The sequence below is a fragment of the Pinus tabuliformis genome, chromosome 4_2 (genome assembly GCF_031772625.1).
Source record: "Pinus tabuliformis cultivar Carrire ecotype Pingquan chromosome 4_2, CPIR1, whole genome shotgun sequence".
Taxonomy (NCBI): domain Eukaryota; kingdom Viridiplantae; phylum Streptophyta; class Pinopsida; order Pinales; family Pinaceae; genus Pinus; species Pinus tabuliformis.
This window is the reverse complement of record NC_142304.1, coordinates 101,537,387-101,681,565: the sequence shown is the minus strand read 5'-3', so window position 1 is coordinate 101,681,565 and position 144,179 is coordinate 101,537,387. Positions and strand designations below refer to the sequence as shown.

At 38.8% G+C, this 144,179-nt stretch overlaps 3 protein-coding genes across 3 annotated transcripts; 1 reads left to right on the top strand and 2 right to left on the bottom strand.

Annotated features, from left to right (window-relative positions):
- Positions 1–53,969: 53,969 nt before the first annotated feature.
- LOC149168492 (uncharacterized) lies at positions 53,970–54,368 on the bottom strand. Its single transcript, XM_089424898.1, has one exon. The coding sequence runs from the start codon at positions 54,366–54,368 to the stop codon at positions 53,970–53,972; it is 399 nt and encodes a 132-aa protein (XP_089281024.1).
- A 2,961-nt stretch (positions 54,369–57,329) lies between these two features.
- LOC149168491 (uncharacterized) lies at positions 57,330–58,100 on the bottom strand. Its single transcript, XM_089424897.1, has one exon. The coding sequence runs from the start codon at positions 58,098–58,100 to the stop codon at positions 57,330–57,332; it is 771 nt and encodes a 256-aa protein (XP_089281023.1).
- Positions 58,101–65,836: 7,736 nt separating this feature from the next.
- LOC149168490 (uncharacterized) lies at positions 65,837–139,211 on the top strand. Its single transcript, XM_089428262.1, has 3 exons — positions 65,837–68,331; positions 69,766–69,902; positions 138,138–139,211. The coding sequence occupies exons 1-3, from the start codon at positions 67,475–67,477 to the stop codon at positions 139,043–139,045; spliced, it is 1,902 nt and encodes a 633-aa protein (XP_089284388.1). The 5' UTR covers positions 65,837–67,474; the 3' UTR covers positions 139,046–139,211.
- The last annotated feature ends 4,968 nt before the right edge of the window (positions 139,212–144,179 follow it).

Sequence of the window (144,179 nt, the reverse complement as noted above, 5' to 3'; positions counted from 1 at the left end):
TTCCAATGGCACAGATTAAACTGATGAGCTCATTATTATTCTCTACCTAACTCTTGATATGCCAAGATTAAATAGTTTGGTTAGATCTTTATTCTCTATTTATCAACATGAAATTTAAAGCATGAATGAGTCAAAATTAAACTATTTGACCATCATGGTTTGTGGCATTTTTAACAAGTTGCACAAAATCTTATTTTGCAAAGTAAAGTAAAAGGAGTGGCATTTGAATTTGCACACTTTCATGATCTATTTTTAATCTCTTTTTGGGGTTCATATTTTTCACCTTTTTGATCTTTTTCTTTTCCTTTTGTCCTTTGATTATTCTTTTAGGACATACCCTCTTTACATTTTTTAATTTTAATATGGGAAAACATTTTGTAGAAAGAAGAAGTAGTACAATATTACAAGACTAACCATAGCCAATTCAAAATTATGAATCTTATTATTATAGGACCCTAACACACCTGACAAGGGTGGCATTGCCAGGTAGCCTTGATACAATCTTTGAACAAGGTTGGTCAGTAGTAGCCTGCGTGCAAAATTTTCTGAGTAGTAGATATGCCAGAAAGATCATTGCCACATGCCCTAGCATGGCAATGATTTAAAACGTGTTCCGCCTCCTCCTGAGTGAGGCAACGTTGAATAACTGGATCAACACCACGATGATATAACGTATCGTTAAGTACTAAATAGTGTCACACTTGGTGGCGGATGCGACGACGGTCACCTGACGATAGTTTAGGGCGGAAACATTGTGCTTGGAGGTAGACAAGAATGTCACCATACCAAGGGTCAGTAGAGTCGATAAGATAGACAGCTTCATCTGGAGGAGGATCGTGGGCTATCTCATTAGGATCAACAATGCGAAGATCCGACAAAAGTTCGACAACGACTAAGGAATTTTTCGCCTTGGCAGTGGTGAAAACCAAATCGAATTGTTGGAGGATCACTACCCATTTGGAATATTTCCCTCCAATGACCTGACAAGACAAAATGTGTCTCATGGGATTCTCCAAGGTGATGACAATAGTCTGTCGCAGTAGTATGTAATGTTGGAAGCAGTTGATAGAAAGACAACTGCCAAGGACATCTTTTCCACATGTGAATATCTAAATTTGGGCCTTGCCAGGCCTTTCCACAGATAATATATCACATGCTCACTTAGGTCATCGTGAGTTTGAACCAAGACCATTCCTAGAGAGGATGGCGAGGCTACCAGGTATAGAAGAAAGTTGTGCCCATAATTGGGAGCACTAAGGAGTGGGGCTGATATAAGCGCCTTTTTCAAGGCATCAAATGATCATTGAGATTGATCATCCCACAGGTACGACACTCCCTTCTTAAGTAGGTGCATAAAGCCTTTCGTCAACTCAACATAATTTACAGTGAACCATTATAAGAAGGTTGCTTTCCCTTGCAAACGTTGGAGTTGCAAAATGGATTATGGTTCAGGAAATTGAGTAATTTCCTTTACCTTATCAGGCTCAACCCTAATCCTATACCTAGAGACAATGAAACCAAGTAAGCATCCAGACTCGACAAAGAAAACACATTTATGCGGATTCAGACATATGTTATAGAACCAACACCTAAGAAAGATAGCTCTTAAATGATCTAGGTGTTGCGCTCGCTTCTTGGAATGGGCTAGAAGGTCATCCAAGTAAGCTTGAATGATATGTCTGATATCATGAAATGCGTAGTCGATGGCCCTTTGAAATGTTGCTCCAGCATCCTATAAACCGAATGGGATTTTTTGGTAAGCAAATATTCCCCATGGGAAAATGAAAGTGGTTTTGTGCTGGTCTATTGGTTTTATGGAAATTTGGTTATAAGCTGAGAAACCATCCATGAATGAAAATGATTCACAACCAGTGCAGTCGTCGATGATTTGGTTGAGGAACGGTGTCGAATAATTATCCTTCGGACACGCGACGTTCAAGTCTCGATATTTGACACATACGCGGATGGTTCCTTGTTTCTTATCAATGGGAACAGATTGGAAACCCATTCTGTTAAGGGAACGGGGTAGATGAAACCAACACGTAACAAATTTTCCACCTCAGTCTTGATAGTTGTCATTTTGTGCGGGTGGAATGGTCAAAGCCTTTGGCGGACAGGTTTGGCATTGTCATATATCTTGATCTCATGCTCGACAATAGACAGATCTATGCCAGCAATTTCCTTGTAAGACCAAGCAAATACATCGTGGAATTCCTTAAAAAGGTAGGTGAAGCTTGCAATTTCCTCAGGAGTGCAATCGGCTCCAACCTGGATGTTTTCCACGATGTCTGTCTTGACAGAAATATCGATGAGAAATGTCTTTGAAATATTGCCCATGTTTCCCTCCAAGTCCAAAGTTTGGATAGTCGTATAAGGTGAGGAAATGATTTCAGGTGCATCAAATGATAGGATTTGAAGAGGTATCGTGTCTGAATCAGATATCAAAACACAATGGTGAGATTCCTCCCAAGGTCGCTCTTCTAAGCACATTATCTCTCTAATAGCTTCGTCTGAAGGTAGGACTTGATTAAGGAGATCGAAAGCAGTAGTTATGGTAGGGGAGGTGGTACTGTTGGCTGTGACGAAAGTGACTATAGATTCAGATGCAGATTGAATGGCCTGATAGGCTAATTTAGCTGGTGACAGTGACATTTGTTCTCTGTAAGTGTCAATGCCTAAAGGGGCCGAGAGGATCCAAGGATCGGTCGGTTCATGAGGAATGGATGAAACCATAGAAACTGTCTGTCGAACCGTGGGCGACAGAAGAGGGAAACAACCCATCAGGGAAGAGCCCTTCAATAGACCGGTATCGATACTGACGTAAGAGTCAGGTACACCACCCATTAAGGGTACAGAGCCATTGGGTAACGGGGAATAATCAGGGGTGCAAAAGGACAGCTGGTCCACTATGACTATTTTTCCATCCAATGTAAATAGGATGATGCGAAATACAATAGACACAATCATAGTCATGGCATAACTCCAACTGCGACCTAACAATATATTATAGTTGAGCTTTCTATCTATGACTTCGATGTCCACTGTTACTGTTTTCCCATTCAAAGTGATGGGATAGCTAGCTAGGTAACATTTTTGGATGGAAGTGTGGTTGTCGAAAGATTTAAGGGAATTCGACGACAGGGATAGGGTTGGAGGTTTACATTTGTCCATGTCGAAAATTGCAAGCATGGAATCCTGAGGGTCGATACCACCAATTGCCGAAAGCAGAGCGTTCCTTTGTGCTGGACAAGTTTGTAATACTTTGAACGCCGACACAACTGACGGTGGTTGCACCAAAATTTCTAAAATACTGTAGTTTTTGGCAGCACGTGCAGATGTATTATGCGTTGTGCGACGAAGTGCCCCTTTTGAGGGGTGAATCACAAGATCAACAACTAGACTTTCAATATGAATATCGTTAGGCGACGGTGGGTTTTGACTCGAGGATGCTTCCTCATCATTAGTGATTGGAGCTCCGTAAGATTTGGCTCTAGTTTGTAGATCTACCATTTCAAAGGTGTGAACGGTAGATGGTCCTTCACCAGCTGAAGGATGATGTGAACCGTTGTTGCCCCCTTGCGAGGGTTGGGGTTGGTTTGTAGCAAGGTGCTGCTACTGCTGAGAAGGGAAAGGATTATTTAGGACCGCTGGGGTCCTGCCAATGTCCTTTTTAGTGATGAAATATGTGCAATGTGCATTCCTGAAGACGCGGACAACAATATGTCATGTGGTCTTCCACACAAATTTTGCAAGAGAACCGGGCGGGTTTGTCCTTTCCATCGTCAGAAGGCGCAGTAGCCTTCTGCTTTTGTTTGTACTCCTTTGTTGACTTCTCTTTAGAAGGAGTGGTATTTTTCTTATTCTTCTTGTTCTTACCACCAGGTTCTTGTGTAGACTGCACAAAGTTTATTGTGGTGGTACGAAGAGCAGCCGATTTGGTGAAGGGGTCAATTGACAACTGGGCAATGTGATCGCTGAGTTATTTTACAACAGCCCTAGAGGTAGCGCCGATAATACCATCGGTGTGCGCTTCGGGTTTTTGAGTAGCGAGAGCATTGGAGTTGCGAGGGGCATTGGGAATGACGTCGTATAAAGTGCCATACTATGGATATATCAAATCTAAGTGTTGGGCACAACGAATGGATTGGTCTTCCATGACCGCACCACCTAAGGTGACATTTTAGCGATTTGGGGGAGTACAGACATGCAGAACCAATCCACTAATAGATAGTCTAGGAGGGGAGCTTTGACTAGCCTTCGCTTACGTCTCCATTCATGTATATGATCAGAGATGTGGGCGGTGATGTCATGATGTAATGAAGTGAGGAGTTTCGTCCCAGTTTCGTAGTGGATGGGTAGCTGGAAGTGCTTCAAGAATCCCATCGCTAAAGCACCAAAGGTATTGACTAACACACGTAGTAACTCTATGTACCACTTGGTTGCATTACCAGTAAGGGTGTGGGGAAAGAGCTGTAGCCAGATACTATCATCCACCATGGAGTTAGAAACACACCGTAAATGATAGGTGGTGATGTGTGTACTCGGATCCTCCCCTTGTTTCCCTTCGAACTTCGGGATGTGTGTCAGGATTTTAGGCACGATTGGTGGCCAAAGTAAGTTGTGATAGATGGGATCATATGTGAGTTTGTACAAGTCGAGGATATCAAGCATTGCCAAGAAAGGCAAGGTGTTTGATGCCCCCGAATCGGACCAAGCCAATGACATATGACTTGAGGATCCTTGCGGTCCTCCCATCGTGTTATTTCCAATATTATACACAAATTGTGTGGTATAGTAATTTCCTTGGGGTATAGTCGTGTACTATGGGTTTCCATAGGGGTTGTTAGGCTGGGGGTTAGAAGTGACCCTAGGATAAGGAGTGCCCCCTTGACTCATTTGAGGTTGAGAGTAGGGTGCCCATATGGATTGATTGGGACCTTGTTAAGGGTTCCCGCTCACCACGTAAATAACTATAGGTCCTTGACTCACATAAGGAGGGTTCATGTCAATCATTGACTGTCCCTATAGTCCTATAAACGGAGGGGGAACTGTTACGTTCCCTGCTGGTATATTCATATTAGGAACTATGCCCCTAGGCATCTGAACCTGGGGGTTAGAACTAAAAAATGGATGCCAACCATAGGGGTGGTTGACGGGACCCGTGCTAACCGTGTTCTATTGAGCGTTATAAGGAGTGCTATATGTAGCACTTGTTGAAACTCCAAGGGCAGACACCAAAGGGGTGGAACCCGAAATGTACTAGGTTCCACTCGTGGTGGGTGTCACAATAAGGTTTGAACCTGGGACAAATGGGATAGCAGGGTTTTCAATCAGAGGTGTAGTACTAACTATCAACTGGGGAGGTGGTGGTGGACCAAAAGTGACCACAAAAGCCCATGACCCATTAGTCATCGATGGGATGCGTGGAAATGTTACAACATAATACAAAGAAGGTACAAATGCAACGGGAATAAAGAGTGGTCCCAACGGATTCGTGATCATAGGATTGTATGGAGGAAGGAATCCTTCAGTAAAGAAATCTTCCAGTAAGCTTCAATCGTGGGATGTCCAAACTGATCATATGTTAGATCTCGGAGACTAATTTCCCAAAGACGGGAATCTAGTTCACTGGGGCTCGGCAGATCCTCCACAATGAGTTGGGGAAGACCTAACAATCGTCTAGATTGATGATGAGGGTCGGATGTAGCCATGGTGACCAATAAATTTTATCAATAGATTTTACAGTGATATTTGTTAAATTCTCGGTGATAACAATCAAGAACTTAAAAAATAAAAAATACAATAAGGAAATCAATCAACAAGTAGAGTGAAATGACCTTATCTGATGAGCACCATCACTGGAGATGAAACCTATTATCACAATGAATAACAGAGAGAGTTGGCCAAATGTACATTTACAATTACTCTTGAGCTTCACCCAAACCTCAAATTAAGGGGCCAAGTACTCTCGTGAAGAATGCACCCTCCCAAAAACCAAAGACAGAGTAGGTTCGTTTGTGTTAGGTACCAAGGTAGCCTGTCCTAGTCACCTTATGTTCGTCCCTAAAAGTATGGCCACTAAGGATACCTAAAATCACAGACACTACCAGGGGGGACATAGTCACAGACAGTACGCTGTGTGGGCAGGATACTTGAGTCACCGACTGAGCTCCAATATCCCCAAAGGGATCCCCGATACACAGAATACCCAAAGGAGATGTAAGAAAAGGCGGGCTACCTTCACTTACTGTCTGATTTTGTCTCTTATTTAGCTTTGCTTTACCTGGAGTGGTCCCGGATAGTATGAGTGTAGAGGTATTTCTCTTTAATGACACTAGTTTCGGTGTATGATCTTGTTCAGGACACAGATCAGTCAAACAAGCATAGCTGCAGATCCCTGATTAGTCTATAAGCAGATTTCCCAACCCATGAGGTCACAGAGCAAGTTATTTATCAAGAAATAGCTAGCTAACGCTCTATACTAGAGGCTACAGAGAGTTACTTGCAGCACTAACGCACTATTTGTGAGGCCACAATGCTTTATAAAGCACTATTTACACTATCAGACAACGTTAGTGAGGAAAAAGGCTCAAAAAATAGGTTGTGCGGATTAGATCTAGGGTTGAGCACTAAGAGAAGGGTGTTGTATAGTCTTGAGTGATCAGAAAGGGAATGAAGAAGTACATGAAGGCCTAGAAGAAAGAGACATCTAGGAAATTTCTGGGAAAAACTGGGAACTAAGTGTAGTCCCCAATGGAGTCACCAATTCTGCTATAGGGATTAATGCACAAGTGCTTGGTGATGTAGAAACCCTCAAGGATCTTCTTGGGATCCTTGGTAGACAGTAAGATATAGGCTACAATTGAATCTCACTAAAATATGCATGCATATCTAATGATTTTTATATGGTCTCTATATAATGTTGGCGATAAGGAATATCAAATTGGCGAATCGAAAAATCATGGAAAATTAGCCCACTGGGCGAACATTTAAAATCCATGGAACTTATTACCTCGAGTCTTCGTGTGGTGTTGCTAGAGAGTGCAATGTAGCTAGGCGGAAGACCTCTGAGCCTGCTCCAGATCAATGCCTGCACATAGAAAAGACAAGCGTAATAACAACATAAAACCTTAATAAACAATGCATGAACATATAAAGATATCTAGTTGCATATATCTAAGCCACTCATGCTAACAATATTGAATAAACATATAAACAAGTTATACTACCAACATCACAAAGTGGAAAACACAATTGCAGTTCTATATTGATGTAGAAAGAGTGATTACAACCATCGGTTGTATCAGCCTTCTCTTACCCCTCCAACTCCTCTCTCTCTCTCTCCCTTCTTAACCTCTTTTGATGCCTTAATCTGAGACTCTGCTCGATAGTCAAATAAGCAATCCTTTCAAATGGTTTGACCTCTTTCACAATGGCCCTAGCCTTGGATATATAGCATGTGAGGATAGGGTTGCCAAGTACTTCATGAATTCCATTAGGCAAAAGAAATGATGTTTCCATGCCTTTATGCTCTTTCCCGTTTGCATACTCCATTAGGAATTAGTAATTCCTCCAAACAGGTCAAGTTCTGATGTTTCCCTGCTTTTGTGAGCTAACATAGAGAGAATATTGGGATATTTCTCAACCAACTCGTTTCCTTGACACATAGAAACTCATTAGGGTTCACTAACGCTCTTCCCGAGGTAACAGAAAAAGTTACCCTAGGCACTAACGCACCCTTAGCCTTGCCAGGAAGCTTTATAAAGCAGGTTGCTAGTGTTTAGACAACATTAGCTTGACAACTGGGTCTGTGAACTTGGTCAGTCCTTTAGTCATCATGTATTTCTCCTCTGAGCTGGTGAGGAGGTCATTTTCGTGTATAACAGTACACCATGTAAAACCAATTTTACCATTGCTTTCACTGTGAGAAATTACTTAATAAACCACCTTTGTTAAGTAATTTATAGTTAAACCCATGAAGAATAATTACATAAATCACTATTTATTTGGTTTTATTCTAGAAATAATTAATTAAACCATTGTTTAATTATTATCTCTTGTCATATTTGACCCAATCATGAAAAATAAATAGATAAATCATTAATTATCTTATTTTTCTCTAAGAATAATTAATTAATCACTAATTAATTATTATTCTTTGTCAAATTTGACTAAATCCCTTAGGAATAATTAAATAAATCCTTATTTGTTTATTATTCCTTAACTAATTCCTTGAGATGATAAATAAATCATTTATTTATAAATAATTTCTAAATAAAAGTTTAAATATTTTTCCCTCCTAAACAAATATAATAAAATATTCCAGGTGGTTATTTCAAGAATGGGATCAATAATATTTTATATTGTTGCTCATTATTTGAAGATAACTCAATATTTTGTTATAAATAGAAGGGTTTTCCATTCATTATTCACTTTTGATTATTTTCATTGTTGCACACCATATTTTTGTTGGGTTTACACATTATAGAGGAGCGAGACTCTACACAAGCTGAAGATATTTGAGGATAACCAAGAACCCATCACATAGAGGAGGATTGGTAACATTTATTTGTTCCCTTCACAGGCGTTATAATAAATTTATTCTTTTTATATATCGTTTCCATTAGATGATTGGAATTATTACTCTTTCTTTTTCTTGTTTAAATATGATTGTGGCATAGATCTGGACTTTGGTAGGTTTTGTTTCTATCAGTTGCTGCAGATCTACAATGTTTAGTAACCAATTATATTGTTGATATTGTTTGTTAGCCACAATCTAAAGTGGGTTCTTTTCGTACATCTTTGAGAAGAAAACACTACAACAAAATTGGCGACTCCACTAGGGTTATACTTCAGATCCAAAAACCGAGGTGACCTTCAGTTTTCAGCTTAGGGTTTCTTCTTTTTTCAATTCTCTTAATGTTTCCTAGTTTTTTAACCCTAGATCTGTTAAATTTTTTACTATTACACGCTTTCTAGTCTTTTCCGCAAGTCACAGGAACTATCCGCAACAAAGGCAACACTTTTTCCGACATTTTCTGATCGAGATCCACAAAGGAGAAATCACACTTTTTGCCCCAAAAAGTGTGATATGGAGGCCAGAGCACACTTGTCAACCCAAAAAGTGCGATCCCCATTGGAAAACAGGTTAATTTCTGTGATTTCTCGGTTTTAGGGTTTTTCTCATATCTGTTTCTGGGTTTTGCAGAGAGTTTTCTGCTGGGTTGTCTGACCTTTGTCTCATCCTACTTAGGTCTTAATCCACTATGATTTACTCATCCAATTCGAAGTTAGCCCCCTAGGGATTCTAGTATGCTTCCACATTTCTAGGATGATTTTAGCTGAGTAAGTACTCTGAGTTTTTGTAGCGCTTTCAACGACATTTTTGAGATATGTACCCTTCTATTAAGATAGGTTGTCACCATCCATAATTTCACATTTAAACTTGTTTGGTCATTGGCCTTAGGGCCCCATCAGTTGCCCTAGGTGTTTCACCAATCTCCTTATCTTTTTGCAGCGACCTTCCTCTCTGGTTTTTTGTTGTTGCTGCACCAATTTCCAACATCTTAGTGTCACCTGATCCCAGTCACACCGACATTTAGATCTCTTAACCGTTTTAGTGTATTTTCCATCAATTTAGCCACCAACCAGCGCAATGTTTGCAAACCTAGTTTGGGTGGGGTTTAGTTAATTGTTTTTTTGTTCATTTTTTGTTATTAGTTTCAGTTTATTTTCAACAATCTTTTTTCTTTTTTTACAAACATGATCTGGGCTTAATCAATTAATACACCTGCACACACAAGCACACCTTAAGCGAAGGGTGCTTGGTTTACACCACCAAGCCAAGACTTAACATAATAAATTTATCTCCCCTTATTGAGACAAAGGCATATTGTTGATCTCCGTTCACCATTTCCATGTCACGTGTGTCCTACCACCATTGCACCACCAAGGTGTTTGTCGCAAAGACTATTAGACCCTCACCCCCAGTTTTTGCTTGGGCATATTAACCCTCCCTGTCGAGTTCGAGTTCATATCCCTCCGAGTCCCCACACCAAATCTTCTCCTAGTTCATTTAATTCCTCATTTGATTCCGAGCCTCCTCCACCACATATCGTCATTATATCTGGACCCACATCTGGTGCAGGAACCCAACCTGGTGTTGGCTCCAGTTCTATACCAGTGGCCAGATCAATTGGAACAACGTCATGAACCGTTCTAGCAGCCCCCATGCTCCCCTTTATGGTTGGGTTAAGTCTACCAGATTTTAACTAGTTAATAAATGACCGAATACACCATGATGATGGTTGGCCCTCTATGCTGACTAAGCTTCCCTCAGACATCCCATTGTTTGTGAGTAATGTTGGAGAGGATCCTACCAACCATGTTCGATCCTTCCACCTGTGGTGGTCGTCCAACTCCATAACCAATGACTACATTTGTCTTCGCCTCTTCCAACGCACGCTCACTGGAAACGTTGCAAAATGGTATGTAGACCAACCCTCCACATATCATTCCGTTTTCACAATGCTTACTAAAGCGTTACTTTCATATTTCTAGTTACCTCTTCGGTACGACACTAGTATGGAGCTATTGACCACATTCCGTCAGTCCTCCACCACTCGCCTTTTCGACCATGTTCAAGAGTGGCGTCGAAGAAGGAGCACATGTTATGCCCCACCTTTCGAAGACCGTGTCTATCTAGATTGGTTTCTTAGGAGCCCTTTATCTCCCATTGGAAAAATGTCATGTCCCATTTTCTTCAGATCAAGGAAAAAGCTCTCCAAACCACCCTAAGATATGACCTAATTTATGCTCAATCTGGTTATGTCTATACCGTCATTCCAAACCTCCCTCATCATGGAAGTGCCAATGCACCGGGGGAATCTCACACCACCGATGGTATCGTTGGATCCCTTTCACACTCTTCACCATATACTCAGCAAAGTTATGGCTACCTATAGGGGCACCAGTTCATCCAACACTTATTCTCCTCCTACTAACAACATGTTTCCAGGGCCCCAAATCGCCTACAAAACTGTTGCTCCTCCTTATGCATAGCCTAGCGCTCCAGCCCCTCAATCATTAGTGTCGTAGCCTCCCATACATCCTCAGCCCCAACAACCACCACCCCCTCAGGGCCAGGTGTTTGCACAGTAGAGTGCTACCAATCCCCACAATTCGAAGAAAAAGAATAAGGGGAAGGGTAACAAGGGTAACCAGGGTATTCAAGGTAACCAAACTAACACCAACAACCAACAATAGGGTAGCCAGCCCAAGCAGAACAAGGCTATTCATACGAACAAACCTTGTGCATGTTGTGGTGTAAATGGCCACTATACACATGAGTGTCCTCTTTTACCCAAATGCTCCAAATGTGGGAAGCTCAAGCAGCTTCTAGAGGCCAACAATCGCCTCAAAATCCTATGTCGTCTCAACTGGCAGTGCTCACAAATCCTTTCCCTCAGTAAGGATTTGTTGATACTCAACCTCAGCCAAGTCAAGCAGCCCATCCCCCCAACCTTTTGGTCATGTTGACTATCAGATCCTTATAATGAACTCTGATGAGGTTAACCCCTCCAATATCAACCTACAAACTCAGCCACATCAATATGACAAGCCCTCGACTTCGTCTGCCACCGAGTCCAAAACCAAAGTATATATTGAGTCTCTTACGACACCAAATGGTCCTTTACATATCCCTCAACATAAAGTTGAGTCCATTCCTAAGATCCTAAAGGGACCATTACGCCGTAATGCGTCTTCTAACAAAGTTGCCTAGACATATAGTGTAGTAGAAGACTTGGCGCAATCACTTGTTGTCATGTCGACATTGGAAGTCCTCTAGTCATTCCCAACTCAAAAGAAAACTCTACGAACTACCTTGGGTGCAGTGGATCCTTCTAACGATCGCTTGATTGTCTTCCCGGTTGATACATTAGAGCATCCCCCATTGCCTTCATATGCTGCTTTCCAAATACCAGTTCGAGTCCGTAAGGCCATCATCTCCTGATGCATTATTGACGAAGGTGCATCCACCTGTGTGATTTCCACTGATGTTTGGAAACAACTTAAGTCACTTGAGTTATCCGCCTCCACCATCACTTTGCGTGCTTGGGATGGACACTCTTTCCAGCCCCTTGGCATGTACTGCAACTGTCTAGTGACCCTTGCGGGCAAGACTGTCCATGTCGACATTGAAGTCATTGATGCCCCTTTGGGTTACAACATTCTCCTAGATCGTAATTACACGTATGCCATGTCAGTTGTCGCGTCTGCGGTGTTCTGTAAGATGTGCTGCCCCCATGAAGGGAAGATTGTTACCACCGATGAGTTGACTTACTACAAGCCAGTATTCATGACCTCCCCCAAGTCCATTATCTCGTCAATATCCGACATGCAGTCTTCAACTCCTCCCATCGGTGTTTCACCCAGAGTCTACAAAGATTCCTCATTATTGGGTGCTTTCCTTGTTACTCACCCTCCCATTTCAGATCTTAACTCTATGAGCATTTGCATGTTATAAGCGTCATCCTTGAGTTCCTCGTAGACAAACCTTTCTAAGGTTTCTGTGTGTGCTTCTATCGAACCTTCTTTGACAGAATCCTAGGTCTCAACATCCGTAGATCCTCCATCTATTAGCCTATTATATACCATCAAAGATGATGCATATGTGAACCTTCTTTCTCAGGTTGATGCACCAGGTAACGCTGCCGCCGCATGTATTTAGCCTTCCTCGCATCCACCCATCTTCCATTCCGATAAGGACATCATGGAAGCTATGTCTACCCCTGATTACCCTTGGGATGATATGCACCACCATGCATACTTCCTGCCACAATAGTCCCATGACCAGTATGTTGTGGAATCAAAAGACTTCATCCACGGTGAAGTTGATTGGTTTTGAAATCCCATACCTGTCCCAAATGCTTTCTAAGAAGGGAACATGGCCAACATCTCTCCTACTATCAAAATTAACATTTCAGATAAACTAGGGGTTGAAGAAAACATTACCTTAGGGGCACAGTGCACCCCGAAAGAAATTGAAGCTTACATCAAGCTCTTCAAATAATTTCGTGATGTTTTCGCCTGGTCCTACTTTAAGATGCCTGGACTTGATCCCACCACTGTTGAACACCATATAAACACATGACCCGATGCCACTCATTTCCATCAGAAGTTGAGACCCATCCACCCTTCTCAATGTGAGGCCATAAAATCCGAAATCGACAAGCTCAAGTAGGTTGATTTCATCTATCCCATTAAGTATACCACATGGGTATCCAACCCGGTTCCTGTTGTCAAGAAGCAAGGCACCATTCATGTCTGCACGAATTTTCACGACCTGAACAAAGATTGTCCCAGAGAAAACTTTCCCACACCCTTTATTGGCCAGATCATTGATGAGTGTGTGGGGCGCGAGGTTCTATTTTATGGATGGATTCTCCGGGTACAACCAGATCAGTATCCGTCGTGCCAGTCAGTTAAAGACAATGTTCATTAGTCCATGGGGAACCTTTGCATATCATGTCATGCATTAGACTTGAAAAATGTTTGAGCTACATTTCAGCAGGCCATGTCATACTGCTGTCATGACTTGGAGCACTTATCCTTTCTTACCTTGATGATCTCACCGCTCATTCTAGGTCTCAGGTGCAACATATTCATGATTTGCGCGCCATTTTTTTCGATGTCGCAAGTATATAATTCATCTTAATCCGTTGAAATGTGTCTTTGGTGCTCTTTTCGGTCATTTGTTAGGATTCATTGCGTCGAAAGATGGTATCACTCTTGACCCTTTGAAAGTTCAAGCCATTCTTGAAATACCACCTCCCTGTACCTTGCTCCAGTTACAAAGCCTTCAAGGCAAAGCCAACTTCCTTCGCAAGTTCATGCCTGACTATGCGACCACCGCGCATGGGTTTCTCAGACTCCTTCTCTCCACCATCCCATTCGTTTGGGATGACCGTGCTTAATAGTCTTTTTATGCTCTGAAAAATGCTCTCACCTCTGCACCCTTGATTAGTCCCCTTAACTTCACCAAGGACTTCATCTTATACATCTAATCTTCCACCCATTCGATTGTTTGGGTCCTTATTCAAGAAGATGAGGATCATAATGAGCATGTTATCTATTATGTCAGTAAGAACTTAGTAGGTCCCCCTGTGAACTACTCCCATGAAGAGAAGATGGTGTTGGTTGTCATGTTCTTCATCCAAAATCTTCGTCACTATATCCTCACGCATGCCACCAGGGTTGTAACAAACTCCAACCCTATGACCTTCCTATTGAGTTGAAGGGTTATCAATGGGAAGTATGCACGTTGGATCATCATCCTCCATGAATTTGATCTCGAGTTTGTTACCCTAAAAGTAAGAAAGGTTTGACCCTCGTAGAACTCGTTTCTGAATTACCCACTAGTGCATGTGATCCGCTCGTCAACGATGAGCTCCCGAATGGACACTTGTTCATCATCACTTCAGACGATCCTTGGTACGAAGATATTATCACATATTTTAGAACCCAAAAGTTCGCTCCCCATCTTACCCGTGATGATCGACGAGGGATTCAATACTAGGCCCCTTACTACCTCCTCATCAATGACGACCTTTATCATTGCGGTGTGGATTCTATCCTCTGTCGTTGTCTCATCCATCCTGAAGTAGAGCAAGTGCTAAATGCCTGTCACAGTGGCACTTGTGGTGGTCACCTCTTCGGTATGGCCACTGCCCAAAAAGTCATGCTTGGTGGTCACTTTTGGCCTCCTCTCTTCATTGATTGCAATGAAGTAGTCAAAAACTGCCCCATTTGCCAACATTTTTTCCCAAAGGCAAGAGCCCCACCAGCTCCCCTCCATCTTGTCATCGTTGCTGGTCCTTTCTGTAAATGGGTCATTAACTTTATGGAGTGTCGACCATCATTTGTTAATAACCATAAATATATTATCATGGTGGTTGATTATTTTACCAAATGGGCTGAGACCATGCCAACGTTCAATTACACAACAGCTACTGCAACACTTTTATTTTTTAACCACGTTATCACTCGATTCGGGGTTCCGAAATAATTGGTCTCTGACCATAGCCGACATTTTGAAGATGAGATATGCCATGAATTATCCTCACTGTTGGGCTTCCAGCACCAGTACTCATCGTCTTATTACTGCCAAGGTAATGGACAAGTTGAAGCAGTCAATAAGATTCTCAAGACGATGTGTCAGCAGACGGTGAATAAGCACAAGACCAACTGACACCTTATGCTCTTGCTAGCTTTGTTGGCCTATATAACTTCTGTTAAAACCACCACCTGGTTTACTCACTTCCACCTTGTCAGTAGCGAGGAGGTAGTCTTACCAATCAAGTGTGAGATCCCTTCCCTCCACCTAGTTGTTGAACTTCTCCCTTATACCCAACCATTAGAACAAATACTTGTGATGCTTGAGCGAGCCTCTAAAGACTATCGTGTTGCTTTGCAAACCATTAAAGTGGCCAAAAAGCACGCCAAAGCCCAATATGATCAAAAAGTCAACCCTCGTGCCTTTCACGAAGGTGATTTTGTTCTGGTGTATGACCAGGCCCATGATACCCTCGGGCATGGGAAGTTTGAATCATTATGGCTAGGACCTTACATCATTCGTAAGGAATTAGGTAAAGGGACATATCTCCTAGAGGATTTCGAAGGCTAACTCCTTCCCAAGGAATTTTAATTGATTTAGTTTCAACTCCAACAACAGAATGGATGCCTCAGTCGCATTGAGTGGCACATTATGTGCATCCCTCAGTCAGAACTTCCTGAATCAAGTGCGAAGGATCCAACCCCAGTGGATTCCTTTGATGATTAATAGCATGGTTGGCTTAATTTCGGCTTTCTTTTTGTCATATGAAGTATCAACACAATATAGTTTCTAGCTTTACTTATTTAGTATATAGAAGGCTACATGATATTTTGACATACATAAATTTGCTTGACGGTCTTAAACTTTTCTATTTTTGGATGGAATATAATGCAATTAGGAGGCCAGCAGACCTCGTTTCCCTCTAGGTAGGTTGAGGCCACCTAACGATTTGAATTATGTTTGTAACCTGCCCTTTTTTGAAGCAAATGAATGAAAGAGGTCCTGCCAATCTTACAAAAAAAATCAATACCGTCATGTAATTATATACACCTTTAGCACATATAAACATCATTAGCTAGCACACAAATCTAATAATCTTACGGGGCATCATCATCATGATCACATCTAATAAACACAAGCATTGTAATCTAACATCATCACTACACACATTCTCAGATTAATATACATCTCATGTCGAACTGCTATCACATACACATTTATGTGTAAGCAAATTAAATGAACATATGGAACATGACCTAACAATACGCACATCAATACCAACATATAAATTATGTACATAAACATGAACAAAAAAATGCAATATACACACACACACACACAAACAACCGCATCAAGTCAAATAAATGTTATTGAATATATTATACAACAAACATAGTAGTGGTAGCCTGGTTTGTAACTTGGTCAAGTACTCCCTCAACAATTGAACTATCAGGTGGAGGAGAAGGTGATTAGTTTGTTCTCTCAAGAGAAACATGAGGCATCGTCGCCAATACTGGGTGATTGTCATGAGGCGAATGATGACAAGGTGGAGTACTACCAGAAGGATCATCGACACCTTGACCATGATCCCATGGGGTAGTGATACTAGAAGTAGGATCACTACCCTCATCATCATGATCTCATGGGCTAGCACTGCCTGAAGACTCATGTGACATATTTGTTGTAACAAACCTTGTGAAAATTCCCTGTAAAAATATATAAATACCACAGATGATGGAACACGTATTCCAAGCTGAATGGTGGGCAGGACATCCTAGTGGGTGTTCATTTGGTTGTTTATGGTTAAGGAAATTGGCAAAGGCAATGACTAAGGCATTAAATAGGAAAAAAGGTATTTTGACAAATTTATTTAGGAAAATAATGAAAATTAGGAGAAAAATGAGGTGAAAGGTCACAGGTTGCATGTGAGGAGGAAAATGAAGGAAAATAATGGAAATTAGGAGAAAAAGGATGTGAAATGTCACATGTTGGATATGAGGAGGAAAATGAAGAAAATAGAGGCCTTGTTCATGAAAAGGCTTGTGAGGATCAGTTGGAAAGTTTCTTCCTTGGAGGGTGAATCTTTTGTCAGTTTAGTTTTAGGAGCTCTCTCATTATTCTCTCTCTCTCACACATACTATTGGATATTTAGAGTTTTCTTGGAGCACTCTTGAAGGGTGTGGCATACTTGGATTCTTGGAGCAAGAAGGCAAAGGAAGAGCAGGAAAGCACAAGACGACATCATGATCAACAACTACATCAAATTTTCTTGCAGGTACTGAGTTGCATGTATGTTTTCCTCACTATTTTTGGCATGCATGGCACATGAATGTGGTTTCTTGGTTGTGATCTGTCATTGGCATGGAGGATTGCCTGGATTACCAGTGGATTGCTTAGCCTTGCCATTTCTCGGAGAGTCATGGTGATTGTGGGTTTACTTTCATTGTTTTGTTTTGGTTGGTTATCATGATTCCTTAGCTTGGGTTGAGTTATTAGTCCTGGAATCCCTGGTTGAACAAATGCTCTGGAAGCCCTCTAACAGCTTGGGTTGAGTTACTATTCCTGGAAGCCCTGTAAATACTTGGGTTGAGTTACTAGTCCTAGAAACCCTGGTTGGACAAATGCTCAGGAAGGCCTTGGTGGGTTGAGTTACTAGTCCTGGAAGCCTTCGTTGGACAAACACTCTGGAAGCCCTGTACAAGTTATGGTTTGAATTACTAGTTCTGGAAGCCTTGGTTGGACAAATGCTCTAGAAGCCTTATATAAGTTGTGGGTTGAGTTACTAGTTCTGGAAGGCTTGGTTGGAAAAATGCTATGGAAGGCTTGGAAGGCTTGGTTGGACAAACGCTCTGGAAGCCTTGGAAGGCTTGGATGGAGACCAACCTGATGATGGTTTTTGGTGATGTCCAACCATGAGGTGGAATCACTGCTTGATGGGTTGAGGTGGGTGGCCTTTGGAAGCCCTTAATGAGTTTTAATTGATGTGTTCTTTGAGATCCCACATTCATGCTTGGAATATGGGACGGGGGTGATTGGCTGAAGAGATACTAGGCTCAGGAAATCTATGGTTGAGTGGAACTTGGTAGTCCCATCACCAGTTGGTTCATTGCATTTATTAATGAAAAGATTCATTCCCTTGATTTTCATGTGCAAATGTATTGATGTATATATGGATTTTGATGGCTGATATGTTTATTGTATTTCTGTTCCTATTATGTTTTTTATATGCATATTTACCCCAGAGGTTGTTACAGAGTGGTATCAAAGCATGGTTCAAACACATGGAATGGATGGGCTCTATCATAGGTGAAATGAAGAACAAAGGTTAAATTTTAGACCTTTCTGTCATATCTATTATAACTTTTATTCTATGGCATATTAGAAGTTGAAAAATTGTCCATATTGAAGGTAAATCCCACTAATAATGTGGTCAAAATTTCAGATATTGGTTCACAATACTTTAGGAATTATGATCTAAGGAATATGACCTTCCTGGATGCACCTTTAAACAAGTCATGTTAGAATTTATGCAATAAATCATATTATGTAAGCTTTTAGAAGCTGAAAAATTGTCCACAATGAGGAGAAATACCACTGATTATGTGGTAGAAATTTCAGATATTGGGTCACAATATTTTAGGATATATGAGTAGAGGGATTCGAGCCTTCTGAATGCTCCTAAAATCATGCCTCAAACAGGTCACGTTGACATTTTTGCTATAACTTTTCCTCTGGGAACTCTTGAGAGCTGAAGTTTTTTCCATAATCAGGAAAATCTCACTGATATTTTGATAACAATTTTAGGCATTTATTCTCTATATTTTAGGAGATATGACCACTAGAAGTCAAGCTTTCTAGGTAATCCTAGAATTGTGCACCAAATAGGATTGTGTTGGTATTTTTGTTATAACTTTTCATCTATGAAATCTCAAAAGTTGAAACTTGAACCATAGTGAGGAAAAATACCACTAATCATATGGTTCAATTTCCATAATCTGTACTACTACATTTTAGGATATAGGCATTTAATCATTTGCTATATTAGTTTGCATGCAAAGTGTTTGATGAAATGCTTAAATGGTTCAATGATTAATTGCATACAAACTGTTTGATAAAATGCCCCAATGAGTATGTTGTTTGTGGTTGGGGATAGTATTGATGTGTAATAGTATTGTTGTAGTTGATATATGCTTACTTTTATGCAAATAGTTTGCTATATTAGTTTGCATGTAAAGTGTTTGAAGAAATGCTTACATGCAAATGTAATAGTATAGTAGTTGTTTGAAGAAAATGTAAAAGTATGGTAATTGTTTGAAGAAAATGTTTTTTTTTTTATAGAATAGTATTGTAGTATGATAATATGGATGTAGTTGATCTATGCCTATTTGCATGCAAAGAATTTGAAGAGTTGCATGTAAGGAATTTGAAAGGTTGCACACAAGGAATTTGAAAGGTTGCACACAAGGAATTTGAAAAGTTGCATGTAAGGAAATGGAAAAGTGGCATGTTTTGAGTTATTATGTTACAAGTGGAATAAGTGCAATGTTTTTTACTTAATCTCATACAAATGTATGAGAAATAAAAATCAATTTCTTTTCAAGTGTGCTTAAATTAAGTAGAGCTTTAGAGATCCCATTTACATAATTGGACATTGGAGACCGGGCCATTATAGTAGCTTCCTCCTTCTACCTTAGTGTGGACCATGGATAGTAAGGGGGTATGCTTATATGTTGTTAGTATTGGTGAATGTTGATTTCAAATTAACAGACAAGATGTCTTTATTTTTGGAACATGTGACTGACTGTATATGAATTATATGTCGCTTACATGTTGATTTCATGATACCTACTTACATCCTTGTATGTATGGTTACATTTTTTAATATTTTGATTACATGTATTAGTCTTGTAGGTTGATTACAAGAATTAATCGCTTATGTTCGACTACATGCGCTTATGTGTAGGTGTAGTTGATTTGGCATTGTTTATGCATATTGTTGGTTGCATGTAGCAATGTGTATGATGGAGTAATGGTTGTTTTTATGCATGTATGGTCATGGCTATGATTATGCATGTATAGTAGGTCAAACATGCCTTGTGAAGTCATTGCATGCAATTTAGGTCATCATAATGCTATTGGTTGTTATGATGCTAATGAGCTAGTTGAGATAGAGTAAGGGATGCAGATCATCATAATGAGGTTGTAGCATTAGACTTTGGGATAAGAGCAAATCGTCATACAGGAAGTGTATGTTTGACATGCAGGTATGTAAGTTAAGGATTATTATATGCATTAGGGTTATATACATTAGGATTATGAACATGTATTTGATGTTATGGTTACATTCATGATAGATGTTAGATGATTAGTGTGGTTATATGCACGTGTTAGATAGTTAAGAATGATAGTGACCTGTAGTTGTATACATTGCTATTGTTGTTTTATATTAGATAATCTGATGATTATGTTGTATGTTGTTGATGAGTGTGATATATAGCTTATTGTTGTTATATGCTATTAACTTGGTGATTAGTATCATTTCATTGAGATATTGATGTTATATTTTGGATTGGTCATATGCATGATGGTTGTGTTCATTGCCTTGAATATCTTGATGTTATATGTATTATGTTAGCCTAGTTTGACCTATGCAGATGGTTATGGTTGCGATATTCAGGTGTGAACCGACATATTTGTGAGATGGTGTCATAATAATCTAGATTGACTTTGCATATGTGTATGAGTTTACGATGTGAACAAGTTAGTTAGATATTGTTATGGATATCATGACCTTATGAGTGCTTGAGATGATGTGTTGTAAAGTTATATCGTGCTAACTAGATTGATTGTGCAGACAAGATCACCTCCCCTGAGATACATTAAGGTATCAGTTGCTAATGTCATATATTTAGTGCTTGACTGTTGATTATGTCATCTAGTTGATTTATTTAACATGGTATGAATGTTTGATGAATTTCATAATATGAGTATGTGTTCAAATGATCCTATTTTAAGATGATTGTAATAAAATATATGTGTTGAGACAATTGATATGTACTTGAGTACAGTAGGTGATAGTTGTAGTACTATGACTGATGACTATGATTTGACTATGGATTATGACATGATTGTTAGTCTTGGTAACAATTCATTTCAAATTAATAGATATGATTGTCTTGATATTTGGAACATGTGGTTGACATGTCTGAGCAGTTCCAGGGTAACATGCTTAGTATTAACATGACAAGGCAATAGTTGATGTGTCTATGTAACTAACAGCTGGGTGGTGTGACAACATATAGTAAGCCTCGATTCCAACAAGGTAAAAAGGTAAAAGAAAGAAATTGGGCAAGAATTCCTTTGGTTATGATTGGAAACCCTAATTTCGAACGAATGAGTGCTTTGCACACAAGAAGTCTTCTTAACCTTGATTTTGTCTGACATTATGTGGATATGTACTATATTCAATTGACAGGTATATTAGTTAGGTTTTAGCTACAAGTGGATCTGTTAAAGGATTGGAATCCCTTGAGAGATGGTGTGGGTGTGTTCAGTTGCAAGCAATGTGCTTGGAACAATTAGATGAGGTAACTCGTGTATTATTGTGCTTAATTATACATTGATAGTTATGTTTTTATGGCAGCATGATGCAGGGAGTTGCATGGCAAGACAAGTTGCCATGAAATCTTGAAGATGGCTCAGGTTGAGTTTTCCTTGGGAACCATAGCGATTGAGTCATGGTGTCAGTCTTGTGCTTTTGGTCTTTTGATCTTGATTTATGGTTTTGTTTATGTCTAGTGCAAAGCCTTACCACTTTGTTGTAGTGTCATATCATTATGGGTTTTTGTGGTCTTATTCTTAGTTTTTTCTTCTCTTCTGTTTTATTGTTTGAGTCTTGGGAATTGGTTGGGAAAGAGGAAAGTTGATGGAGCTCGGGGAGAGTTGTGTGGTACCTGAAAGGTAATTTAAGATTCAGATGAAGCTCAGTGCATGAGTAAGCGCAGTGGAAGGTAAGGCTATGACAGTCTGTTGGACTGGCTAGGTCCATTGTGGTAAATGGACGATAGCAGTATAGTCTTGAGAAAGGTAACAGGAAAAGGTAAAGCAAATGGATTTGAGGCGCCATATGCCTTGGCTATGTTGGGAACTGTTGTTCTCAATGTTGCACATGTGTTGCATGAATAAAGGAATTTCTCTTAACCTAGACCTTATGTTATTTGGTAATTATGTTATAATCATGATTATGTTGATGTTTATATATGTATACATGAATGTATGTATGTTGTTTTCTGACAAGGTGATGAATGTTTTATGCTAACAATTATATATGTATGTATGTATGTATGTATCTATGTCACTGTCTGATAGGGATTGTCAGGGATAATTCTTGTGAAGGAATAATTTCTTATGCAACTGAATGGCATGAAGAGGTTCCTGGTTCATGAGGAATCAAGTGGGAAGACTATTCATGACAAATATATGAGGTCAGTATCAAGTGGTTATGAGTTGATATTATGTGGTTATATTATGTCTATGTTGTGGAAGGGTTATACCAAAGGATACACCAGCAGAATGAAAGCAGCTAGGTCCGCGGCATGCTAAGACAAGCATGGATAAGACATTAGAAGTAGGGTTGCTTAGTAGAGTCAGTGTGGTTTTGGATGTGTGGTATTACTGTTATGCATATGTTGTATATGTTGTACATTTTGCATCTATGATGTGTGCACTTGTGGTGTGGTGTATACATAGCACGTGTACATGTTATTTATGTAATGTTATATACAAGATGGTACAAATAGGGTTGTGTGAATATTGCATATGGGGTGTTGTATACATATTATATTGTCTTCATGTCGTATATGTGGCTTGTGTGCATATGGTGCTCTGTGCATGTTGGATATGCAGTGTTGTGTACAGATAATGCTATGTACATGTTGGAATGCAATGCTATGTACAAGTGGTGTTGCGTGCATGTTGTACATGTGGTGCTATGTACATATGGTGTGGTGTGCATGTTTGTACAAGTGGTGGTGTGTGCATGTGGTGTTGTGTACATGTTGTACAAGTAGCATTGTGTGCAGGTGGTGCTGTGTACATGTCTTGCATGTGGTGTCACATACATGTAGTGCATGTGGTATTGTGTACACATTGTACGAGTGGTATGGTGTACATGCGGCATTGTGTACGTGTTATGCAGGTGACGCCGTGTACATGTGATGTTGTGCACATGTTGTAAAGGTGGTGCGGTGTACCAGTGGTACTGTGTACATGTTGTACATATGGTACTGGTGCATGTGTGGTATTATGTGCATGTCATATATGTTGTGTTGAGGGCATGTGGTATTATGTATGTGCATCATGTAGTCATGTTATTACAGCGTGTGTACTCATTGTATTGTACTCTATGTTAGTACATGTATTGGGTGGTATTGCACATCAGGTATAGATGGATGCACTATGTTGTACACTGGTTGTAGGTGTAAGCGTTGTACGTCAAGTGTAGGTGCATGGTGTTATGTGTCAGGTGTGGTTGTATGTGTGTGATGCACACTATGCGTATGTGCACCTGGTAGAGGAGAAGGCACTGGGTGTTTGCTGGGTGTGGCAACCGATTCAGTGTCTATACAAAAGAACAAAAGCAGAAGTAAGGATCGATGAAGGATAGGTATTGGTATTGTATTTCAGTTTTATTATGCATGTGACTTATGATTTTGGTATATGATGATTACATGTGAATTCTGATTCTGGTTTATGATCTATGATTCTGGTTTATGATGGTTACATGTGATTTATGATTTTGATCTATGATGGTTGTGTTTTGAGATAAATTGATGTGATATTTTTATATATGTTGATTTGGTCAAAGATGTTAGTTTGACTTCTTGTGACAGGAAGTGAAGAGGATTGAAAATGTACCTTATTAGCGACCTACCAATGAGGTATGATGTGAATTTATTTCAATTTATTCTGAATCTAATGGAAGTTATGTTCTTGGTACAGGAAGCATGAACATGCCCAGTTGGGTGCTTGAAATCGACTCCAAGAATTAGTAGCAACAATGAAAGAAATTAGAATGCAACAATATGTTGGTAGAGCACTTCAAAAGCAGGGACATTGTGGGACACTGGTACCCAATTGTGTTCATTGATTTCCATGAGCATGCTATAATCGGTATGATGGTTTTAAGGTTGGGATATGCCTTGGTTTTTGTATCTTCTGACGCGAGGAAGCCTTTCCAAGGGATGGAATGCCCAGGATGGGGGTGCCGGTGGAAATTGGAAGGTGAGTGACTACACAGAAGGCGTGATCGGATTCCCGAGGGATTGTGTAACAGAGAAGGGAAGGTCAAAGATGGATTTGTGTTGGTCATTAGCATTGTCATATGGAATCAGATGTACATTGGGATTGCACCTTGGAACAATGAGTTGGTAACTAATCATTGAGAGGACAAGTGGAGTGGGATTATGGCGCTGGACATTGGATGCAGATTTGACTTTGTAGTGGATTCTAGACTTCTTGAGAAGGACGTGAATCCTGGTATTACTTTAAGGATGGAGGTGTGAGCCTCTGGATTTCCTTGTTACGGATATAGGCATTGTATTACTTTATTTGTTGGTTGAAGAAATGTGCATATGTGTATATGTGGTTATTGGAAATACCTAATGAACTATGTTATAAAGCTCCATTATGCAGTATGTTATCATGAGGTTTTGATTTCGAGCAGGTATTTCACTATAAATACTGTAACGAGTTGTGTTATAAAGGTCCATGGGCAGTATGTTTTGTTTTCAGCAGTCTTGTTCATTATAGGTGTGATTGAACACTGAGGATGGTGTTCCCCCAAGGGGGAGGGTTTTGTAACAACCCTTGTGAAAATTCCATGTAAAAATATACAAATACCACGGATGATGGGACATGTATTCCAAGCTGAATGGTGGGTAGGACATCTTAGTGGGTGTTCATTTGGTTGTTTATGGTTAAGGAAATTGGCAAAGACAATAGCTAAGGCATTAAAGAGGCAACAATTTATTTTGGCACATTTATTTAGGAAAATAATGGAAATTAGGAGAAAAAGGAGGTGAAAGGTCACAGGTTGCATGTGAGGAGGAAAATGAAGGAAAATAATGGAAATTAGGAGAAAAAGGAGGTGAAAGGTCACAGGTTGCATGTGAGGAGGAAAATGAAGGAAAATAATGGAAAATGAAGAAAATAGAGGCCTCATACATAAAAAGGCTTCTAAGGATCAATTGGTAAGCTTCTACTTGGAGGGTGAATCTTTTGTCAGTTTAGTTTTGGGAGCTCTCCCATTATTATCTCTCTCTCACACATACTATAGGATACTTACAGTTTTCTTGGAGTAGTCTTGGAGGGTGTGGCATACTTAGATTCTTGGAGCAAGAAGGCAAAGGAAAAGCAGGAAAGCACAAGATGACATCAGGATCAACAACTACATCGAATTTTCTTGCAGGTACTGAGTTGCATGTATGTTTTACTCACTATTTTTGACATGCATGGCACATGCATGTAATTTCTTGGTTGTGATATATCATTGGCATGGAGGATTGCCTAGCCTTCCCATTTCCTAGATAGCCATGGTGATTGTGGGTTTACTTCATTGCTTTGTTTTGGTTGGTTCTCATGTTTCCTTAGCTTGGGTTGAGTTATTAGTCCTGGAATCTGTGGTTGAACAAATGCTCTGGAAGCCTTGTAACAACTTGGGTTGAGTTACTAGTCCTGGAAGCCTTGTAACAGCTTGGGTTGAGTTACTAGTCCTAGAAACCCTGGTTGGACAAATGATCTAGAAGGCCTTGGTGGGTTGAGTTACTAGTCTTGGAAGCCTTCATTGGACAAACACTCTAGAAGCCCTATACAAGTTGTGGGTTGAGTTACTAGTTCTAGAAGCCTTGGTTGGAAAAATGTTGTGGAAGCCCTGGAAGGTTTGGATGGAGACCAACCCGATGATGGTTTTTGGTGACATCCGACCGTGAGGTGGAATTATTGTTTGATGGGTTGAGGTGGGTGGCCTCTGGAAGCCCTAGATGATATTTGGTTGATGTGTTCTCTGAGATCCCACATTCATGCTTGGAATATGGAACTGGCGTGATTGGTTGAAGAGAGACTTGGCTCAACCAATCTATGGCTGGGTGGAACATGGTAGTCCCATCACCGGTTGGTTCATTGCATTTATTAATGAAAAAATTCATTCCCTTGATTTTCATGTGCAAATGTATTGATGTATATAAGGATTTTGATGGCTGATATGTTTATTGTATCTATGTTCCTATTATGTTATTTATATGCACATTTACCCTGGAGGTTGTTACATTTGTTGCATTCCTTGCATCCCTCCTCGCTGCCAATATCCTGGTAGCTTTGGTGATATGACACATTAGAGTAATCATATCATGCAGAAAGTCCCTAAAGGGCTCTACGAGCCTAGGAATGGTCTTGATGTCTTGTGCCCTCAGACGACAAACTCCCTCCTCCACCAAAAGTATAGACAATAGGTCGCATTAGTCCATCCTAAACTAAGACCAGCCCTACGGGCCCAAATGCCCATGCTGCCCCTCGCATATGAGGATCATGTGCCTCACCCTCTTGGGCCTCTCCTATCTCTACATCTGGTCCCTCCGGTGGGGGAGGAGGCATGTTCCCAATGAATGTGCCGATGTTTACAAAATATATAGTACACAACAATAATTAGATTATTTCATTAAACAATTTAATAAAACAAGTTAAAGAACGTGTTAGAATAAATTTTATTTTAATTAATTAAGACAATAAAATGAAACTAGATTAATTTAAAGAAAACACTAATATTACCTCTATAATCTATAGGCTCAATCGGTGTGAAGAGGATGTTGGGACATTGTCTCTAATCCATCCCTGCATATGGATCCGACACCAAGATAAATGTGTGGTCATCCTCACTGGCCAGTAGTGTCAGTGCCTAGGAAAAAATTATGGCTGGATACTCCAACAATCCCCTCTTAGACATCATTTGATCCCACATGTGCATCTACACCTCAGTCATTGGCCTAGGAGTTTGCCATCCCATGTGAAAGGCTCTAAAGTGAAAGGGAAGTTTTTCATCCCATGTATCATCACATGACCTCTATCTAAAGCCCTACAACCCTGCCTCAAAAAAATGGAAGGCAATCTGATACATCGTGGTGCTTGCATCAAAGAATCAACATAGTGCAAAAGAGGGCACCTAATGTGCTTCCCATCACTAGTATAGTGTGCAATGGAGGTCACTAATAATGAGAGGAACCTAACCTCTTATGCAAAAAAAAGCAATCCATAGCTTCCCACCACGCATCTGAAAATATGTTGGACGTACTACATGACCCGTAACATATCTGTGAGAGTAAACAATATGACTCTCTGCTGAAACACCATGGGGGACATCAAGGAACTCGGGAAAATCCTCCCCTCTCCTGGATAGGCCAATGATAAAATATATGTCCTCCTTAGAGGACCTATACCATGTCTTAGGACTGACATGGAAAGACTGCTCTTGGACATTCCAACAACGGATCAACTGTGCCAACAAGCTAGAGTGCACTTTCAGGGATGTGGCCTCCTCATAATACTTAAGGAGGCCTACACTCTTCAAGAGATATCAGGTTGTTGCGCTAATAGGGCGAGGGTATAAATCCCTCTCCCTCTCTCATGTCTCACATGGTGGGACTACATTATATTGGTCCTTCACTTGCTCCTGCTCCCTTTGTTGACATCTTTGTTACATGATTGACATATAAAATACATCATCCTCGTACATAAAAAAAAACATTTTATTAAATGAAAAATGTATTTATAAATATGGAAACACATTTTTTTTTGCTTCGACCTGCTGAATACCTAGTCGCCGTCTCAGCACTGCGCCGCTGGCCGCAGGCCAACTTCAGCCTTCTACGCTGCATCAGAGGATCTCTTAGTTGAAAATTTGGCAAAAGACCTGCCTGCTTGATAGATCGGAGAGCTTGGGCTTTCAGGAGCAAGCCAGCGCGGCCCCGCGGATGTAGAGTTGCAGAGACTCTCCCATGGAATCCTGCGGGGGCCCTGCCCCTCCACTCAACCCGCCTCCGGAGATTTCTGCATTCAAAGCATTGATTGCCGCAAGTTCGAAGCACCCTCCCACGGCTAGTTAGCATAAGTTTGTCAAGAAACTAGATTCTATCCCTACGGTTTCCCTTCCTGAAGAAGAAACATGCAAGGCTGCTCTGAATCTCGATAGGAGAGGGTTAATAGGCCGATTTACGAGCCTCTGGCCATCCCCAAAATCGGTAGAGGACTGGACTCAAAGAAACTAGTCTCCTTTGATTAAAGAGGGAGTTAAGAGCTATTTTGTGGGCAAAGGGTTCTTCGTATTTTTCTTTGAAAACCCAAATGATAGAAGTCTCATCTTTAGAAATGGCCCTTATTTCATGGGACACAAGGCCTGTATCTAAACAAATGGTTTCCCGACTTTGATCCCTCTCAGGACGTCCCCTCCGCTGTCTCGGTGTGGGTGCAACTTCCCCATTTGTCCCTCCACTGCTGGAACCAAAAAACCTTCCAGATCATTGGTAATGCGCTCGGAAAATACATAGATCAAGCAGCAAGGAAAGATCTCTATGTAGAAGTTGACCTAGAAGAGGGTTTTCCTAAAGCAATTAAGCTCATTGTTGCTGGGTGGACACACATCCACAGACTGGATAATGAACAGCTCCCTTTCAAATGCAGAAACTGCCACAGTCACAAACATTTTGCAAAGCACTGCAAGAAAAAAGAAGAGGAGAAAACAAACAAAATAAACGAGGATCAATGAACGGTAGTCCAAAAGACTGCCCATCAAAAAAAGGGAAATGGCAAAGGGCATACCTCTGGAGCTCCAGGCAGTTCCAAGAACAATGAAGAAAAGGATGCAACCCCGAATGACATTGAAAAAGCTCAGATCAACCCAGCAGGTACGATTCAGGAAAATCAGGGACATATAAAAGCCCCTCCATCCAACAAAGAAGGGGAAGAAGCTATACAGGATGAGGCCTCACAAGGTAGCCCCTCCAACCCATCTTATGTTGAAGTAACAAGGAAAAAACCAGTAGATAGTTTGGGTTCTTTAGAGGATGAAGCCATTGAGCGCCCCTCCAGAAGAGCAGGCAGGAAATCCCGCAAAGAAATGAGGGAGGAGGAGGTTGAGAGACTCAAAGTCCAAGGTAGCCAGTCCACCATAGAAATGTCCATCAGAATAAATAATAGACCAAGGCCTTCAAAGGGAGGTCATATTCCCCCTCTCAAGTAAATCATGAAGCTCGCCTCTTGGAACTGCAGAGGATTGGGGAACGCCTCCAAAGCTGAAGCAGTCATGGACCTCCTGAAAATAGAACCTTCAGACATCCTCATGCTCCAAGAGACGAAGATAGAAGGCCGAGCGCTTCTAGACATCAGCAAGTCAAAGTGGAAGAAAAGTGCAGGCAAAGCAGTAAGTTCAAGGGGCTCTTCCGGAGGGCTTGCAACTCTTTGGACAAAAGATTTATTTTTTCTTAAAAAATCTCATGAAACACAACATTGGATCTTCACGGAGCTGACACACTGTGCAAGTAAGCTGACTATCTCTCTATTTAATCTTTATGTCCCTGTCACTTACTCTGAAAAATGAGAATGTTGGACCTCCCTCTCAGCATTTTTAGAACAGCATATTCCAAGTAATATTGTCCTAGCAGGTGATCTTAATATAGTTCTGAAATCAAAAGAGAAAAGGGGCGGCTCCAACAACAGAGATCCTATGCTGGCCTTTGTGGAAGAACTATCGTAGCAATGGGATCTATTAGACTTCATTCCCATTCGCGGCCTTTATACCTGGTCCAATAACAGATCTGGGCTATAGCGCATCTCTGCTCGATTGGATTGATTTCTGGTCCAAGGTTCCCTTATTATGGATAAAAAGATAATCAAAACCAAAATTTTACCCAAGCTGACCTCTGATCACAAGCTGATCCAGTTGCTCCTTGAAGACGAAGAAGATCTAGTTCCTCTACCATTCCGCTTTAGCCCTTTATGGATTGAGAGAGAAGGCTTCTTCGAAACTGTAAAAGAAGCCTAGGCCAAGTCATTCTCAGGGTCCTCAAGTTTTGTGTGGGAGAAAAAATTGAAGGCCACAAAACAAGCTCTGAAGGAGTGGATAAGGAAACCAATCCCTACTCCAACCAGCATAAGGAAAGAAGCAGTATACACTTTGGAGACTCTGCAAATGGAAATGGAAAGCAAAGAAATAACAGCAGATCTTTTGGAACAAGAAATAAAGGCCCAATCCTCTACATATCGATCCTTCCAAAAAGAAGAAGAATATTGGAGAATCAAATCCAGGAGTCTGTGGCTAAAAGCAGGGGATCAGAACACCTCCTTCTTCCACAGAAAATATAGAGCCCGGTTGTCCAGGAACCACATCTCAGAAATAAAGACAACAGAGGGCCATGTCAGCAAAGGCTTCACCCAAGCCAAAGCTGCTGTTGACAGCCACTTTAGGAATCTTTTCAGTGAGGGAACTCAGGCTTCCGAGGGGGAAATAGCAGAATTCCTCTCGAATATTCCTCATCTAATCAGACCAGAAGAAAACACTGCCCTCACCAGCGAGGTAACAAAGGAGGAAATCATCAAAGTTATCTGGTCCATGGAATCAGATAAGGCTCCGGGCCTAGACGGATTCACGATACATTTCTATAAAGTCTGCTAGAACATCATCAAAAGAGATCTCCAAAAATTGATAAAGGGGTTCATGAGAAAAGCTAAGATAGGTGGAAGAACAAACTCCACTTATCTAGCATTAATCCCCAAAGATTCCAATCCAGAAACTTTTGCCAGATTCAGAACCATATCCCTTTGTAATGCATCCTATAAAATACTGACCAAACTGTTAGCAAGCAGGATCAAGCCTCTGCTCAAGAGGTTGATCTCCAGTCCTCAAGCGGCTTCGTGGAAGGCATGCACATTCTCGACAATGTCATTCAAGTCCAGGAGACAATCCACTCCAGCAAAAAGCAAAAAGAGAAAGGTATGTTGATTAAATTAGATATGGCAAACGCGTTTGATAGAGTTAATCGTTCTTTTCTCATCAAGGTTCTCCTCTCCTTTGACTTCTCACCCCATTTTGTCCAGCTTATAAATGCCTGCATAGATAACGCTTGGATCTCCCCCCTTGTCAATGGCCGTCCCCCAAATTTTTTCCAAGCCCGGAGAGGCATCAGGCAGGGATGCCCCCTCTCTCCTTTCCTATACATCTTAATGGAAGATACCCTCAGTAGAAAACTCACAGCTGAAAGAATTGTTGGCTCTCTCCCTGGACTCAAATCCTCCTCAGATGTCATTCCTTTGAATCATGCTCTCTTTGCGGATGACTCACTTCTCCTCGAGGTGCGTCCCCCAGAATTGCCAAAGTCTTTGATTCAATCCTAAAAATCTATTGTAGAGTCTTAGGTGCTCTTATCAATGAGAAAAAGAGTGAAATTTACAGTTGGAACACAATCCAACAAGAGCTCAACAACATCTCGAACGTTCTGGGATTTAGAGTTCATGCTAGTTGGGAACGGAGTAAATAACTCGGCCTCCCAATTACAAATGGTGTCAATAGAAGGTCGCTTTGGTCAGACATCATATGTAAAATCAAAACAAAGATAGCAGCATTGGGTGCCTATTGGTTAACCAAAGGAGGAAAAGTCATTTTAATCAAGACTCAGCTATCCACGCTCCCAATCTACCAAGCCGCATTTTTACTGGCCCCCAGGAACATCATGGAGCAGATCTCAAAATTATTAAGGGACTTTTTATGGCAAGGTGGGAAAGGCAACGAAATCAAGTTGCATTTAGCAAACTGGGACCTGGTCAGACAACCGATAGAAAAGGGGGGTCTCCAAATTCGAGATCCCTCCCTTGTTAATCTAGCGATGGGTGGAAAACTTCTCTGGAAAATGGCCCACGAGCCCAATCACCCGACCAGCAACACGCTATTGTCTAAATATGCTCGCAATTCGTCCTAAAGAAATCTGCAATTTAATTCCTCTATCAACAGCACGCATGTATGGAAACTCTGTTGCAAAAGCATCATTTTTTTTAATAAATCCCTTTACAGAGTGCCGGGAAATGGCAAGCGTATCAACATGTGGCAGGATAGAATAATGGGGAGTGATCCATTGGAGGGGAATGAAGACATAGCCGACATCAGAGAATGGTTGTTACGCGCAGGAAAAAACAGACTCTACGATCTCTCGATTTGGGACTGCTGGGGAGAATGGGCCGGTTGGGATCTCAATGGCATCCCAGATTGGCTAACGCCTCAAAAAAATCTTCTTGTCGAATTGTTGGAAGGCTCCACTCCTGAACACCGCCATATGAGAGACAGTTGGGCTTGGGGACTGTCAAGCACCTACACCACAACAGCAGGATACAAAGCACTCCAGAATTCAAAGAGCAGCAGTCACTCTCCGGCCTTCTGGAAGCTAGTCTGGGACAATCTAGCCCTTCCTAAAGTGAATTTCTTTTTCTGGACGCTGGTGCATAACAAACTTCTTACAGGAGAAAATCTAGAGAAAAGGAATATTGCAGGACCTCATAGGTGCGAGCTATGCAGAAGCAACCCTGAAATAGCCCAACACTTATTTCTGGAGTGCAATTTTGCTAAGGAAGCATAGGGGCTCACTCTTTTGGACCTGCAGATTCCAGCCTTCCCCCAGAGCAATGTTGCTAAATTGTTCGCCTCTTAGAACAATATCTATCCTCATAGCATCCCCACCAAATCCTTCTGGAAAAAAAATTGGACAACAATCCCCAAATTCGTTTGCTAGCATATATGGTTAGCTTGGAATGACCAATTTTTTAATGGAAATAGACACTCCCCTCTTTAGGTTGCAGTTAAAGCTAAAGCATTCCTCTTGGAAGCATCCCAACAACAGTTCTTCAAAGAAGATCCTCTGCTCCTTCCTGAAGAAAGGAGATGGCTTTTCCTGCTTGAGCCTTCTCCTCGTAAGCTCCACCTCACCCCTCAAACAATAAATCCGAAGTGGAGAATAAGAGATCCCGGGGAAATTTTCATAAACTGGTGGAGATCCAAAAAACTTACCACAATCTTCTTCGATGGGGCCTCCAAAGGAAATCCCGGGAACGCTGGTGCTGAAGGGGTCATTTAATCTTCGGATGGGACCTCAAGGGACTGCTTCTACTGGGGTCTAGGCCAAAAAACCAACAACCAGGCAGAGATCTTCGGTCTCCTCAAGGCTTGTCTAATAGCAAGAGAAAATGGAGTTAAAGACCTCCAAGTCTTTGGAGATTTAGAGATTCTAATAAAAAAATTAAACACGAAGGACCTCTTCAACAATGCTAGTCTCAATAAAATTCTGGGAAGATTGAAAAGAGTCCTTCAAGATTTCACCTCCTACAAGTTCTATCACATTCTTAGAAACCTGAATGGCGAAGCAGATCAGATGGCGAACAAAGGATGCCCACTCATGAAAGGGCAACTATTTATCAATGACGATAACTTCTTTCAAATTCCTTGAAAAGGCTGTAACTCATAAGCTGAATATGCTGGCTGTTTTCTTTGTAAACGGGGCTGCCTCGGCAAAGACCCCTCCTATCTTTTTCAAATAAATAAAATTCATATCCGTTACAGTTAAAATAAATAAATAAATAAATAAATAATATATATATATATATATATATATATATATATATATATATATATATATATATATATATATGGAAACATAACTTGCAATTAAAAAGAAAAGAAAAGAAATCCCCAGTGCACCCAAATGACAGTAATTCACTAGCCCTAGTGCACTATCAAACACAACAACATCGGAAATAGTGCGCACATACATAGGATGCACCGCCTTTGGTTTACATACATACATTTTCAACACGGTACATTTAGACAACCTTGTGCACTGGTGTGTACATATAACCTTTTCACATATAACCTTATGTGTGCGATGTGTTTGGTAAATATGAATGCACTAGGCATAACCTAAAAATGTATGCACTGGCATACAATTTATGGCTTTTCCTAGTGAGTTGTAATTTACGAAAAACACCACAAAAATCATTATGTGTTAGGTTCACGCACCGAACTACGGTGCACCCTGTAAATTTACAGGGTGCGCCACTATCAGTGTGAGTCAAACCAGTTGAACACACCGCACAAGAAGACAACTTCTTTTCAAAAACAATGGATTTTTTTTACCTATTCTGCAATTCTAATCTTCTAAAAAATTAAATTAGAGAGAAACATAGACATTACTTGGACTTTTGGTCGTTGGGGAGGCATAGTTGACACGTAATTGAGAAAAACAAATTTCACCATCGTTTGAGAAAATTGGAAAGCCAGACACTTAGCATGGTCCAAAAGGATGGTGAGTAAGAGAAGCATCGATGATAGGGTGCTTGCATGAGGAAAGAGTGGCACCAGTGCTTCAAAGCTCTATAGCATTGCATATCGTAAAAATGAAATTACAGTTGGTAAGTTTTTATTTATTTATTTATTTTTATTTAACCCAGTTTTGGTGTGTTATTATAACCGCATTGGTGCCTACTATCTCCTATAGAACCATTTTTGTTTTGTGTTGTTTTGTTTTTTAAATTAAAAACCCTATAATAATGCTCTTGTTAAGACACACTGGGGTGTTTGAATACAAAAACCACACCGGTGCTTCGTGGGAATATAATACTACATTTTTTAAAAGTTAAAAACAGCCTAGTGGTGCTCTTTCTAAGACACACCTGAGCGTTTTAATATGTGAACATCATCGTGCTTCGTGGAAAGATAGCACCACTTTTTTTTTAAACCTATAACGGTACTCTTGTTAAGATGCACCATGATGTTTTAATACATGAACCGTACCGATGCTTTGTGGGAATATAGTGCCACATTATTTTAAAATTATAAACCCCCTAGCGGTGTTGTTTCTAAGATGGATCGGGGCATTTTAATACATGAACAACACCAGTTCTTCATTGGAATATAACACCATATTTTTCTTTAAATTAAAAACCCTATAGTGGTGCTATTTTTAAGTATGCACCGAGGCTTTTTAATACAAGAACAACATCGATGCTTCAAGTGTATATAACATCGAAATGGTGAAAAGAATTTTAGGACCAACATTTTTAAAATTTAACCTTTATCTGGTGCTATCGAGTAGTGTAAGCACTGATGCGTTATACATAGGTAGTGCACCAATGTTTTAAACAACACTTTGATGATGTGCTATATTGTGTACGCATCGGGGCATTAGAGTACTGAGTTAGCACCGGTTCATCGTCATAGTATAGCTCAAGACTGGGCAAAATGAATTTTACGACCGACATTTTTGTAAATTTAACCCTTTTCTAATGTTATTGAGTAGTATATGCACTGATGCTCTTTCTTATTTAACACACCATTTTTTTTATAGTAAATTTTCCACGATGCACCATGTTCTATTAGGCACTGATGCTTATGTGTATAGTAAAGCACTGGTGAGTTTGTATATTATAGGCACACCGTTAAAAAAACATCTGCCTACCCACCTCCACTACAAACAGATTTTTGGTCTATTTTCATAGGGAATTCCGCAAAACCCTCTACTAGAGGGTCATTTCCCTATAGTGTCTATTGTCGTCATCTCACCTCATTCCCTGATTAGCCTGGGCGCAATACTTAATTCCCCTCTCAGATCTCTCCTCATTGAGTATAGTTTGGATTACCAATTCTTGCCTCCTCTGGGGGTTTACCGGTCTTGTGTCCTATGAACTTCCGAATGATATGCCTCACCCTAAAATACAATCTCTTTGGGGTTTTGGAGGTTGTGGCCCTTCAGGCAAGCCTCGTGCTCAAACTTAAGCCCAATCTATTGTTGTCATTTTCCATTCTACTAATCTGCCTGAAAATTAGAAGGAAATCCAACAATTTGAAGCCTTAACCACTAATGACTGCCATGCCTATTCCAACTCTGAAATTCATACTGGAGTTGCTAGTTTGGTTCCTGACCTTGGACACACTAGGGGATGATGCAATCAATACCTTAATTATGTCACTCTTCATTGGCAAATGAAGGCGCTCCTAGGTTGGGTGCTCAAATAAAAATACGAGGATTGCATTGAGATCATTACATGCCTCAATGCAATTTTGAGAGTCCAATGCCACCAACACTCTTTCTTGGTCAAACTTGATGCTCATTTGGTGCATATTGAAGGCCATCTTTAGTGTGGTCGTAAACCTCGAGCAGGCTCAATGTAGAGGACCCTCCCCCAATAACATCATCTGACAAATGATGATAAAACAAAGCTCTTGGCTGATGTCTAGGTTTCGAAAATTTATTTTCTCATAGTTATATGCATGGCAAGTTACAATTGGTAGATGATATGTAGTAATTTTATCAATATTTTCAGACAACTGCTCAAAAATAGGCTAGCTAAAGTTGAATTTACATTTTTTGTATTTTGATGATTGGGAAACTATTTAACTACCTTCACCATCATTGGTTTGTTTTCCCTTGTGGTAGACCACGACAATGAGCAAGAAAAAACTTTGAACTTTGTATGAGAGTGTTTATGATTCAAGAAAAAAGTTTAATCAATAAAAATAAAATATAAATATAAATTTTAAGTTCACATCCAAGTCAAACATCAAATTGATGTGTGAGACTTTCTTGTTTGGATTTTTTTTGCTTAACTATGGTTAATCGATAACTTGTTAAAGTAATTTGGACAAGGTCGAGGGTCAAACCTTCTGCCACTATAACACCAAGAGTATATCCAAAAACTCAAGCCAAACTTAATAAAACCAAATACGATACTTCATCACCATTTTGACAAATGAAATTGATCCATACGAATTGATTATATGATACGATCTCAGTAGCTGATAAAATAGTTGTTTCAGCGTCTACAATAGCTATAACAAAGATCGATAAGATGCCCCTGGCCGCCTATATTTTAAGATAATCCGAATATGCTACTGAATTTGAATCGACCGTATGCAGTATTGATGACACATAAGTGCTCTAACCATGTTTCGACTCGTAATACCAATAGATAATGAAGAAAGCACCTCGAACTCGAATAAGTGTATGCTCGAGCATAATAGATCAACCCCTTATACCTTTATCTTCTCAGATACAAAAGTTATATTTTGTTTGTTATTTTCCATTATCTATTGATCTTCTATTATAAGATCAGGAATAGAATTATACTTCTCATCATACTTATTAGACGAAAAAGATATCTAGGTGGATTCATTATTTTTATTTTCTTATTTTATAAAATCTCAACTACCTTATAAAACACTTAAAAAAAATTATCCCTTATAGAATGCTAAAAAAAAATGTTCTTTAAAAGTGAAGACCATAACTTTTTATAAAAATGTCAAGATATATAATTAGGGGTAATGTATCCTAGGTTATTTGAAACTAGGTTATAGGAAACTGGTTGACTAAAACCACATATTACTATCTTTTTACACCATTTAACTAAATGAATTCTTCCTAGGTGGTGTTTGTTCATGTGTATTTGTGATTTTTTTTTTGTTCTTTTGTTTTTGTTTTGTTTTGTTTTGTTTTGTTTTTTTTTTTTAACACATTTGGTTACTTTTTATATATTGCAAAAAAAGGGGAAAGGAAGCTAGTTCCTTGTACAATCAGAGGAGGGCTGGATCAAAGTAGTGCGCAAAAGGGAGCGCAGTCCCCACATCTACTTTAACAACCCTGTTTCTTATAAACTTAAAAAACTATGGGATAACTTACCAAAATTTGACTTGAAACCTTAAGCCTCGCGAAGTAACCAAACCCGCACTTAACTTTGAAAAAAGCAGACTTAACCATAAACCCGCACTTAACTTTGGAAAAGGTGGACATAAACACAAACACACGGGAACCCAATTTCTGCTTTTCCAAAGCCATGGCGCGATTTTCGAAACTTACCTTTATAAGGCTCAATCTCCACCATAGATTTCCTCCGACAGATCTGACCGACACCACCGAACGTCGATCCTTCAACCTGCTCATCACTCCACTACCGTTGATCCATATGCGATAGATCCACGACTAACGGGGGTTTCGGGTGGGCAAAACGGACGGAGAATACCCGCCCATTAAAGCGATATTTTCACCCCACCTACTTGCTACGTGTCCAACGGTGAGTGGAATCGGGGGGTTCCCTCCTGAAACCACTTACTACTTAATCACCAGTTAGCGCCCGATGACCCTTGATCTGCCACCAACGAGTTCCTCTCCCGATACTACTGATGTCATTCCTCATCCGTTGATCTCTGGATCCAACGGTTCCTGTGTGATGATTCTTCATTTGTCTCCTCACTCTATCTTTACAGCAATTCTTCAATGTTTTGTGGTTTCTGTTCCTAATGTAATGGTCTCTGTTGAGGAGAGACTGGTTGCTGTTGAAAGCCATATTGTCTCGGGTCGCCTGAGAGCTTGTGCAGGTGAATGTAGAGACCTAACCGTTACTTGTGTTACCATTACGGTCCAAGCATTCGTGGTTGACATGACTAATGTCGTCTTCGCCCAGGAGAGGAGGACAAATGAAAACTTGTTTCATCATATAGTGTAGCTTTTTAGGACTATGAGTGTCGTGTGCACTAAGAAACGCTGATTATAGTTGAGAACCTCTACTGACATAAATCCCCTGTTTTCCTCATACTATCTCCATCTTGAGTTGATGTTTTGATTCTTCTTTTTTATTTTTTGCCCCCCTGTTAAATTTCTTGTGATGTTCTTCAGAACTATATCGTCTTTCTCGATCCTCATATTGGGTGAGGGGGTCATGGTATAATTTCTTCATAAACTTCGTTATTCTCTTTGACAACCCCAACTAGTATGTCAATTGCTTTGTTGGCATGGCTATCAGCGTCCTTATTTTGGTTTCTCGGGACATGCTTTATGGTTACTTTCCCCAGACTTTCAAAACTTGTTCTGATCCTTTTATAGATTTCGTTGATGGCTATGATTTTGAAGTCCCTTTTGGCATCCAATGCGGCTATTATGATAGCTGAGCCCTCTATTATTATAGGGTCCTTTACTGCATTTTTGTTTAAAAGCCTTGTGCCTAGGAGAAGGTTGTATGCTACAACCCTGTTGTTCTTCATTTCTCCAAGGCTCCATTCATAGGTTATTACCTTTTTTCCATTTGAATCTAGAATAACTCCTCCTACCCCTGATTTACCTGGGTTATTTTTTGCTGCTCCGTTAAAAAAGAGAATGTGCCTCTTCTTTTCTTTTATCCATTCTGCAATTTCTTTGTCCTCCAATCTTAAATTCCAATTCTTGTTTGTGTGAAATTCTTCAGTTTTTGCTATAGTTGCCGCTTTTACTTTGTTTTCTAGCATTGCGTTACTGTACCAGTCTTTCTCTTCTTGTTGTAAATTGTTCTGGTCCATTTTTGAGATTCCATTTGTACTTATTATCTCTGCAACTTGGCTCCAAGTTTTTGCTAGGATCTTGCCTAGATTTGACTTTTTTTTCTTTGAAAATGCATTTGTTTCGGGCTAACCAAATTTGCCATCACAGGATTGAAGGGAGACATCTCCATATCCTATTTATTGTTGCCTTTTTTTTCTTTGTATATGGGTAGCTTTTATCCCAGTTTTTATGAAGAGTTGTCAACTAAATTGTTGGATTTATGTTTATTTCCAAAGGACTTGTTGCCTGTTTCCAGCACTCTCTCACCACCATATAGTTAATGAAGAGGTGCTGGATTGTTTCTTCCTCATTTTGACACATGATACATTTTTAGGGCCCTTGTATTCCTTTTTTTTTTTTTTTTTTAATTTTCAGAGGTAAGAATTTTACCTTTGAATAGGGTCCAGGTGAAGAATTTAATTTTGGGCAGACTCTCTGAATTCCAAGTTGCCTTCCAAAGACTCCAGTCATTTTGATTGTGAAGTTTTTGTAGGAGGTTGTACCCCGATTTCACTGTGCAATCCCCTCCATTTGGGTCCCAAACAAAGTCATCCTGCTCTTCTATGTTGATTGGCGCGGCCCCTGCCAAATGGACTTTTAAAATTTCCCATTGACTTTTTAGTCTTGGTAGTGTAGCCAACTTTTTCCATCTTGCCCAGTTATTCTAATCCCAATCTGAAATAGAATAAAGAGTATTAAAACTTCTCTCTTCCATCCATCTCTAAAGCCCCCTTAAATTTTGTTGCTGATTTAAGGGGTTTTTCCCCATTATTCTATCCTCCCAGATAGAAATTGTTTTGCCATTCCCTGGATTTTTGGATATTTGATCTCTAACAAAAGGAATTATCCTTTTAACTCATTTCCATATTTGGGTGCATGGCCCGTCTCGTATAGTATCAGTGAGCAGCTTTGTTCTATGCAGTTTAAGTATTTCATTGTTAGTAATTTTTACCACCAGTGATCATTCCCATTTATCATTCTCCAAATAATTTTTGTCCCTAAAGCAATGTTCATTAGTCGTGGCAGGCGTATTGCTATACCTCCTTTTTCATAGGGAAGAGTAACTTGCTCCCATTTAACAAGGATGAATATTATCTTGTTTTCCTCCTTGCTAGAGGAAGCTTCAAATTATCAGTTCCATTTGCTTGTGGGCGCTTGCCGGAGCCATAATGATTGCATACTGATATATAGGCAAGGCTGAGAGAAGTGCTTTAATCAGTGTCACCCTTCCTACCAGGTTGAGCCACATCACTCCCCAATTTTGAATTTTTTCCCTCATTCTCTCCACTTTCCTATTCCAGACTTCTGATTTTACCATTTCCTTTGCTAAGAGTAGCCCACGATAAGTGAAGTGGCTCCAATTTATTTGTAGAGTTATTTCCAGTATTTGTGAGATACGTTGCATTGTTTTTGTTGGGGTGTTCCAACAATAAATTTTTCATTCTAAGTTGTTTAAAATTCTTCGTGATGCTAGGGGAAATTCATCCAAGACTTTTTTGAATCGGTTTACTATGATGCAGGATGCCCCGCCTATGAGAAGGGTATCATCTGCAAAGAGAGAGTGGTTTATATATTTCACTCCTCTCGATATTTGGATCCCTGTTATTTTTTTCTCTTTTCTCTGATTTTCCAGCATAGCACTTAGCGTTTCAGCCATGATGATGTACAAGAATGGAGAAAGCAGACAGCCTTGCCTCAGCCCTCGTGTGGTTTGGAAAATTTTACTGGGCTGACCATTGATTAAAGGAGCTATCCAAGGATTTGATATACATGCCTAGATAATCTCTATGAAATTTGTTGAAAAGCCAAACCTTTTGAGAGTTGTTGCAAGAAAGTTATGGTTAACTCTATCAAAATCATTAGCCATATATATTTTAACAATCATTCCTCTCTCCTTTCTTTGGATACTACTGCGGATAGCCTCTTGTACAATTATCACATTGTCTGTGATTTTCCTCTTGGGGACAAATCCTCCTTGGTTTTATGAAATTATTTCGGAAGTAATTTTTTCATTATGTTTGCTAGGATTTTGGTAAGTATCTTATAAGACGAGTTGCAAAGGGAGATTTTCCTATATCTGTTAAAAGTTGTAGGATTGGGTTCTTTGGGAATGAGGGCTAGGAAGGAGGATTTTGTATTTCCTCCAATATTTTTTTTTTGAAAACATTTTTGAGTATTCTCAGTAGGTCTTTTTTGATAATTTCCCAATGTTGTCTGTAAAAGGCCATTGTAAACCCATCTGGACCTGGTGCCTTGTCAAGGTGGAGATTCCACACAACTTCTCTGACTTATTCCTCAGTAATTTCTTTGTCTAATTCTCTGTTTTGCTGGTCTTTTTTTTTTTTATGCTACAAAATTTATTTATTCGCTGCCTGCTGGTCACTTGTTGAGAGGAGTTCTTTAAAAAGTTTATGGGCTGCGTTTTTTACTGCTTCGACTCCTTTTATTTCTTGACTATTTACTTGAATCTGTTCAATCTGATTTTTTAACCTCCCTATTTTCATTGTATTATGAAAGAAGGTTGTATTTTTGTCTCCGGGTTTTAGCCAGAGGCATCTTGGTTTCAGTCTGCTTTCCTCTTCTTCTTGCCTATTTTACTTAAATATTTCCAGATATATTTCCTCTTCTTGTATATGATCTTGCTTAATTTCTTCCTTGTTCTCTTTTTCCTTGCAAAGGTTATCCATTTCTTTTTGCAATTCGATTTTCCTAGCTTTGTCCCGAAGATCATTTTCTCTTGTCCAATTTTTAAGTGCATCCTTAGGTTCTATAGCTTAGTTTCCCAAACATACTGGGGAGATCCTGTGACACTTTGTTTCCAACTGTCCTTTATTTGTTTGTCAAAATCTTCCTTGTTGTCCCAAATTGAATTATATCTGAAGGGAAGGGGTCCTTGATTTTCTATCTTTCCCAAGGTTAGCACCACCGGCTTGTGATCTGAAGCTGAGTTGTGAACAATTTTACTTTTCACAAGAATGTAAGCAGCTGCTATGCTTTCATGAATAAGAATTCTATCCAACCTTTCTTTGTTGTGTTTTCCAATTCTTTTGTTGTTCCAAGTGTATTTTCCATTGCTTGGCGAATGTCTATTAATTTGTGTTCTTCTATCATTCTTTCAAGAGCTTCTCTTGACGGATCATTGTGGAAGATTCCGCCAAATTTTCTTCTGTATTCCTTATCAGATTTAAGTCTCCTCCCAGGATTAAGTGCCCACTTTGTTTCTTTGCTATTTCTTCTTTAACTGATTTCCAGCATTGTTCTTTCTCTCTATAGTGATTTGGAGAATACACATTTATAATGTTATACTGTTCTTTTGTATTGAGATTCCTCAACTCTGTTTGAATCCAGTGTCTCCTGATTTTTTGGGCCATTAATTCCCATTTTCTTTTATCCCAAATGGTATTGATTCCTCTTGATTCTCTTGTGGCTTCTAACGCTACTTCTTCATAATTTTTTAGTTTTTGAATCATTTTTTGGTTTTCTTGCTTGTTTAGTTTGGCCTCTTGGATCATATATATGTCTTATTGTTCCTTGGCTAAAATGTCTCTAGCTGCATTGACTTTAAAGGAGGTGCCAAGGCTGCGACAATTTCAAGAGACCACTATCATTATTTACTGTTGTGTTGGTGTGGTCCCCCCTTTCCTCTTTGCCGAGTATTTTCATGACTTCCTGTTTGTTTCCCAAGGAATGAATCCATTCGCTGTTGCATTCCTAGAGTCATTTCTTTAGTTGTTGCCTCATCTCTGATTTCTTTATTGGATTTCCTTCCCACTTTTTTTTGTTGATCCTGGGCTTGGGGAATTTCTTTGGCTTTGTTTCTAGTTAGAATGTAGTCCACTGAGGGAGGACGTGGGGAGGATATAGGGTTCGGGGTGGATATGAGAGCTAAAGAGGTAGGGTTTGAGGGAGGGGATCTGGGAGAGGGTGGATCAAAGGAGTCTTCTAATGGCTCAAAAGGATCCGGAGTTGTGTGATCAGGAGGAGTAACCTTCGTTGGAGGCTGAGAGGTTGTTTCATTTGCTTCTTGGGACTGATACATATTTGATGTTGTCTGCTTATTAGTAGGTTTTTTCCTTTTCACTTGTTCCCATATAGGTTCTTTCTCTTCTACATTTTCATGCTCTATTTTTTTAAGACACCTATTTGCAAAATGACCATACACGTGACATACCTTGCATTTAAATGGTATTTGCTCGTAGTCCAGCTGCTGTATGTGTGTCCACTGGTCGACCTTGATCTTTATTGCCTTTAGGAGGCCTTTTCCAAGATCTACTTCCACACGTATTCCTGCGCATGCGTGCATGCTGTATTTTGGCTCACATCTGTCAATATATTTGTGCATTGCATTTCCTACAACCTTTACAGATTCATCTCCCCAGCAATGAAGAGGAAGATGCAGGAGCCTGAACCACACATGCACTGCATTTGGGACATCCATCTCCAAATCAAAGTCTGGTGTCCACCTGTTCAGGTATAAACCTCTGGAGTCCATGAAGTAAGGTCTGTTCCTAAATATCAGATCTATGTCCTCCTTTGTTTCAAAGAGAAAGGTGTAGTATCCCCTTTCACCAAATCGTATTGCTATCTTCCCCTGTGTGGTTGCATTCCAGTTTCTTTCCACCCCATTTTTGCACTGATTTGGGTGAAGGCCATAGCCCTATGAACTGTCCAATAAGTTTGCGTTCTGCCAGAGAGATGGCTGCTCTTCTTGGAAGTGTTGGAGGGAGAGAAATCTCTGGGATACTTTCAATTTTATTTACAAATTTATTGACTCATGGCCTGCTCCATTCTCTGCGATCATAGATGCAAAGGCTTCTGCGTTTTCTTCATTCTGTAGCTGCGTGGAAGAGTGAGGATCTCCCTCCTTAGAGGGTTGCATGGTCTGGTTGGCCTCAGCTGCAAGAGGTTGTCGAGGGATGGATCTGCAAGGGCAGCGGCGACTAGGTCAACACAGGCTCGGGCTGGACTGTTGCACGCATGAAAAAATAATTTTTGCAAATTCTTAAGAGAATAAAAAAAGACTAGGAATTACAAGTCTTCCAGGTAAACTTTGATTCTTTATTTGATAAATTTAAAATGTTTGCTTGAGCCAAACAATCATCATTAGCGAGTGAATTGGTTGTAACTAGAGTGGTTGAGAGGTAAATTTATTACCCCTCCCTATCTATATTAGGATTTCACTTGTGACATGTTTGTTTTTAGTGAGCTAATTTATATGATTTATTCACAAGTTGTTAATTTAACTTTGTGTCTTGAAGAATCCTGAATATTAATAAATAAAAAAATAAAAAAATTCTTTGAAATATATCATCTGGATTAAAAAAAAATCATTACACCTTAAAGTTAAGAAATATAGGTTTGTAGAGTTAAAAGCGTGTTAAGTGTAAAACGCAAAAGATTTTAGGATTCGTTACACCTTAAAGTTAAGAAATACATGTTTTTAGAGTTAAGAGCGTGTTAAGTGTAAAACACAAAAGATTTTAGGATTCGTTACGCCTTAAAGTTAAGAAATATAGGTTTGTTACGTGAAACACTAAATATTTAGGTGTTTAACAAATGATTGTGAAAGTTTAAAGATTTTTTTTACTTAAAATCAAACTTTATAATATATTTTTTACTAAAAAAAAAATGAATTTAAAGGTGTTTTAAATTAATTAATCAAATTTTATGGTGAGAGCCATATTCTATATCTTATGATTCTAATGTGTAAGTATGTCATATTCTCAAAAAATAATAAAAATATTTTTTACTAATATCTGCCAAAACATTAGTTTGAATCTTAAATTATATAAAAAATTTAACTTTATTAATGGACTAAGATGAGGAGGCGGAGTATGACCCTAATGTGTAAGTATATCACGTCCTCAAAAAATAATAAAAATATTTTTTACTAATGTCCCCCAAAACATTAGCTTGAATCTTAAATTATATATAACTTTTTAATCTTATTAATGAACTAAGCTAAATTATTAAAATTCAACTATGTATTATCAGATATAATTTGAATGTATAATAAATTCCTTTATCGTATACGTGAGTTTGAATGAATCATAAATTTACTTTTAAGATTAAAAAATAAGATTTAAGCTAATGTTTTTGCGGACATTAGTAAAAACAAAAAAACATATATATATATATATATATATATATATATATATATATATTCTTTTTTTGAGGACGTGACATACTTACACATTGGGGTCATACCTGGTTGTCGAATGTCACTCCTCATCTTAGTCCATTAATAAGATTAAAAAGTTATATATAATTTAAGATTCAAACTAATGTTTTGGCGGACATTAGTAAAAAATATTTTTATTATTTTTTGAGGACATAACATACTTACACATTGGAGTCATACTGGGATGTAGAGTGCGGCTCTTGGCGCAATGAATAAAATTTGATTAGTTAATTTAAAACACCTTTAAATTCATTTTTCTAGTAGAACATATATTATAGAGTTTGATTTTGAGTAAAAAATCTGAATTTAGACTCAAGATTTTTAAAGAAGTGTGTGTGTGTGTGTGATTTTGTTTTTAATAAGTATAATATAGAGGGAAGTAGCGCTACTTATTAAAGAATTGAAAATCTTGCTCCATATTCTTTTAATATTTCTTTTGATTAAATATTTGTAAATTGAACCTTTAACGGGAAAACCATATCTTATGGATATATCAAACTCCTTAAAGACATAAATATTTCCACATCAAAGTTCTAATATTTGAAAATATTAATTTGATGTAATTTTATTACAATTTTTGTTATCATGCCATAAAAAGCATTATTAAATCTAATATTAATATTATTAAATTTAATAACTTTGAATTAATACTATATTAAATTTAATATGATATTCAATTTGTTATATTATAATATATATTAATATATCATGATATATATTAACTCTAGATATATATGGAGGGAAGAACGAAGACATAAAGTGATAGAGGTAGTGACAAGGGAGAGATGGAGATAAAATGAAAAAGAAAGACATAGAGAGAGAAGAGTGGAGAGAGGGAGAGATGGAGAGAGTATGTGTATGTTTTGGGGTGAGATAGAGAGACAAAGAAGGGGAGATGGAAGGAAGGGCGAAGAGAAGGAGAGAGGGAGGGAGATAGTTACAAAGTTGGAGGGGGGAGAGAGATAGAGGGAGGTGAGAGAGAAAGGGAGAGAGACGAAGGAAGAGAGGGGGGTAAGAATAAATACATAGAGAGAGAGAGAGAGAGCTAGAGGGAAGAGAGATAGATAGGGGAGAGAGAGAGTGAAGGGGATGAGAGAGGGAGAGGAAGAGGGAGCGAGAGATATATAGGTATGGAAAAAGAGTGTGTATGTTTTGGGGGTGATTGTGCCACAAGAGAGAGAGAGTGTGTGAAGGGGAAGAGAGAGGGAGAGGAAGAAGGAGTGAGAGATATATAGATATGGAGAAAGAGTGTGTATGTTTTTGGGGTGATTGCGTCGAGAGGCGCTCTATAACCCGGTATGGGGGTAAAGCTCACATAAACATCTCTACAACCCAATATGAGGGTAGATCTCACATAAGCATGTAAACTTAAACATTTAACATGTAATGTTTCACATTTAACATTTAACATTTTTAATCTAATGCGAGACCTATTTAAAAATCAATCTAATTACTATTATGTATAAACAAAATATAAATTTAAAATATAAAGAGGTTTACCAACACTCAAAAAATAGATATGGTAAATAAATAAAAATATAAATAAACTAGAGGTATTGTAAATAAATAAAAGCTCTTTTTATACTTACTCCATAGGTATGGTAAATAAACAAAACATATCTTTTTTATATTTACTCCATAAACCTATTTATATTTAGGAAAACTCAAAAAATAGGGTTTTTTTTTTAATCTATTAACAAAGGAGATAAAATTACATCAAGACCGCAGTCTGAAACATTGCCCTGCATAGTGGAATGTGACTACTCCAGCACAGGGAGCTCAGTCTTGCACCTTTTTCTCGGATTACAAAAATAAAAAAGAGCTGAACTGCCATTCACCATCTGAACAAAAACATGCCCAATAGTATGGGCCGCCTGTTGAACTGTCATAACATGAGAAAACAAGCTAAACATCAGGGGATTCTTCAATAATCCGGCACCAACCTGTATCATAAATGTTTCCTTCAGGAGCCGCTGCTGCATTGGATGGTCCAAGGTCATTCGTTTCCATGTCCACGTTCTGAGCATTGCTTGCTGTAGCCTCAGGAGCCTTAGGAGTCTGCAGATGCTCTCTGCCAATCTCCAACTGGATATTCGTTGCCCGAGTAGAAATAGGTACCAAGCCTTCCCGAGGAGCATTTGGTTCGCCCTCTTGGGCTTCTTCCTGAAAAACGTTGTAATCCTAGGTCGATTTAGCCTGCTGCAGAATGTAAAGATCACTGAGCCATAAGTGGGACGCCCTCTTCCGCTTCACGTGCTTGGATAATGCCCAACAGAAAAGTCGCTAGAGGGGGAGGTCGACTCAGTGGATGGGCTGGAAGGCACCCTCCTGTGCTGTCCCCGACGGGACCTCATACAATGGCGACATCGAGGCATTGGGACGTCCAAAATAGTGGTGAGTGAGCGAGGCAGAGAGGCGATGCAGTTTGAGCCAAACGCGCGCGTGACCACAAGGACTAAGCTATCTGATAACTGGTCCACAGCAATTCGCAGGCCTGGTGCCCGAGAAATCAACCGAAATGAGGACGGAGGCTGCCCTGTCGAGCTTTCTGAGCTTGGAGACAGTGTCGCCCTTTCATTTAAGCTACCTTTATCCTCCGGGAGGATGAGACTCTCATATCCTTTGTCAAACTCAGAGTTCCAACCATTTTTTAGAGCGTTCTGCTATTGAACCACCAAGAATTGCACCCCCGCCGGTTCGCAATTGAGCTTTAAAACCTTGATCTCCTGCAGGTCTCGAGAATCATCCCAATTGAATGCTGTAGTGAATGTTGCCAGGGTGTGGAGCGAGCCAGCGCGTGCACGCACATGGACCATCGTGCAGGACATGGGTGGTGTAACATAGCCGATGTACTTCGAGCAAATGAACTCTGTATTAACCGTTTTCCAATACCCTTCATTAAGTTACCTGTTGGTGGTGTTGTGCCGCGTGGGCATGTGACGAGCCGCCTGGCACCACCTCTGTCCCATCCTCAATGTAATATGTCTAAGCATGTGCATCCGGGGAAAAAATAGGTTTTATTTAGTTGAAGCCTATGGGTCAAATACTATGGGCCAAATGCCATATATATAAAAGAGGTATGGTAAATAAATAAATATAAAAGAGGTATAAATAAGTATGGTAAATAAATAAAAATATATCAAATATGATTAGAAATCAATATTTAAACTCATAGATCCAACCTATATCAAAAATACCACGGGCCAAATTATTATTAATACCATGCAAAAAAATATTATGAACCCTAATATTAATATTATATTAAATCTAATATTCATATTGATATATTATAATATTAATATTATTAAATTTAATAACTTTGGATTAATGTAATATCAAATTTATTATATTATAATATATATTAATATATTATGATATATATTAACTCTAGATATATGTGGGAAGGAAGAACAAAGACATAGAGTGATATAGATGGAGAGATAGGGGGAATGACAAGGGAGAGATGGAGATAAACCGAAGGAGAGGGGAGAGGAGGAATGAAGAGAGAGAGAGAGGGAGAGGAGTGAGAGAGGTAGAGAAGGGTAAGAGAGGGAGAGGGAGACACAAAGACAGAGGGGGAAGAGAGAGAAGGAGAGAGGGAGGGAGATAATGAGAGGATTGGAGGGGGGAGAGAGAGAGAGAGATGGGGGAAGAGAAAGGAGGTAGGAGAGAAAGGACAAGAAAGAGGACTTGAGAGAGAGGAGGAGAGAGGGAGGGATGGAGAGATGGAGTTGGAGGGAGGGGGAGAGAGAGAAGATGAAAGACATAAAGAGTAAGAAGTGGAGAGAGAGAGGGAGTGACAGGGGAGGGAGAGTGTGTGTGTATGCTTAGGGGTGAGATAAAGATACAAAAAAGGAGAGATGGGGAGAAGGGGAGAGAGAAGGAGAGAGGGAGAGATATAGTAACATAGTTGGAGAGAGAAAGAGGGAGGGAGAGAGAGAGAAGGGGTAAGAGGGATGATTGGAGGGAAAAGAGAGAAAGAGTGAGTGATGGGGAAAAGAGAGAAAGAGAGAGTGATGGGGAAAAGAGAGGGAGGTAGGAGAGAAATGGAGAAAGAGGAAGGATGAGAGATAGGACTTGAAAGAGAGGAGGTAAGTGATGGGGAAAGAGAGAGGATTGGAGGGAAAAGAGAGAGAGAGAGAGAGAGAGAGAGAGAGTGATGTGCCAGGAGAGGGAGGTAGGAGAGAAAAGGAGAGAGAGGAAGGACGAGAGAGAGGAGGAGAGAGGGAGGGATAGAGAGATGGAGTTGGAGGGGGAGAGAGGGAGGGATAGAGAGATGGAGTTGGAGGGGGAGAGAGGGAGGGAAGAAGAAATACATAGAGATTGAGAAGTGGAGAGGGAGAGGGAGTGATAAGGGAGGGAGATATGGAGAGAGAGAGTGTGTATATGTTTGGGGTGAGATAAAGAGACAAAGAAGGAGAGATAAAGAGGTGGTGGGAGAGAAAGAGAGAGAGAGAGAGAGGGATATAGTAACAGAGTTGGAGGGTGAAGAGAGAGAGAGAGGTGGGAGATAAAGGGAGAGAGAGGAAGGAAAAGAGAGGATGTGAGAGAGTGGAGAGAGGTAGTGAGAGATAGATGAAGTTGGAGGGGGAGAGAGGGAGGTAAGAAGAAAGACATAGAGAGATAAAGGTGGAGAGAGATAGAGAGGGAGTGATAAGGAAGATGTAGAGAGAGGGAGATATGAAAACATGAGGAAAGAGATAGAAGCGGGGGAGAGGGAGAGAAGTGGAAAAGAGAGAGAGAGGGAGAGGAGGAGGGAGGGATAGATAGATAGATAGGAGAAAGAGAGTGTATGCTTTGGGGGTGATATAGAGAGACAAAAGGAGATAGAGATATTGATGAAAGGTGAAGAGAGGGAAGAAGAGAGAGATGGAGAGAGGGAGGGAGAGACAAAGAGATTGATAAATATGGAGTGAGTTATGCGTTTGGTGGGGTGAGATAGAGAGACAAAGAAGGAGAGATGGAGGGAGGTATAGATATAGATGGAGGGGGGATAGAGGGAAAAATATTTCTTGCACTAGATGATTGATTTCAGTGTAGATGGCGATTTCTAATCCTATTTGATTGCTTGCACTAGATGCATTGATTTTAGTGTAGATGTTGATTTCTAATGATATTTGATTGTTTGCACTAGATGCATTGATTTCAATATAGATGATTTCTAATCCTATTTTATTGCTTGCACTAAATTCATAGATTTCAGTGTAGATGGTGATTTCTAATCCTATTTGATTGCTTGCACTAGATGCATTGATTTCAATGTTGATGTTGATTTCTAATTATATTTGATTGTTTGCACTAGATCCATTGATTTCAATCTAAACGATTTCTAATCCTATTTGGTTACTTGCATAAATGCATTGATTTCAATGTATATGGTGATTTTTAATCCTATTTGATTGCTTGCACTAAATGCATTAATTTCAGTGTAGCTATTGGTTTCTAATCCTATTTGCTTACTTACACTAGAGGCATTGATTTGAGTGTAGATGTTGATTTCTAATCCTCTTTGATTTCTTGCATTAGATGCCTTGATTTCAGTGTAGAAGTTGTTTTCTAATCTTGTTTGATTGCTTGCATTAGATGCATTGATTTTAGTTTAGATGTTGATTTATGATTTTATGTGATCGGATGTATGATAGTACATTAATTTTAAAGCGATTGGATTAACAATGTGCATTGATTTCAACATAAGCACAACAAATTATTGGAACTGTACATTGATTTTTGTGTTATAGTAATTCAACTTATTAATGATGGAGAGCAAGAGAAGCATGCATGATGTTTACTACAACAACTCGAGCTAAAGAATTAAATGGTTTACAATTTCAATTGTCATTTTCATATAATCGATATGAAAAGATGATAAAACTAACAAGAGCAACAATTAAAATAGTAGAAGAAAATAGTTTGAGATTGATCACAATGAATAATATTTGTAATTGGTTACATTCTTATTCACATTTTATATCATTCAACACTATTACATTGTCACTTTGCATTTATCATCTCAACGAACTGAGGTAACAAAGCAAATTTAAAAGTAAAATGACCAGTTATTTAGCATATTTAAAATGTTCATATTAATATTAGATGTATTTACATATTATTGATAAAATTAACCATATACTCAATAGATTTTCCTTGCCACACAATTGAAACCAATCTAGATCCATCTTAACTCTAGATCCATCACGCATCGAGAGGGATCAAATATCTCGAGGTGCAAACTTTTCCTCAAGTTTTGCACTCAAAAAAAGAGGTTTACACCTTGAGAGATTTGATCCCTCTCGACCCTTGATAGAATCGAAGTTATGGATATAGGCTAGTTTTATCAAAAATTGAGAATGTTTAAGGGTTTTTGTCATTGATGAAATTTTGACAATGTTGGATATTGGAGGAATTACTAGTGCCAAAATAACAATACTTTGTTCTTCTTTTAATGTTGCACATCTTGTTATTATATGATTTCTCTTCGGCCAAATATGGAAAAGCTCTTGTAAGGTTATGTTATGCAAACATTTTAACTTGGTAAAATTACATAATAATAATAATAATAAAATAATATTAATATTTATAATTATTAATTTTTTATTTTTTTTTTTGTAAGCTAAAGTAGGACCTTTGATTTTCTATTTAACTAGGTTGAAATAAGTACAAACATTTGGTGGCCTCAACCCGCCCCGAAGGGAAACCAGGTCTGTTGGCCACCTTAAGTCTATATAAGCCGACCAGTAGCAAAAAAGAATAAGTCTGTTTTTCCATGCCAAATAAACATTACTGTCAAAATTACTAATTTGATTTCCTATCGACATTAGAGACTATATACAAAAAAAGGAGAGCTTGTTCTCAAAGAACTAACAAGGAAAGCCATTAGAACAACTAGAAGGATTAATCTACCATGTTTTCAGGTGGAGTGTCTTCGTCTTTTGTCACTAGAACTAACTTCTTCAGTTGTTGTTGAATCTCCTCCAGCTTGTTGTCCTGCATGAGCAGAGTTATCTGAAGATTCTTCATTTCTCTCCTCAAATTAGGAATGCCCTGAGCCATCTCTGCCATTTCCACTGCCACCTGTTCCATTGCCTTTGCCAGTAATCTCTTCAACACCCAATAAACATGTAAGGCCTGCTTGTATAAAGACAGGCGTCCCCTGGTATTACCCGGGTCAGGAATCAGGTTACCCCAGTCTTCCATCTCTGGTTCCGAATCTTCCTGCATTGCATTTGCTTCTAGTTCTTGGATTATCCTGTGGATATCGGCATCAGTTCCTTCATTATAAGCTTTTTCTGCCTCCTGCACCATATGCCTCATGGTTTTCCGGCCTCGTCTCTGGCAAACTGGAGATGGGGGTCTCTGTTCCTGTCTGTCGGTTTGACGACCTCTTCCTCTGCCCCTACGCCCTCTTCCGCGACCTGGGCGAGTTGATTTGTTCCTGGCAGCTGCCTTGCTTCCCTGCCCAACGTCGAAGGATGCGTTCCCTGTAAATTCCTCACCTCCAGGCCCCTTAGTTTTCTTTTCCAGGTTCGTTCCCTCCCCTTGCTGCTCTCTTTCAGGATTTTTGACCTTCCCCGCTCCTCCTTTCCTCGAATGGACTTGGTAAATCTGCTCAGGGGTCTTCTCTTCCTCCCGAACCATCTGCTTTTCCATCTCCGACTGCCCCTGATCGGTATCCCACCGTGAACCTTGCATGCTCTTATCCTGACCTGTCTGGCTCCCTTCCTTGCTCAATTCGACCCCAGCCTTTCTCATTCTCCCACCCACTGTCTTCTGACTGATATTAAAATGGATGAATTTCCCGTCCCTTTCCCTTCGTCGAACTTCTGCAGCGGTTAAACCTCTTCCCGTTTCCTTAATATTACTGGTGATATCAGAGAAAGCAATGGACAATTTTACGAATTCATACCCCTTTCTATGACGAGTTGCAGAGAATGTCGCCCAGCCTCGAACTCCCTTCGTCTCCTTCCTTTGCCGCATGCAATCTTCAGGTCTGCCTTCTCCTGTCCTTATTAATCTTCTGCCAGCTACCCGACGTCCCATCGTCCATTCGCCGCCATTCTTACCTCCTTCCTCCTCCACTTCTCTGTCGCCTCTACTCCTCGGGATTCTGCCTAGCCTGTAGGCCGTCCCAACGTCCTGTGTAATTATACTGTTGCGTGGTGACCTGCATTGCCACCTTCCTACCTTCATTATGTTCCCACACGTTGCCTCCTCTTCCACCCCGATCGGGGGCCATCTGTAGCCTTTATCATGAAGTTGTAATCTCATTATCATCCTGAGTAATGATTAAATTGAGGGTCTCCCATCGTGGCTTGTCTATATGAGTTGGCCATATATTGTCTACCTTCCCATCATGTTCATTGCAACCCCAGTTAGATAGGATGTCTGCTGCTTTATTACCGTCCCTTCTAACATGGGTAATGATTTTGTAGTCAATGTGTTTCATTATATCTGCCAGGTCCTGAATTAGTCCTGCCGTCCTCCAGCTCTTCGCTACCTGTTCCCAATCCTTCCCGTTATTCAATTTCCTAAGCATCTCTACTACTAGCTGTGAGTCTCCTTCAATTTCCAGCTTGGTATATCCGTTTCTAATTGCTATTCTGATGCCTTGGTAAACTGCCATCAATTCAGCTTCATTATTACTCATTATGCCCCCCGATCAGCATAAACCCATCTGGTTTGTCCTTGATTATCTCTGAAAATGCCTCTGAATCCTGCTGGCCATAGGTTTCCTTTAGAAGCCCCATCAAAATTTAGTTTGATGAAGTTTTCACGAGGGCATTTGAATTTGGATGGGCTCTGGTTCTGAATGCTGTGATTTCTTTTCTTTTGAGGATAAACCATGCCATACTCCAGATTTAGGCTGGCTAAGATTCGGCCTTCCTCTAGGGTTGTTTTCCAGTCCTCCTCCTCCCAGGCATCCGATAGAATAGTTTCTCTTATGAGTTTTTGGGTTCGCTTCCAAATCATCTCTGGAGGGTTTTCTTTGTCTTGAAATATTCTTTGATTTCTTTCATTCCATATTAGCCATATATTAAATCCCATTGCTAGACTCCAGGCTCTCCTAACCACCGGGCTTGAGAATTGACCTTTCCCCCATTGGAAGATGGTTTGTTTGATGTCAAGGGGATCCCTGTTTGACTTTCCAAAAAGGTTCCTGACTTCTTCCCATTGTTGCTGGGCAATAGGGCATGAGTTCAAGAGGTGTTCCTGCGTTTCTTTGTCCCTTTTGCATAGACTACATCTAGGAGGTCCATAGAATCCTCGCTTCTGTATCTGATCCCAAGTCAGGATTCTTCCTTTTCCTACTAACCAAGCAAACAAAGTTACCTTTGGCCACCAATTGTTCTTCCATATTTGTTTCCACCCTAGTGCATCCTCTTCTTGTTCCTGACGGGTGGTTAGATAGTAGGCTTCCCTTACCGTGAAAGTTCCCTTTGTGGATCTACCCCATCGAAGTATATCTGGGCCTGTTCTAATTTTGATTCTTCTTGATTCCATTTCTTTTACAAGTATCGCTTTCTGTTCAGGATTTATGTTGTTGTCCCATTCTTCCGGATTCCTCCAAGTTCGCCAGGTCTCATCTTGCCTTTCTTCTTTCCAATATTCATTAACATAATTTAACCCCTCTGCTGTAGCTTTCTGATAAGTATTTTGCAGGGCTTGTATCCCTATCATTCTCTCTCTTTGCTGCCAAGCTTCCTCCCAAAATTTGGCTATATTTCCATTCCTTATTTACCAGAAAGAATGTCTGCCTATAATATCTCTATTTTGACTGGACAGGTCCCATATTGTGGATCCCCTTGGAATCTAAGAATGCCTTCAGCAGTTGTGAGCATATTGTATTTTTGGGTCCAAATCTTTTTCCATAGATCTTCTCCACTCCTCATCCATCTCCACCACAACTTTGCTCCTAGAACTTGGTTCAAAGTGGACGGATCCCTAAGACCTAGTCCCCATTCTTCCTTATGCTTTATTACACCTTTCCACGATATTAGGGCCCATTTCTTTTGTTGTTTTGGACCTCCCCAGATGAATTTTCTGAATATTTCCATCATTTTTGTACATACTTCTTTGGGGACCGCCATTTCCGAAAGAGGATAGATAGGAATTGCTTGAAGAATTGATTTAAGGAGCACTAGTCTTCCCGCTATGTTCAGTGATCGGAAGGACCAGTTTGCCAGTCTGTTCTTGAGTTTCTCAACAGTTTGCTGCCAGTTTGCTATCCTTAGAGGGTTTAATGCTAATTGATTTCCCAAGTATTTTGTAGGTAATTCTCTAGAGCGGAAGCCCAGAATTCTGGTCAGGTGGGCTTTGACTGCTTCTGGTGTGTTGAAGAGGAATGTGCATGATTTGTCCTTGTTAATTTTTGTGCCTGATGCTTCCATGAAGAGGTCCAGAATCCGTTTTACCCTCTTAACTTCTCTTAGTGAGACCGCACAAAAAAGCATAATGTCATCAACGAACTGCTGATGAGTAATTGGTAAGTTGTTTCCCCATGGCTTCAGTCCTTTGATTTTCCTCTATCTCGGTTCTTTTTTGAAGTATCGTCCCAGTCCTTCCGCTGCAATTATGAACAAGAATGGGGATAAAGGATCTCCCTGTCGCAGTCCTCTTGTGGCATTGAAAGTCGAGGTTGGTGACCCATTTAAGAGAATGGAGAAATTGGGGGTGGATATCATATCATAGATCCAGTTTACCCATCTATTTTAAAAGCCAAATGCCATTAGGATTGTTTTAAGGTAGTTCCAATTTAGATGGTCATACGCCTTTGAGAGGTCCAATTTTACCATCATTCCCATTTCCTTTTTTGTTTCAGAGAATGAATCACTTCCTGGGATACCACCAAGCCGTCTAGAATTTGTCTCCCTTCCACAAACCCAGTTTGTTCCGGGGAGATTATGCTAGAAAGAATTGGTTTCAATCTCTTAGCCATTAAAGTAGCGATAATTTTATATATTACATTACAAAGAGCAATAAGACGGAAAATTTGGGCAGTTTCTGAGTGAGCAGATTTAGGAATAAGAGATAAAAGAGTTGAGTTTAAACCAGGCCATACCTTCTGGTGTCTGCGAGATTCCTCTATCACCTCCAGGATGTCCTGCCCTAGGAAGTGCCAGCCTGCTTGGTAAAATTCCATGGTAAATCCGTCTGGTCCTAGGGCTTTATTTTTTTTCATCCCTTTCACTATTTCCTCCACTTCCTCCAGGGTTGCTGCCCTCATCAGAGCTAAGTTCTGGTCTCTCGTGATCATTCTTGGGATTTCATTGCATACCCTTCCTATAGCATCTTCTCTGTCCTCTTGAGGTTCAGTAAGGATGTCTTTAAAGTATCCGACTAGAACTTGCTCCATTTCCTCATGTTGGGTTATACGTTGCGCTTCCTCATTTTTGATGGAGAAAATTCTATTCCTCTGTCTATGCTGGATCATGGCTTGATGGAAGAACTTTGTATTCTTTTCTCCATCATGAACCCTGTTTATACGAGACTTCTGCTTTCATAATATTTCTTCTTGTTTTCTGTGTTCCTCAAGTTGGCTTATCACTACACCTTCTTCTCTGCTTTTTTCCTCACTTTGGCCTTCTGATATAATTTCTTGTTGCAGCACTCACATTTTTTGCTCTAAACGCTGTTGCTCCAAGAATATATTCCCAAATTCATCTTTGTTCCATTTTTTTATTTTTTCTCCGATTTCTTTTAGTTTTAGTTGGAAGGTCTGCATCTTGCTTCTTCCTCTTTGTTGGCTCTGGGTCCACCATTCCTCCACCTTTGGCATGAACTGTTGATTCCTAAGCCAAAACGCTTCAAACCTAAAGGGACATCTTTTTGGGCTCGACTTGATGTCAATTTCTAGCCTGATAGGCCAGTGATCTGAGCCCATTGCGGGAAGGATCATAGTTTCTAAGAATATATCTCTGTTTATAATTTGCTCCGATATTAAAAATCTGTCCGGTCTTGATGCAATTTGATTTTGGCTCCCTCTTCTATTTTTCCATGTATGGATCCCATTTATTGTAGGAATATCAACCAGTCTTTGCTCCAATATCATCTCACCGAAGGCTTCCATGTCTTGGTCTGGTCTTTTTGATCCTCCTCGTTTTTCCGTTGTGGTTGTAATCATGTTAAAGTCCCCACCTGCAATCCATGGCATCTCCGGGAACAGCCTTCGAATTGTTTTCATATTTTGAAGAAAGCTTCTGCGCTCACTTGATAAATGCGGGCCATATACACCTGTAAGGATTATCCATTCCGACGAACCTATCATTCTAAAGGTTCCTGAAAGAATTCGAGGGAAGCTGACCCAATTTTCGAATTGAACTTCCTTAGGATTCCATAGGACTGCTAGCCCTCCTGCAGTGCCTGCCGCATCTTGACCCATTATCTCATAATGAGTATTAAATCTTCTCATTATTTCTTCCATTTTCTGGGTACTAATCTTCGTTTCTTGAATTATCATTATACTAGGTTTATCTTTTTTCAACCTATCCCTGAGATATCTCTGTTTTCCCTTACTATTGAGACCTCTGATATTCCAGCTTGTGATTATCATTTTAATATTTTTTACGGTTGTTGAAATACCTTTGAGAGAGGTATGACTCTTCCTAAATTAACCAGCATCTCCCCTACCACTTGAATGGTTTCACTCATTGGATGCCTACCTCTTTTCCTTCCTCCTTTGCCAGTATTGCCCATTTCGATACTCTGAGACCCTTGCGCTCCTATTTGTTCTGGCTGACTTGCAGAAAGTACTCCTACCTTTTCCTTGTATTTTTGGAACATCTCTTTATATAATTGCTTTTCTTCTTCTGGTATAAATATTTCATCTAGGTTCCTCCATTCCTGTAACAATCTTCTCATTTTTCGTTCCTCGTCACTTCCTCTATCTTTTTGAGGATCAACCTCCATTTGAGTCTGTTCATTTAGCAGGTCCAAATTCTCCTTTACCCCTCCTTGTTCCATGTTTATCTGGATTGAGTCTTGTTCTTTTGTTTCTTTTGATAGTTCCATAGGTTCCTCATCGCTTTCCTCCTTTTCCATCCCCCTTTCCTCTTCTTGAAGAGCCTTAAACTTGTTTTGATTTTCCAATGGCATTGTTTTGACTGGTGGTTGCAGCAGGGGCGATCCTTATAATTATTAATTATTAATAATAAAACCAACCTAGATTTAACAGTAAAATTACATAGTAATAATAATAAAATTAATATTTATAATTATTAATCATTAATAATTAAACCAACCTAGATTTCATTAGCATCTACGAAACCTGATTGGGATCAAATATATTGAGATGCAAACCTCTTTTAGATTGAAAGATTTTAATGAATAACTTTGAAGGCAAAGTCGTGAGAGCTTAAAGGTTTTTGCTCAATATCAAACTCTACAATAGATTAAGTGTCAGGCAAGTCAGTAACTCCAATAGGCAGTAAAACTGATTCGATTTATTTCATTAGGTATGCTATTGTTATATACAAAAGGGTGTGACTGCTCAGTTCATCTCCTGATGACTGTTCACATTCCTAATTTAACTATTTACATAAATTCACCCAATCGTGAGGATTAGGTGTCAACATTCCCCCCCTTAATCTGAAGGGATGTTGGTGAGTCCAAGCATCGTTCTGAATCTTTCAAGTTTTTCTCTTCCAAGAGCTTTGGTGAAGATGTTTGCAATTTGATCATTTGTGGAACAATGACGAAGATGGATTGTTTTGGCCTCAACATGATGTTGGATCAGATGATATTTAGTATTGATGTGCTTTGTTCGATCATGGAACTTTGGGTTCTTGGCCAACTTTATTGCAGAGGTGTTGTCAACCATGAGTGGAGTTGATTGTACTTGTTTTACCTGCAAATCTTCAAGAATTTTCCTGAGCCACACAATTTCTTTTATTGCTTCAGCTGCTGCCACGTATTCTGCTTCTGTTGTGGAATCTGCTGGAACTGATTGTTTGCTTGATCTCCAGGAGGCAGCTCCTGATCCAAGACTCATAGCATATCCTGAGGTAGATACCCCAGTTTCTTTGTCTCCATCGAAGTCTGAATCAGAGTATCCGATCAAACTGGAGTCATCCACCTGTGTGTACTTGATTCCATAGTCTTGAGTTCCCTTCAAGTACTTTACTCTTTTTGCAGCAGACCAATGTCCCTCACAAGGCTTTTGCATAAACCTAGAGAGGATTCCAACAACAAATGAAATGTCTGGTCTGGAAGTAGCAAGGTAGTTGAGACTTCCTACAAGCTGTCTATACTTTGTTGCATCCTCAAATTCCTTTCCTTCAATAGATGTGAGCTTTAAATTTTGTTCCATTGGAGTAGTAAGAGGATTGCACTCTGTCATGCCAAATCTGTCTAACAAATCTCCAATGTATTTCTTTTGAGAAAGAAATATGGACTTTGGATGTTGGGTTACTTCAATGCCAAGATAGTAATGAACATAGCCCAAATCAGTGATTTCAAAACTTTTCCCCAATTCCTTCTTTATGGATGCAATGTAGCTTTCATTGTTCCCTGTCATTAAAAAATCATCTACATATACCACAAGATATACAACTATTTTGCCAACTTTCTTGACAAATAAAGTTGCATCATCAAGATCAAAATGATTGAAGTTGAGTTTCAGAAGATGCTCAGTTAGTTTTTCATACTAGGTTCGCGGTGCTTGTTTGAGGCCATACAAGGACTTCACAAGTTTGCATACTTTATGTTCATGTCCTTTCACAACAAATCCTTCAGGCTGGGACATAAAAACATTCTTTTTTAGATCTCAATTCAAGAAGGCAGTTTTTACATCCATTTGATGGACTTTCCAACCGTTCTGAGCTGCTAGTGCAAAGATTGTCCGGATGGTGGCCCATTCTGCTGTGGGGGGAAAAAGTTTCCTCATAGTCGACCCCTTCCTTCTGTGCAAAACCTTTTGCCACAAGCCTAGCTTTGTGCTTGTCAAGTGAGCCATCAGCTTTGTACTTGTTCTTGTAGACCCACTTGCAGCCAATTGGTTTGGTTCCAAATGGAGGATCAACCAGCTTCCAAGTGCCGTTCTTTATGAGGGCATCATACTCCTTTTGCATCGCTTCTTTCCATTCATCATGAGAAGCAGCTTCTTTAAAGGAAGTTGGTTCAAAATCTGTAGACAAGTTCAATTCACAATCATAAGAAACATCCATATCAATAGGTGAATTAGAGTCATCTACATCACCTCCATTTTGTCGGTTTGAATTTCTGGTTCCTGTTTTTCCAATTTCATCAGGATGAACACTTTCAAGTGTCTTTGTCAGCCACTTTGGGGGACCTTTCTGAGATGGTCCAGGCTGTTCTGTTGATTGAGTTGGGATTGAATGAAGATTGAGTCTCCCAATTCTATCAATTACATCACTTAAAGCATCATCCGTTGTTGGAGTTTCATTCGGGGGAGAGTGTTCTTCAGAAGAAGATTCCATATGTTGATCTAGAATAGGAATCCCCCCTTCAAGATGTGGAATCTGATTATCAAATTCTTGAAATGATTTTGTTTTTGCGAATTTATCCAAGCGATCAAGTTGCCGCTCAACAACATTATCAGATTTGGATGATTCAAGAAAAATTACATCTCTAGATATAACAAACTTTTTATTTACTTCATCATAGAGGCGGTATGCTTTGGAGGTGTTTGAATACCCCAGGAAGATACAATTACGACTTCTAGCACCAAATTTGTTTCTATGTACCTTTGGTATCAAAGCATAACAGGTGGAACCAAAGACCCTGAGATGTTTTACCGAAGGAACATGTCCATACCACAATTCATAAGGAGTCTTGTTTCTTATAGCATTAGATGGGCATCTATTCTTTATATATGCAGCACATAGAACAACATCAGCCCAAAACATTATCTTTACATTTTTGAAGAAAAGCATGGATCGTACCATATTCAAGATTGTTCTATTCATTCTTTCAGCTACACCATTCTGTTGGGGATTATAAGGCACAGTTGTTTGATGTTTGATCCCATGTTGGCGAAGATAGTTTTCAAATTCATTTGATGTATATTCTTTTCCATTATCAGTGCGAATAGACCCAATATGAGATTGTGCATCATTTTCAATCCATTTACGAAAATTCTTGAATGTTTGAAAAGCATCAGATTTGTTCTTCAATAAATAAACCCAACACATTCTGGTGTAGTCATCAATAAATGTCATGATATATTTATTTCCATTTGCAGAAGCAACAAGCATTGGACCACATAAATCTGAATGAATAAGTTCAAGCTTCCTATGTGCTCTTGAATGTGAATCATGAAAAGACTGTTTGCTATGCTTTCCTAGAATGCAAGCATCACATTGCTTAAGTTTTCTAGGAATTGTAGGCAAACCAGCAACACCATTTTTCTTCAATAAGCGGAGACTGTCATAGTTTAAATGTCCAAATCTAGCATGCCATAATAAACTTGATGGAAGTGTACCTTCTTCATGATGAGAATTGTATGAGAAATGTTATGCATGAGCATATGTTCCTTGTAGCTTAAGAAGCCTTTCTTTTTCTATTCCCCTCATGACAAGTGAGTGGTCAGATGCTTTTCTTACCTCAAGCTTGCCATCAAACATATGAATGGAGTGACCTTGCTGGCGGATGTGGACCAAGGACAACGAGTTTCTCTTGAGCTGTGGGAGATATAGAACATGATCCAGAAGAAAGTCTGGAAGACCAGGCAGTTTAAGCCTGATTGTGCCAAGCCCTGATGGCTTGATTTTTGATTGATCTGCAAAGTATACTGCTCCATCAACATTGTCAGTGAAATCTTCAAAAAAATATTTTCGATGAGTCATGTGATAGGTCACTCCTGAATCAAGCAACCAATCATTTTTCCATGAAGTAAGTGAAGCATTAAACAAATCTTCATTTACTCCAATGTTACATTGTGCCTCAACATAGTGAGAGGATTCAGGTGCTTTACCTTTGTTTGTATCATCATTTTTACCTTTCTGTTGGTTTCTTTTCTGCTCAATTTTGTCCCATGGTAGCTTGCATGTAGAGGCATCATGTGATTCATTTCTTTTACAGCGAATGCAATGCAGATCTGCCTTTTCTCCTTGAGAATGTCTGCCCCCCTGCCTCTGAAATATCTTCCTCTTCCTCTTCGTCCACCTCTTCCTCTTGTAGAATCTTGAGCATGATGCTTTTCTTTATGAGCAAGGCACACAGTCTCTTCAGAAGACTCAGGGGTTGTCTTCTTTCCAAAAGCTTTCTCTCTTTCAGCAAACTTTTTCACAAGAGAGTCAAAGGTTATATATTTGAGATTTCCATTTGCTTGCAAAGACTCAAGATAATTGGAGTAAGTAGGATAAAGTGCCTTGAGAAAATCAATAAGAGGGATATCTAGCTCAACCTTAGTAGATTTGATATCATGCATTATAGACTTTACTTCAGATGCAAGAGCAAGAGGATCATTATTTTGCAGTTCAAGAGTGAAGAGTTTAATCATGAGTTGGACAACTTCAAGTGCAGAATGTGAGTCATAGAGTTCTTTCAGTTTTTGTAGGGCTTCAAAGGCAGTTGAATATGACGAAATATGGTGACTCACCTCTTCATTTGCAGATGCTGCGATTATTGCATAAGATTTGCTGTTCTTGTTTTCCCAAATGACGAGCTCTTTGTCTGAGGTAGGTTGTACTGGGTCATTGTCTCCTTCTCCGACACACACTCCTTTCCACAACTCATTGAAGATGAGGGTGTGTTTTATCATCCGGGACCATTCAGGATAGTTCTCCTTGCCAGTGAGAACTATTTCTACCATGGATATGATTGAATGCATTGTGTAAAAAAAAAAAAACTTTTGCTGATAGAAAATAATACTTCTACCAATGTACTAAAAAAGGCATTCTCAAAAGATTTCAAATCCACAATGTGACCCATATAAATCCATCATTGTATAAATTCACCTCACATAAACCTCATATAAGTTTCATATAAGTCCATCATATAAATCTCATAAAACTTCACCTTATAAATCTTATATAAATCTCATAAAACTCCACCTTATAAATCTTATATAACTTCACCTATAAATACCATGGTCATGCGCATTCTTTGAACTGTAATTTACAGCGGTTAACCTCGGCAAAGCATCAAACATATGAAGGTATGGGTGAACCAAGTTATATGGAGGCTAGCGCATGTATTAAAAATAGCAGCATTGAAAACGTATTTGAAATAGCCAACGTTCAAAACTTATGTGAAACAACAGCTTCAAAAACGTATTTCAGGCAGCATTCGGACTTATATAACCAGCGTTGAAAACTTATGTGAAACAACAGCTTCAAAAACGTATTTCAGGCAGCTTCAAAACGTATTCAGGCAGCATTCAAAACGTATTTCAAACAAAATCACCAGATACCGTGGCTTGTAATGTTGCATAGCATTCGAACTATTCAGAATGTATTTGAAACCATTCACCATACCATTGGATCGTATGAGATACCGCGTTCAAAACAGTTGTGATACCGCGTTCAAAACTTATGAGATCTCCGCTCCGGCACCACCTGGGCTCATCACGCTTCCGTTGCGCTCACACACCATTCACTATCAATTCACTGAAAAAACGCAGAGGACAGAGGCGTTGAGGCAATGGAACACAACGCAGAGGACAGAGCTCAGTCAGAACAATGCTCAGGTTAGAACGACAGAGGACAGCGCTCAGTGGACAGTGCTCAGACCAGCGTACAACCCACAGTAGAAAAAATGAAGGGAGTTACAACTTATTTTGAGAACTGGTTTTGATACCATGTCAGGCTAGGGAGTAACTCCAATAGGCAGTAAAACTGATTCGATTTATTTCATTAGGTATGCTATTGTTATATACAAAAGGGTGTGACTGCTCAGTTCATCTCTCGATGACTGTTCACATTCCTAATTTAACTATTTAGATAAATTCATCACCCAATCGTGAGGATTATGTGTCAACATTAAGTATTTGGAGTTTTGGAAGTGCATTATATTAGATATCATTTTTTGGGATTCAACCGCGTTAAGTCAAGTAAGTCATTCATCTATGACCATTTCCATGAGAGGTAGTCGTAACTAACTAATTTCTAAATTAACTAATAAAATTTTATTCATTTTATCGAAAATTGAAAATATTTAATAGTTTTTATGATCAATGAAAATTTGGCAATGTTAGATGTTGGAGGAATTACTACTATGGAAATAATAATACTTTTTTTTTTTTGGTTGCATTTCTTGTTATTAGATGATTTCTAATTGCCTCAAGGGGCATTCTCTAACCCCCCCACACACACACACACACACACACACACACACACACACACACACACATATATATATAATTTAATTATTGAATATCCATTTTACTTAAATTGAGATTTTTTATTACTGCCATTAAACTATGATTCTTTGCTTTATTTTGAAGGATAAATACTCGCTTAAATTTATTTAAACTTCGAATCTACCAAGCATGCATGAGACGATGAAATGTGTTGAGGTGCAAACGTCCTTTAGAATGAAAATAGATTTGATCCTCTAGATGCGTGTTTCGTAGATTCGAAGTTAAAATAAATTTAAGCGAGTATTTATCCTTCCCAATAAAACAAAGAATTATAGTTTAATGATAGTAATAAAAAAATCCCAATTTAAATAAAATGAATATTAAATAATTAAATAACGTAAAAATAAATAAATATTTTAAAGTCTATGAGTCTAAAAATAATTTGTAGAACAATTATGACAATGACTTTGGCTTTGATCGTCTTTTTTATCTTTTTGACACATAAATTTGTTATCTTTTTGACACATAAATATCCAATTTTAATGACATCTTTTTGACACATAAATATTCAATTTTAATGACAGTTTTCCATTGAGATGTTTTAACCTAATTTTGAAAAAATAATTTCATTTAATGTGAAACATATCCAATTTTGATGAAAGTTTTCCAATGAGATATTTTAACTTAATTTTAAAAAATTTGGAAATCTAATCAGGTTTATATATCAGATTTATAGAATATTATTTTTATTTTTTGAAATATTCATAATAAAAATGATTTTTTTCCTAATTTTTAACTAAATTTATGGATGGAAGAAGAGAAAATCATTTGATTACATAATTAGCATACGGAAGAGATGTCCACAAACAATGATCGTTGTTTATGAATAGAATCAGTGTCTGCCTTTACCCTTTTTTTGGTGGAATCATTGTGTTAGATCTCTGAATCTTGGATAGATCATGTTCGCCGTTTCGGATCCAAAAAGGGGCGGAGGAGGGCCATGCCCGGTGCCCAAAGTCTTGTGTTTTTTTGAGTGCTATAAAACTCTAAATAGTTAAGGAAGTACAGTAGAAATTCTGAATCACCATTAACTTTTCAATGTAGTATTGAAAAGCCATGGGGGTAATGGTGGTACTTGAAGAGACAGGGTCGAGGTTCTGCCGACACTGACAAGCAGAGCACATCTCCATACTGGGATTGGAAGGGTACAGGTGAAAGGCAGTGGTGGGGAGAGAAAAAAATGAGCTGCATTCATGAAGGAAGTGGTGGGAGAGAAAAAATGAGCTACATTCATCAAACCCCTGTCACTGCCCATTACGCTATCGGAAAGATGTACAGGGGTGAGGTACAGATCTACAGTTTGGCAGGGTGTGGGAACCGATGAGTCAGCGGAAAAGAGGCGTCTTCATGGTGACGCGTTGAGGAAGGCGGTGTACATGTCGCACAAACGTGCGGTGGGACGAGGGGCATAAATGCAATAAGATTTTGCGGCATACTGAGAGAGCTTGCCAAACTTCAAATTAATTATTATCATGTCCGATCATAGCGATACGAAGGCGAGGCAAATCGCTTTGACCATCTCCATTTTGAAACAAATTTAACAATCTCTTACGGTCCCGGAGCGAGGCTTGGATATTTCTGTACCGTGCAGGATAACGTAGCTAATATAATATAATTTTAAGTACCTTCTACTGCGACGATTGCTCACATGTTTTCGGTGGTTTGGAGCCCAATAGTATAGTATAGGTAACTCCATGTCTCTGTTGTGTGGAGAGCAATACCTGCTCTCTCATTCCGTCTTTCTTTAGCAATGAGAAAGCCCAATGTCCACTGGGTAAAACGTTTGGTGAGATAACGCCCATACCATGCCAGACCAGGTAATGCGTGTATGCGTATGCATTTGTGGGTGACTGATTCTGTGTTGATATGTCATCGGTAGTTGAGTACTCTGTCTCATGGTTTATAGGGGCCTCATTGTCTTAGGGAGTGTTACTTTAATTTCTGTGCTCCTTTTGTTGCATATAGTAAGTTGGAAACCTGTGAATCTCATTCTGTAATCGCGTCTGTACCTGACGCTGGACGTCCATAGCTGCATTTGTTGGAAACAGTACTGTTAAAATTTCAATTGCATTTGTTCCTTATCATTGGTCTGCTTAATGGGTCTGGGAGTGCCGTTTCTACTTTTTTTGGGCACGTAAGTTGAACAAGGAAGCAGCTCTCGTACTGGACCAGTGCTTCCTTATCTTTCCTGGCACGTCTGTACATGTTGTTGTATATATAAGCAGGTACTTCATCTACAAGTGGATCGACAACACTCCTTTTCATTCCTGGAATCCATGGAATCGACCAGATTAGTGAGATGATAATCATGGCGGAGAATTTTAGGCATCAGGTTAAGTTTTGAGGGCCGAAGATGGTGTAGAGAGGTCCTTACCATTTCTGGTAATGGTTTCACTTGGACTCTAAAAACAAGCCTTTCAGGAAACAGCGTACTCATGGACTGGGACATGAAGGCGTCTTCCTCTCCATGGGAGTGGGAAAATATAATGCTATTTCCCAATAGAGGAACTGACGTTGAAAAGAGGGCTCAATGGGAAAATGAAACAGTAGGTGGTGGGGATACTCTGATGGATGACGGTTCAGTCCATAATGGGTCTGTGTATTCTCCTGGCTGTGGCTCTGGATCAACTTTTGGGTATGGGTCATCTTCAAGAAGCTCGGTTTCTGTGGATTGCTCACTCAAGGTTGAGCCAGATCTCTGTAGAATCAAGACGGGGTCCATGGAGTCCAGTGATATGGAGGACAGGGATGTTGATTTCTTGGACTTGAGAAGCCAAGTAGGACCTAGAACAGATGAGTCAGAAAGAGGAAAGTCCTCTCAAAAGAGGGAGGATGTGGAGCTTAATGGCGGTAAGCATTGCTGTGGCACCAAGGAACATCAAGAGCCACATAGGTGTTCCAAAGATTCTAAATTCAAGGCTAGGACTGGTCATGCGGAGGACAAGGATATCGAAAACACGGAGAAAAACAGTTCTGCAGTAGCAATCCCAGTTTCTGCATGCTCTGGAGAATCTCATATAGGTTTGAAGCTTGGCAAGAGGACTTATTTTGAAGATATCTCTGGAGGGGGTCAAATAAGAGCAACGCCTATAGCGACTTTCCCTGGTCCCCTGCCTACTCGTGTAAAAAAACCGCACATGCAATCTGCACGTTGTCAAGTTGAAGGTTGCAATGCAGATCTTACGAGTTCAAAAGACTACCATCGCAGGCACAAAGTTTGTGAGATCCATTCCAAGTCCGCCAAAGTCATGGTGGCGGGTCTTGAGCAACGTTTCTGCCAGCAGTGCAGCAGGTTTGGACATTGGGCATTTATTCCTCTTAATGCAAATGTCTGTTGGTTTTCTGTGCACTTCTTTTTCATATAAAGTCGTTGTATACGAAACAGGGATAATAAACAATCATGTGCTAATAAACTATAATGTGCTGCTGATATATTATTTTTTTATACTATTGAAGGCAGTTAGCCTTTGGTGATGTAAGAATTGTTGGATTTTGAGCACTGAAGCTCAGGATCCAAACCTAACTCCATTCTTGTCAGATTCCGTTTTCTCACTGTCTTGGGACGTTGGCACAGGCCACTCAAGCAACCAAAAGAGGCATGATATAGGATGCCATTAATTTGTGCCTTTGGATATCTGCATATATTAATCTACTGACACCCTTTTCGTTCTTTTAGCCTCTATACAAGTCTTTTGGTTTAGTAGGCTGTAAAATGCTGAAAATCATGTGATGTTCTTCTTAGGTTACTAGTTATGGATTTCACAAGCAAATTGGATTTCACAGTTGTTAAGAGTTGTTCTGTATGTGTGCTATATGGGACGTCTTTAGTAGCTTGTTAAAATCTTCTTCCATTGCAATGAGGAGCATTGCTTCTCAAGATCTACCTAATTCTATTTGAGCCCAAAGCAAGGGTGGTGTCGATTTATGTTTCAGCTTCATCCTCATTAAAGTTGAGGATACTGTTCTCTGAAGGCTATTTTTCTCAGAAAGTCAATCTTAATTCTGTTTTTTTCTTATTAAAAAGCACAACTGCTCATTGCTGTCATATTGTTATTCACTTATCCTATCTTTCGAAATCAATAAAATGAAAAGAGCTCAAAATTTCAAGTGTATATCTCCTGATTCAAAGCTGTACTTTCTATTTTTATATTCTCCTTTAGCACATTATTTATTCACAGAGTTTTACAAGCATAGAATTCATACAGTTTTACAAGCATCCCCTTTTGATGCAGTTGGACTCTATCTGTAATTGCCCTATTTTGGTCCCATGTGCCAATGCAAAGTTGGAAACCTTTTTTCATTGTTGTGCAATCTATCTTGTGTATTTTTTGGTTAAAAGCGTTGCTCTATTTTTTCGACCTAAGTGTAAGATTTCTGCTGTATATATACAGGAAATAATTTTATCATTCTTTTTAGGGAATATTCATAAATTTCCTCTCTTGTAGATTTTTATTTTTGGTATATCAAATTCTTGGATTATAGCTATCAGCACAGCAGCCAATGGTAATTTGAATAAAATTTATGTCCACCATGTAGTAGGTGTAAAGTATCTTATTTCGAGTTCCAACACTTTTTTGCTCTTGTCCACCTTTGCATTTGAACACATGATAAACTCTGTATTTTCTGATTTAGCAAAAGACAATTGTTTATTAGGCAGTGGCATGATATTTAGTACATTATCATTCAATTAAGCTTCTCTTTTCTACATGCCCTGACCTGTATGTAGGTTTCATGTTTTGTCGGAATTTGATGATGCAAAACGTAGCTGTCGAAGGCGTCTTGCTGGACACAATGAGCGGAGAAGGAAGCCACAGCCTGATGCAATGGCTGTCAATTCTGCCAGATTTGCACCCAGTTTCTATGGTACTATAGAATAACAAGGCACTCATTTACTGTATTTGTTCTTACAAAAATTCATTAATTTTATTTACAAGTTATTCCTAAGAATTAATTACATCAGCTGTTATTGTGAGTCTAAAACACCTTCAAGGGCACTTCTGATTCTTGTTTTAGCTTAGTCTGTTGTTGTGCAATCCATGGAATACTGACATGTTTCACCAACGTTTGAGTATATTTAGATGGTTGCTGCAGATGCAGTCATTGTGGCAAACTGCTATATTCTTTTATCCCAGATATATGTACATCGTAGATATTCATGTGTCTTGCATTGGAGTACACCTGGAAACATATAAGAGATTTACATTAGGGTAGATTATAGATGTATTTCCAGCCACTTTGTGGAATGAGATACTCAACAACAAAAGGAGGAACTAATTTGTATTTATTTGATTTTTTTTTTTCAAAATGCAAGGAAGATGTTTGACTTTGACAAACTTCCTCCTGCAGCTTAATTATAACATATACTACCAGGATCCTTTCATGCACTCACACTTTTTACTTTTAAGCTTCTGAATCCTTATTCAAAACTGGTACAATACAGCACAAACAACTGCATAACAAAACTAGCTGCGTACATTTTTATTTAGAATAAGTATGACCCCATAGTAAAACTAGTCTTCTATTTCATTTTAATGAGCCGTACATTTTTTTAAAATATGTTTTTTTATTGGGGATCTGTTTTCCCCAAAGAAAAATATGCATCTTTTATTTCACCTAGAACAAAAAACAGACTCTTTACGTACACCTGCCATAGTACAGAAATTGCGTCTGTCCATCTTGTGGCTAGACAGATCTTCAAAAGATATCTGAAATGATACTGTTCAACAGAGTATTCCCTGTTAAAATATTGTTCAAAGTAGTACCCAGAAGTTTAATTATCCTCCTAAAAAGCTCTAAAAAAAATCCGTAACATGATGTGTTACAGACCCAAAAATGTGTCTATGATCCCATAGATCTAATTCACACCACTTAAAACAACATATTTTCTTGAATTATAGAACAGACAGTGCTATCCAGCACTTGCTTAATATGAAAATGCTCCTCTGGTAAGAGGAGACTTGCTTTTGAATTTCCTGGAACTTCCTGGAGTTGTTCTGTAAGTGGACGTAAAGTAATATTCTGTACCTGAGAAATTTCTTCATCTATTTGGTAACCAATAAAGAATCACCATATTCCGGAAGTTTGTACTGGAACTTATCCAGGGCCAGTTTAAGTTGATGTTTTAACCCCATGAATTCACCAAGGTTAGTGGACCCTTTTACCAAATTAGCTTTGAACTTGTAGAGGTTAGCTTCAAAAAGGTAAAGAACTACAAAGCTGTATTGAGGCACTGGTCCTTGTCAGGTTCCATTGAAGAACCCCCATGGCATGGTCTTATCCATCATCACCTGCCTCGCTTGCCTGAAAGTCAGATTGTTTTTAGGCTTTTAATGTTGTAATATAGCACAAATCTGTTCTGGAATCTGGAAGGAGGGAAGGTGTCTATTGTCAAATATCACCGAATTGCTGGCTATCCATACTCCCACCGAGCAAGGAATGGAACTGTCATAATTTTTTTCTCCTTTTTGTAAAAGAAGACCTTAAATCATTCTTCAATACAGCTTTCATTCCAGAGCTCAGGAATGCCAATCCATATCCTTAAATCTTTCCACAATTACAGGATCAACAGATAAGAGCTGAGTAGTCTCTGCTCCCTGCCTGCATTGCAAGCAAATACTAGGTCCTTCCTTTTGTCTTTTTTGAAGCATTTTCTGGGTGATACCCTGTATGATGCATGGGTATGATTCTGAGCACTTTGTTATATTTAATATATACTTATCCAGGGACATATTATGGAAGTGCACACCTTTCCTAGCATTACCTTTATGGTTCTCCTGAAGTGATCACTACGCAACGGTTGGGTGCTCTGATGTGTAGAAAAAAGTGTTTAGTGCAAAGTGATTGCTTGATGTCCCTGTATATTGATATTAATTTCAAGTCCTTTGGTTTCAGCATTGTGATGATGGCTTTATTGTTCATTGGTTAGGAGAGTGCATATCACATTGTCACCTTTCTATTCTACGATGATCATCACTATTTTTATATGGTTCGTAGGCATTTTGGTGGTTCACTCCTATGTTCGATGTGGGTTCAGACATCATGCGTGATTGCCCTAGGCTATTTGATGTGTATATGCACTTCATTCACTCGAGTATCATGAGTACTATGGTTTTTAGAGGAGCACTCTCTTTATGCATACATGATGAGGATGATTGTGTTGATTTAATGGTTGTTTTTGTTAATTTCTTTTACTTGAGCCACTGACGATTTATTAACCTAGTAGATTCGTCGCTGTAAATTAATTATTATTGTAGATCCATTGAATAAAAATCCCTGCCGAGATTTTGACATATAGATAAAAGATACAACGGAAACAAACTAATACACCAATCTCAAACACATGCACGCATAAGTTTCTGCCCTTCAAATCTGTTATTTCATTAACCTAATCTTCAGGATACAAGAGCTCACTGGGATATTAGCCTGTTGAGAAAAAAATACAAATACATTAAAAATCTGGAGTTATTCCAGCTGATAGAACCTTCTGCAGACTGTCCTTTGATCTTGCCAGTTGATCTGGATCCTTCTCCCTTGTTGCCCTTGGCACTCTTCCTCAAACCTTGCACACTTGGATGGATGCTCTTCTCTACCCAGTCACTAAGATCTCACTATCTCACTGTCTTGTCTTCATTAGATGTGTCTTCTTCCTTAGCCTAGCCTTCCTCTTATAAGTTTGAGTTATTGATCGAATTCACAACTCTAATTCCAAAGTAATTGACGGTTGATTTCAATGATTGAAATTCATCTAATTCACTAATGCAAATAACCTTTGCATTTCATTAGATTAACTCGCCTTTTTTTTTTGTAAAATTCCATTAATTAAGGTAATTGCTAAGGTTAAGGGTTCTTTGGACGACTTCCACACGTCTAGAAACTTAGATTTGTGTGGAAGTACCTATCCGATGCTACTATTATGAACAATTTTCGCATCACTTTATTGTATGGATGCCTCCTACATTAGTGCCCTTGTTCCTAATGCTGTTTTTCACACCCACTGGTTTGTTATGATGATTGTGGTGGTTTTTAGGTGGAGCCAATGTTGCACGAAGCGAAGCGAAAGCGTTTTTTGGAAGCGGAAGCGTCATTTTCCAAAAATCTAGGAAGCGAAGCGTCCGCGGAAGCGTCTGCTATATATATATATATATATTTTTATATTTTTTTGCATTTATACTCAAAACAAACATCCCAAATACCAAATTAATTGTAGAAGACATGAAAACATGCATATTTTTGCATAAATCAAGATAGATATGGCATCCATGATTCCATTGTAGTTACTAGTATGTACAACAATCATCTATATTCTAGCTATTACAAAACATACATCAAATTTTTAAGCATATTATAAAACATAAAACATTTAAGCATATTATAAAACATAAAACATAGAGCATATTATGATTTATCTAGCAAGTGAGCAACTGTCAACATTTGTCATGTCCAAAATTCAAATAATAATGTTTACAAAATATGTCACTTGGTCACCGCCAAGCCAAAAAGGTTCAAAATTCAAATTCACAAGTCTACAAGTCTAATGAGTAATCTATGACAAAAAGTAGTAGATTGTGAATATATCTGCTAATCTCTCCTCCTTCCACCACGAATAGAACGTGGTGGCGGGCCTCCACGTGGTGGCAATGAAGAAGATGGTGCCTGTGGAAGTCGTGGCACTGAAACTGATGAAGAAGAACCCCCTGCTGTTGGTGTTGAACCATGGAACCTAGGAACCAAGGGACCAGATGGGGGTGGGGGTGGTGGCATATCAACACGGTCATCATCATCCTAGAATCGCTCAAAAAATTCATGCAAAAAAAAAAACACTAGTTAACAAAAAAATTAAAAACATGAATTAGAGAAATGCTTTATAAGGGAAAATTGGAAATTTCATACCACAATGGACATACCTGGATAAGAGCATCCTCTAATTGCTCTAGTTGCAACACTCCATCCTCCAAATTGGGCTCCTCTGGATTCTTGTCCCAAATCAACAAGTCTTTATTAGACTTTGCATCTTCACAGTAATGGGACAACAATCGCAAGTTGTAATGAACATAAACCAAGCTTTCTGCCCGGTCTAAACCTCACCTGTTCCTTTTAACACTGTGGATGAAAGAATAAGAGCTCCAACACCTCTCTGCAGAAGAAGTGTTTACCACCTGTGATAGCACCCGCAATGCCAAACTCTGTAGAAGTGGAGTACCCCCTCCATGCATGTTCCACCACTCAAGAGCAGAAAAAGTCTCTCGATCTTTAATTGCATGCATGCTCCCAAATGGACCAGTGTTGAGCGTATAGTTGCTCACCTGTCTCCGTACCAATGCAGCGTCCTCCTCATCAGGGATTAATTTACTCAATGCAGCCATATATTTTTGGTGAACCTCTTGATCTTGGTGTGGTTTTCTCCTGCTTCCCCCCCAGGTGCTGGTGTTGAAAGCCATGATGGATGATAGTATTTAGGTGTCAAAACATATGCTAATGCATGCAATGGAATATTTAGCATTTCCCATCGGTTTTGCACCTCTACACGAATATAATTGTACAAGGTGGTATCTCTAGGCTCAACAATGTCTTTAATCTGCCCCAACATGCTATCCATTTGCTCATACACCTCCCCAATTACTGGTCGATCTGAATCTGCAAACTTGATCATGTAATAAATTGGTTTGGTGAATTGCAAAACATATTTAACCTGTGACCAAAAGTAACTGTCAAGAACAGTGTCCTTGACTGCATTAGCACCATCTGTGTCAGTGTTAATTTCATCCCATGTTTCAGCACACACCAGATTAGTTAAAGCTTGTCTCACCTTCACTAGCTGCCTAAAGGTGAGGTAATAACTAGCAAATCTTGTCTTTGCAATTTTAAGCAATTGCAACTTGGAGTAAGTGCCATAGAAGTAGTTTACCCTTGTATGCCCTGTGATGAATTTAATGAGCTGCTTCTCTTTCCTGTAAACCTCAGCAATCCACCCACATTCTTTGTGTTTCACAATATCATGCATCAAAAGGTTCAATGTGTGAACCAGGCACCCAGACCAAAAGATGTGTGGATGAGTACGCTCAATAATTTTTCCTGCTGCCTTACAATTTGCTGCATTATCTGTGATCACTTGAACCACATTATTCGGACCAACATCTTTGATTGATTTCAATAGGAGATCTGCAATGTTTTGTGCAGATGCAGTGATGGAGGAGGAGTCATGACATGCAATAAATACTGCACCACTAGAAGAAACACCAAGAACATTTATCAAATGTTGGTATCTAATATTTGTCCACCCATCTGATACAATGGATACCCCAGAATCTACCCACTCATTTGTAAAACGTGTCAAAGCTCTTTGAACCTTAGCTTTTTCTCTTTCTAATAACACTGTTCTAGCTTTCTCATAGTTGGGGGCCTTGTATCCTTTTGGGGCTTCATTGATGGCCTTTACCATTTCATGCCAATAGGGAGAGCGAAGCACATTGAATGGTACACCGCAAGCACAAAGAAAACGAACTATCTTTCCATCCACATCATCCCTCCCAGCAACATTAAGGAAATCCCCTATTGTTCTTCTACCTCAAGAGCTTGCAGAAGTACCACGAGGAGATGAGCAACTACCAAATTTAGAGGTTGCACTTGATTCAGAATGAGTTTTTTGTTTCTTGTTTTTTTGTTGTGCAGCCATCTCTATTTGGATGTATTTTCTTCTTTCTTCAGTTGAAATGTTTGGGCAAATTTGTACTCCCACAGAACCCTTTTTTCATCACTGTCCAGCACCCCACAAAGATGCCTCCTCAGACGGGTATATGAACCACAATATGGTTTTCCTCCATGACAACCATGAGGGCACACAAATTTGTAAGATCCACCACCCTTTCCCCCATCAAGTTTGGTCACATAGTTCCACAAGGGTGTTGATGTAGCTTTCCCATCTTGTGTTTCAGTGTCCCCTTCAAGTTCATCCCCTTCCTCTTCAAACCCTTCCTCCTCATCATACATTGGGTCACTACTATTAGGACCATCACCAATGTCCTCTTCTATTTCTTCCCTTCTATTCCTCACCCTTGCCATCATTAAAACCAGAGTGGAATGATACATAGAAGCCAAAAGAACACCACCTTGGAATATGGATATAGGTGGTGGACAACGACAACCTGTAAATAAAGGAGCAAGTAGAAACAATGGGAAAGAGTAGGAGAGGGAGGAGAAAAATACAATTTTTTTTTCAAAAAAACAAGGGAGTTTGGGGTTTGAACTTACCTCTTTAGCTCTTGTAGATGAAGTCCTCCAAGCTCTTGCTCCAAGCTACTCCTCCTTCTCCTAGCTCCTCCTTCTTCACTCCTCCAAGCTCTCCTCTCTTCTCCTCTCCTTTCCTCTCTTCTCTTCTCCTCTCCTCTCTTCTCTTCTCCAACTCTCATAAACTCAAAGTGAGAAAATGAGGAATGAATGGGGGCTTTATTCTTTTCATTTCTCACCTTAACCTCACCCTAACCTCACCCTAACCCACCCCCTTAAGGTTGAGTGAACATAACTTTAAATTTTTTTTTTTTTTTTTTTTTTTGTTTTTCTCCCTTGGGCGCGCCCCTTTCCGCCGAAGTGTACGGAAGCGTGCGTGAAGCGCACGCTTCCTGCTCCGAAGCGCCGTACGAAGCGTGCTTCGGAGCCGGCGCTTTGGAAATTCTAGGAAGCGCAAAAAAATTTGCGAATCGCGCTTCCGAATTTCCGAAGCGCGCTTCGGAAGGCGCTTCATACGACGCTTCCGTACGGGGCGCGCTTCGGAGCTTCGGAGCGGGGGGGGGGCGCTTCGTGCAACACTGGGTGGAGTGCCTCCTCTGTGCACACATGTTGAGGTGATCACCATTTTTTGTGACTATTTTATTGCTAGTGGACAAGGTTGCTCCCTCTTCTTGGCATATAGTTTAATTTTTAACAACTTTTACACAGTCGTGCCCTCTTCTTGGCATATAGTTTAATTTTTAACAATGTTTGCATGTGTACTTGTGTGGTTATGACCTCTTCTCCCTTGGATGTAGTTGTTGGCACATTTTGAGGTTGGTTAGACTATAGACCATGCCAATGAATTGTGTATGGAGTCGACTTGGCTCTGGAGGTTATCTTTAGCATGGATCTATACTTTGCATTATATATATAATTTTTTTATCTTGGAGGTCAAGTTGCTTTATGAAGACTTTTTCTACACCAATGTATGTATTGGAGACCCACATGTGCCACACGAGGATTGTTTTAGCACTCTTTCCATAGATGGACTTCCTTGGAGAAGAATAAGAAGAATGTTGGAGCTTTTTTGGTTATTCTCACATGTTTGGAGGATTTTCCCCACTTCCTTGGGCTCATCTAGATGGATACTTCTACATGTGGCATTGACACTCGTATTTTTATTCCTTCTTTGATTTATTCAGGAGAGAGTTGAAACTTGAGACACACTAGACTACTGCTAATTTGTTTACTTGTGGGATCTTAAAGTTAATGGTTTTGGAACTCAAATGCTGAATACAAAAGTTGAACTTTTGTCACTTAAGCTGTTTATGAGGAGCTTGATCTGAGTATAATATTTCCCTTGATTTTTGAGAGTTTATGGATGGGTTATTGATTTGCTGAATTTCTGCATCTTGGATGGCTGAAAATAGTGAATGAAGGTTAATTTTCGTTGTTAGAAGTTGCTTGAAAGTTTGAAACCATTTATTTTCAGTTATAGACGTTTTCTTCTCTCAGCTTGATGTATTTTCTATCATTAGGATAAAGATATAATATCTGGAGTAAAAGGCAGCAAATAATTGGCTTTAGAATGCTTCATATTGCTGTAAATGACCTAAATTCAGAGAAATAAGCTCACTTTGACCTTGCTTTTTTAGACGCCATATGCCCAATGATATATAGGCACCAATATTCCTTTCCAACCCTTGATGAAAATCATGAACCAAATCATAAACCTTTCTTTATTCCTGGTTGGAATGAAATTTGGAATAATTTATTTTATAAATCAGAATTATTAATTCATCCCTTGGGGCATAATTTTTCCATTCATTGGTTGTTTGAGATCTGGAAACTTATACCAGCAAACTCATAATTTTAGATTTTGATTACAACCTAAAGACTACTTTCGGCTGCTCCAAAAAATCTGCACTATATTGTTTATTTCTTGGAAAGATAAAAAATAATTGCATGCTTGAAAATCTGCCCTTTGAGTAACTTTGGTTAGATAATTTTGAAGGTTAGCAAATTTGGAATTTCACATCGGAATCTCATACGATTTTCCAGATTCAGATTGAACCAAAACAATCTTTCATTTATACATATTATAGGTTCAATCCATCTGATCCCAGATATGGATTATCCATTTATTATCAACAACAAACCAAATTAGCATTAAGCCATTCAAACCCTAATAGATTTATCGTCATCCTAAGTTGCATGAAATGCTGAAATGTCTGAAAGTTCCCCAAACGGAGAACGCCTTTAGCACAACCCCTAGAAAATGGAGATGCGGCTGAAACGTCATATATATATATATATAATATTAAATAAATTATAACGCAATATTTGCAAGAAAAGAAAGAATGAGACATAAATGACATTTTAGAAGGAAATCCAAATTTAAATTAACTCCAACAGATGATTACATGATGCAAATATCCAAAACTAGCCTTTATAGATGAGGCTTTACATCCAAGGCTCTAATATCAACCTTTATATGTAACGCTATATCTGCTGAAACTGAAATAAAACATGAACTAAAGATAATCATGGCTACATTAACATATCATTACTAATAAAACTCCTCGTCCTCATCAACAAAGATAGAACAAGATGCTTGTTTAGCATAAAAGGTGACTCTACTAGTGCTTCCAGTTGCACTTGCATCACCATTGTCACAAATATCAAGAGCAGAAAGAGAGAGCTCTAAATATGGACATTCTGCATCCACATCCCATCCTTTATGAGGTCCACTTGTATATTCTTCACCCCTACGAAACACAAGGCGTAGGTTTGAATGCACATATACAGGGTCCCCTGCCTTCTGCGATCCCAACCTATTGCGCTTCACACTATGAATGAAACTGTAGGTGCTCCAATTTTATTCTGTTGATGAAGAGCTTGCCACTTGTGATAGAATACGAGTGGCAAGACTTTGCAAAGAACACCACTTGCCCCATGACAAGTCCACCGCTTAACTGGGTCCATGGGCATCCTCTCATCCAAAGTTGATATCTCTGCAGAATCCTCTATTCCTGCAGCAAAACATGCGATTTCTTGGCTTACATCAGTTTGTAAAGACGGTGGAAATATCCTCTAAAAGGCTTTCTTCACTCCATTGGCGACCTCCTTGTCCTTATGTGGAGCCTTCCTCTTCCCATTGCTTTTAGCAATGAATTCTTCATCATAAAATTTTGGATTCAGTGCGTGTGCCAAAGTGTGCAATGGAGTGTTGAAGCCATTTCACTTGGTAACAATAATGGACCTCACTTGTTCAACAAAATCAAACTTTCCAAAGAACACCACTTGCCCCATGACAAGTCCACCACTTAACTGGGTCCACAGACATCCTCTCATCCAAAGTTGATATGTTTGCAAAATCCTCTATCCCAGCAGCAAAACAGACAATTTCTTGGCTTACATCAGTTTGTAAAGACGCTGGAAATATCCTCTGAAAGGCTTTCTTCACTCCATTGGCCACCTCCTTGTCCTTATGTGGAGCCTTCCTCTTCCTATTGCTTTTAGCAATGAATTCTTCATCATAAAATTTTGGATTCAGAGCATGTGCCAAAATGTGCAATGGAGTGTTGAAGCCATTCCACCTGGTAACAATAATGGATCTCACTTGTTCAAAAAAATCAAACTTTGCAAAGAACACTACTTGCCCCATGACAAGTCCACCACTTAACTAGGTCCATGGACATCCTCTCATCCAAAGTTGGTATGTCTGCAAAATCCTCTATTCCAGCAGCAAAACATGCAATTTCTTGCCTTACATCAATTTGTAAAGACGCTGGAAATATCCTGTGAAAGGCTTTTTTCACTCCATTGGCCACCTCCTTGTCCTTATGTGGAGCGTTCCTCTTCCCATTGCTTTTAGCAATAAATTCTTCATCATAAAATTTTGGATTTAGAGCATGTGCCAAAGTGTGCAATGGAGTTTTGAAGCCATTCCACCTGGTAACAATACTGGACCTCACTTGTTCAACAAAATCTAAATCCACAAAAAGAAGAGTGGGAGCCTCCTATGTAATAATTTCCACAGTGTTTTCAACCTTGGTATCCATGCCATCATAAACCTCTCCTAAGAAAGGTTTCTCTGTGTTTGCAACTCGAAGAAGATCAAAAGCAGATGATGTGAACTTGAACAAGAAATCAATCTTGCTCCACCAATCTTCATCAACCAACACCCTCATCCTACTTCCCTTCTCCAAATTTGCTTGTACACACTCAGCCCAAGTTGGACGCACAACCATACTCATTAATGCATTTTTAACATCAACAAGGTGATGTAACATGATGAAGTTTGAGACATGCTGTGTCTCAACAACTTTCAACAACTCCAGTTTGGAGTATTCTTGATATATTGCTAGAGATTGGTGGTGGTTGGTGTTGAATTTTATAATCTCCCTAGCTCGCCCTGTGACCTTCTTAATCCATTATGTTTTTTGCCTCCATCTCTTCTAAAATCAGATTCAAATTGTGGACAATGTAAGGAGCCCAAAATATGTGATTGTATTTACTCTCAACAATCAAGCATGCAACTTTGCAAACATGTGCATTATCTATGATAACTTGCACCACATTTTCTGACCCTACTTGTTCAATAGCAGACATTAAAATATTAGCAATGAACTTACTATCCTTTATCTTGCCCAAACAATCTTCTCCTTTGATGAACATGGCTCCTTTTGGTGATGATTCAATGACATTAATCAAAGGCTTGTGTCTTGTATCATTCTAGCCATCTAAGATAATAGAAACACTTGTACTACCCCATGAGCTATGAATTGGTTTCAGAACATCATCAAGAAGTGGCCTCTCTTTCTTCAGCAAAACTGTTCTTACTCTTTCATAGTTTTGGCCCTTGTAACATTGAGGAGATTTGTTAATTTCTCTCACCAAATCTTGCCAATATGGGGAACAAACCATATTAAAGGGGATGCCACAAGCAAAGATGGCCCTTGCCACTCTTGAGTCAACTTCTTCTCTCCCTTGACTATCAAGCATTTTCACCAATCCGTTGCCTTGAATTGGAGTTGATGGCTTTGATAACTCTGATTCTACTTCTAGTGCCCTTCTCTTTCTTGCTTCCTGAACAATCCTTGGCTCAACGCTATCAGACAGCGAGGATTAGTGCCCATGCCGATTTTGCTTCCTTGATCCTTCAACCTTTGAGCATCATCACTCTCTTTCTTGAATTTAGCTCTCACCTCTACAGTTTTGGTATGTGCACACACATTAATACCTTTATCTCTTCATGCAAAATGTGAGCCTTCACTCTTGTGTAAGAGTCCTTAAAGGTCTTTTCATTTTTGCATAAATTGCACTTCCATTCCCATGTACCACCGGAACCCATCCGCTTCACTTTGGTAACATACTTCCATAAAGGATAATATTCTTGTTGCCTGCTTGCTTGAGTGGATTTAGGGGCACTTGAAACACAACTTTGAGAAGCCATGATTGCTACAAAATTACAATAATACAAAATGAAAAACTCATCCAGTTTAGGGGCACTTGAAACACTGCTTTGAGAAGCCATGAATGATGCAAAATTAGGAAATGAAAACTGTTAAATTTTAGGTATGTTCTATGCTAGAGCAATTTTTTTAAATTTTCATAGTTAGCAATCACATCAGCGTTAAAGTAAACTGTAGATAGAACATAAATATAAATCGCAGAAGACAAGCCAAGACAAGAGGACACAAGATGTGGCGCTAGCCAGGGACAAACCCCACAATGTGGGGAAACCCTTGATTAATTCTTCTTTTATGTTCTTTAAAATTCAGTAGAGAAAGTGAGAGAGATAGTACATTTACAATAGAAGTCAACACTTTGACTTTTGATATCTACAAAGATCAGTTGAAGACATATTACTTCAACTGATTCTCTAAGGTGACTTCTTCATCTATCATAGTGCTGCATCTCGTCCATTTGCCGCACCTTACCATGTAGCACCATGCTGCCCCATCGCAGTGCTAGATCTAGATGATGAAGTTGCTCTTATATCATGCTGCCCATATACATCATGCATCATGCTGCTTATATATCATGTTGCCCATATACATCATGCATCATGCTGCCCATATACATCATGCATCATGCTGCGCATAATACATATACATCATGCATCATGCTGCTCATATATCATGCTGCCCATATACATTATGTATCATACTGCTCATAATACATATACATCATGCATCATGTTGCTCATATATCATGCTGCCCATATATATCATGCTGCCCATATACATTATGCATCATGCTGCTCATATATCATGCTACCCATATACATCATGCATCATGGCAAGACAATAATATATATCAACTGAACTTACTACGGTTCCATGACCTAGACTGTGATTGGCTTGAGTATTGACCCAATACATAGCTCACAGCTGTGTCCTTGTGACTGCACCTAATACGTCCTTTTTGCCTGCATAGATATTTATTGCCATAGCCTGTGTATATATACATTGCCATTGCTTGTGTGTAATATGTATATATGTTGTCATTTACTGCAGATTTGCTTGCGTATATGAGTCTCCATTTACCAGTGTATATGTGTCTCATTTGCTAGTCTATATATGTTTCATTTGCTAGCGGATAGGTCAATCCCCGCGGCTTCATATACCTGCTCCTTAATTTGTAGATGAATACATCTCCATTGCCTGCGGATTTATGACTATGTTCTCCATTAGGGCATCATCATACTAGGCCAGTGTAATTCATAGTGTATCTCCTCCAAAAACCCAAGATGTGGAGAGGAGATCACTTGAATAGAGTTACAAATGACTTCAAATCCTCTTCGATTTATGCTAACATGTAGATGATGAATATACACGTCTATTGGGCTTCTGAGCATACTCAAGTTGTTGGTCGGCTTGATGATAATTCCATAATCAAAATAAATTCATATCTCCATAAATGCTTATCGGAATCGGATGATCTTTAGATAAATCCTACACGCCTCGATGAGAGGGATCCAATAAAAATATTAGCTGCAATAAATAAGCTGACTCTCATGGAGTTTGGCCCTAGTTGCCAATTTAACAAAAACTCACCCAACTAGCCGCTGCCCACACTCTTTCTCTTGCTGCCCACGCCCTTCCTCTTGTTGCCCATGCTCCAAAACACAAATAAATTCCTTGTTGTTGCTACAGGAAGCTCTTCTTGCAAAACAATGTGTGAGAATTGAGTGAATGAAGTGCCTTTTTAAAGAAAAGAAGAGGCTCATAGGGTTTCTTGAGAATTCTATTCTTCTCATCTTCTAGAGAATTCCATTTGTAATGTTTTTTATTAAATTTAGCTAACAACCACATAAAAAGGAGTTTATTAGTGTTTTTTGGTGTTAGTTGGGGCCCACACCCTCTTTCGTTGAGATGGTCGAAAAAGGCCCCAAAAAATGTTTATTTCTCTTTTTGGCCATTGAAACTCGGCCTGTTGTGGCCGAAACACCGTCCGCTATACTGTTTGGTGTTTCGAAATTGCAAAACGTTGTACGGTACGACCAACGACGTTTCAATCCTGTTTCGGCGTTTCGGGTAATCCCGGGTACTAGTACACCACTAAATCTGGGGTTTCCTGCAACATAGTTGTCAGCGTTCAAAGAATTAGTGTGTAGGGATTCTCCCCTTGTGTTGGCAATTATACCAACCCAAGGTGTGGAAGTGGGTCATTGAAGTGATAGTGGGTGACCTGACCCCTCCAAGTTGCCTTTGGGTCCTTGTGTTGTGACTTAGGACTTTGTCACCTTTGGTGTGGATCTAAACAACAGCACTAGGTGTGCACCTTATTAGTTAATGCCAGCCACATGCAATGTTTTGCCTTCATGGAAATCTTCATCTTCCATACTTTAGCCCACCACCATCTTGTAACTTGTCGAGCACAAACTTGTGAAACTTGATTCCCGAGAATAGCAATTTATTGACCACTTGTCTGATTTTTTTCCCAAACCATGATATATGGCACATCTTTCAAGTTTCAATCAAATATGGTTTTTGAGTAGTTCAGTCACAATTCATTTTATAAGTAGAAATGAAAACCTTCAAGGCTTAGATCTTGAGTTGTTAACCATCCATTGTGCCATATTGTTGTACTAGTTCGGTAATCAGATTACTTTCTTGTAATCAGATTTGGTCGAAGAAGTATGTCGTCTCCACGTCTCAAGATGGAGTCAACCCTTGCTCCTTGGGTGCCATTTCCAACTTGCAAGGCCAAGTAATTTCCAATAAGAGGGAAACCTAGTGTTAGGCTTTTCTAGTGGTTGGAAACATTTTTAATGCTTTTTCTATCTCTTTGAATCCAATCCAGAATCATCCCTTGAACAATATACTCTATATTATAATTCTTTTCTATAGACTCAATATATGAATGTTCTTGAGTCTGCATCCTCCTTCTAAATTAATCCTAACTATGATCTTCAAGCTTGTTAAATGGGTGCCACCTTTATTAGAAATCCCTTTCTAAAGAACTAAAGAAAGTTGTAATGAATTTTATCTTTTTGGAATATGTTTAGGGATATAAGCTAGTCAGTGCAAATGAATTGTGATGGCCTATATAATGGATTTCACTAAGACCAAACATCCTCCCCCAGAAAACCATCTATTACATCAAAAGGAAATTCCTTTCTCTTTTTGAAAGAAGCTACTCCCAATCTTGCTTACCATATGCATTAGGTTTCAATTAAAACCACATGTAATTAATTTCCTATTAGAATTCACCTTGTTGAAAAGGTAAATAAGTCCTTAAAGTGTGTGCAAATCATTAAAATTATTTTAGATTTGCTAATATTAATTTCCATACTTTATGCCTTATTATATAGCTGAAGTATCTCCTTGTATTGTCTTCCCTCCTCAATTGAACCATAACAAAATAAGAATATGTCGTCCAAAAATAAGTGATGGGTAAGAGTTTCATTTCCTACCAGATTGACCTTTTCAGTTTTTCTTGTTTGTTTTGATTCTAAGATGGATCTACTTAATCCCTCAACGACTACATAATTAACTCTTGTCTTAATACTTTGGAGGGTTTGAAAAAACTAGTTTGAACCATTGACCAAATTTGCATAAGTTGAGGTTACACACCCTGTGATCCAACTTACTAGAGATAAGTTGAAACCAATATGAATTAACAAAAGTTCGAGATAGAGCCATGAAATTGTGTCATATGCTTTGGACTGGTGTAGTTTGATAACTATTGCTGGAACATTTTGGACTTGAACACTATGTAGCCCATCTTAAGCTAAACCAATTGCTCCGTGGATTCGAGATTCTCTAGGAATCCAAATAGTTTGGGAGAAATTAACCTATAAAATATTGATTTTAGTATGGCCAAAACCTTAATTGTTATCTTGTCAATACAATTGCATGGAGTAATGGGTGTAAAATCATCAAATGACTGGTCTATCCACCTTTGGAATGAGTTCAATAAAGATCAAGTTGAAATAACTTGGAACATTACCAAAGTAAATTCACACCTAAATCCTAAAAAAAGACCATTTAAAACTTGATGTTCATCCATTAGGTTAGACAGTCTTTCACATTCAAAATTTCTTCGATGGTAACTTGATCATTCAACCTTTGATTACCCTCCTCGAAAACAAATTGAGAAAAATAGAAAGCAATTTTGATAATTACAACAATATTAGCCCTTATAGGCCTTCTCAATGTATGGAACTCCCATCTTTGCGAGGCCATGAAAATTCTTGACCTAGATATGCTCCTCATTGGTTTTCTCCCAAATTGTATTAACACTCTTCCTATGATTAGAATCCATAACCTTCTTAGACTTCGAGTTTTGTAATCTTAATAACTCCTTATAAAAGATCCCACTCCCATTTCCAGTAAATATATCCCTTATCTCCTATTCAACCTCCTTAAGAGTCTTTATTCTTATATCAATGCCAAGTCCAATTGATTGCTTTCTCCTCGACAAACTTAAATAGCAAGAAATGCAAGCCAGTGTTCCGAAACTACGACCATAAGATTTCCATTGCTCCTTAACCATTGATTAAAACTCTTCTTCCTTAAGCCAATCGATGTTGAATTTAAAGGAGGTGCTTAGACTAGGATTGTTGTGTTCTAAAATTAGAAATATTAGATTGTGGTTTGATACCCTATTGGGGTTTATCCAAGATCTATACTTGTCCACTCCTTATAACACCAGATCTCAAACTAGAAATTGTTCAAGCCTTTTGGAAACACTATCAAACCATTCTTGTGGATCCTCCAAGTAGGCCCATGGAGATAGACTCTACATCAACTAATCAAACAACTTCAATATGAAAATTAAAGAAGTCAACATGTTTGTCTGGTCTTGTTGAATTACCCACAGTTCCCTTCCATTTAAAGTGGAATTTAGTTCCCCTCCCAAAATCCCCATACCTTGATGGAGACTTTACACAGAAAACAACTTTTCCCAACAATGAATCTTATCTTCATAAGGTCTATTATTGTGATAATTTCCTAGCACCCTAGTTTCCCTATTATTGTGATAATTTGCAAGTGAATGGGAGTGTGATATCTATTTTCCAGATGTTGTTTTCCTAAGAAGGCCGAGTTGCTTCAACAGTTGCCATTCATTTTAGGAGGCCGAGTTTATATTGGTTTTGCCAGAGTATTCTTGAGGTATGATCTATCATTGTGAGGGGGCTGGATTCATCTTCCATAGAGGGCTAAGTTGTTGGAATCTCTTTCGGAGTTCAGGGCTATTATTGGAGGTCGATCTCTTTTTCAAATGAAGATCGAATTCTTGTCATTGGAGGGCTGAGATCTGTCCTTTGGCAGGTTGAATTCATCATTTCCTCAACAAGTAGAAACACTGATCTTGCAGGCCGAATTACATATTCTTTGCTAGGCTTGTTACCACAAAATCTTGCAGGCCATGGAGAGGGAAACCCTACAATACAAGTGCTAGAGAAAGTGCCAAAAATGGGGTAAAGGACCAATGTCACCTCAGCGAAAACCCCCTGCTCTTTATAGACCTTCATTGATGGAAGGAGTCCTGGTAAGAGGGAGATTACTTAAAATAGATATGCTAGGTATAAGACACAAAGTGATTAACCCATTGAAGAGAGAGACTCAATAATGGTTCAAGCTTTCAAAGAAGCAAAATGTTCTTAAAGAAAAGCCTTAGAAAAGGAGGCTCAAGACCTAAGGTTTTGAGATTTTTCAATGGTGATAGGTATTCACAAGGTTGAGGCCCGAGAGAAAGGGTTTCTTACAATGATATTCAACTAAGCCAAGGCTCATGAAACCCTCAAGCAAGTCTTCAAGTTGAGGGGAAAAGAGACTATGGTTTTCCTCATAGAGCCACATTTAGGGCAATAAGTTTTATGGATGAAATTTGAGTGGATGCCCACCAAATTGATAGGTTATGCAACCTATACTTATCTCTTGATGTTTAGGCTCTTACATCACCAAAATCCTCTTCGCTAAAATTTAGCTACAAGCCCTAGCCTTAAAAGGACCAAATTTAAGGAGAGAAATTTATGAAGAAAATTTTGCGATAATCACCAAAGAGTTGGACTAGTACCTTGTCCTTTAGGCACATGGAGTCAAGGATGTGATAGATAAGCCAAATTTGTTGCCAACGAGGCTGAAATTTGATGTCCTAGGTATCAAAATTTCAACATTTACCCACTCAATGATAAATGGAGTTTGATGGAGAGTTATAAGAATTCCTCCATTATGAACATTCATTACGTGCTATACAATATGTAACATATGCAATTCTCAACTACGTAGCCTCTCAAAAATTAATTTTCAACAATTAGGGCGCAATCAAGCATAATCTAGAAGCAACAATTCCATACATTAGACAATTCAAAGTAATAATCTTCAAGAATAGGCACTTACAAGATAACATGTAGTATATCCATTAGCTCCAAAGGCAATCCAAAATAGCTTCCAAATATCAAAATGCATTCCAAGAATCTCCAATAGCCAAGAAGGAACAAGTGCAAATTCTCTTATGAGGTTTGATTGCTCCAAGTGATGATGATGAGAGAATGAAATGATCTCTCTCCAATTTATACATGTCTAATGATCTCTAATTTTAGCCTAAAGTCCCACAAGTCATAAAATAATGGGCTAATACTAGGTGAGGTTACAAGTCAGCCTCACAACCAATGTAAAACATAAGAAATAACCCACAAAAGTGGTAAAAATGCTGACGTCACACATCTGTAGGCCCTGTTAGGGAATGTGTTGGGCTCCTCCAGTGCCAAGTCGAGTGTAGAGGGCTCCAAAACTTTGGATCTAGGGGTTGGCCCCTAAACCTCGACGCAAATCATCCTATGGACTCTAGTTTTGTGGTTGCGGCACAAAATGGGTCTCTTGGTGATTGAATAAGCTAGTTTTGCTTCGACATTAAGGACTTAGAGGATGGTGCTAGCTCTCCCATGTCCCAATGGGTGAGACAAACCTCATTTGGGCCTTAGATTAGGTGCCAAAACCTGTGTATGCTACTAAGCCGCCAGGGGGCATGTTGGTTCAAGTGCATCATCTCATGAATACTGTGGGGAAAAGTGGAGACTGCTGGGGTGTTCTAGGTGCCCATGGAATGGAATGATGCTCTGCAAGTGATAGGAATCCTATGGCTCTTAGCGCTTCACTTATAGGGTGTCATTATGCTCCTCTAGTGGACGTGGGCCCAAGTTAAGTTGCCTGTCCCATGATGAAACCACTTGCCAATCACACAATGTTTAGTGCTACATCTTCACCATGAGGTACAATTAATCATTAGTGCATCTAAGTAAGTCAACCAAGCTTGTTAATGAAGGGAAAATTGAGACTTCATACATGGCTTCTCTTCCAATTTCGGGGCTCTGATCACGTAATAGTGTTACCTCCCTAGGTAGGAGATGCCAATAAACATCCCTATTACGTGTTCCCAACCCCTAAGGGGAAAGGCATGTCCTTGGTACATCCTTCAATCAATAGATAGCATGTTAATAATGATGGAATGTAATGGGGATAAAGGGGTCTCAGGGTCAAATGCCATGGGCAAGGGTAGCAATAATGGGGAAGTCCAAATAGTGGGTGTACAGATGTGAGGAGGGAGCAATCATGGTTGCATGAGTTACCCCAACCTTTGTTTTTCCACACCTTTATTTGCCTTTTGCTTTTTCTTTGTATTACTGCTCTAAGCTCTAGGAAATGAGAGCAATGTTGTGAATGATGTATAATAGTTATCAACCCTTTAAAGGTGGGGCAGTTCATTGCCCTCTAGGGATTGGGACGTGCATGGGTTCCTTTTGATGATGTGATGTGATAGGCCCGCGAAACCAAGGTGATGGCCATAATAATAAGGGGTAGAGTTCATGCTTGGCTTTTTCCCATGTGCTATTATTAATGTCTCGTCCATCTTTTGCATTTTATGATTTTCTTTTCATTGTTTCTTGTTTGTGGCCATGATATGCTTTTAACTTTCTTTTGGCTGCATAGACTTCGAGGGCAATATTTCTAGGCTGGACCCAGAGATGTAGACAAGGGGAGGGGGTGTGCTAGACGCTGTGAACCTAATGGTCGTGTGGACCTAGAGAAGGGAAATAGTGAATAGGGCTCGTAATGTGCGGAGGGAAGTGATAAATATGGAATGGGAAAATGGGACCGTGCTACCAAAATTGTGGTTTCCTAAGTAGTGCGATTCCTAAAGCCATATACTAATAGGGGAGATCCCATGGGTCTAGGATTGAGGATTAACCACCCATTTAAAGTGAGTGAAGAAGAACATGGTCAAAGCCCTTCCTGCTTCCAAGTCACCCAATACCATGCTACCAAATTTAGGGTTTCCCAAGTAGTGTCATTCCTAAAGCCATAGGCCAATAGGGGAGGTCCCATGGGACTAGGATTGAAGATTAACCACACATTTAAAGTGAGGGAAGAAGACCACGGTTAAAGCCCTTTCTTCTTCCAAGTTACCCAATAATTGATGCGTAAATGCCGGAGTGAAAACAAGCATAAGAACTTGATTGTATAATGAAAAACATACGTTTTGGGCTGGATTGCTAGCCTTCTAACATGTGATTTTGACAAATGGGTGAGGAAACATACCATTGATGCAGGTTGCAGAGATAAAGTGCCACATCACATCAGCGACAAGGTAACGTCAGGGGTTGCCAGCTGCCGATTGGAAGAAGATGAATAAGAGAAAATCTCTTCTAGGGGTACCCACTTTTGGTGGGTAACAAGGCCGAGCATCTTTTCTTCGAGGACCGAATTCTATTGCATCATACTCAACATTTTGAAGGCCGAATTGTTTCTCTTAAGGGAGCTGATTTCTGAAGGCTATATCCATCACTTCGTGACTCAGACAACCATCTTTGAGAGCATCGAATTATCTTTTTGTGCTATTGAATATTATATGAAGGTGGCTGAGCTTGTAGGCTGAAATCTCATCAGTTATAGACCTGAATCCACTTGCATATTTGGAGACCAAAATCGTCATTTTTTGCGTCGGAGATTTGATCATCTAGGAGGCAAAACTTCATTCCTTGGTTGCATTGTTTAGAGGCTGAATTATTGCTCCTAGTTGCGCTGAGTTTGGCATTGTGCTATTGATAATTTGACAAGTTGAGTTTACATATTATTGAGGTTGGATCGTAAAGTCAAAGCTTATTTTGTTGGAGGGGCCAAGTTGCTTCAAATTCTAGATCATGTATCCTTGGCGCTGAGTTGGTTGTTGTAGAATTGTATTTTGGTTTTTGAGGGCTGAATTCGAGGAAGTTCCTAGGTTTTTCATTGAGTTTTGGTTGTAAACTTCTTTAGATTGGTCTTAATAAAAGCTTGTATTGCCCCATATATCTCTTTGCTGTCAGTTCTCGTTACTTTGTCTATGAAATGTTTGATGAAATCCTTGTTCATTAAGTGTTTGACAGACATGGGACCTGTAATGTAGGATGGAAGGTGTCATGTATGATATAGGAAAGATGGAACACACTATCTCAATCATGGCTTCCCATGTAGTGCCCCTCCTACAACCCAAAGGGCCTCAAGGGAGGTCCAATTGGACTAGGGTCAAAGATTAACCCCCATGGTAAGGTGAGAGAACAAGAATGCGATCAAGTTCTGTCAATCTTCTAGATCACTATTATCCATACTAAATGCCCAAAACCAAACAACTATAAGCACCCAATTGTAAAGTGATCAAAGTACCTTTTGAATGGTAGCCACATTCGTCCAAGTGCTAATGCAGATGGGTGAGAAGCACATGGAAAATCATCAACTAATGGTCGTTGGCATGGGCTGCTGGTTATTTGGCTGACCAATTGGCTGTCAATGTAGGAGAAAATTTTGGTGCATTTTGGTGGGTAACAACACCCATTCCTTGTTTTCCTAAAGTTGGATCATGTCTTCATTCCAATTGAAGCAACTAATTCTTTTGACCATTCCTTTTTTGCATGTTTTTATAAGAGCCATGATATTCCATGATAAAACTTTAATGTGGCTAGGGGGAAAGAAATTGGATCCTCACCTTTGCTTGTCTCCATTCCATCTACCTTTTACAGGATCCCAAGCTTGTTGGAGACTTAAGTGTATGTGGGTTGGAAGAAGCCATTCAACAACCTCGGTCTAACTTGAACTTTTCTTTTTCAGAAGGGTTTTTGGTTGGGGGTTCATTAGAGGTGATAGAAATCTTGCTTTCTCATTAGTATTTGGTTGGGGTTGAAAACTCTGAAAGCCAGTGGCTTGTAGTATCCTTTTTATTAATTTTGACAAATTTCTTGGAACTTCATTTATAAAATTATCCCACAATTTTGTTATTTAAATCCCAATCAAAACTTACATGTTTGCACCATAACATTAACAACATAATAAGTACTTTTTGCAGTGAATCCCATAAATGCTAGATCTACAAATAATACGAGAAATGAAAATAATGCAACTTCATTTATTTACTGAGAAAATTACATACAAAAATTTCAATAGAAAATAGCTACAGTGATGGCTGCTAGAAGATCTACTACAATACTAAATCAGGCCTCGAAAATGAAACTGAATTGATAAATGCACCTGTGAATCCTGAATGAATTCAATAAGGAATGAGATGGGTTTTCTGTTGAAGAAAAGTGTAACTAGGTTCGGTGTTTGTCAATGTAATTTTGATCTTTGTACTTGTCAAGAAAAAGGAATATTATTTTTATAAACTATATGAATGAGTTTCTTGTTCATTCCATAGGTCTACGAAAGTCAACGAGTCAAAATGATGTGTAAAGAGCTCTTCTTGAGGATATATGTAATATATATGAGTCAACCTAGTGTCTAGAACAACCCTCCAAGACAAGCACAATCCTCTTGAAGAACTCTGCCTGCTAAACAATGAAGGCGGCAACAAAGTTGGCCTCAAAATTTATATAAATGACAAGTCCGCTCATATGTGGAGACACAACAGTTCATGGTGACAGGTTGGCTTATTTATGGAGGCAAAACTATTATACATATGTAGCTGAAGTCACCACCAAAGAATAGAATTTCAGACATCTCTCAAATTTTGTATGAGGTGCAGGTCTGTAATTTCGTATAGTGCAAGACTATAATTTCGTATGGTGTAGGACTGTAGTTTCGTATGGCGCAGGACTGTAGTTTGGTATGGTGCAGGACTGCTATTTTGTATGGTGCAAGATTGCTATTTCGTATGGTGCAGGATTGCTATTTCGTATGGTGCAGGATTGCTATTTCGTATGGTGCATGAATGTAATTTCGTATGGTGCACGACTGTAATTTCGTATGGGTGCATGACTTAATTTTGGATGGGTACAAGATTGTAAATTTGGATGGGTAGCAGCGATGAGAAGGATCTCGGTGATGATTGTAAATTCGGATGGGTAGCAGTGATGAGAAGGATCTCGGTGATCCCACAGTATCACACTCTATCTCGACATTGATCTTTAACAGAATTATGATCTTGGTATAGTCATGATCCCGATGGAGGTAAAATTGCAAGGTGAAGATCTCAGTCAAGGTGTGGCAATGGTGCATCAACAATGATCTCATTATTATGATGAATATCTTAGTGAAGGTACAATAATGATGACCTCAGTGAAGCAACAATGATGATGATCTCAACAGTGAGAAAGATGAGGATTGGTGTCTTGGTCTTGGAATGGCCTAGTAGGTTAAGGGTCATGGTCTCGGTGTTCGTCAATTGGAATTTGTATAAGGAGAATTACGTGCGGGTTTTCCTTTCCAAGAGGGAGAGGTTTTGGCCCTGGCAGAATGCCAACTTCTTGAGTTTTTGTCTCTTTGTTTTTGGTAGCAGTTTGATGAGGTAAACACATACACTAATAAAAAGAAGAACATCAAGCTAAGATAAATTGTAAAAGCACTTCACAAATCGTTGTCAACTCTAGAAGAATCTTACTAATGCTATTCGCCCTAGATTCGTCAACATGGTATCAGAGCTAAGGTGCCGAAGTCAAATGAAAGGTAGCAAAAGAGACATACAAGGATCTGTCTTCAAGGGCATCAAAGTAGGTTGAAAGGATTAAAGGAGTAAGTATACACCAAGCAGGTCTACAACAGTCACAGAATATCAACATCAGTAATTATAGTCATGCACTCAAATCATGCTCAGTTTGATGGGGTATATCAGTGATCCTCACCTCTTGATCACCGGACTTTCTCCATACCATAAAATATTGTCTCAGGTATATATATATATATATATATATATATATATATATATATGTTAAAATTGGCAACTAGGGCCAAACTCCATGTTGGTCATCTTATTAGTGGCAGCTGATATTTTTCTTGGATCCCTCTCATCGAGTGGTATAGGATTGATCTAAAGATCATCTGATTCTGATAAGTATTCATGGAGATATGAATTTATTGGTGTTATGGGACAATTTGTCAAGGTCGGCCAACAACCAAACAAACCCCACTTGTGCTCAATGTTTTAGTATAAATAGAGGTGGCCTTCAAGTCATTTCTACACACTCACTTGGGATCTCTTCCTATCTACTTGTTTTAGTAGGAGGAGAGATCCCAAGGGATAATGTTGCCCTGATGGAGAAAGGATCTACGCTGCCCTAATGAAGAAGCCCTAGACGCAGAAAGGAAGGGAGATCTAGAATGGTGCAGGAAGCCTACATAATGCAACAAGGAAAGATGTAATTGGTGGTCTAGAAGAGTCCCTATCCGTTGTCCTAAAAGGCACCTATACGCAGTGCTAAGGAGAGAGACCTATACACTGATCAAAAAGAGCCCTAGCTGCAGTCTTGAAGGAGATCTGGCTGCAGATCTAAGAAGCGCTAGCCACAGTTAACATGAGTTCTAATGCATAGCAAGAAAATACCCTAATCCGTAGCAAAGAGGGAGCCCTATGCGCAACAAGAAAAGACTCTAATCCACAACAAAGAGGGAGCCCTATACGCAGCTAAGAAGAGACCCTAAACCACAACAAAAGAAGACCTAGCCGCAGATCAAAGGAGCCCTAACACAACAAGTAGAAGCATGTTGACAACGTGAAAGAATTCGGGTTGTTGTAGGTGACAACGTAGTAATAGAAGTTGTTCTAGGCATGTTTTGAGGACTATTTTCAAGACAGGGAGCCAGAGTCATAAGGTGAGGTTGTGCATTAAAGAAGTCTGCACTCAAGTTTAAGAACAGATCAACGTAGGGCTGAATTGTGTATGCGTTTGGGTGATGCTAAGAGCAGTTAGCTAAGATGAGGTCTTCAGGGAAGAAATTGTGCGGTTTGAGTGTCATTTGAGTAGACCAAAATATACAACTAGCTGTTGTGCTAGGCCGCAGGCCATAGCACACAGATAGAGGTTGTGATAAAAACAGTCTAGGGTGGACAAGACGTTTGGAAGGCATCTTGGCATGAGAGAAGGGTCTCCAAGGTAAACGCTGTCCTAAAAGGACTTATCTCCTGACTGTGTGCCTGAACACAGTCATAACAACAATGGTAATTGGTGTAGCAGTTGTACATTGGTGCAACAATGGCACATAGGAGCAACAATACATAGCACAATGTACAATGCAACATAGTGCACATAATAATAGTGATGGTAAAGCATGATGCAACATGGGACAGCTACAAGCATGAAGAATTATGAACACCAACAACATGGTAAAGCATTGACAACAACAAGTACAGTGCTGCAAGTTCATTAGGACAACAGTAAGCATGGTGCAACAATGGCACTATGTACATCAGTGCTAAACACCGGGACAACAACAACATGAGGTCCAACATTGTGATGATGGGTGCAGCATGGTGCAACACAGTGCAGTGCAACATGATGACAAGATGCAACACTATGATAGGTGAAAGACACCTTGGAGAATCAGTTGAAGCAACATGTCTTCAACTGATCTCATGTATCATCATCTTATGAGATGGTCTATCCTCTTATCTAGATAAGTCAAAGTGCCGACTTCTGTTGTAAATGTACTATCTCTATCTCTCTCTCTCTGCTGAACTATTGAAGAACATATAAGAAGAATTGATGAAGGGTTCCCCCACATTGGGGTTCGTCCCTGGCTAGCGCCACATCTTGTGTCCTCTTGTCTTGGCTTCTCTTTTGCGATTTATATTTATGTTCTATCTGCAATTTACTTTAATGTTGATGTGATTGCTAATCTGGAAAAGATATTGAGCTAACTGTGAAAACTGAAATAAATTGCTCTAGCATAGAACATACCTAAAATTAACAATATATATTGAATAAGTAATCCAAGGAATACCTCTCACAATCCATGATTACATCACTGTCTCAGTATAGTTATTACATCAAAGACAATTTCGATGATAAGATAGTCTCTCTATACAGTGCCACCCACAGTTTAGTTATGTTATTCAGTGACAAGTTTGGGCTCTCTATACAGTGCATCTCTACACAACTCTATGCACATAGACATCACTGTCTCAGTGTAGTACCATATCAATAGACTTGTCACACTTTCAAATTCTGTCTATTTTAGAACATCATATCACTAGCATGTCAACAATATGTTGAAGTCAAAAATACCTTAAAGATGTATTGGGAAGGTCATGAAGCAATTTCGGTGATGTCAAGACCAATAATGTCATGGTGCTAAAAGGTCTCCAAGGAAGTCGTGATGAAAATATACTAATGATGGGAAACAAAAGCAAAAGAAGCATCAAGGTGAAGATCTCCTCTTCACACACCAAGTAAGTATCTTTCAATTTTATAATCAGATTTGGTTAAATGATTTCATGATTGCAAGGGGATTTATAAATCGGTTAGATAATCAAAAGTCCCTGCATAGAATAATGAGGATTTTGATAATCCTCATAGAAAAGAGAAATCATTGATATCTATGAAGGTCAAGCATTGTTTGAATCCATCAAGAGATTTATAGGATTCATATGATATCACTCAAAACTCCTCTCATACCTAAATAGTAGAAGAGGAGACATAAAGAGAGATATATGAAATGCTATATATACTCTCGTAAATTAAAGTAAGGAAGGTCACCTAGACCTACAAAATAGTAAAGGTATCAAAGAATGAAGGAATAACTTCGTGAAGATCTAAGAAAGATGATAAGAAGGTAGTCATCATTGATGAGCAAGATAACAAATATCAATGAACAAAGAAGGTTACCTCACCCGACAATTTGTGGTCTCTATGCTAGATAGAGAAAGACAAGTTGCAGTCTATAGTATTAAAGGATAAAAGAATTCAACCATGTGCAAAAAGGAAAGGCAAGGTTGGTCCTTAAGCAAAGACAAAATAAATATAGTTAAGATTCAATGATATAGAAATATTTCTGATGTTCATATTATTGAAAGATGGAAGAATCTAAAGAAAAGGGCCAAGGAAAGAGGGAGTATCAAATCTCTCCTATGAGTAATATAGTATCCCTCACAAAAGGACCTATCATAAGCTCCTATATCTTGTGTTATAATATATGACAATGATAATAAGATGGATCATGGCATCATGAAATCATTGGAAGCAAGAGATCCTGACGTCACCATGGATATCATGAAGGACAAAAGGAACAAAATCCACAATAGTCAAACATGAAGGATATAGCTCTTGGGAATCTCATTGAACATTGAATGAAAGAAAGATGTCATCCAGGACAAGGCTCCTCATACATTAAGGGAAAAAGGAAACATTTGCATAGATAGGGATATGCAAGATCCTCAAGTTTCTCTGAAGGAATCCTCATCGGAGGGTTCACTAATCTAGAGAGGGAGCAAGTGTTTCATCAAGAACTGCAACTTTTGGAATTCGTGGGATAATGGTGTGATGACATGAAGTAGATCAAGGGATTGAAGATCTTTTCAATCAAGGGAGCTGCTGGAAGAAGCCTAGATGACCTAAAGGTAAAATGAGGTATGTATGCTTGTATATTATAATGTCATGTCATATGGTTGCAGGTAACATGAATCATTACTTCTATCTTGAGAAGGATGATCAAGAGATCTCCTTTGAAAGAATGCGAGAAGGCATAAGTCACACTAGATGAAATCAACATAGTGTCCTCATATGAAGTATGAGGTAGTTGACTAAGAAACTCTGATTGAAAGCTCTTGGAAATGGAATGTGTGAGGAAGGAAGAGATTGTGAGATATGCAACCATGATGAAGGCAATCAACATCCAAAAGACCAAGAAGATTTGACTAGGAAATATCCTGGAAAGATATGAAGACCTGATGAAAGTTTGAAAAAGATGAATACCCTTGACAACTGATATCTTTGGGAGATGTGTCAACATGTATGCAAGATGCTGATACCTACAATAAGATGTCATGATGAAGAGCCATCTCGTAAGGTATGGTTTGATTTAATATGATGTTTTGATTTCTTGAATAATATCTGAATGAGTTCATGTGGGGCTACTAGAACAAGACTTGTAAGTACAAGTACAACCAACGTTCATGCAATGGATGGAAACTCCTGAAAGAAGCATGGAGAGAAAAGAAGTAGCCATATGAAGAAAGTTCCAGATGTATGCCAAGAAGGCCACTTTCCATGAAGAAAGGAATGACATGACGAAATAAGAAGGAAAGTGATTGATGATTGTTGCCCTACAAGGAAGAAGCTCAACTAAATTTCATGACGTTAAGGAGAGAAGTTGATCAAGCAGCTGATAACCCATAAAGAAGCTGTTGATGTATAAAAGAGTCCCTAGCTAAGAGGGAGCTCCGAGAGGTACCTGATCAAGAGGGTGTTTGGATTAGATCACCCTTGATTACAAAGGAGTGACAATTGTGTTTTTCCATTTCATGTGTCATGCACTAGACCAGGGCTAACAACTATAAGTCTAGATGAAGGCCATGAATGGAAATGTAGACACATGATAGGAAACTTTCTTGTCTTCACTTGGGAAGAAAGAATGGGAGGACTGGGTAATCATCAGACATTCGATACTCTTTGAGGATGCGTGCATCCAAGATAAGAGTAGGCAAGAGGACCGATATTCTTTGAGGGCTAGGAACCCAAGATAAGAATAGTCCTAGAAGGTCATACTCACTGAATACTCGGGTGGGTATGTAACTTCAGAGACAATGATGAAGGTGTCTATAAATCATTGGTCTCGCCAACATTGTAGCTCATGGTCTTGTAGAGAGATGTAGTTTTTCGTCAAGGCCTTGCACTGTTGCCATGCTGGTTGATATGATGCCTAAACAGATGGGATTACCAATCCGGTTCTTCTTATGAGAAATTCTTCAGATTGAGAATAACCAAGTACCATTGTAAATACCTCCCTAGTTAAGAGGGAGTGTTGAAGAAAAGTGTAACTAGGTTCGATATTCGTCAATGTAATTTTTATCTTTGTACTTGTCAAGAAAAAGAAATATTATTTTTATAAATTATATGAATGCGTTTCTTGCTCATTTCATGAGTCTAAGAAAGTCAAAGAGTCAAAATCATGTGTAAAGAGCTCTTCTTGAGGATATATGTAATATATATGAGTCAGCCTAGTGTCTAGAACAATCTTCTTGAAGAAGTCTGCCTACTAAACTATGAAGAAGGCATCAATGTCGGCCCCAAAATAAATTTAAATGACAAGTCGACTCATATGTGGAGACACAACAGTGCATGGTGACAGGTCGACTTATTTATGGAGGCAGAACTACTATATATATGCATGTGAAGTCACCACAAAAGAATAGAATTTCGGGCTATAATTTCGATGGTGCAGGATTGTAATTTCGTATGGTGCAGTACTGCTATTTTGTATGGTGCAGGATTGTAATTTCGTATGGTGCATGACAGTAATTTCGGATGGGTGCATGATTGAATTTCAGATGGGTACAAGACTGTAAATTCGGATGGGTAGCAGTGATGAGAAGGTTCTTGGTTATCTCATAGTATCACACTCTATCTTAGCATTCATTTTGAATACAATTATGATCTCGGTATAGTCATGATCTTGATGGAGACAAAATTACAAGGTGAAGATCTCAGGCAAGGTGTGGCAATGGTACAATAACAATGATCTCGTTGTGATTATGCATATCTCACTGAAGGTACAATAATGATGAGCTCAGTGAAGCAGCAGTGATAATGATCTCAACAGTGACAAAGAAGAGGATTGGTGTCTTGGTCTTGGAGTGGCCTAGTAGGTCAAGGGTCATGGTCTTTGTGTTCGTCAATTGGAATCTCTATAAGAAGAATTACGCACGAGTTTTCCTCTCCAAGAGGGAGAGGTTTTGTCCCTGGCAGAATGCCAACTTCTTGAGTTCTTGTCTCTTTGTTTTTGGTAGCAGTTTGATGAACCAAACACATACACTAATAAAAAGAAGAAGATCAAGCTAAGATAAATTGTAAAAGCACTTCACAAATCGTTGTCAAGTTTAGAAGAATCTTACTAATGCTAACTACCCTAGATTCTTCAACATTTTTGTCCCCTCTCACCAAATTACCCAAGGGTTTTCTTCTTGGGGCTTACTGAAGTTGAAAACTAAGTTTTCCAAACCTCACCAATAGAAAATACAACCAATCCAAGATGTCCTAAATCATTTACTTCCTCTCCTTTTAAAGACTTGATGGATGGATCTCCAACCTTCTAGAAGCACTTTATTATATTATTTTATTTCCTTTCTAAAGACTTCTCCCTTTTTACTTTTTTAAAGTGACTTTCTTTTCTTTTATTTTTAATTCACTTTTCTCCTTTTTAGCCTTTTTCTCAATTAAGCACTTTTCCCCTTTTATTTTAATAAAGTGATGAATTAAATGGCTTTTAATCCTGGAAAATGATCATCCTGCCTCCAAGCTTTCTTTGGCCACTGAAAATCACTTTTCACCATCCCATCCTTTAGATCTCTTCATTCCGGTTCCAATGAATTATTACACTAAGGTGTTTCTTCGATTAATTTGCTTCAAATAACACCTTTAGCGTTTATAATTAAGACATGCTTGATGTTAACCCTTGTTTTATGGGATTCATCATAATGTGAGGGAACCGAGCGAACTATGTGGAACTGCCCTAGATGATAAAATACAAGTGAACTCTATTGTACCCCATAAGACTCCTCCAAAACCCTCTGGGCCCTATGATAACGTAATCTCGCTCCTGTAAATTGGATGTCACCAATTCTAGAAGTCCATCCTAACCGCATGATAAGGGAAACTAAAAATGGGGACATTACATTGCTGCACCCTAAGGCATTGGTTGTGAGGCCTACATGTAGTTCTATTGATTTAGGGATGCCACGTGTGGGCTGATAGACAAGTTTAGGCTGTCTTGAGTAGCCATATTTACATTGGAGAGTTTGTTAATGTGTCCATGTTACATCCTTCTTGGTTGGGATTTGGTGTTGGCAGGGCATAAGTAACATAAGAGGCTTGTGAACTTGTTGTCGCTATGATGACGACTCCAAAATTTTTGCTTAATTCAATTTTGGAGCCTACATGAATTGTCGTTTCAAGCCCCTTAGTGTCGTCACGTTGTTTGTTTTGTTATTATTATGTTTTCTCCTAGTCTCGCATCCTCCTAAGTCAATGTTTCCTAAGTGTCGTCATCTAACCTTTAGAAGCGCTTGTGTTATCTTATTCATGGTTAGGTGGACTTGTGACTTTTCTTGATTTAGAAACTAGCTTTTTCGACATGCATACACACGAAAAGCACACAAAAGCACATAAAAGCAAGAAAATCACACTTAAAGGCAAAAACACACTTCAAGTTGACAAAGACTTGCTCTTGTGTTGAGCACACTCCTTCGGGTTGAAGAAGTGTGCCCTCCTTGAGCGCACTCCTTCATGCTTAGCAAGTGTGCCCTCCTTGAGCGCATTTCTTTAACATGAAGACATGCAACCTTCTAGAATGCATGCATGACCTTTCTTGTTGTATGTGGGTGCACTCCTAGAAAATAGGAGCCTGCTTAAGATACCTTAACTAACCCATTCAATTGTCGACAAGTGGCGAGCTCGCATGAGATAGATTTGCATGTAATCTCTTTTAAATTAACCCAACTAAGCATTCATTCTCATAATCCTTCTAATCTGGGTTGGGAGCACATCTTTGGATCAAGAAACTCTTCGTTGATCTACATTCCAAGTATTTTTGCAGGTTGAATCTATTGATTGCCTTTCATGATTTCGATGCTGATCTTGCTTGCCTTGTTGGCATTTCTTCGTTTTTCAATTTATTTATTGGCTTTTTAGTTTGTTCTTGATTCTACAATTGTTAATTTGTTGTCGCATGCTGAAACTTTGCATATTCCTTGACTCGTCATATTCTAATCATGATTGCCACAACATCTATAAAAGCTTGTAGATCCTTCTTCTCCACATTTCTATCATGCAAGCTTTGTCCTTGAGCCATTTTGTGACAGTGTGCGCTTCCAAACACTTCAGCCTCGACCAACTCAGAAAACTCTGCCGAGATTAGGCAAGTTTGCATCTTGAGCACACTCCTTGCGCTCTCCTTGAGCGCATGAGTGCATCCCAAAGGCTTGAATGTGTTCCCTTCGTCTCTTCACCGTGCGCCAGTGCGACCTTCTTGTCCTTGAGTGCACCTTGAAGGCCTGATGGCCCGAAGCTTTGTCCCTTCGTCTCTTCGGAGTGTGCCATTGCGCCCTCTTCGACTCTTCGAGCGCATGAGCAACTTGAAGGCCCGAAGACTCATTCCTCTGTCTCTTCGGAGTGTGGCCTTGTGCGCTTGACACTTTCCTTCTCTTGCTTGAGCGCACTTCAAAGACCCGAATGACCCTTGAACTTCATTCGTGCTCTAAAAGTGCACCCTCCTTGTTTGCATGGACATTTTTTGCCCATGCACGTAGCTATGTGTTGTCATTGATAGATTTACATTCTCCATTACATTTAATGGCTCTTTGAATATGATTTGCTAAGATATTGCCACAACAACTAGGAGATTTCATAAAGCTAATCTTATCACCATGAGTGTGCTTTCACAAACAGGTGTTTGAGCTACAAGTATTGATTGTCACCCTTTCATCATCTGTTGGAGCCATGCCTTTCGCTACACGTAAAGTGGCTTTCAAAGAAGCCTTAGAAGCAAGCACTGAGGAAGCAATTCAAGTGACAAAGCCAACCATTTCCATCTATGTAGATACACAATGCTTCATTGATAAGTCTACAAAGGTCACATAGAAAAGCATCAAAGATACCTTCATAGAGTAACAGTTTGCTGAAAACTTGGAGGACTTGGAAGTATACATAAATATCAAGCGGTCTAGGATACACAGGATCACATGCAAATTCCCTATGATCCCATGTGCATAAGTGATTGAAGGGATTATTACACACATGGATGATTCTTATTTGGTGCTTCGTAGTGAAAGCATTGGTCAAGTTGCCACCTAAGTCACTTGACACGGGTATTTGGGATTCATATGATACATGGATTCTAGTGTCAGATTCAGACACATTGACCCCCCGAACAAGACACGTAGGATTCATTATATATACACACACACACACACACACACACACATACATATATATTAAAAATTAGATATTTCTTACACATATTCTCATTAATGATACAAATTCATTGATTTCAAACATCGATCTTCATCTAGATGTTAGTTTTACTGTAATGTAGAGAGGTTCCCAACAATTTTACTCATCAGATTCTAAACCACATAATGTCAATAGCATGGACAAATCATGCATACAGAGAATCACTGGCAGTGGAGACATTGGTGGCAGAATGCAATGTTAAAAGATAACATGTCTAATGGTAAAGATTTGATGATATCTAAGGCTGTGCTAAAATAATATAATATATACTTTAACTTCAGTAATTTGATTCTGTCCACACTTAGTCAGTGTTATTAGAGCTAGAACCAACCAACAGTCAAATTGGTACAGAACCAGAACAAGCTCGTGAACCAATCTACTAAAAAAAAACACAAAATATGCAGAATTTAATGATTCACACACACACACACACACACATAGGTATATCTTAACCATTAGGCACCAATATGTGAAGTTTGCGCATTTTAGGGTTTGGGAGTGAGGAGGAAGGGTTTTCTGTTGTTTTCTGTTTTCCCCTTATTTTTCATTCCCCTCCTCGGAACCACTGGTGTTCCCACAGTTCATTAGTGTGTGAATTGGTGTGAACCAGCTGGTGTCAGTGCCAAACCAGTTGTGAATCGGTCTGAACTAGCCCCCTGATCTGGTTCAACCACTGGTTTGAAGACTGAACATCTGTACCAGTGTGGATCAACTGGTCCTAATAACACTCATTGGTATTGCAATCATGACAAGGACTAAAATAAATAGTCTTGAAAAATCCTTATCACTACATAGTTGCCAGTATGGTTCTAACAAAAATAACCCTCATAAACCCTCACAAACCTCATAAACCCTCCCACATAAACCGTCACAAACCTCATAAACCTCGTAAACCCTCCCTCATAAACCTCATAAACCCTCACTTTTTTGGGATTCGAATCCCAAAATTGGGACATCATGTGTCCGAACGGGACACGACCAGGATTCGATCATGCCCTACTAGGACACGTTGTGTCCCATTTTTGGATTCGAATTCTCATCAAATTGTGTTGGATTTGGACACGTGGCCTGATTTGGATGAATCCGGTTTTAGAGGTTGCCACCTATTATGGAGAAGACATGCAAACCTACTACAAAATGCAGAGGCCCACAAAATATGCTAGTAATGAATTTTACACTAGGTGCGCTAACCTCAACACGAGTGACATCATCAAATCTTTGTGTCAAGAGCCTGCTAAGTTCTGACATCGCCCATCCACAGTTTATCTGACTAGGATTCTCAGAGATGTATATAAGTATCTCATCGCTATGTGTTGTTGGTTGCATGGGCAAAAGAATGCTGAGGTGTTTGAAGAAAATTGGATATATATGCTCATTATGGTGTTTCGCTGTGGTAAAGCTTTCAACTGGGCAGATATCCTCTCTTTTCAGTTGCAGTGTCATGTGGGGCAAGCAAAAGCATCTTTGAGGTCAAATTAGGCACCTAAGTTTTACATGTTTGCATTTCTATTGGATGGAATATTCACGCAATATGCATTCCTGAGAATGTATTGGAACCGAACCCTGCAGGATAAGTTTCCAATGTACTTCCACTGTAGGGTGTTGTTTGATTTGAGATTCAGAGGGGTTAGCAGAGCATTTCTTCGTGGTCATATTCCACATGATATATGAGATTGATCCTCCTTGCATGACTGCATAGTTTTAAAACTCAGACTCAAACTCGAACTCAGAATCGACTGAGGGTTGACTTGGACTCCAACTCAGTATCGACTCGGCCTAGTTGATTTCGGTGACTTGGTTTTTGTAAAAAATACATTAAATATTTATCTTTTTTATGAAAAAACATATTTTAAAAGATTTTCGTTCATGTTTCCAAACTCAAAGCATTAGAATAATAGAGAGAAGACAACTTGATCTAGGTCTTGCTCTTGCTGAGCTTTGGAATCTGGCCTTGAATAGTCTTCAAACTCAACCACTTGAAAACAAACATACCCGAGTCTCTTTATTTCACATAATTTCCACGGAATTCGCCCTTAGAAAAACACTAGAGACTGTCCTCGAAACAACCTCAAAGTTTTGCCTTAGAATTAGGCTTACTCTCGAGAAATTTGGTTTTCAACCTTTAGAGATCAACAACTCATTAAATATTCAACCCTTCTCAGCATACCTGTTTTTATTTAAGGCACGAGTTTGAGTATCAAACAATCAGTCAAACAAACTGCATTAGGAACCTCACTACAAGAAAACCGTTGACAAGTGATCAATGACTATTAATGTAGGCATATGCACACTATCATCATTTGCGATCAAATAATGCCCCCCCTTCAAACTTTGCTTAACACTAATTACTGGAGGAGCCCTTGATTGCATTCAAAATGGGCTTTACTTGTCCTCTGTATGCAACCCAAAATGATTCAAAGATCAACCTCAGAATGTGTCGACTGTTTAATTCGGGCTCAGCCGAGCCTGGTAGTTCGCTATCAAACTGGCTGAGTTGGTCGAGTGTATGACCAACATGGCTAGTTCAGTAACGAAGTAGTTACTGGATCGATTAATTGACCAAGTCGACATGGACAAGGGTTTGGCTCGGTTAACCAGGCCGAATTCGAGTTGGACCGACCTGGTTTTAAAACTATGCACGATTGACCTTGTGAAGGAATCAATGCACGATATCACAGATTGGTTTGCTACGCCTAAAGGTACATACATCCGTTGCTTTAGATGTCAGATTTCTACAAATCTCATGCTGCAATATGTAACCAACAAGGTGGTCCTGCAAGAAGTGGCACATCAGTTGAACAAAGGGTTGTTAGGAGTCCTTCATAGAAGGAAGAAAGCCCCATGGCCCACTTTCCCTTTGAGGATCGAACTATATGAGTTAAAGAGCCATAAGACGGAAAAAGCAAAAATACAAGCGCTGGAACGCTTGCACTTTGCAGTTAAAGACTTTCATGGATATGATCCCAGGGGAGTGTGCAAGTGGCATTGTGAAAGGATTGGTTTCTATTGGGGTTATTCATCAATGTCCAGAACAAAAGATGAGAAAGTGAAGAACTGGTACAATGCAGTTAGAAATACACATTTAGGAGTGGAAGGTAGTTCACCCCAAGATCCACGAGCTTCAGAGATGCAGGTACAAGAGGCAACACAAATACCTTCTCAAGCAAAGGTTTAGCACCCAAGAAAGGGATCAAGCTTGATTTGATAGGAGAAAGAAACAAGGAATGGAAAGTTGATCCATTGAACACTAGAGCTATTCTAGAGGAACAAGACAACAGAGAGTTAGAAGAAGAGGAGAAGAGGAAGCAAGATGATTTGCTCAGGAAGTAACATGAAGAAGAAGAGGAAAGGAGAAGAATAGAAGAAGAACGATAAAGGCATTCCCAGGAGGAAGAAGCAACACAGAGACTGGAAGAAGAATAGCTGACTCAGGAGATAGAGGAAGAGTTGGAGGAGGATACCATCCAACCAATTGATGATGAAATAGGTTCTCTAGGAGAACCTCCTCTCATGTGTGGTCATCTCCCTTTTGGTGAAATGGGAATCACACCTCCACTTGAGGATAGAGTGATGGATGTGTGCAATGTCACGTTTGATCGACTCAAGAAAATGATCATGCAGCAGAGGCAAAGATAGTTCTTAAATGATCGTCAGAACCCAGTCTCAGTTTCTACAGAGAAGGTGATAAGTGCCAATACCAGAAGGAATCCCAGGGCAATCATGGCAACAAGTGTTGCTTTCACTACAACAACACAAGACAACTTTGAATATTTGTTGAATGAGAATGCACAATTAAGGAGAGAATTGCTGAATTTCCACAATTCTAGTGTCTAGGATAGAATCTTAGATCATTGACACTACCAAACCAAGAATCTCAACAAAGCTACTTTGCACAACGAAACAATATAATGCAGCAAATCAATCACATGCACACTGCCCACTATTGCTCCTCAACTACTCAGGGTCTTCTTCCCACTATAGCCTTCCATTGTTGCTATATGAAGGCTAACATAGGGCAGGAGGGCTGCCATGTATCACTGTTGCAAGATTCTTTTGCTACAATGAAATTTGGCTTATCCAATTTGCTCCTTTAGGCTGGCCAATGCTTGAGCACCAAACTTCCTTTCCTAGTAGTCTCGTTGTCCATCAAGGAGCTACTTCGGCCATCAACTCTTCACTCAACACACAATTGTCAATGTCTTTCTTGTCCACCTGTTTTAGGGCTACTTTGTACACTTACATGTTGCCGTCCACCAACCACAAAGTTCCCAATACATTTGTCCAACATGACCACCATCCAACTAGCAATCTCCCAACACAAATACATCAAATAAATTCATACCTTTGTTTGTGCATGCTATTGTAGCTCCTCATTAGTTAGGGCACCCAATAGTACTTGTTACAACCCTCAAAACTTCTCCAACATTCACCTAAAGGTTGCAACCTCTTCCACACGGCCCTACTTCCCTTTGTTGCCCTCTGTTCTTGATTTTAAGGGCTTCGACCCTCTCAAACTTCACCTACAGGTCTCGTCCAGGTTTACAATAAAGGACACGGTTTGCGGCCTATCAAAATAGTCCTCTAACATCCATGCACGAGCACCTAGGCTTGCCTAGAGGCATGCGACTGCCTCTTGCTCAAATTCAAATCTATAAGGGGATGAAAAATCACATGAAACAAGCCTAGATTTGTCCTCAAGCCTGCGACTGTCCTCTTGTAGCAATTGAGCCTTGTTTCAATTGGAAAACTCACCCAAACATAGTCCCAAACACATTTGTCCTCATCCTCTAGAGTTAAACTACTTCAAATGTATTTCCTATGAGACGAAATGCACAAGGATGGATGAGGAATTACCTCCAACATCACTCCTATATGTACAAACTCGTGGTGTTGAAACATGACTTGTGGCACTCCAAAATGTCAAGCCGACCTCCATTAGGTGCCACATTAACCCACAACTCTATTAAAAAATTCACATTTCATTATAGGCAACTCAGAATCCAATGATTTTCGTTGCATTGGGTTCTTTTCAACATCCTCTATCATCTCCATCCATCACATGTCCAATATGCCTCTTCACACCCATCATCTTGGGTGCAGAGCCCACCCCTTGGGTTTTGTTGACCACTACGTGTCAAAGACCCATAGCAGTACACTTGTTTTATTCGCAAAAGGGATAACACCTGATCGATGTGTCTGTGTTGTCCAGTTATCATCATCAACCTAATGATCATGTTATAATGTAAATCCATTATATATGTGTATAATATAAATAATCTTAGCAAATCCGTGTCGTGTATTTAATTGCCTAGGTGAACTTATTTTTCTGGTGATGATCTACATTCCGGGAGGTTTTTTGTCTCACTAATCCATTTTCGAATGGTCGACAGAGTTTTCTTTTAGCCTTACCTCAAAAGACATAATGGATTTTGTCACTGGGATCATAGGCGAGTCCTAGTGTTCTAAATCGAGTCTATATAAAGTGTTTTGAGAATAATCTTGACCATCTAGTTAGGTTAATTTATTACAAATTTCTTGGTCTGCTGGATTATATTTGTGTCACAAAAATGGGTAATCTGTGAGGGTCTATCACAAATGGGTTTTCCCCTTTTGGATGTAAAAATATGAAAATTGTGATGTAAAGTGTCTTGAGGGTTGGGAAAATAGTTTATCCTCTCATAGGTTAATTAATTAAATTTTTTGGCAAAAAATTAATTAAAATCCTAGGCTAGAAATTTAATTAATTCTAAGTCCTAGGTAAATATAAATTCTTCAAAAGAAAAATTTGTCAGTCCTTAAAAATTAAATTTTAAGAAGTCCTCGGACTAATTTAAATTAATTATTTTGCTAAAGTTCAAGCCTTTGTTCCTCGGGGTTAAGTCAAAGTCAAAATTTTGAGGAAATTAATTCAAAAAATTAATTTTTGAATTAATTAAAATGCATTTAATTGAAAAATTCGAATTTCCTCGAGAATTTAAAATTTTGATGGATGAGATAAAAAGATCCTCATCGATGGTCGAGATTTCTTTGACGAGGATCATTTGAACTAGCCGTTGGAGGATTTATCTTTAAATATGAGGTCATTTTCAGTGAATTTATCCGATCTCTGAATCGTGTGCTAAGTGAAAAGCTCTTGTGTAATAATTTTTTGATAATAAAGAAAGACTTTGGGGTTAATTTTTCGTCGTTGCTACTCTTCATGGAAATACTCTAAGATGTGTCATTTTCATGTATAAAGTTCTTTTTAGCCATTGATGATAGCTTTTGAAGAGTGATTTGAGTATAGGTATCTTGCTCAATGATATTATAAATTTTGAATGTAATAATAGGTGTCTCTATTTATTTGAATTTCATTATCAGTTTCTTGCTCCATTTTAATGGTTGGATTGAGTTTTCTAGGAAAGTCTTGATTTTCAGATCATCGGGCGTTCGGGGAAGCTTTTAGTTGGACCAACCAACTCCTGAGTCGTATTTTTTGAAGAGCCCAACTTGATTTGATCCTGGGCTTATCATAAGATTTTTATTGATGATGCATGAAGGTTTTTGAGCTAAGCACCTCATTTAAAATTTAAAAGTTTAATTTTTATGTGCTAAATTGATAAATCTGGCTTTTGAGAGCCTCAAATTGTCAGATCTGGGACCGGAGTTAGACTCACACTCGCCAGATTTGATAGATTTGCTATTCCTGTGCATAGATCTGTAAATTTTTGGGTTTTCTGACTTGGGTTTCTGGGGTTTTATTTATTTTTTGTATATCCGAGGTCTGGTTGTTTTTTTCAAGTACAAGTTGCATATCTGAATGTGAAGTTTGATTTCAAGCCAAATGTAGGCCCAGGAGGGTAAGATCTGGCCTCAAAACCAGCTTTTGCAGGGTCATTATTTCACAGTCCAAGGGTTTTAAAGTATTTTAAATCTGAAAATAATTTTTCAAGGGTTCCATTGATAAATCTGAATCACAAGTGTGAAATTCGTTTTTCTGGGTTTGCCTTGAGTTTGGGCTATAGTTTCTCTTTCATCCTAAGGTTTTCGAAATCGTTTTTGCTGCCTGGGGTTTTCAACAGAAAATTTCGAATTTGTTTTACTAGCTTGGGTTTATTCTTGCGGCGTTTTTTCTATTCTTTGGGAGATTTCGGAATTTTTCCTACGTTCTTGTTTCCTTGTCTTCATTTCTGTGTCCCCTTGACTTGCATCTGCACCCTTATTGTTTCCCTTGTTGCTCCTTCAACCTGCAAAAAATCAAAACGACGACCAATCCCACAGCGACAGTTCCCACGTAATTTCCTTAAGCTGCAAAAATCATTGCCTTTCCTCAAACCTGTCTTCTTTCTGCGTGAACTCCTCTCATTTGCCGCAACTCCTTACTGTAGTCGCTTTTCCATCGCATTCCATACAACCCTCTGCTCCTAAACCTGCACGTTGCTTTTCCTTTGCCGCCGTTAATCCATACTTGCATAACCCTCATCCCTGTCCGCGTGCTCTCTCCTGTCCTCGAACTGCTCCATCCTTGTCTTCATTCATCGACCTGCACGCATTCTTCGAACTCTCCCTCCGCTGTTGTAACGTGCAATCAACCTTCGATTTCATTTATGTTTTTTTTGTTTTTTGTTTTGTGTATTTGTAGGGTTAAGGTATTGCGTTCCCTTTTCTTTTTTTAACTTTGGTGTGTTTGTAGATTAGGTTTGACATATTTATGATTTTTGATTTGTTTTGATTTATTTTCATTTTGTATTTTAAATCTTAAATATACAGAAACAAAAAAGATAAAAATTCGATTTGTTTTAGCTTTTATTTTGTTCCCTTTTTTTTATTTCCTTTTGTTTTATTTGATTTTATTTTACATACCAAAAAATAAAAAAAAAATAAAAAATCTTAAAAAAAAAAAAACTAAAAAAATAAAAGAATGGGCTTCATTTTTGTTTTTTTTTTTTTAAATGTGACTTTGAGATATCCTAAAAAATTTAAATCAAAAGTAAATTTTCTCATTAAAATTTATTTATTTATTTATTTTTGTTTATATGGTTTTTGTTTTGTTAATTGTTGCCTTTGGCCCATTTTTTTTTAATAAAAACATTACGAAATTCTTTTGATTTATTTTGGTCACATTGAAAAGTCTTAATTGATCATTTACCACATTAAGTAGTGCTTCATAAAACTTAGCTCATTGTAAAAGTTCTCCTAAGGACTATTTAAATTTGTCAATCTTTAGTTCCTTCTTGGTGTTATTTTTGTGTGTTAAGGGTAAAATCTAAAAGAGAACTTTTGTGGTATTGACATTTTTTCATTTCTCTATAGTTAAACGTGCTTAAATTTTTTGTATCTAAAGGTTAACTATAGGAAAGTGGTAATTTTTTCTAGATTTGGGTCAATAAGCATAATCATTTTTCTAGGGTTGGAATTGATTAGCATATAAATTTCATGGTGTTTTAAAGTATTTGGATCTCTAGAAATTTAACTGTTAGAATATTTTGCGTCTATCATCAGTGCTTGCATTATTTGATGCTTGTTACATGTTAGATATTTTGCGAATATTTTCAATTGTTAAAGTGCTCTGTTGTGGAATTATAATATATTGCATATCTTTGTTTCCTAAGCTGAGTATATTTTGAGCATCTGTTGACATTGATATTAAATTGCAAAGAAATTTTTGTTCTCTTTGAGCTATAATTGTATCAGAAAGATTCAAAATAAGCTTGTGGTTTAATTGTAATATTTTTAGGGTTTTATTTTTTAAGTCTTCATCCATAAAACAAATATTTAATTTCGGTGATTGAGGGCTTCTGTGACACAAGTGTTTTCTAATCCTCGAGTTTAACTTCATCTCATCCTTTGGTGGATTTGCATATAAGTTAGCTTTGTATAATAAAATTTACTTCCAAGCATAAGCTTGGTCGATAGAGACATAGATATCCATCCATCTTTGCTTGAGAAGCTTGCTTTTAATAGTACTTAAAACAGTGACCTTGCAGTGGTCAGAGCCACAACTCTCTACAACACCGGAGGCATTGGGCATGTTAGATTTTCAGGAGAGGTATCGTTAATCACACCTTAATGTGCTTCTCCTTATCTTCTCTCTGCTAATTACTACGAAATCATGCTCAACACAGAAATGGTTGAAGGATTTACATTTAAATAGACATTTAACTAAAATTAACCAAGATTCTTGTGTCTCACATTAGTTTTATGATCTGCATTTCATATAAGATAGTCATTCATCTAAGCAGCAGTTGCTAATCGATTTCTTGGTCTTAATTTCCCTAGCAAGATCGTTGACTCCATGAGGCACTAGTATCAATCGTTTAAAATCTATTCAAACCCTGTAAGCCTTGCTAAATCTTAATCAAGTATTTGATCGCTTCACTGTGTCTTCCAAACTGGTTGGTTCCCAACTAGTTCTTCTTCATTCCATTTTTCAACAGGGTCTACCCCCCTTAGCCTGCTGTAGGGATACAACTTAAATAGAGAGATTCTGGATCAGGGTGACATTCCCTGATCTGAGTAGTTGTCGTGATGCCTAAACATTCTGTGCGACAACATTTTTGGGCACCGTAGTCGGGGATATATTATTGTTGATGTTTCAACGACATTTCATCATCAGTGTTCATCTCTCTATCATTCATTCTAGCCGGCATCACCAACATTTTTTGGCGCCGTTGTCGGAGATAGAGTTTTTCTGTCCTTGGTTTCCTCGACATTGTTTTAATCATCTCATCTTTTCTGCCATTCATTAGTCTGTCAAGCGACACAACATTTTTTGGCGTCATTTAATATTTTCATCGCTTCAACTTTCGTCATCTCATTAATCGTTTCATTTGTACTTTTAGCACCTGGACATATTGGTTCATTTCTTGTTTGGGTGGCGACTCCACTTATTCATCCATTTATTTCTCAGACAAGAAGCCCTCCCTTATATCCAGTTGCTTTTGCCTTTTGGATCCTAGAGCTAGATTCATGTTCAAGCGGCGAATCCACTTCTTTCATTTCTTGCAAGAATTTCTACTAGAATCTCGCTTCTTGAGCAGGGGTCTCTCTTGATTTTCTTAAGCATGGGTCTCTCTCTAGCATCCATTTGGTTCCTCCTTATCCCTTTAAACAAGTCATCATGGATGATTTATTTACCCCATGTCATTTTACTGGTTTTCTCCATGATATGTTGGAAGAGGCCATTCATAAATTACCTTTGTTCTCAGGTGGTGATTCAGTGGCTGCTAGAAATCATCTATGCAGGGTTACTCATACAATAATCACATATTGTAGTTCTTCTCAATATAAACATGAAGATGTCAAAATGCGTCTATTTGCCTTTTCTTTAGAGGGTGATGCTTTGAATTAGTTTCATAATTATCTAGAAGATTCTTTCGCTTCTTTACAAGACATCATCAATGCTTTTACAGATAGATATGAAGGCCAAGGTGGTTCGCCTCGTGCCCCTAATACTATGCAACATGATGACAGTGGTCTTGTAAGGGATCCAACTGTCAATGAAATACTTCAGGACAATTCTGCATATCAAAATGTGACATCCACTTGTACTGTTGCAAGATGAATCCATGACAGTGGAAAAATAGGAACATGTTATCAAATCAGTGCTGATAATGAAAGGGAGAATGATAAGCATCTTACAGAAGAACTAAAGCAATTGGTTAAAGACATGCAGTTCAGTCAAACACCACTGGTAAAATATGGAGCTTAACCAAGAAAAATTTATAACTGATTACATCAAGGATATGAGAAGTTTGTACACCCACCTGGAAAAATGTGATAAGGAGATGGAAATCATGAAAATCAAACTCTGATCACGTAGCCACCGTAGTAAAAAAGTGTGCTCAGGAAATGGAAACCATGAAAGCTAATCATGACAGAGAAATGAGTACTATTCAAGTAAATCATAACACAATGATGGAGGCCATGAAAGCAGATCATGATAGAGAAATGAGCTCTATGCAAAATTGTTTGATGACCATAAAGGCAGATAATAACAAAGTAATAAAAAGATATGGATGCTGGTCAGATATGTCTTCAGAATAATTTATTGACCATGAGGAAAACCATGCAAGGAAGTTAGTGCTATGAAGTTTGAACACTCTAATCAGATGGATGCCATGACCATACTGGTACAAAAACTTCAACATTAGTCATAGGATGAAACAAACAAGGAAACGTCAACAGATCATAAGCCTCCATATCTGTTGTAGCAAGCTCCTTTGGTCCTTTGTTCCATTGAAAAGTCGCTAATTGAAGGTGACTTGGATAAAATGGAAATTAATAAGAATCAGGTTGGTGCTTACATGGTTAATCCACTAGTCATAAAAGATTAAGTTATAACTCATGACACTTGTGAGACTGATCCATCATTCTTGATAGAGCAGATGCAAAATGAAGAAAGACGTCATGCAAATCTTGCATACTTCATCTGAGAGTTTTGAAGTAGAATGTTTCACATCATAAGTGATACAACTTGCCACAAAGAAAAAGGTTAAGAGAAAGAGAATGAGAAAGCGATTTGATGCATCAGATGACTGTGAGTAGTTTGATTTTTGGATAGGAGAAAGTCCTACCGTGTGCAAGATTGAACATGGCACATCTACGAAACAACCGATAGATTTGCTTGAAAGCAGACAAATGCTCAGTGTGCACTATATTGAACACATCTGATGCCATGGGGCATCTTTATATTGTATTTATAACCTTATACCTTGTTATTTCAATATTTCATTTTGTAGTTAGATTTGTGTTTTTCATGTTATTAGGATAGTTAATAAATGAAGAGGTTATATCTCTCCTGTGCTTGGCGTGTTATATGATGATTTTTGTATGGACGCTACTTATGTTGTGTGTTGCTTGGATGCAGATTATGGATTCTCACATTCCTCCAGTGCAACGACGTGTCCCCAAGTAGAGCTAGATGTTGACCACTACGTGTCAACGACCCATAACAGTACAACCTATTTTTTCGCAAAAGGGATAGCGCCTGATCGATGTGTCCATGCCGTCCAGCTATCATCATCAGCCTGATGATCATGTTATAATGTAAACCCATTATGCATGTGTATATTGTAAATAATCTCAGCAGATTCGTGTCGTGTATGTAATTGCTTAGGTAAACCTACTTTTCTAGTGATGATTTACATTCCGTGAGGTTTTTTGTCTCACCGATCAATTCTTGAATGGTCGCCAGAGTTTTCTTTCAGTGTTACCCCAAAGCTAGAATGGATTTTGTCAATGAGATCTTAAGCGAGTCCTAATGTTCTAAATCAAGTCTACGTAAAAGTGATCTGGGAATAATCCTAGCTATTTGGTTCATTTTATTGCAAATTGCTTGGTCTGCTGAATTATATTTGTGTCGTAGAAATGGGTACTATGTGAGGGTCCATCACAAATGGGTTTTCCCCATTGAGATGTAGAATATGAAAATTGTGATGTAAAGTGCTTTGAGGGTTGGAAAAATAATTTATCCTTTCATAGGTTAATTAATTAAATTTTCTGGCAAAAAATTATTTAAAATCTTAATTCATAAATTTAATTAATTTTAGGTCCTAGATAAATTTAAATTCTCCAAAAGCAAAATTCATCGGTCTTTAAAAATTAAATTTTAAGAAGTCTGGGGACGAACTTAAATTACTTATTTTGTTAAATTTCAAGCCTTTGATCACCGAGGTTAAGTCAAAGTCAAAACTTTTAGGAAATTAATTCAAAATTTTAGTTTTTGAATTAATTAAAATGCATTTAATTGAAAAATTTGAATTTTTTCAAGAATTTAAAATTTCAACAAAGGAGATTAAAAGATTCTCATCAACAGTTGAGATTGCTTTAACAAAGATCACTCAAACTAGCCATTGGAAGATTTAACTTTAAATAGCAAGTCATTTGTCAGTGAATTCATCCGATCTCTGAATCTTGTGCTTAAGCTAAAAGCTCTCCTGTAATCTTTTTCTGATAATAAAGAAAGACTTTGGGGTTAATTTTTTGCCGATGTTATTCTTCATGGAAACATTGTAAAATGTGTCATTTTGATGCATAAATTTCTTTTTAGCCATTGGTGATAGTATCTGAAGAGTGATTTGAGTATAGGTATCTCACTGAGTCGCTGGGGTTTAAGTGATCATCTAAATTTTGAATGTAATAGCATGTATCTTTATTTATCTGAATTTCATTATCATTTTCTCACTCTATTTTAATGGTTGCATTGAGTTTTCTAGGAAAGTCTTGATTTTTAGATCATCAGGCATTTGGAGAAGTTTTCAGTTGGACCAGCCAACTCCCGATTCATATTTTTTGAAGAGCCCAACTTGATTTGATCTTAGACTTATCATAAGATTTTTATTGATGATGCATGAAATGTTTTGAGCTAAGCACTTCATTTAAAATTAAAAAGTTTAATTTTTATGTGCTAAGTTGATAAATCTGGTTTTTGATACCCTCAGATTGTCAGATCTGGGAGCGAAGTTGGATTCACACTTGCTAGATCTGATAGATCTACTATTCCTGTGCATAGATTTGTAAATTTTTGGGTTTTCTGACTTGGGTTTCTGGGGTTTTATTTATTTTTTGTATATCGAGGTTTTGAGTGTTTTGTTTTTAGGTACAGGTTGCAGATATGAAGGTGAAGTTTATTTGAAGCCAAATCGAGGTCCTGGAGGGTAAGATCTGGCATCAAAACCAACTTTTGTAGGGTCATTATTTCACAGTCCAAGGGTTTTAAAATATTTTAAATCTGGTGTAAATTTTCGAAGATTTCATTGATAAATCTGAAGCACAAGTGTGAAATTTGTTTTTCTGGATTTGTCTTGAGTTCGGACTATAGTTTCTCTGTCTTCTTGAGGTTTTCTAAATCGTTTTTGCTGCTTGGGGTTTTGAATAGAAAATTTCAGATTTGTTTTGCTGCCTTGGGTTTATTCTTGTTGCGTTTTTTTATTCTTTGGGAGATTTTGAATTTTTTCTTACGTTTTTGTTTCTCTATCTTCATTTCTGCATCCCCTTGACTAGCATCTGCTCCCTTGTCGTTGCTGTCACTGCTCCTTTAACCTGCAAAAAATCAAAACGACAGGGAAGTCCGCAGCTACATGTGTGATTTATTTTTTTGGGTTTGTCTTGAGTTTGGGCTATAGATTTTCTGTCTTCCTGAGGTTTTTGAAATCGTTTTTGCTGCCTAGGGTTTTCAACAGATAATTTCGGATTTGTTTTGCTGACTTGGGTATATTCTTGTTGCGTTTTTTCTATTCTTTGGGAGATTTCAAAATTTTTCTTACGTATTTGTTAACTTATCTTCATTTCTGCATCCCCTTGACTAGCATCTGCTCCCTTGTCATTGCCCTCACTGCTCCTTCAACCAGGAAAAAATCAAAACGGCAACCAAACCCGCAGCTACAACTCCCACATAATTTCCTTAACTTGAAAAAATCGCTGCCTTTTCTCAAACCCGTCTTCCCCCTGCGTGAACTCCTCTCCTTTGTCACAACTCCTTGCCGTTGTTCCTTTGGCATCACATTCCATATAACCCTCCACTCCTAAACCTACACGTTGCTTTTCCTTCGTCGTTGTCAATCCGTACCTGCATAACCCTCATCCCTGTCTGCGTGCTTTCTCCTGTCGTTGAACCGGTCCATCCTTGCCATTATCCATCGACCTGCATGCATTCCTCTACCCTGCTCATCGAACCCTTCTTCCACTGTCGTACCCTGCAATCAACCTTCGATTTCATTTGCGTTTTCTTTTTGTTTTGTTTTGTGTATTCGTAGGGTTAAGGTATTGCATTTCCTTTTTTTTTTTAATTAAACTTTGGTGTGTTTGTAGATTAGGTTTGACATATTTATGATTTTTGTTCTATTTTGATTTATTTTCATTTTGTATTTTAAATTTGAAATATAAAGAAAAAAATCGTTTTGTTTTAGCTTTTATTTTGTTCCCTTTGTTTTATTTGATTTTACTTTACATACAAAAAGATCATAAAAAATTAAAAAAAAATCTTAAAAATAAAATCAAATAAAAGAAGGGGCTTCATTTTTACCTTTTTTTTTTAATGTGACTGAGATATCCTAAAAAATTTAAATCAAAAGTAAGTTTTCGCATTAAAAGATTTTTTTTTCTTTTTTTGGTTTATTAATTATTTATAATTTCTTTGTAATTGTGGCCTCTCGCCCATTAATTTATTTTGGTCACATTAAAGTCTTAATTGATCATTTACCGCATTAAGTAGTGCTTCATAAAACTTAACACATTGAAAAAGTTCTCTTAAGGACTAATTAAATTTGTCAATCTTTAGTTCCTCCTTGGTGTTTTTTTGTGTCAAGGGTAAAATCTAAAAGAGAACATTTGTCGTATTGACATTTTTTCATTTCTCTATAGTTGAACGCGTTTAATTTTTATTTTATTTTATTTTTTATTTGTTTATCTAAAGGTTAACTATAGGAAAGTGGTAAATTTTCCTAGATTTGGGTCACTAAGTATAATCATTTTTCTAGGGTTGGAATTGATTAACATTTAAATTTCATGGTGTTTTAAAGTATTTGGATCTCTAGAAATTTAACTGCTAGAATATTTTGCGTCTATCGTCAGTGCTTGAATTATTTGATGCTTGTTACATGTTTTAGATATTTCGCGAATATTTTTAAGTAATTGTTAAAGTGCTCTGTCGTGGAATTACAATAGATTGCGTATCTTTGTTTCCTAAGTTGAGTATATTTTGAGCATCTGTTGACATTGATATTAATTTGCAAAGAAGTTTTTGTTCTCTTTGAGCTATAATTGTATCAGAAAGAATTAAAATAAACTTATGGTTTAATTGTAATATTTTCAGGGGTTTATTTTTTAATTCTTCATCCATAAAGCGAACATTTAATTTTGGTGATTGAGAGCTTCTGCGACACAAGTGTTTTCCAATCCTCGAGTCTAACTTCATCTCATCTTCTGGTGCATTTGCATATAACTTAGCTTTGCATAATAAAATTTACTTCCAAGCATAAGCTTGTGGTGACCTTGCAGTCATCAGAGCCACAACTCTCTGCCGTGTCGGAGGCACCGAGTATGTTAGATTTTCAGGAGAGGTATCATTAATCACACTTTAGTGTGCTTCGCCTTATCTTCTCTCTGCCAATTACTACGAAATCAGGCTCAACACAAAAAGGGTTGAAGGATTCACATTTAAATAGGAATTTAACTAAAATTAACCAAGATTATTGCTTCTCGCATTAGTTTTAGGATCTGCATTTCACATAAGATAGTCATTCATCTAAGCAGTGGTTGGTAATCGATTACTTGGTCTTAATTTCCCTAGCAAGATCGTTAACTCCATAAGGCACTGGTATCAATCGTTTAAAATCTAATCAAATCATGTAAGTCTTGCTAAATATTAATCAAGTACTTCATTGCTTCACTGTGTCTCTCGAACTGGTTGGTCCCAACTAGTTCTTCTTCATTCCATTTTTCCATAGGGTCTACCCACCTTAGCCGACTGTAGGGAGACAACTTAAGCGGAGAGATTGGGAATCAGGGTGACAACCCCCGATCTGACCTGTTGTCGTGGTGCCTAAACATTCTGTGCGATAACAGGTTCCAAGTCCACAATGCCTTATTGTGGTGCTCCGACTTCCAAACCTCGAACCCTAGGGATTGGAGTACCTCCCAAGCTATAAAAAATAAAAAAGAACTAGCCAAGCTATCAAAAATAAAAAATGAATTCGCTGTAATGAAGCAATAGGCGAAACTCCTTGCTGCAGAGAATCAACTTAAGCGGAGAGATTGGGAATCAGGGTGACAACCCCCGATCTGACCTGTTGTCGTGGTGCCTAAACATTCTGTGCGATAACAGGTTCCAAGTCCACAATGCCTTATTGTGGTGCTCCGACTTCCAAACCTCGAACCCTAGGGATTGGAGTACCTCCCAAGCTATAAAAAATAAAAAAGAACTAGCCAAGCTATCAAAAATAAAAAATGAATTCGCTGTAATGAAGCAATAGGCGAAACTCCTTGCTGCAGAGAATCAACAGTTATCTTCACACAGTTGCAACATTGCAGAATGGAAATTAGTAATGCAGGAGGAACTGGGGCTAATGGAGGACACCATGGCATGGTTATATGATGAGATGATACTTCTACAACAAGTGGTGGCTCCTCTCGTTGGCATTCAGAAGAAAGCACAAGAAGTGGTAAAACTCCTGAAAGTGGAAAACAAAGCGATTGAACAACTTCAGGAATGGGTTGCCAACCATCCAGATGCTCTGCAACATTTTTCCACTAAGGTAGACAAAGTTCAGCTGAGACTCCAACATCAAAACTACATGTGTCTTGGAGAATAGTGGGTTAACACGTATGCCCCTTAGAATCGACTGCACAATAGTTTCGAGTCCCTAACACAGAAACATGGGATGCTTTCAATAGGATCACTTGAAAAAATCAGAGGCAGGGAAATCATCTTCTAGGAGATTAGGCATTACAAAGAACAAATCAATAAAGTATTAAAACAAGAAGGCTTGGAGATCACCAAAGACATTATTCTACAATATGCCATCACACCAATCAAATCTTACATGGAACTCTCATGGCTATGGAATGATGTACAATTAAGCTCTAAGACCATATTGACGGAGCATTGGATGTGAAGATGCGTTATGCAGGGGGCTTGATAATTCGGGTCAAAGTCACCTCAACGAAGTTCAAAGGATGGCACACATGCATCACCAATGAGCTCCACGAGGAAGCAAATGATTTGTCAATTTGATAAGACTTTGTCCTCTTATTATTTTTGTCTTATATAACCAACATCTCATATGTTATTTGTCTTTTGTAATAAATGATATGTAATGAAGTCCAAGAGACACATGTGGAATGTGAATAGCCACATATGGAATGTAAAAGGTCATGTATAGAATATCAAAAGTTGTAGGAATAGTCATGAGGAAGTTCAAAGGTCATCGTTGTTAGTCCTCACAATCTCCTAAGCTGAAAAGGAAATCGAGGAGGGTAACCTCAAACCAGTTCAACTCAGTAGCTAGCCCTACTGAGCATGAGAGGGATCTCTCTAAGTCTCTTATTAATGATATGACTTTAAAGCAAATGAATTTTAGGCTAGATATGTGTATTTGTTTGTTTGTTTGTGAAAATTTGGTTTTTAGGGTTTGCTAAACTTAGGGTTTGGAGCCACAAATAGGTCTAGGCTGTAGGAGTGCAGGAGCAAATATGAGAAGGAGCTAGATATAAGAAGCCATGGTGTATTTTGAATATTGTTAGTGTAGTATAGAGGATATAGTGTGGAAGAAACTAATGAGCATAAGTAAACATGATTTCATTAGCTTAGGAAGACATACACATAACTATGAAAACCAGATAACAGAGCTTGAAAAACAAGAATTTTGTGTATTTTATTGTAAGGTATTCATAGAAAGAAGAGATATAATGTAGATAAAGATGTTTAGATCATTAAAAAACAAAAAGAATGAAGTACAAGCACCATGAACTCATTGGGCTAGAGTTCTTTGAAAATAGCTGCAATTTCAAGCAAGAATTTTGTGTATTTTATTGTAAGGTATTCATAGAAAGAAGAGATATAATGTACATAAAGATGTTTAGACCATTAAAAAACAAAAAGAATGAAGTACAAACACCATGAACTCACTGGGCTAGAGTTCTTTGAAAATAGCTGCAGCGTATCTCTGTATTAGCTGAAAGGTGATTACATGCAAGCCTCCTTCACAAAATGTTCAACCCTCTTCTCCTCAAGAGAAATCATACATATAGACTCTCTTAGGCCACTTGCTCACCTTTAGGAGTCAAATTACTTGGTGGAGGAATTGACTCCAAGATTCTGTCAACCAACAGGTGAGAGTGAGAAGGTGGAACTCAAACACTTAATGGAGAGTTTGTTTAGGAGTTTGTTTTTTTTTTTTTTTATGAGGCCTAATAAACATCAAAAACAACCTATGATGTACATTTATCCATGCCTACATCACCTAGCTTCGAAGCTAGTGCCATTACATAGAGAATCTTGACTTTGACTAAGAAAACTAGAAAGTAGAAATTTAGATATTGAAATTTACAATTTAAAACACAAAAAAGCGCAGAAGCGCAATGTCGACTTTGAGCTGATTTTTAGGTGCCTTCCAGGTGTCAAAATGCAAAACTGAGAGAATGGTCAACTAGCCCTTCAAGTCTAGTTTCTAGAACAATTTGAATTTCTGAATTTGGACCATGGGAAGGCCTTCAAAAATCCATTCTCCCAAGGTTGCTCTAGAAGCACAACGCCTGTCAAAAAATGGTCCAAAATGCTAGTTTTTGCCACTTTTTTTGTTTTTTTCTCCAAAACTGAGCCACCTTTACAAAATTTGAGCAAATGGGTTTTTAGAGGATGGCAAGAGCTTTCCAAAAATGTAGACATTTCCTCAAATGGAGGCCTGAGGAAAAAGCACAGCGCGTCTGGAGCATCTAAATTTCTGAATTTAGACCAAAATTTCTTAAAACACTTCATGTGCTCAGAATTTGCTCAAAATTGGATGGAAGGTGTAAAAAAATGTTTGTTATTTTCAAGTTGCTTTACTTTGACATTGGCGATCATGTTTTGAGCTTGGTAGTGGTGCGCCATGTGTCTGAGCAACTGATTATCCCTATTTGCCTTCTCAAGGAGCTTCTCCAAGTGTTCTTTTACCCAATTTAGCCAATATTCCTTATCTTGATGAACCTCAAGGGCAATCCTATCCTCTAGGTCAAGGTCCTCATTCAAAAAAATTTGTTCTTGCTCTTCTTGCAAAGCTTTCTTGAGGCCTCTTGTTCTTGGTCTTTTCCTCTTTCCTTTCCCTTTTGATGCTTCAAGCTCGCTTGATTCCATGATCTCTTTGCCTTTGCCATCTTGCTACAATAACTTGGCGTTTTCCTTTTCTAAGATCAACTCCTTTGCTTTGAGATGATTATTTTCCTGTTCAAGGAATGATATGACATATTTTTCTCTTTCCAAATTGATTGCTAGCTCCTTGATTTGATAGTCCTTATCCCTCATTGTTTGTCGCATGTTTGAACTCTGATCCTCGGCCTTTGAATCAACCGGTTCAAACTCATGTTCAACTGTGTCTTTCTCCTTTGCTGTTGGTTCTTGCTTTGTCAATGAAGAAGGCTTGGCCCCTTTCTCTCTATGAGAAGAAAACACAAGCCTCTGTGTTTTCTTATACACTTTAGACACCTCAGGTTTGAGTAGCTGAGTCTTCTCCACTGTTTTGCTAGAGGACTCCACCTCTGTTTGCTGTTTTGGAACACAAGGAGGTTGAGATGTTGCATCTGTTTCATGCCATTTCAGGGCTATTTCCAAAAATGCTTCCCAGGCCATACCTTTCTTTGCTAGCTGGTAAAGGGCAGTGGTTTTGATTAGACTGTGATGAAACAAGCTTGGGGAGTGCTCTTTGTTCTTTAATTATATTTTTCCAGACATTTTTGAAATGCTCTTGGATAAATAGTTACACATGTTGAGTGGCTTTTGAGAGGTGAAATGCATCAGGAGGCGAATATGATAAGCATACAACCTGAAGAGTCTACCTTCACAAGTGAAGAACCTCATGACAGTCTTCATCAAAGGGGCATATTTCTCCAATAAATATCCGAAAGACATAAGGTGAGTATGTGTTTCTCTGTATGGCGTCCTTAAGAAAGGCTTGTAGTATTATTCAAGATCTAGGCTCATTCCTTTGAACCAATATTTGCCATTGTCCGATAACCCTATTGCAAGTGAGATAGATGTCATTAAAAAACTAAACTCAACACCAGCAATGACAGCAGTTTCACCTTTCAGTTGAGTTGCCACCCAATTTGTTAATTGCTCATGAAATCCCACCTTGCTCACCCTTTTGCAAAATTCCAGGCAATGTACATCCTCAAAGCATTGTTTGATGAAAGGATAGGAGTTGATTGCATTACAATCTGATGGCTCATATATGAGGATCTTCCCTCCTTTATGTTGTCTTTTTATCTCTAGCGAAGACTCTGCCTCCATGATGACACAAAGTCTTGTCCCTGGGCTTAGAAGTCAATAAAATCAAGCTTGCAAGTGAAAAAATGAAATTTGGGAGAGTTTTGAAGGATTTCGGTGAAGTGACAAACTTCAATGGCAAACAGAAATATGTATAAATAAATATTTTATTAATAATTGAATACTGAATTGATGATTACATTTTTAGAGAGAGCCCCGGTTATATACAACCTTAGGTGCCTCTTGGTGAAAGGGCATGATCTTTGGTCATGCCCTTTTGCCTAAATACTACAACTAATCAAATTTACATAATCCTAACTAATTTTTACATAACATTGGCTTCCTCTCGAAAGAATGTTTTGTCCTCAAAGCATATGTAACGACGGATGTTGTTGACAAAATGATTCATTCTCCCAAGAAGCTTCTTCTTCGGGTAAGTCCTTCCACTTGATCAGATATTCCTTGATAGTACGATATCGAAGCCTTCTTTCTCTAGTAGACAAAATACCTTCTGGTTCTAGAATGACTCTTCCCTCATCATCTAAGGATGGAAGCGTTGTTTGCGATGTTTGATTGTTATCTAGTGCCCTTTTAAGGCAAGATACGTGGAAGACGTTGTGAACACAACTTGTCTCTGGAAGGCTTAAAACCATATGCAACTTGGCTAATCTTTTTGTTGATCTTATAAGGTCCATAAAACTTTGGTGCCAATTTGTTTTTTCCTTTCTATTTTAAGGATAATTGTTTGTATGGTTGGAGCTTAACAAATACCCATTCTCCGACTCGAAACTCTCTTTCGGTTCTGTTACGGTCTGCTTGTTGCTTCATACGATTCCTTGCGTTATTCAAGTTTTCTTTTAATATTTGGACGATTTTTTGGGTTTCTTCTAGTTGATTTTTAATCGCAGATAGATTTGTCTAGAAAATAGCTAGATCCTTCCATTTCGGGGGTTCATACCCATATAAAGCTTGAAATGGCGTCATTTTTGCTGATGTATGATAAGTGGAATTATACCACCACTCAGCAAGATGTGACCATTGAGCCCACTTATTTTGTATTTCTGTAGCGTAGCAACGTAGGTAGGCCTCCAAACATTTATTGACAACCTCCGTTTGGCCATCTGTTTAAGGGTGACAAGCGGAACTCATATTTAGGTAGTTTCCTATATGGCTGAACAATTCCTTTTAGAAATTACCCTTGAACTTGGCATCTCTATCACTCACAATGACTTTCGGAAAACCGTGTAACTTATATATATTTTTGCAAAATATTTCAGCGATTTTTTTTGCTGAGTATGGTTTCTTTATTGCCATAAAGTGAGCATATTTGGTGAGTCTGTCGACTACTACGAAAATCTTGTCCTTGCCTTCAAATATTGGTAATCCTTTGATAAAGTCCATCGAGATTTCTTCCCATTTCTGATTTGGAATGTTTAAAGGGTGAAGTAATTCCGGTGTCGTAATATTTTCGCTTTAATTCCTTTGACACGTGTCACATTCTGCTACATACTTCTGAATATTGCGATTCATTCCCTTCCAAAAGAAGGATTGACGTGCATTGTAGTAAGTCTTAAAGAATCCTACATGTCCAGCTGACGGTGAGTCATGTGATTCCTTGAGTATCTTAAATTTAAACTTGGAATTTGTATTTAGATAGATTCTTCCCTTGTACCATAGGATATCATTCTTCCACTCAAGTTTTGAGTTGTTGGGAAGGTTATTGATTATTACCGTTATTTCTGGATCCTTGGCATACTCACTTCGAATTTCGTTAAGCCACTCAGGAACAACAACCGAAATTGCAAGTAGTGTTGGTTCTTCATATTTCCTGGAGAAGGCATCTGCTACTACATTGTCTTTACCTGTTTTATGTAGTATTTCCAAGTCAAAAGTGACAATTTTTTCAATACATTTTTGTTGTTCTTCGAAAAGTGTTTTTTGTTGAAGGAGATGTTGGACACTGTTGTGGTCTGTTTGAATGGAAAACTTACTTCCCAAAAGATATTGCATCCACTTAGCTAGTGCATGCATGATAGCGAGCATTTCTTTGTTGTATGTGGATTTGAGGCGCTCTTTTGTTGAGCTTCCTACTTTCAAAAGCTATTGGATGTCCTTGTTGTATTAGTACTCCACCTATGTCGAATCCAGAAGCATCCCACTCAATGATAAATGGTTTAGAAAAATTTGGTATTGCTAATACAGGAGCATTAGACATAATTTCCTTTAATTTTTCAAAACACCTTCCCGCTTCCTCATCCCATAGAAACAAATTCTTCTTTAAAAGATTTGTTAGAGGTGTAGTTATATGTGCATAGTTTTTAATAAACCTTCGGTAATATCCAGTCAAACCTAAGAACCCTCTTAGCTTGGATATATTGACTGGTTTGGTCCATTCTTTTATAGCTTTGATTTTATTAGGGTCCACCTTTACGCCTTCATGGGATATAATGTGTCCTAGGTATTCTACTTATTCCTTTCCGAAGGTGCATTTGGATTTTTTTTTTTTGCGTAAAATTGGTGTTCTTTAAGTAGTGTAAGAACTTTGTCCAAATGTTGCAAGTGCTCCTTCCAAGTTTTATTGTAAATTAGAATATCGTCAAAGAATACTAATACAAACTTCCTGAGATGTGGACGAAATAATTCGTTCATGGTTGCGTGAAACGTTGCTGGTGCATTGGTTAATCCAAACGACATTACTTCAAATTCATAGTGACCTTCGTGTGTTCGGAATGCCGTTTTTGGTATGTCCTCTAATCTGATTCTAATTTGATGGTAGCCTGATCTTTGATATTGTCAGCCTGCCCCTCTCAAGCTTGATCTGGAATTCATCTAATCTTTTATTGACCTCATCGTGGTTGCTATTTACCTTATGCTTTGTGTCAATCAATTTTTTTTGGAAATCAGCCATTGTCATTGACATTGAGCGAGTATGTGGGGGCGTGTATTTATCTGCCAGTTTAATTTTTTTTTAGTTAATTAAATTAATGTTATATATAACTTTATAACTTATAATTAAATTATAGTTATGTATTATATATAACTTACATATATAACTATATTATATATTATATATATAAACAAATGTTATATATATTTAATGTTATAATTATATACATGTAACGTTATGAATATATTATATATATTTAACGCGGACAGTCACGTCCACCATAAATGGTCACATGCTGGTTGACAGTCACGTGACCTGGAAATATCTCTCGCAGCCCACCGTAAAGGAAGGCAACCCACGGCTCACACCAGGTCACCGCATATGTTATTTCACGCAGTCACAGGTCATGCAGAACTTGCCGCAGGTTCGACCTTAATGACGGCAACAAAAAAACAACTGGCAGAAGGGCGAAAGCGTGTGGCGGACTGGGTAAGTCTGGACAACAACAAGTTTTCGTACAGCGGCGGTGGCAGCACACAATGAGCAGATGCACGATGGGTAGATAAATGATGAGTGGATGCTGACGGAGGTAGCAGCACGATGACTGGAATGCCCAGACAGGGCCGTGGAGCAGCAAGCCTACTTGGAGCTGGGAGGTGACACTTAATATGACGCAGGGTCAACAATGATGGCAACGGAATAATGGATAGCGTAAACAGGGGTAGCGTAGGTGGATAAGGTGGTAGCAAAACAGAGATATGACGGATGACGCAACGACGATGAAGACTGGTGATCGCCAGGCGAGAAGATCGTTTGCTCTGATACCAATGAAGTGACAAACTTCAATGGCAAACATAAATATGTATAAATAAATATTTTATTAATAATTGAATACTGAATTGATGATTACATTTTTAGAGAGAGCCCCGGTTATATACAACCTTAGGTGCCTCTTGGTGAAAGGCCCTTTTGCCTAAATACTACAGCGAATCAAATTTACATAATCCTAACTAATTTTTACATAACATTCGGGCACTTTGTTCTTCATGCACCACAGTGTTCCTGAGCGTAGCGCCGACCTCCTAAGCGTAGTGCAGTGTTTCTAAGTGCAGTGCCATCTTCCAAACAACGTTTGGAGGCCTTAAACTGCTCCAAATTGAGAACTTGATAGCTCGTTGGAAAGCTCGTGAAGTCTTATATAAGATGGACTCCTCAAGCATGCAATTTGGACACTCCATTAGGGAGAAAAATTGATTTTCCCAATGTCACTCCAAAACCCAAGGTTTCTCTGACAAAAGAGTAGCTTCAACTTGCAGAGCACTTTTGGATGTGTTCCACTAATCCAAATCATGATCTGAAGGTACCATTGGAAATCTTAGGATGTCTTCTACACAATAGAGTCCTTAAGCACTGCCAACACCTGCTCGAAACCCCCGAAAAACTGTTTTGAAGTCAAGCTGTCTAGAAGTGCAACAACTCTCCCATAGCAAGTGTATTTTGGGCATTTCATTCAAATCATAACACTTGTGCATAAAATGAACAATGTTTTTGTTCCTTGGACTATAATGGACAAAAACCTCTTTCACTTTTGTAAAATTATTCTCCATTTGGTCGGAAACATATTTTGAAGAAAACATGTCCCTATGAGAAATGATGATGCGAGGTAGTGTACTACAACATTGTCTTATTTGAAATAAAAGATTACCTTTACCTTTATTTTGCTTTTATTAAGCTGCTAACTCCCTTTACCCACTTAATCACATGATGGGCATGTTTTTGGCAAAATATGGTATCATGATAACACATGGAGTGAAACCCTAGATCATGACCTAAAATGATGAATTTAACCATTTCATGACCCAAGACACTTAAATGAAGGTATGATACCTCGAAGAAGACAATGAACATGATCAGTGATGAAGACCATGAGTAAGTGAAGGGAGCAGCAGTGACCTAGACACAACATCCAATGACCAAATTTTTATTTGAGGATTCACTGAAATGACAAAAATTTGACTTGGCACCCTCACAACACCTTGTAAGAGCATATTTAGTCACTGGTGACACACTGAACTGACTGACACTAACGACTGCCTTTAGTTATAAATAGTTTCGCATAACTCAAGCTAAATGCTTGGCTTTTTGGAGTAGCTTCTCTTGTAGTTCATAGGAGATGGATCATTCTTTGGAGATGTAAGTCATGGCTTCATGTTCCACTATTGGATCTAGTGTTTCAGTTATGTAATAGTGTAGTTGGGATCTTTCATTCATAATCAAAAGCTCAATGAGCCGACCCTTCCCATACATGTATCGTAGATATAGTAGGACTATTCTTGTTATGTTTACGGTATATGTCGGTTTAATTACATTCTAAGATAATTAAATATTTTGTTGCTTAGCTATGGTTATTGTTGAATAAGTTCTGTTATGCTTTCATGATTGTTGTTTATTATGTGGACTAATCTGCAGGTAATTGTTAATTTATGGTATGTTCTATGCTTATAGCAGTTTACTTATCTTTCTTTTTATTATCCACAGATTAGCAATCACATGTACATTAAGTAAAGTGCAGATGAACATTTAAACGATCAACAGAAAACAAGCCAAGGCAAGAGACACAAGATGTGGCGGCTAACCAGGGACAAACCCCAATATGGGGAAACCTTTTGATCAAATCTTCTTTTATTTTCATTAATTCAGTAGAGAGAAAATAGTACAAAAGTCTAATTTATATCAGCAGCATCAGCCCTAAACTAGGGCAGTCAATATCTGTCAAACCAGTGGTCGGGTCACCTCGATTCTTTCACCAAAAAATGCGGCCTTCCAAGGAGAGTTAGTTTCACCTATTGCACAGTCCAGAGAGAGAGTGATGGTCAATGCTGGTCAAAGTTCCGATCTGCAGTTGCATCCCTAAAATCTGCGTCCTTGCTCCACACGTGTGAGAGAAGAGTCTTTTTTGCGCAGGAGAGAGAAGAGACTCTTTTATGTGTAAGAGAGAGAGAGAGATGTGATGAGAAGTGAAGTGTGCAAATGAGGAGAATACTCCTTGTATTTATATGCAAAATGTTGGGGTTGAATAGATGCGATTTTTGGGCTTCCGAGCCTACATAAGTCGCTGGCTGACTTTGACAATTAGTCCATAATGAAAATAAATTCATCTCCATAAATACATATTGGAATAAGATGATCTTTAGATTAATCCAACACCTCTCTATGAGAGGAATTTAGTAAAAATATTATCATCCATGAATAAGGTGAGCCACATTAAGTTTGGCCCTAGTTCCCAATTTTAACACTCCCTCTCAACTAGGGAGAACTTCATCTGCAATCTGTCGGACCATCACTGCTGTCCATCCATCAATTGCACTGTTTTGTATGGCTTGACCCTTCTTGCTCTGCTCTGCTTTGCTCGAATTATGAAGAAGAAATGATCGAGGATGTATCATACCGTCCTCCACTGACCCAAAGTCAGTCTCAGAGTATGTACCACTCTCACTGGTCCCAGACCAATATCATTGATCTCAGATCAATGAAGGTCATCCTAGCATAGGGAGTATGGTAGATACAATGATGCGTCCATAGGTACTACTATGGTCCCTATCCTCATTTCCCTGCTCATTGATCAAATGAGAGGTACTTCTCATGAGTCCCACACTGCATGGGTAGGATGCCTCGACAAGAGAGCTAATCATCCTGTCCACAAGAGAGCGAATCATCCTGTCCACAGGAGAGTGAATCATCCTGTCCAGTGGATGCCAGATAGAACTAATCATCCTAGCCTACAGGAGAACGAATCATCCTGTTTCATAATTGCCATGGAGAACACATCATCCAGGCCCACAGGAGAACTAATCATCCTGTTCCATAGTTGCCACGACGTGTCACAGGGGAAGGTTGAACCTTTTACCCCGTACCAAGTGCACCAACAGGGGATGGTGAGTCACCCTGTGGTCACATGTTGCTCCAAGAAGTACCCCGTGCCCCCTTGGAGCTCCCAGAGCTCAGTACATCATACTTGACCCTCATCAGAGGGTCTCTGAACGACACCAAGTTGTTCTCGGAAAGTCAAGAATTTGACCTTTCCTAGGGGCTTTGTCAGAATGTCAGCGACCTGTTCATCTGTACCGATATGTTGGAGCCTTATTGCTCCCCGCTGCACCATATCTCGAGTAAAGTGGTACCTGATATCGATATGCTTGGAGCAATCATGAAATATGGGATTTTCTGATAAACGAATCCCACTCTGGTTGTCACATAAAATCACGGTGGTATCCAATGTAAATCCAAATAGCTCACTGAAGAGCTTTCGCAACCAGACTGCCTCACAGGAGGCCATGCTAGCAGCAATATGCTCTGCCTCGACGGTGCTCAAATCCGTCGACTTCTGCTTCCTTCTCATCCAGGAAATCGAAGCAGATCCCAAGGAGAAACAACCCCCAAAAGTGCTCTTACGGTCCGCCACATTGCCTGCCCAATTAACATCAGTATATCAAAGTAGTCTCACATTTTCGGCAGTGTATCTTAACCCATAAGTAATTGTGCCACGAAGATATCTCAACAGATTCTTGGCACCAATCCAATGTATGTGGTGAGGTTCAACCATATGTTGACTGCAAAGCATATGTTTGGACGGGAGTTCACTAAGAACATTAATGCTTTGACGAGTTGACAATACTCGGTGGCATTTCGTAAAACAGGTCCAGCAGCACTACTGCTTAACTTTTTGAAGTCAAGCTCCATCGGGGTAGTTATGGGCTTGTAGTCCACCATATCGAATCCTTCCATTATCTTCACCACATATTTTCCTTGAGATAGGAAATTTCCCTTGGCTTTTGCCAAACTTCAAGTCCTAGGAAATAGTGCATTAGTCCTAGGTCCTTCATTTCAAATTCAGAAGCCAACTCCCTCTTACATTTGTGATTGAGAGGGTCTGTACCTGTTAGAAAGAGGTCGTCAACATACAACACCAGTATGAGAGGTTTGTCATCTTCAACCTTAAAGTAAAGGTCAGGATCGAATTGACTCCTAGTGAATCCATGCTTCATCAAGTAGCTATTGATCCTTTCATACCATGCTTGGGTTGCTTGCTTTAGTCCATAGAGGGCCTTATTCAACCTGTACACATGAGATTTTCGATCATGAATCTCAAATCCTTCAGGTTGCTCCACGTAGACCTCTTCTTTGATTGAACCAAGGACGTGGTGGTATATCTGGCAACAGGGGCAAATATCTCGTCATAGTCTATACCTTCCTTGTGGGAGAAGCCACGAGCGACAAAACGAGCCTTATACTTTTCCGTACTTCCATCAACTCCATTTAGAAGTGACAACTGTCTTGTCTAGGGGTTTGGGAACCACTTCCCAGACATCATTCTTCATAATAGACTCATATTCTTTGGTCATAGCATCCTTCCATACTTGATGCTTGATGACATCTGAAAATGATGAAGGTTCGTTTTGAATGGTCGTGCTCATGATGGTTAGGTATTCTTGATACTTGTTTGGTTTCTTACTTTCACGGAAGGTTCTTGGGGGTGAAGTGTGCCCTTCAACATCATCAACTGTCCCCCTAAGCCATGAAGGCCTCTTCCTAAAAGAGGAAGGCTCAGGTGGAGGAGGATCAATAGGATCCATGGGTTCTTCCATATTGGGCATTGTTTCATCAACTTTTTCTTTCGGTTCCCTGGTGTCAGCTTCTTGAGAGCTCCTCACAGTAGGAAGATTGTTCACCTTGCTGAGAGCCATATCTTCGTCAAAGGTGACATCATGACTAATCACGACTTCCCTTTGATACATAGATTCTATAGCCCTTAGTATTTTCATTATAGCCCACGAAGATTCCTTTCTTTCTAGATGCACCCAATTTGTTCCTTTTCTCTTTCGGCACATGAAAATATACAGGGCTTCCAACAATTCTAAAATGAGATACGTCAGGTTTCTTACCAGTGAACATTTCTTCGGGAGCCTTGGAACCCAATGCTTGATGGGGGCATCAATTTTGTACATATACGGCGGTGTTTGCAGCTTCGGCCCATAAAAACTTCGAAAGTCTTTGATCATGGAGCATAGCACATACAACTTCCACAATCGTATGGTTCTTCCTTTTCGCCACACCATTCTGTTCAGGAGAGTATGATGTAGTAGTTTCCCTCTTAATGCCAGCCTCTTTACAAAAGTCACGAAACTCATTAGATTCATATTCAGTCCCATTATCAGTCTTTAAGATCTTGATCTTCTTTTCGGTTTGATTCTCGATCAAGGCTTTGAAGTGTCGAAACCAGGAAAACACTTCATTCTTCTTTTTCAAGAAGTATATCTAAGTCTTGCGAGAATAGTCATCTGTAAAAGTGAGGTAATATGAATATCCTCCCAAGGAGTTCACAGGCATCATCATACCAGATATGTCTGAGTGAACTAACTGCAATATATCGGAGGTTTTGCTTTGGCTTGAGGGGAATGGTACCCTTTTTAGCTTTCCTTCGGCACATCCGGGACATACACCTTCTTGCTCTAATTTGAACTCGGGCATCCCGGCCACCATTTTTCTTACATCAGGTAGAGATTTATAATGAAGGTGAGCAAACCTCCGATGCCATAGTTCGGACTGAAGAGATGTGTCACAAGACATGAAACCTAGCGGACTTCCTCTAACCTGATATAATTAATCAACTTGAAACCCAAGAGTGAAGGCATATTTAATATTGTTTTTCCATGCACGTACCTTGCCATCCCTGAAAGCCATGTTGTAGCCTTTGTCTTCCATTGCCGAAATGGATGCCAGGTTCTTTTTGAGATCAGGTACATATAATACATCCTGTAGGTGGATTGTATTACCTTGATTCAATTTAAGAGAGACATTGCCTACACCTATCACTGGATATTTCATATTATCTCCAAGGACAATTTCCAGGTTGGTTTCTTTCTCTATCAGATTATGGAGAACTTATTTGTACTAGTGAAGTGCCTTGAGGCACCACTATCAATAAGCCAATTTCCCAGCGAGTCCAGAGGAGCAGAGGTAGATAGAGCAGCTGGTAGATAATATTCATCTTGTTTATTGTCAACAATGTTAGATTCATACTTGGAATTTCTTGCCTTCTTGAATGGTTGTCCTTTTCCTTGATTTCCAACACTCCTTTTACCTCAGCCATTTGACCTGCCATTACTTTGATTGCCTTAAGAGGGATTTTGATCATCATCTCGGTGTGAGTTCCTTTTATCAGGACACTCCCTTGCATAATGACCTGGTTTATTGCAATGGTAACATTGTCCTTTTCCACCCTTCGGTCAAGCCTTCCTTTTGGATTTAGCCTCGAAATTGTTTCTTCTTTTAGCATGAGAAGAAAAAATAGCAGGATGACCTTTAAGTGTGCATTTCCTATTCTTCCATCTTAGCTTCTTCTTGAATGCATCTTGCCATTAATTCCTCAAATCCAGGAATTACATTATTGTTGAGGATAGTAGTCTTGAATATATACCATTTAGATGGTAGTCCTCCAAGAGTTGTAAGTGCCATTTCCCTGTCAGGAATTACTTGCCCGATAGATAGGAGATCTTTCTTGATCTCGGTGATTCTTAAGAAATATGCTTGCATATTTTCATCTTTGCCCTTCTTAATTTCCTTCAGCTTATTTCTAAGAAACAGAACTTGATTTGTATCATTAACTTTAAATAAACTCACTAGTCTATTGTAGATTTCCTTGGAGGTGTTCAACTCAGAAACATAGGCCACCAAGCGGTTGTCAATAGAGTCCCAGATGATCTTCCTTGCTTTGACTTCTCCGGATTTCCATTTGTTCTTGGCAGCAGTGGGTGCATTTTATGGAGGCTCAACAATATTGCCTCTCACATGGTCCAACACTCCCTGATCTTCTAAAGTCAGATTGAGAGACATCTTCCATTCGTGATAGTCAGACTTCTCACGAGATTGTCTTCGGTGGGGAAGAGTGTTGAGGACACCATAGTTCTTTTAGGATAGCCTTGCCATTTTTTTCTTCGGTGATTGCTCTTGCTCTTGCTCGGGCTTTGTCTTCACCTTTGCTCTGATACCATGTTAATTTATGGTATGTTCTATGCTTAGAGCAGTTTATTTATCTTTCTTTTTATTATCCACATATTAGCAATCACATGTACATTAAGTAAAGTGTAGATAGAACATTTAAACGATCAACACAAAACAGGCCAAGACAAGAGACGCAAGATGTGGTGGCTAGCCAGGGACAAACCCCAATATGGGGAAACCCTTTGATCAAATATTCTTTTATCTTCAATAATCAGTAAAGAGAAAATAGTACAAAAGTCTGATTTATATCAGCAGCATCAGCGGCATCAACCCTAAACTAGGGCAATCAATATTTGTCAAACCGGTGGTCGGATCACCTCGATTCTTTCACCAAAAAATGTGGCCTTCTAGGGAGAGTCAGTTTCACCTACTGCGCAGTCCAGAGAGAGAATGATGGTCAACGCTGGTCAAAGTTCCGATCTGTAGTTGCAAGCCTAAAATCTGCATCCTTCCTTCCACACATGTGAGAGAAGAGTCTTTTCTGCGCAAGAGAGAGAAGAGACTCTTTTCTACGTAGGAGAGAGATAGATGTGATGAGAAGTGAAGTGTGCAAATGAGGAGAATACTCATTGTATTTATATGCAAAACGTTGCGGTTGAATAGATGTGATTGTTGGGTTTTTGAGCCTACATAAGTTGCTGGCTGACTTTGACAATTAGTCCATAATCAAAATAAATTCATATCTCCATAAATACTTATTGGAATTGGATGATCTTTAGATCAATCCTACACCTCTTGACGAGAGGAATCTAGTAAAAATATGATCATCCATGAATAAGTTGACTCACATGAAGTTTGGCCCTAGTTGCCAATTTTAACAGTAATCAACAAGCCTTTCTCTTCGTTCCCGGGTCCCCATTTAGGATAGTACTATTACTTTCCTAACTGGAGGCTCATTCTCCTTTACCAGCCATGGCAGTTCCCATGCACCTTACATTTGATGTCTCACAAAGGTTACATGCTACCACAAAGAGGTGTTGCGTTCTCTTGTGTGTGATTGTAACGAAGACATATCTTTGAAACCTTTCCAACGGTGGCCAGACCATCTAGTCGGATGGGACTCCTTCACTAACAGTCTGAGGTCTAATTGGGACTTCACATTGGGAAGATCCTCTTACATGTTGGCGGCATCGAGCACCGTCAACAGAACCACAGAATCTGTGGGCCCTTTATCCATTTGTTGGCAGTTCGTGATATGATGATCAGGGTGTTTTCTAGAAGAACAAGTATTAAGAATCGTAATGCAGCGGATGGTATGGCAAGTGACTCTCTTGCCAACCAGTATATAAATAAATTCCTTAATGTTGTAGGAATTTACAGGGTAAGTTCCTCAGAAAGAACACCAAAAGGACACCGCTCACAACCAGATCTCAAATCAATACACCAGTATTTTTGACGTGGTTAAAACCCTCAAAGTGCAAGGAGGGAAACAGTCCACGGCCTGCCCCAACGTGGGTACTACAGGCAATTTATTAATCAAAGAATGAAAATTTACATAAACTTCTCTCATGCACGGATTACCCGAACAATGACCCTCCATGCGCTTTAAATAGAACTCATGGACCAATCGGGTGTCAAGCCACGGATCAAGTGTCGGTAATACCGAGGTGAGAGTGAACCGTCGGATCACTACATATCGTGACCGTCGGATTGTAAGTTACAAAATGTACAACGGTAAAGAAACACACTTTACCTAACTCTATACTAGACCAAGTTGAACTTAACTATATCCTATGTGTCGGAATATCCTAACAAATGTCCTTAGTGCAATTGTATTTAAGACACATCCCTTTGATGTATTGCTATAATTTAGCTGTGGGTTAAAGAGCTTGTCAGGTTCACAACAAAGAAGTTTAAGTAAAGGCTGCCTGAGATAATCCAATAAATACTGGAACTAAACCAGAGCCTGAAAACTCTTTCTCAATGGGGCAGTGAGGTTGTGTTGATTTTTCAGTAGAAAAGTTGATCTCAGGTATATGTTTTAAAACACTATCAAAATGTTTTCAGTATCTATATATCCAAGTACTTTTCTACAGAATTTCCAGGCAGGCCTTGGCATACCTGAAGGTGAACATTAAAAATCCTTTTGTCAAATTACAGATACCTTTAAGATGCTAGCCCAAGGGCTCCCAGAAATATCTCAGCTAATCGGTAACTGTGTTTTGAGACTACACTTTTCCCATGAGGTATCTGGATTCTGATCAGTCGCATGCGGCAAATCTTGGGATAAGCTTCATTGTATTCTAGAATATTATTTTTAACACGAATGAGAGGGAGCATTAGAGGTTATTGCCACGTGATATGCTTTTGCCTTTTTTGATAGGAACAACACTCCTTAGTGGCAAATGCACAGTGAGTATTGGTCTGGGTTTCACATTTATAGGCCACAAGCCTTAGTGGAGGATGAGACCAAAATGACACATTAAGTAGTATGCAGAGGAATTCTAAAGCTTGCAAAGGGTGGGGACGATTAATGGCATACTTGCAAACTCACGGAGCAAAATGTCTGTAAAACCTTACCTTTACTGCCTCATTTTATAAACTAGAATTATTTACAGACGTATTTAATACAAGCATGCAAAGGGTGGGGATGATTAATGACATACTTACAAACTCACTGAGCAAAACGTTAGTAAAACCTTACCTTACCTTTACTGCCTCATTTTATAAACTGGAATTATTTGCAGATGTATTTAATACAAATATTCTCGTGGAAAATCATTGTTGGAAACTTATTTTTGAAGGTTACCTTGTGATATTTTGTTGGCTGCTTAGTCAACATGCCATTTGATTATGGGTTCATGTCCAATAGTAAGGTCAGTGGGTATGAGATCTTTGATAGTCAAGTTCAAATAAGAAATCTGGTATTGCCATTGGATGTGAATGACACAAATAATTTATCAAATCTGGGAATTCATTCTTATAGTGTAAGCATGAATCTCATTTAACTGTTAATTATCATTAGAATAACACTATTTTTACTTGTAAGCATAAAAAGAGTAATTCATCATGAAAGTTGTGAAGCTGTGTAATGCCATTTGTACATATATACAACAGCTGATACTTCTCTTTTATGAACAGATAACAGGCATACTGGCCTTTTGCTAGATGCATCATCCTTTATGCACCCAAGGATTTTTCCAAGTTCAGTTTTGGATGATCGTGATGACTTCAAACTTGGACATGGGAAAGGGACCTGGCCAAAGATTGTTAAATCGGAGGTTCCATTGATGTTTGATGGCCATCCACAAACAGCAGGTGTTAATCGGCCATCATTTACTAATGCTCTGTCTTGTCAAAGTGCTGACAGGCTACTCCAGCTCTTGCAGAGCTCCAAGGCTTCCTCTGTCAGCGTTCTCAGTCAAGGCATTCAACATTATACACAGAACCCAGCCAACCCTCTTACTGAGGCCTTAACTCGTTCATTGTCACCAGGAACAGGGGTTATTGCTGGTCTAGAAGTAGCAACGGCTACACAAAATTTATTAGGAGTCTCAGACTCTGGTTGTGCTCTCTCTCTTCTGTCATCGCAGTCATTGGGCTCAAGGGCTCTAGGATCAGCCTCATTAGATCTGGCCACTCGACCAGGTGCCACATTGGAACAGTTTATGCATGAGAATCATTCTTCCATGGATCAGATCTCACTGCAAGGAATGCAACATAATTTTAGTCTAGCTAATAGCTCCCAAGCCTCTGCAGGTCTCATCTCTAATGGATATACCCCTGGTATGAATTTTATTGATAAGGTTCAAGTTGGGTCACTAACTCCTCATATTGGGGGTATTGGTAACTTTGAAACCCCTATGCATGGCTTTCTGCAAGGACAAGGATTTAGAAATTCTCATGATGCAAGATCAAAAGCTGTTAGACGTACCATTGATTTAATGCACATGTCCTCGCAGACACAGGGAAATGGATCTCAGGGACAATCTGGGATAGTGCAGCATGGTAGTAATGGTTCCATGAACAATTTATGGAATTTCTGTTGATGAGGTGCCGTGAACCATCACTTTTGGACTTACAGCACATGCAGCTTTAGTGGGGTTTATATGCTTTGTTCTTTTCTTTCAACTTAACAATAGACCTAGACCTTTTAGATTTCAGTTATTTATGATAAGACTAATGAGTGTAATTGCAACTTTTGTTTTCATTGTCCACATTTCTTCCTTGGTGATTGATGGCCCTTTTAGTCTCTTGATGCTTGCATGTGTTTTGTACATTTATGCCCTTGAAGGCATTTGTGTTCCACCCATCTGTTTTGCAATATATCTTCAAATCGGTCATGCTAATCTCTAGAATGAGTTTCTTGAATTGGGAATGCTCCTGGGCAAGATGTTCGGCATTTTCTATTTATTTCCTTTTCTAGTGCCGTACAGAGAATTTCTGTGAGAGGGAAAGTTTATTTTAGATGTTGATTAAGATTAAATTTGCTATATATATATGTATAAAAGATGTTTGGCATTTGGCATTTTCTATTTATTTCCTTTTCTAGTTACGTACAGAGAATTTCGGCGAGGGAAAGTTTATTTTAGACGTTGATTAAGAATATATATATATATATATATATATATATAAAAGGTGGTTGAAAAAAAAAGAAAAATCTTACTAGCTTTGAGGCACTGATCAAACAGTTCTGATATACGTACACATGTACAAATATATATGCATATAGTTATATATCCGTTCACAGACAGACAGATATATGTCTGTCTGTCTGTGAACGGATATATAACTATATGCATATATATTTGTACATGTGTACGTATATCAGAACTGTTTGATCAGTGCCTCAAAGCTAGTAAGATTTTTCTTCTCTTTTTCAACCATCTTTGGAACATTTGCCTACAATGGTCATCAAATTTAAATCTGTTTGATCGGCTGATAGTATACTGTAATATTAATTGGCCAAGTAATCATAATCTATTGAAATTTTGGCATTGATAATTGCCGTATGTTTTATTAGATGTCATGGTGATTATAGTTTGATGCTTGTGAAAGGGTGGCAATACCGGATTTTCCTTTCCCAATGCAAGTTATTTTGAGATCCTTTTCCACTCTGCACTTTACACGGTATTCACTTGTAGATTGTGTGCTTCTGAAAATCTTACTCTCTTGTTTTTTCAGAGTTTGAAAGCATCTTTGTTTGGTAGTGTGATGCATTCTGATAAAGGAGAATTCAGATGTCATGGGGGTTTTCATTGGTTTGTAAATCCATTCTATCTGTTTGAGTTCATTCACACATTGAATGGGTTTTGCATATTTGATCAATTCAAGGGATGAATACTCTAATGGTGACATATATTCGAAATGATGCCATTGCAATCATTGATGTCCATAGAAGTTTTATGGGTCCAAAATTTGGATGTGTCTTTAAAACTGAAATTCAATACCTGGGTTTCGTATCTTGATCTGGCTCAATGAGCGTGTTTAGTCTGATTGGCTGATAAGCTACTGTAATATTAATTGGCCAAATAATGGTAATCTAACAAAATGTTGGCATTGTTAATTGCAGTGTTTTTTTTGGTAATAAATGTTATGGTGATTATTGTTTGATGCTTGTGAAAGGGTATTGCCGCCAGATTTAAATCCTATTTTCCCTTTTCAAATGCAAGTTATTTTGCTATCCTTGTCTGTTCCTCGATTCACTTAAAGGTCGTGTGCGTCTATTAATCTTACTCCCCTTTTTTAATGTTATGGTAATTATTGTTTGATCCTTTTGAAAAGGTATTGCTGCCAGATTTAAGCTCTATTTTCCCTTTTCAAGTGCAAGTTATTTTGCTATCCTTGTCTGTTGCTCAATTCACTTTCTTGATATTCACTTGTAGGTCATCTGCTACTGTTAATCTTACTCTTCATTTTTTCGTGTTTCGAGGCATAGTTGTTTGGTAGTGTGATGCATTTGGATAACGGAGAACTCAGATCTCATGGTTTATTTTTTCATGCGATTGTCAATCTGTTCCATCGGTTTGAGTTCATCCACCCATCGAATGGGATTTGCTTGTTTGATCAAATCCAAGGCTTGTAGATTCTAATGGTAACATATTTTATACATGGTGCCATTGCAATCACGAATGCCCATAGATTTATGGCTCATAATTTGGGTGTTTCCCTAAATGGAAATTCAAAACTTGGGTTAGGTACGTTGATCTTGTTCTCGATGAGAACTTTGTTTTTTGTAAGATAGTTTTGGTTCAAGTCAATGCCAATGCAATGGGTTACATTCTATTGTTGGTTCTTTAGCCCCAAAGTATTCCAGAGATTCCAGAGATGTAATGGGTTACACTCTATTGTTGGTTTAATCATGAATGCCCATAGATTTATGGCTCATAATCTCGATGTTTCCCTAAATGGAAATTCAAAACTTGGGTTAGGTACGTTGATCTTGTTCTCGATGAGAACGTTGTGGAAATTCAAAACTTGGGTTAGGTACGTTGATCTTGTTCTCGATGAGAACGTTGTTTTTTGTAAGATAGTTTTGGTTCAAGTCGATGCCAATGTAATGGGTTACATTCTATTGTTGGTTCTTTAGCTCCAAAGAATATTCCAGAGATGTAATGGGTTACATTCTATTGTTGTTTCTTTAGCTCAAAGAATATTACAAAGATTCCTTGTTGTGGGTCTCCTTCAAATCATATGGGACTAGAAGCCTCTAGGTGTTCAAACCCTCCTCTACGATGGCTAAATTTGCTAGTAGTCTGAAACGATCTTACTTGATTGTCTCCTTAATCAAGATTTTTGATTTCATCACTTTTCGTAGTGGTCTTGTCCTTCCAGTTTGCAAGCAAAAGTAGTAACGCTCACTGTTATGAAGTCTAATATTACTTATATTCACATGTTGCTTCGTTGAATCCACATTTAATACTGTGTTTGCTTAATTTATCTAGCTAAACTTACTGTTTTCTTGGGTGTTCATATTAGTCGCTTACCATTTTGATTTGGTAGTGCATGTTGGCTATTGCAAGTTGTGTAATCATTGCTCCTTGATTGTCTCAACTTACCTCCTCTTGCCCCAACCTTGCTAGGATTTCCTTTTCTTGTATAGACAGACATATTCCACCTTCATGAGACTTGGTGCCAGACTAACTCCACACAAAATAATATTGCATGTTGGGAAATCAAACATTTTCCGCCTTGATCTCTGATGTTAGGATAGATGGTTCAATTCGCTCTAGAGTTCCTCCTAGGATTGTACAACCAACCCCCTCTAGTTGATGTCATCAGGTTTGCATTGGTTCCATGACAGTGATTGATGGACATGGATATATCTCATTTCCCTCTTTGCCTCTAAATTTATTTCCAGTTATGATGCAAATGTTGAACCAGAACTTGGTGACGACTCTTAGGGCTTTCTTTGTCTGGTTGTCCTAAAATCTATTGTTGTACTAATCATGTCTTTTTATCGTCACTTGTTAACATGTTGACATCTAGGAATGTTTCCATTAGTTTGTATATCACTGATTTTACTCCCTACTCTATTACTTTTTCCGTGTCATTTGAGATGTTAATAAACTTGGTTATTTTATTTGTTAAAATGAGATGCTTATATTGATAAATAAACACCCACTAGTCAGCTTTATGAAAGAGTCTCTGAACCAGGGGAGTTTGGCTTTGCAGAACGCTCTACATTTTCAATGTACATCACACATTATATAGCTTACATAGTTTTAGGGTTGTTAGAGCCATCCCCATAGAAATAGAAACTAATTCCTATCTTGAGGTCTCATGAACCAACTCACACTATTATAAGATTCTCCATTATCTTCAACACTCCCCCTTAATGGAGAAGGGGTTCACAAATATGCCTAACATCTCCCTAAACATTTCAAACTTAATTTTGCCAAGAGGCCTAGTGAAAATGTTTGCAACATTATCACATGTTTTACAATATACAAGATGGATTTTTTTTTATTGTACTTTGTCCTTGACAAAGTGGAATTGTGTATCAGTGTGTTTAGTGTTCTTTTGAAACATCGGATTATTAGCAAGTTTGATTGAACTCTAGTTGTCGCATTTGATTGTTGTTGCATCTTTCTGTTTTTCCCCGACATCCTGGGGAAGTCTCAGCGACCAAATTGCCTCACATGTTGGTGCACACATAACTTGATACTCTGCATTTGCTAAAGACAAGGACACTGTGTTCTGTTTCTTGGTGCTCCATGTAATCACCTCGGATCCAATGCTGTATGCATGCCCTGTTATAGATCCGCGGTGTCTACATTTCCAGCCCAGTCAGAATCTGTAAATCCCGTCAATCTAACATCAAAGGAATCAGTGTAAATAATACCATAGGCTATGGTTCCTTGTAGATACCTTAAAACACATTTTGCTGCATTCCAATGACTCTCAAGTGGTTTGGACATGTATTGACTTAGCACATTGATTGCATAAAAGCCAAATCCGGTATAGTAGTGGTCAAGTAGATTAAGCTCCCAACTAGTTGTCTATAAAGTGTCGCGCCTGACCCTTTAGAGCCATTCTCACTCTGAAGTTTAATGTTTTGTTGTAGTGGTCATGATGCAGCTTTACACTAATCCATCTTGAATCTTTCCAATAGACCTTTGACATACTTACCCTGGGACAGAAAAGTTTGTCTTGAATCTCTCCAGATCTCAAGCCCCAAACAGAGTTTTAATTCACCAAGGTCTTTCATTTCGAACACCTGCGACATTTGTTGCTTGATTTATTTGACTAGAGCAATCCCATCACCTGTACTAATTAAATCATCTACATACAAAGAAATCAACACTATGCGCCCCTTTTCATCCTTCATGGTATACAGATTAGGGTCGTTTTTACTTCTGTTGTAGCCAAGTTGTCGAAAAATGAATCAATCTTTTCATACCAGGACCGGGGTGCTTGCTTTAGTCCATATAGCGCTTATTTTAATATACAGACTAAATGTTCTTTCCCTTTCTGGACAAACCCCTCAGGTTGCTCTAAATAAACCTCTTTCGATTCCCCATTTAAAAATGCAGATTTTACCTCTAGTTGGTGAATCATCCAATATTTCTTAGTAGCGAAAGCAGTCAACATTCTGATAGTATTTAGTTTAACTACGGGGCAAAAGTTTCTTCATAGTCAATTCCTTTTTTTTGTGAGTACCCCTTTGCTAGCAATCTAGCT

Coding starts and splice junctions, on each gene's coding strand:
- LOC149168492 (XM_089424898.1), bottom strand. CDS start 54,368: ATGAGTAATAATGAAGCTGAATTGATGGCAGTTTACCAAGGCATCAGA.
- LOC149168491 (XM_089424897.1), bottom strand. CDS start 58,100: ATGGGTCAAGATGCGGCAGGCACTGCAGGAGGGCTAGCAGTCCTATGG.
- LOC149168490 (XM_089428262.1), top strand. CDS start 67,475: ATGGACTGGGACATGAAGGCGTCTTCCTCTCCATGGGAGTGGGAAAAT. Junction 68,332..69,765: donor TTCTGCCAGCAGTGCAGCAG/GTTTGGACATTG, acceptor ACCTGTATGTAG/GTTTCATGTTTTGTCGGAAT. Junction 69,903..138,137: donor ATTTGCACCCAGTTTCTATG/GTACTATAGAAT, acceptor TTTTATGAACAG/ATAACAGGCATACTGGCCTT.